Raw genomic sequence first — 144,179 nt, 5'->3', positions numbered from 1 at the left:
CCTGAAGTGAGTGGATCGCCTGATGTCAGGAGTTCGAGATCAGCCTCACCAATGTGGTGAAGCCCTATCTCTACTAAAAATAAAAAATCATCTGGGCATGAGAGTGCTCACAGATAATCCCAGCTACTTGGGAGGTTGAGGCAGGAGAATTGCTTGAACCCAGGAGGCAGAGGTTGCAGTGGGCTGAGCTCACGCTATCGCAATCCAGCCTGGGCAAAAAGAGCGAAACTCCATCTAAAAAAAAAAAAATATCTCAGGTTGTCCTTTGAAGCTTTGAAGTCAGGCACTGACTTCTCTTTAGCTATGCTAGACGGCATCTTTTCCCTCTATGAGGCTGTTTTGTCTACATGGAGAATCTGCCGTTTAGTGTAGCTACCTTCATCAGTGATTTTAGCTAGATGCTCCGGGTGACCGCTGCGGCTTCCACATCAGCATTTGCTGTTCCGCCGAGAGCGTTTATGCCATGGAGACGGCTTCTTTCCTTAAACCTCGTGAATCAGTTTCTGCGAGTTTCAGAGTTTTCTTCGGCAGCATCTGCACCTCTCTCAGCCTTCATAGAATTGAAGAGTGATTGTAGGATCTTGCTGTGGATTAGGCTTTAGTTTAAGGGAATGTTGTGGCTGGTTTGATCTCTCTACACCACTCAAACTTTTTCCGTATCGGCAATAAGCCTGCTTTGCTTTCTTATCATCTGTGTGCTCACCAGAACAGGACTTTTAATTCCCTTCACCGACTTTCCCTTTGCATTGCAGCTTGGCTGGTGCAGGAGGCCTCACTTCCAGTCGATCCTGGCTTTCAGCAGGCCTTCCTCACTAAGCTTCATCGTCTCTAGCTTTTGATTTAAAATGAGAGTTGTGGGCCGGGCGCGGTGGCTCAAGCCTGTAATCCCAGCACTTTGGGAGGCCGAGGCGGGTGGATCACGAGGTCAAGAGATCGAGACCATCCTGGTCAACATGGTGAAACCCCGTCTCTACTAAAACTACAAAAAATTAGCTGGGCATGGTGGTGCGTGCCTGTAATCCCAGCTACTCAGGAGGCTGAGGCAGGAGAATTGCCTGAACCCAGGAGGCAGAGGTTGCGGTGAGCCGAGATCGCGCCATTTCACTCAGCCTGGGTAACAAGAGCGAAACTCCGTCCCAAAAAAAATAAAAATAAATAAAAAATAAAATGAGAGTTGCGGGACTCTTCACTTGGACACTTAGAGGCCATGGTAGAGTTACTAATTGGCCTAATTTTCATATTGTTGTATCTCAGAGAGTACGGAAACCGGAGGGGAGAGAGAGAAACGTCGGGCAGGGGGCTAACGGCCAGTTAGCGGGGCAGCCAGAACACCCACAACATTGATTGTTGCCATCTTATATGGACGCAGCTGGTGGCGTGCCAAAACAATTGCAATAGTGACATCAAAGATCACTCAGCGGTGGCTCACGCCTGTAATCCAAGCACTTTGGAGGCCAAGGCGGGCGGATCACCTGAGGTCGGGAGTTCAAGACCAGCCTGACCAACATGGTGAAACCCCATCTTTAAAAAAAAAATCACTTATCACAGGTCACCATAACAAATAGAATAATAATGAAGAGGTGTGAAATACTGCAGGAATTACCAAAAGGTGACACAAAGTGAGCACATGTTGTTGGAATGGCATGTGATTGCTCAACCTCCACCTTCCGGGTTCAAGTGATTCTCCTGCCTCAGCCTCCCTAGCGGCTGGGATTACAGGCATGCATCACCACACCCAGCTAATTTTTTCATATTTTTAGTATCAGTAGACTTGTTCAATGCCAGGTTGCCACACGCCTTCAAATCATAAACATGCACTATCTGGGAATTGCAATAAAGTCAAATGAAACAAAGCCTGCCTGTGTATACAGATCTACTGGGAAAAGATGGGGAGGGAACACACAACTGCTTACAGGAGTTTCCTCTGGAGATCAGAGGGGGATTCACGCAGGGTCTCACCCTCTCCCCCGGGATGCAGTGCAGTGGCATGAACATAGCCCACTGCAGCCTCCAACTCCTGGCCTCAAGCGATCCTCCTGCCTCGGCCACCCAAAGTGCTCAGATTACAGATGTGAGCCCAACTAATTTTTTAAACTTTTTGTAGAGATGGGGTCTCACTATGTTGGCTGCAATAGGGCTTTTGTTTTTGCCCCTTCTTGCGACTCACCTTGGACCCTCGTTGCAGAGAGGAGCAGACACTCACCATACAAATTAGCCAATGTATCTTGGAGAGTTTTGACTCCTTTAATAAGAATAAAACCAAATATTACTGGTATAAATTAATAAACAAAGTATCCAGAATTGATATTAATTTTTATTAAAATAAGAAAAGAGATATATTTATAGAAGGACAAAGGAAACCCAAAATTTGAATATTGGTCTTAGTTGCCATAATCATACATTACCGGCCGGGAGCGGTGGCTCGCACCTAGAATCCCAGCACTTTGGGAGTTCGAGACCAGCCTGACCAACATGGAAAAAGATGGGAAAGGCACATACAACTGCCCTTCCCAGTTGTAGGGGGACGATGGAGAAACCCCGTCTCTACTAGAAAATACAAAATTAGCTGGGCGTGGTGGTGCATGCCTGTAATCCCAGCTACTCGGGAGGCTGAGGCATGAGAATCGCTTGAGCCTGGAAGGCAGATATTGCGCCATTGCACACCAGCCTGGGCAACAAGAGCAAAACCCTGTTTCAAAAAAAAAATCATACATTACTGTATCTATGATAGAGAGAAGTATCTATCATAGATACAGTATTTCAAACCCTAGAGTTTGAAATTATCCAGTCCAAAATGTTTGTTGTGCTGATAAGGAATTTAGCGCCAGAAGGTACAGTGACCCCAGGCCACAAAATCACGGCCAGCGATGCCAGGAGCACTGGCCAGGTCTCAGAGCCCAGGCCAACACTTATTCCAATGTTTTAGAAACTATCTTTCCTAAAAAGCAGCATGTTCCATCCAAATACTAACTATCCTGCCCTTGGTGAACTTCGGTGATCAGAGAAGATTTGCTAATTTTTTTTTTTTTTTTGAGATGGAATTTCGCTCTTGTTGCACAGGCTGGAGTGCAGCAATGAGATCTTGGCTCACTGCAACATCTACTCCTGGGTTCAAGCAATTCTCCTGCCTCAGCCTTCCGAGTAGCTGGGATTACGGGTATGCACCACCATGCCCAGCTAATTTTTGCTTTATTAGTAAAGACGGGGTTTCACCATGTTGGCCAGGCTGATCTCGAACTCCTGACCTCAGGTGATCCTCCCTCGGCTTCCCAAGAAGCTAGAACTATAGGCATGCGCTACCATGCCTGGCTCAGTTTTTCTATTTTTTGTAGAGATGAGGGTTAGAAATAAGGGTCTCACTATGTTGTCCAGGCTGGTCTCAAATTCATGCACTCAAGCAATCTGCCAGCTTTGGCCTTCCAAAGTGCTGGAATTACAGGCGTGAGACACCAGCATGAGCGCTCTGTTTAGTATTAAACCAACAATATTAAACTAGTTTTATTTACCAAAGCTTTACCCAAGTCATATGAATTCAAAAGCATTTGTATTCATTTCTACGCTTTCAAGAGCTTACAGACAGACAGATGGAAGCATCTATAGTTTTCATTAAGGTCTTTCTTTTTCTTTTTTCTTTTTAGACAGAATCTCCCTCTGTCAACCAAGCTGGAGTGCAGTGGTGCCATCCCGGCTCGCTGCAACCTCCACCTCCAGGGTTCAAGCGATTCTCCTGCCTTAGCCTTCCTAGTAGCTGGGATTACAGGCATGCGCCACCATACCCAGCTAATTTTTTCATATTTTTAGTAGATATGGGGTTTCAGCATGTTGGCCAGACTGGTCTTGAGCTCCTGACTTCAGGTGATCCGCCCGCCTCTGCCTTCTGAAGTGCTGGGATTACAGGCGTGAGCCACTGCGCTCCGCCTTTTTAAAAATGTTTATGACAGTGTCTCTGTGGAAACATCAAAGTTTCTTATTTGCCTGTTTCCAAATAGTACCCCCTGCCTGCAGACTACCAATCTTTCAATTGCCTGTCCTACTTTTCTGTCAAATGACTGGTCTCCAGAGGTCTCGTTTCTTCACCACCTTACTGCTTTACTCACTAGCAGGGCTGAATCAAAGACCCTTGCTCCATTTTCAATCCTTGAGTGACCTGCCTGATGATCGCCCTAAGAAATTTCAGATTAGAGTTTTCATGGTAATCTTTTCCTTCTGGCTTTAAACATTTCTCCAAATTGGGATAAATAGAGCAGACTGGTTTGTGGCTCTGTAATGTTGGGGAACTGGCAGGAGGTCCCTCTTGGCATGCACAATATTTGGTAGATGAGACCTTGCTTTTAACCTCATCAATGTCTGTTTTATTTAGCGCCTCCCCCCCCCATTTTTTTTCTTTTGAGACAGGGAAGGCAGTGGCATGATTAGGGTTTAGTGCAGCCTCGGCCTCCTGGGTTCAGGTGATCCTCTGACCTCAGTCCCCAGAGTAGCTGGGACTACAGGCGCGCACCACCACGCCCAACTTTTTTTTTTTTTTTTTTTTTTTTGAGACAGAGTCTCGCTCTGGCATGCAGTGGCACTATCTCGGCTCACTGCAACCTCTGCCTCCCGGGTTCAAGTAATTCTCCTGCCGCAGCCTCCTGAGTAGCTGGAATCACGGGTGTGCACCACCATGCCCAGCTAATTTTTGTATTTTTAGTAGAGATGGGCTTTCACCATGTTGGCCAGGATGGTCTCAATCTCTTGTCCTTGTGCACCCCAGCTTCCAAAGTGCTGCGATTACAGGTGTGATCTCATTTTGAAATTTTTTGTAGCGGTGGGGTCTTACCATGTTGCCCAGGCTGGTCTCAAAGTCCTGGGCTCAAGCAAGCCTCCTGCCTTGGCTGCCCAAAGTGCTGGGATTACAGGCCAGCCCCTGCACAGGGCCTGGCACATTTTCAATAAGCATCTAAAAATTTTCCTCCCTAAATTTGCATTTCCAAAGGGATAGGTTTTAGGTAAAACAAGGGCAGAACATGTCTATCTTAAAGGAGTACAGTTTACACTTTAGGTCTAAATACCATCATTTGCCAAAACAAAGAAGGGTAATGAGTAAAAAAAAGCCCAGTTAAGACAAGATGGTCAGCAAAGGGAAGGCTTGTTATGTCGATTTTTAAAGTAACTGGCTGAGTGCCAGAAAGGCATATTTTGGATAGTCATTTAGTTAGCTAGGAAATGTTTCAATGTAGCCTCTATTTTTGTCCTTTGTATCCAGATTGTTGGGTCAGGGCAGAGCTCCGTTCACAAACAGGGCAGACAAAGCTTTTTCTATGCCCAGACTCAGCATGGATGGTTCTGAGATCAAGGATACGGCCAGAGTAGAGAGGTAATTAAAGAAGCCCACTTTCCTGGCCTAGTGGTCTAACCTGTGTAAACACTTTATCTAGCTTCCTATTAGTCTTGGGGCGGGGGAAGGTCACTAAGCCAACAGGTTAGGAAGTAAACTCATTTTTTTTCTCATCAGCTGCTTAAGATTCATATTTTTATTTTTAGAAACAGGGTCTCTTTTCATCGCCCAGGTTGCATGATCAGAGCTCGCTACAGCCTTGAACTCCTGGGCTCCATTGATCCTCCACCTCACCTCTCGAGTACGTACGGCTGCAGGCACATGCCACCACGCCTGGCTAATTTTTTAATATTTTGTAGAGGCAGGGTCTTGCTATGTTGCCCAGGCTGATCTCAAACTCCTGGGTTCAAGCAATCCTCCCTCCTGAAGTTCTAGGATTACAGGTGTGAGCTACGACACCTGGCCTGCTTAAGATTCTTATTTGCCTTTTTAAAAGAGTATTTTAAATAGGCAAAAAAATATTTTTTTGAGTCCTGCTATGTTTTTATGTATTTATTTATTTATTGAGATGGAGTCTCGCCCTGTTGCCTAGCCTGGAGTGCAATGATGCTATCTTGGCTCACTGCAATCTCTGCCTCTCAAGTTCTAGGGATTCTCCTGCCTCAGCCTCCTGAGTAGCTGAGACTACAGGTGTGTGCCATGAGGCCCAGCTAATTTTTTTGGATCTTTAGTAGAGATGGGGTTTCACCCATGTTGGCCAGGCTAGTCTCGAACTCCTGACCTCGTGATCCGCCCACCTTGGCCTCCCACAGTGCTGGGATTACAGGCATGAGCCACCACGCCCCACCATATTTATTTATATTGAGATGGAGTCTTGCTCTGTCGCCTAAGCTGGAGTGCAGTGGCATGACCTCAGCTTGCTGCAACCTCCTCCTCCCCAGTTCAAGCAATTATTCTGCCTCAGCCTCCCAAGTAGCTGGGATTACAGGCACCCACCACCACCCCCGGCTAATTTTTTTGGTATTTTTAGTAGAGATGGGGTTTCACCATGTTGGCCAGGCTGGTTTTGAACTCCTGACCTCAAATGATCTGCCAGCCTCAGCCTTCCAAAGTGCTGGGATTACAGGCGTGAGCCATCATACCTGGCCGAGTTTTGCTATGTTTTAAAAGTCCCTGCCAAAACGAATGTTCGAACCTTAATTACCAGTGCAGCAATGTTGGGAGGTGGAGGGTTTTTTTGTTTTTTTGCTTTTTCCCCTCACCCCTCCCCGGGGAGGTGGAGTTTTTAAGAGGTGGAGTCTAACGGGAGGCAGTGGGGCCATAGGCGATGGTGAGTTCCCGCGCATGCGCTGGGTCAGTTCTCATGAGGACAGGTTTGTGTGATGCCAGGATGCCCCTCATGATTCGCCCCTTTGCGCCTGTCCACTTCCTCTTTGAGCTGGTGCCATGCTATGGGCGGCACACACACCCTCACCAGAAGTCACCGAGGTGATAGCCCCAGGCTCTTGGACTTTTCAACCTCCAGCATTGTGAGACAAAATGTATTTTACCAATGTCTTTGCCTCACATATTTGGTTATAGCAACATAAAATGGACTAAGGCAAATCTGAAATCTTTTTGAAGGTTCTTCATGACAAGTAAAATAGGTGTCCCTGGCTGAAACTAATTTGGGAGCCTTTCGTTTCCCTCCCCACCCTTTCCCTCTTTCTTTTTTTGGCAGGGTCTCACTCAGTTGTTCAAGCCACTGAAGTGGCCTGATCACGGCTCACCGCAGCCTTGACCTCCTGGGCTCTAGCAATCCTCCCACCTCAGGCTCCTGAGTAGCTGGGACTACAGGCATGGGTCACTGTGCCCAGCTCTTTTTCTTTTTCTTCTTCGTTTTCAGACGGAGTCTTGTTCTGTCGCCCAGGCTGGAGTGCAATGGCACAATCTCATCTCACTGCAACCTCCGCCTCCTGGGTTCAAGTGATTCCCCTGCATCAGCCTCCCAAGTAGCTGGGATTATGGGTGTGTGCCACCACACCTGGCTAATTTTTTTTTTTGTTTGTTTGTTTTTAGTAGAGATGGGGTTTTACCATGCTGATAGGCTGGTCTCAAACTCCTGACCCCAGGTGATCCACCCGCCTTGGCCTCCCAAAGTGCTGGGTGGGATTACAGGCGTGAGCCACTGTGCCCGGCCTCCTCATTTTCAAATATGCTTCTTAGATGGATGAGCTTGTCCACCTGTAATGTTCTTTATAGTGACCACTGTAATTCTAAATTATCCTTGGGTAAGATTTTATCATTTTTCTAAGTCTTTATAAAAATGGGTTTCCAGGGCGATAATTCTTACCCACGTAAAAGGTAGGCATAGCAGGACGGTGGAGTTCTCAGTCCTTTAAACATCAAGGATCTGTGGCCTGGTGTGGTGGCTCCTGCCTCTAATCCCAGGACTTCGGGAGGCTGAAGTGGGAGGATAACTTGAGCCCAGGAGTTTGAGGTTGCAGTGAGCTGTGAATCCACCACTACACTTTGGCCTAGCCTAAAGAACAGGGTTGTCTTTAAAAAAAAAAAAAAAAAAAAAAAAAAAGGAAAAGGAAGGGCCAGGTGTGGTGGCTCAAGCTTGCAATCCCAGCACTTTGGGAGGCCGAGGAGGACACATCATTTGAGCCTCAGAGTTTGAGACCAGTCTGCACAATATGGTGACACCACATCTCTACAAAATCCAAAAATTAGCCAGGCATGGTGGCGAATGCCTGTGGTGCCAGCTACGTGGAGGCTGAGGTGGGAGGATCACCTGAACCTGGGAAGGTCACAGCTGCAGTGAGCCACGATAGTGCTACTGCACTCCAGCTAGGGTGACGGAGTGAAACCCTTTCTCAAAAAAAAAGAAAAAAAAAATGCTGGGCACGGTGGCTCATGGCTGTAATCCCAGCACTTTGGGAGGCTGAGGCGGGTGGATTGCCTGAGCTCAGGATTTCGAGACCAACCTGGGGAACATGGTGAAACCCCATCTCTACTAAAAATACAAAAAATTAGCCGGGCGTGGTGGCGTACGCCTGTAATTTCAGCTCCTCAGAAGGCTGAGGCAGGAGAATTGCTGGAACCTGGGAGGCAGAGGTTGCAGTGAGCCAAGATTGCGCCATTGTACTCCAGCCTAGACAACAGAGTGAGACTCTGAAAAAAAAAAAAAAAAAAAGGAAACTAAGGATCCCATTTTTACATCAAATCTTGGGTGTCTGAGAACCAAAATAAAAACCTAACAGGAAATTACGTGGGAGTTGGATCGTCTGAATTTTTCAGTGTTTCTTATTGCCTAGAAATTTTGCCAGGCGTGGTGGCTCACACTTACAATCCTAGTCCTTTCAGAAGCCAAGGGGAGAGGACGGCTTCAGCCCAGGTGTTTGAGACCAGCCTGGGGAACAAGGTGAGACACCGTTTCTACCAAAAAAAAGAAAAATTAGCCAGACATGGTGGCACATGCCTGTAGTCCCAGCTACTTGGTTTCAAGAGAGAAGGGACATTTCATATTGATATAATGTGCGCTACAGCAAAAAGATATAATACTTATAAACATATTTATAACTAATAATACAGCCCCCAAATGTACAGAGCAAAAACGGATAGAACTGAAGACAGAAACAAACAATTCTTCAATAATAGATATCGTGCTTCAATATCCTGCTCTAATACATACAGCAGGTATCAGTTAGGAAATCAGGAAATTGAACAATACCATGAACCAGTTCGAGCTGACAGACACACGCAGACCAGTGAGCAACAGCAGAATACACATTATTCTCCAGTGTGTATGGGACATTCTCCAGCATAAACTATGTGTTAAGCCATAAAACAAGTCTCAGTGCATTTAAAAAGACTAACATCAAGCCAGGAGTGGTAGCTCATGCCTGTAATCCCAGCACTTTGGAAGGTCAAGGTGGGTGGATCACTTGAGGCCAGGGGTTCAAGACCAGCCTGAACAACATGGTGAAACCCTGTCTCTACTAAAAATACAAAAATCAATCAGGCATGGTGGCACACACCTGTAATCCCAGCTACTTGAGAGGCTGAGGCATGATTTTGCTTTAATCCTGGAGGCAGAGGTTGCAGTGAGCTGCGATTATGCCACTGTACTCTAGCCTTGGTGACAAAATGAGACTGTTTCAAAAAAAAAAAAAAAAAAGAGAGAGAGAAAAAGACTAATAGTAAACCCAGCATCTTTTCCAATCACAGTGGAATGAAACTAGAAATGATTACCACAAGGAAAACCAGAAAATTCACATATATGTGGAAATTAAAGTCTTAACCAGTGGGTAAAAGAAGAAATCACAAGGGAAATTAAAAAGTATTCTGAGATGAATAAAAACAAAAAAACACCGACCGGGAGAAGTGGCTCATGCCTGTGATCCCAACACTTTGGGAGGCCGAGGCAGGTAGATCATGAGGTCAGGAGTTTGAGACCAGCCTGGCCAACATGGTAAAACCCCATTTCTACTAATGATACCAAAAAAATTAGCTGGGCACGGTGGCGCACGCCTGTAATCCCAGCTACTCAGGAGGCTGAGGCAGGAGAAACACTTGAACCTTGGAGGCAAGGTTGCAGTGAGCTGATATTGTACCACTGCACTCCAGCCTGGGAGACAGAGTGAAACTCCGTCTCAAAATAAACAAACAAACAAAACAAAACACAGCAGGGCTAAGAGGAAATTATAGCTGTAAATAAATGTATGTATTGAAAAAGAAGAAATATCTCAAATCAAAAAGCAAACTAATAGACAAAGAAGGAATCACCATGGGAGGGCACAGATTAAGTAGAGACTCAGAAAGCAATAGAGAAAATCAGTGAAACTAAAAGTTGGTTCTCAAAAAGATTAAAAAACTGACAAATCTTTAAGAAAAAAGGGAGGAGACTTAAATTACAAATTCTTTTGTTCTGAAAGGGGAAATGATAAAAAATTATCACTAAAATTAGAAAATGAAAGTAGAGATACTACTGCCAATTTTATAGAAATGGAAAACATTAGAAGAGAATGTTATGAATAGTTGCAAACCCACAAATTAGATAACCCAATCTAGCCACAACTTCAGACACCTAATTAGATGAAATAAATAAATTCTAGAAACACATAATCTACCAAAACTGATTCAAGAAATGAGTGCGGATGGGGGTCCTACGGAAGGCAAGCTGGCAGTGTGGAGGGCTGTTAGGGGTGAAGGCACCTCATACAACAACAAGGCCAGGCCCAGACATGCATGTCTTTGTAAAGTGAAACATTCAATGATGACCTTCCTCTGTAAAGATGCGAAAGCCAGTTCTCATTTTAAAGAACACAACAAGCACATCCCACTAGGAAGACATCTCTGAAAGCAAGCCTCCAACTAGAGAGCACTTTGGACCCATTCATCTGCATTTTCAGTGAGCTTGGATCACCTTCCACAGGGAGGCTTCCAAAGATCATTGAAGACTGATCAGTTTTCAATGATCCTTACAGGAGAAATGCCCCAGAGAAATGCAGTATTTCTATATAGTCCATTGGAATATATTGGATCTCTAGGAAATGCCAGAATTATTAGTGTAGAATATATTCAGTGGCTCATGGGCTACTGTGAAGCATTATTTTGTGGCTTGACAGTACAGCTCCCAGAACCAGCTCCTATTTCTGCAATGAAGTGTTCTTTCAGACTCAGTGATAATGCACAAAACCTGCAAATTCATGCCGGGCACATTCTAAAGTGAAAAAAACAAAAAGGAAACCTAAAGACACATTCTATGTTGCAGGGATAATAATGACTGATCTTAACCGGAGAGACACCTAGAATTTTGTGTTTGGACAGGCTTCTTTGACAGATGGTGTGGGGAATTCAGCTTTGCCAGGTACAGCAGTGATTTTTATAGTTTGTGATATAAAAAAATGTGAAGAGGTCCCAGAGAACATCTTCAAGTGACAACTGCAGTCCTAGAAGGACAAGTATTTTGCCTCTTCAATCCTGCAAGACTTGAACGGGGGATGGATGGCTTGCTTAGTGGGTACAGTGTGTGTTGCTCCAGAGATGGATGCACTGAGGGCCCTGACTTCACCACAACACAATATATCATTGTAGCAAAACCGCATCTTTATTACTTGAATATATACAAAGAAAGAAAGAAAAAAAAAGGTTTTTACAATGCTATCCCCATCAAGCTACCAATGACCTTCTTCACAGAACTGGAAAAAAAACACCTTAAACTTCATATGGAACCAAAAGAGACCCCGCATAGCCAAGTCAATTCTAAGCAAAAAGAACAAAGCGGGAGGCATCACACTACTGGACTTCAAATTATACTACAAGGCTACAGTAATCAAAACAGCATGGTACTGGTACCAAAACAGAGATATAGACCAATGGAACAGAACAGAGGCCTTGGAGGCAACACAACATATCTACAACCGTTTGATCTTTGACAAAACTGACAAAAACAAGCAATGCGGAAAGGATTCCCTGTTTAATAAACGGTGTTGGGAAAACTGGCTAGCCATGTGCACAAAGCAGAAACTGGACCCCTTCCTGACACCTTACACTAAAATTAACTCCAGATGGATTAAAGACTTAAACATAAGACCTAACACCATAAAAACCCTAGAAGAAAATCTAGGCAAAACCATTCAGGACATAGGTGTAGGCAAGGACTTCATGACCAAAACACCAAAAGCATTGACAACAAAAGCCAAAATAGACAAATGGGACCTAATCAAACTCCACAGCTTCTGCACGGCAAAAGAAACTGTCATTAGAGTGAATCGGCAACCAACAGAATGGGAAAAAATTTTTGCAGTTTACCCATCTGACAAAGGGCTGATATCCAGAATTTACAAAGAACTAAAACAGATTTAAAAGAAAAAAACAAACAAGCCCATTCAAAAGTGGGTGAAGGATATGAACAGACACTTTACAAAAGAAGACATACATGAGGCCAACAAACATATGAAAAAATGCTCATCATCACTGGTCATCAGAGAAATGCAAATCAAAACTACATTGAGATACCATCTCACGCCAGTTAGAATGGCGATCATTAAAAAATCTGGAGACAACAGATGCTGGAGAGGATGTGGAGAAATAGGAACACTTTTACACTGTTGGTGGGAGTGTAAATTAGTTCAACCCTTGTGGAAGACAGTGTGGTGATTCCTCAAGGACCTAGAAATAGAAATTCCATTTGACACCAGCAATCCCATTACTGGGTATATATCCAAAGGATTATAAATCATCCTACTATAAGGACACGTGCACACGAATGTTCATTGCAGCACTGTTTACAATAGCAAAGACCTGGAACCAACCCAAATGCCCATCGATGATAGACTGGACAGGGAAAATGTGGCACATATACACCATGGAATATTATGCAGCCATCAAAAACGATGAGTTTGTGTCCTTTGTAGGGACATGGATGAAACTGGAAACCATAATTCTCAGCAAACTGACAGAAGAGCAGAAGATCAAACACCGCATGTTCTCACTCATAGGCGGGTGTTGAACAATGAGAATACATGGACACAGGGAGGGGAGCACTACACACTGGGGTCAGTTGGGGGGAAATAGGTGGGGGGTGGGGAGCTGGGGAGAGATAGCAAGGGGAGAGATGCCAGATGTAGGTGATGGGGAGGAAGGCAGCAAATCACACTGTCATGTGTGTACCTATGCAACAATCTTGCATGTTCTTCACATATACCCCAAAACCTAAAATGCAATAAAATAAATAAATGGAAAAAAAAAAAAAAAGAATAATTAAGGCCGGGTATGGTGGCTCACGCCTGTAATCCCAGCACTTTGGGAGGTTGGGGCTGGTGGGTCACCTTAGGTCAGGAGTCCATGATCAGCCTGGCCAGCATGGTGAAACCCTGTCTCTACTAAAAACACAAAAATCAGCCAGGTGTGGTGGTGCATGCCTGTGATCCCAGCTACTTGGGAGGCTGAGGCAGGAGAATTGCTTGAACCTGGGAGGCAGAGGTTGCAGTGAGCTAAGATCAGGCCAGTGCACTCCAGCCTGGGTGACAAGAGCGAGACTCCATCTCAAAAAATAATAATTTTCACCTGCAACGTATAAAAGTATACAAACTCACCCTCTATATATATCACAAAATTCTTAAATTTCCAAAAAAGGCCAGGTGCTCACACCTGCAATCCTAGCACTTTGTGAGCCCAGGAGAGGACTTCAAGACCAGCCTGAGCAACAAAGCAAGACCCATTTCTACCAAAAATTAAAAAGTTAGCTTGGCATGGTGGCACCTGCTTATAATAAGAATAGCTACTCAGGAGTTTGAAGGGAGGATTGCTCGAGTCTGGGAGGCTGAGGCAGCAGTGAGCTGCAATTGCACCACCGCGCTCCGACCTGGCAACAAACGAGGACTTGTCTCAAAAAAAAAAAAAAAAAAAAAAATCCCATAAAACTTTAAACTCATGAGACTCAACATATATCCTGACTGCAACATTACCAGGGCTCGCATGCCTAGCGTAAGTCTCCAACCACTTGGAAGAAGCTGACTGTCACCTTCTCAACCTTTGCCCATCTATTTGTGCAAGTTGCAATGTGCTATGACTTCAACACCGTAGAAAGGTAACTGAATGCTGGTGAGGGACTGACGATGAAATCTCCTGACATTCCGGGAGTCACTCTGAAACATCATCGTGGCAATAATGTGAATTTACCAGACCCATGGAAACTTTTAAGAAAAGAAACATGTGGACAATAAAATGCCTTGCAGCCCTCCAAAATAAACAATCTTTAAACAGGAGTAATTAAAATGAAATAGTTGCACATAAAAGAAAAAAGAAATAGAAAATCCGAAAACAGTCCTCTACCACATAATGACACTTTGGGCAAGTCAGACCTGATAAATGACCGTGGTCCCATAAGCTTTAATAGAACTGCAAAATTCCTATTGCCTGGTATTACTGTAGCCATTGTTGAGCAATGCATTACTCATGTGTTTGTGGTGATGCTGGTGTAAACAGCCTTACTGCACTGCCAGTCATAAAAAGCATAGCACATACGATTAAGTACAGTGCATAATACTTGATGATAATGAACAACTATGTTACTGGTTTATGTATTTAATATACTATGCTTTTAATCAGTATTTTAGAGTATACTTCTTGTTTTTTTTTGAAGCAGGGTCTCACTCTGTCACCCAGGCTGAAGTGCAGTGGTGAGATTACAGCTCACTGCAGCCTCGACCACCCAGGCTCAAGCAATCCTCCTCCCTTAGCCTGCCAAGTAGCTGGGACTACAGGTGCACCCCATCATGCCTGGTTTATTTTTCATATTTTTAGTAGCAATGAGCTTTTGCCATGTTGGCCAGGCTGGTTTTGAACTCTTGAGCTCAAAGGATCTGCCTGCCTTATCTCCCAAAATGCTGGGATTTCAGGCATAAGCCACTGTGTCTGGTCAGAAAAAAATCATAAATTAATTTAGTGTACAGTGTTTATAAAGCCTACAGTGTGTACAGTAATGTCCCAGGCTTTCACATTCACTCACCACTCACTCACTCAAAGCAATTTCTAGCTCTGCAAGCTCCATTCATGGAAATTGCCCTATATATGAGTACTGTTTTCAAATTCTTTTACATCACTTTTTTTACCATACCTTTCCTATGTTTAGATATGCTTAGATACACAAATACCATTTTGTTAACACTGCCTGCAGTATTCAGTACAGTGACATGCTTATGGGTTTATAGCCTAGGAGTAATAGTTTATGCCATATAGCCTAGGTTGTTATAAGTACAATGTGTGATGTTTACACGACAATGAAATGGCCTAACAATGCATTTCTCAGAATGTATCCGTGTCATTGAGGGATATATGACTGTAGACCTAGAACTATTAAGGAAATTGAATCAATAACAAAAAACCTCTTAACAAAGAAATACAGCCAAATGGCTTCTCTGATAAATTCCACCAACAATTCTGCAACAATTACTCATAAATACTTCCAACACACTAGGGAAAAAGGAACACTTTCTGTATCACCCTGTAAGGCCAGTATTACCCTGATGCTCAAATTAGACAAAAGTACAAGGAAATATGGACCAATATCCTTTATGAGTATACATAAAAAATGCTCAATGAAATACTAGTAAACTAAATTCAGTGGCATGTAAGAAGGATTATATGCCATGACTGAGTAGGATTTATCCTTGGAAAGCAAGGATGGTTCAACATACTAAAGTTAATGTAATATATCATATTAAGATAAAGAATAAAACTATATGATGATGACATTTTAAGCAAGATGATTAAAACAAGTAAAAAAAAAACCTACATAATCATCTCAATTGATGCAGAAAAAGCATTTGAAAAAATTTAATCTACTTTTATCACAAAAATAGTCAATAAACCAGGAATAATAACAAACTTCCTAAACATGATAAAGGCCACATGAGAAAAACTTACAACTAACATAATAATCAATGGTGAAAGACTGAAAGCTTTCCCTCTAAGGTCAGGATCAAAGCAATAGTGCCTACTTTCACCTCTTGTCTTACAGACTCTCACTCTGCTGCCCAGGCTGGAGTTCAGTGGTGCGATTTCTACTCACTGCAACCTCCACCTCCTGGATTCAAGTGATTCTCTTGCCTCAGACTCCCCAGTAGCTGGGATTACAGGTAAGTGCCACCATGCCCAGCTAATTTTTGTATTTCTGTAGAGACAGGGTTTTGCCATGTTGGCCAGGCTGGTCTCAAACTTCAGACTTCAGTGATCTACCTGCCTCAGCCTCCCAAAGTGCTGGGATTACAGGCGTGAGCCACCACACCCAGCCTACTTTCACCTCTTCTATTCAATGCAGCAGTGGATGTCCTAAGAACAATTAGGCAAAATAATAATAATAATAAAGAAAACGAGAAAGGAAATGCGTCTAAATTAGGAAACAAAATAAAGTTACCACTGTATGCAAATGACAGAATCCTTTCTTGACAATCTTATTTGTAGAAAAACCTAACAACTCCACAAAAACCATCAGAGATAGTTTTAAAATTTAGCAAACCTGCAGGATACAACTTAACTCCCAAAAATCAGTTGTATTTTTATACTTTTACAACACATAATCTGAAAGCAAATTTTATTTTATTTTTTGAGACAGAGTCTTGCTCTGTTGCCCAGGCTGGAGTGCAGTGGTGTAATCTCAGTTCACTGCAACCTCCGCCTCCCAGGTTCAAGTGATTCTCCTGCCTCAGCCTCCTAAATAGCTGGGATTATAGGTGTGCACCACCACACTCAGCTAATTTTTGTATTTTTAGTAGTGATGGGATTTTGCCATGTTGGCTAGGCTGCTCTCAAATTCCTGACCTCAGGTGATCCACCCGCCTTGGCCTCCCAAAGTGTTGGGATTACAGTTGTGAGCCCCTGCACCTGGCCTGAAAGCAAATTTTAAAAACAATTCCATTTATAATAGCTTTAAAAAGAACACTTAAGAACGTAAAATGGGGCTGGGTGCAGTGGCGCATGCCTGCAATCCCAGCACTTTGGGAGGCTGAGGCAGGTGATCACCTGAGCGCAGGAGCTTGAGACCAGCCTGGGTAACATGGCAAAACCCTGTCTTCACAAACAAATACAAAAATTAGCTGGGTGTGGTGGCACGTGCCTGTGGTCCCAGCTGCTTGGGAGGCTGAGTTGGGAAGATCACTTGAGCCCAGGAGGTTGAGACTGCAGAGATTGTAACACTATACTCAAGCCTGAATGACAGAGACTATCTCAAAAAAATAAAAATAGGCCGGATACGGTGGCTCATGCCTGTAATCCCAGCACTTTGGGAGGCCGAGGTGGGTGGATCACGAGGTCAAGAGATCGAGACCTCGATCCTAGTCAACATGGTGAAACCCCGTCTCTACTACTAAAAATACAAAAAATCAGCTGGGCATGGTGACGCATGCCCGTAATCCCAGCTACTCAGGAGGCTGAGGCAGGAGAATTGCCTGAACCCAGAAGGCGGAGGTTGCGGTGAGCCGAGATCGCGCCATTGCACTCCAGCCTGGGCAACAAGAGCGAAACTCTGTCTCAAAAAAAAAAAAAAAAACCACGTGCTACATGAAATAAGCCCAATACCAAAGAACACATATTGTACAATTCTCATGTCATAACATTGTATCACGATTGCCACTGAGCTGTACACTTAAAATAGCAAATTTTATGTTACATATATTTTAATACAGTTTTAAAAATTAGCAATTTAATGTATCAAAAATTTTTGAACTATATACATAAATAGGTAAATTGTATGCTACATGAACTGTGTTCATGATCCACCTGTCTCAGCCTCCCAAGGTGCTGGGATTACAGGTATGAGCCACTGTGCCCAGCCAAAAATTAAAAAAAAAAAATCAATTGTATTTCTATTGTATACTCATTGGTATGGTAGTACCAATGAGTATACCTAATATGAAATTAAGAAAACAATTCAATTTACAATAGCATCAAAAACAATAAAGTCCTTAGAAATAGTTTAAGCAAATGAAGTGAAGAACTTATACTCTGAATACTTTAAATGAAACAAATTAAAGTAGTACTAAATAAATGAAAGGACATACCACATTTATAAATCAGGAGTCTTAATACTAAGATGGCAAAATTTCCCAAACTGCTCAACAGATTCAACATAAACCATATCAAAATCCTAGTGACTTATTTGCAGAAGTTGACAGCCTGATCCTAAATTCACATGGAAATTTATGGGCCCCAGAACAGCCAGCTCAACCTTAAGAAAGACTAACAAAATGGAGAACTCACACTTCCCGATTTCAAAACTTACTATAATGTTACAATAAGTGAAACAGTTGGGTAGAGGCCATCACATATATGGAGCAATGGAATAGAATTGAGAGTCCATAAATAAATCTTTACATATACAACTTATTGATTTTTGAAAAGCTGTCAAGACACTTCAGTGGAGAAAGAATCGTTTTCAACAGATGGTATTGGGACTACCGGTTAGCCAAATCTGTAGTATTAAGAAAATCAAGTGGGACCCCTTTATGTCACACCATGTGCAAAAATTAACTCACATTAAATGCCAAAATGAGGGTAATAGTTACAGGCTGGAGGATTTGTTTTGGGGGCAACAAAAATGTTCCTTTTTTTTTTTTTAAAGCGGGTGGAGGGGGCCGGGACAAAAATGTTCTCAAACTGATTATTGTGATAGATGCCCAACTCTGTGAATATGATAAAAGCCATTGAATTATATACTTCAAGTAGGTGAACTGTATGGAATGTAAATTGTAATACCTCAATAAATCATTTTAAACAATGATATGACACAGGGTTATCACTAATGATTGCATGGATGTGACAAGAATGATAAAGGAATGCCATGAACAACTCCATGCCCACAAATCTCATAATTTAGATGAAATGACCCAATTCCTTAAAAGACAGACACTAGTAAAACTCACATAAGGAGAAAGAGACAATCTGACTATGCCTATGTCTATTTTAAATTGAATCAACAATTAATAATCTTTCAAAAAAGAAAATGGCAGGTCTAAATATTTTCACTGCTGAATTTTACCAAACATTTCAGGAAGAAATACCAATTGTCTATGATCTCCTCTAGGAAACAGAAGCAGAAAGAACACTTCTTCACTCAGTATTACTCTGATGCCAAAACCATGCAAAGATAAAGCAAAAGAGAAAACCACAAACCACTAACTCTTATGAACACACATGTTGGGAAAAGCAGCAAAGGAGAAAGGACTTACAGAGTGCCTACATAAATTGGTTATGAGTAACATATAAACAAGGAACAACAAACTGCAGAAGACCGCAGGAGGCCTCTGAGGAGAAAGGCCTCTCCATGCCTCATGTTCTGGTGCAAGGTGACCTCGGCTCTGCTGCCATAAACATTGTGCTCAAGGATGTAAAACCCCTTTGTAGCACTATGATGTAGCCAAACTTGTAGGCTCCTTGCAAGGTCCACATTCCATCAGCTGCACATAGATAATAAGCTAAAGATAACCATGTTCTTGTTTTGGGAAACTCCCAAACTGCCACGGTTATCAATCCTTAGAATGACACACCGGTTCCGACTCACTGATTCACTCCACCATCACGTCACCCACTCCCCACCATTACTCCACCTGTACCCTATAGATCACCATGATTGTAATCAATAGTGTGGATAATCAGAGCTCGGGGCCTTCACTGTTTCCTCCAAAGTAATTAGTGATGGCCCCCTGGTCCCACTGTCTCTCTTAATCTGTCTTTTTCTCATTCCTTTGTCGCCACCAAACTTGGGGTACCCATGGATGATGTAGGGCTGGTTCCCCACATTCTGGTGCCCAATCTGGGGCTCATGGATCCCTACATTCTGGCACCCAATGTGTGGGGCTCATGAATTCCCTACACATGTACACAACAAAATATTGGCAAACTGAATCTAACAATGTATCAAAAGAATTGCACGTCACAACCAAGTGGGCTTTATTTCAGATATGCTGGGGTTGGACTGGCTGTATCAACAATGAAAATTCAATTAATGTAATCTACTATGTCGACAGTCTAAAAGGAAAATTTTTATGATATCAGTTGATGTAAAAAAGCATGCGACAAAATCTACCATCTATTCAATGATTGAAAACTCTTAGCAAAGGAGGAATAGACGGGAGCTTCCTCAACTTGATAAATCTACAAAAAACCCTACAGCTAACATCATAGTGAATAGTGAGAAACTGGTCCTTACTCTTAGGATTGAGAAGAGGGGGAGAATGTTGCCTCTCTCCATTCCTATTCAATACCTTTCTGGAAGTCCTAGCTAATGTATTGACAGGAAAAGGAAATACAAGTTATACAGATAGGAAAAGGAGAAATAAAACTGCGTTCACGGAAGGAATGATGGATTCTGTAGAAAATCTCTAAGAATTGGCAATAAAGCCCACCCAAACAAAACAGCAACAACAACAAAAAACAAACTTCTGCAAATATTGCAACATGTAGTACCCAAGGTTAATAACATAGAAATGCCAATTGCTTTTTCTATGTACCACCAGGGAACAACTGGATTTTGAAATTAAAAACAGTGCCATTTACAATAGTACCAAAAAATCAAACACTTACAAATCTTTTTTTTTTTTTCTTTTTTGAGATGCAGTTTAACTGGTTTTGCGCAGGCTGAAGTGTAACGGCCCAATCTCGGCTCACCGCAACCTCCACCTCCCAGGTTCAAGCGATTCTCCTGCCTCAGCCTCCCAAATAGTTGGGATTATAGGTGTGCGCCACCACACCTAGCTATTTTTGATTTTTAGTAGAGACGGGGGTTTCTCCATGTTGGTCAGGCTGGTCTTGAACTCTCGACCTCAGGTGATCCACCCACCTCAGCCTCCCAAAGTGCTGGGATTACAGGCGTGAGCCACTGAGCCTGGCTAAACACTTACAAATCTTAATGAAATATGTATAGGATATAATATGAGGAAAACTACAAAACTCTAGTAAATCAAAGATATAGATAAAGGGATAGTTCATATTTGTGAGTTAGAACACACAACACTGTTATCAATCATTTCCAACTTATCTACAAAGTCTACATAATGCTAATCAAAGTCTCAGCAAACTATTTTGTAGATATCAACAGAGTCTATAATTTATAGGGAAAGACAAAAGACCCTAATAGCCAAAACAAGAATGAAGAACGAAGATGAAGAGCTGACACTGCCCAACTTTAGGACTTACTATAAAACTACACTCATCAAAATAGAGTGCTATTCATCAAGAAAGTGGATCAGTAGAACAGAAGAGAAAATCCAACAAATAGTCAATTGATCTCTGACAAGGGAGCAAAGGCAATTCAATGGTGCTGGAACACAGCTGGATGTTCTTAAGACAAAACAAAACACAAAAACCCTGGCTGGGCACAGTGGCTCACGCCTGTAATCCCAACACTTTGGGAGGCAGAGGACGGATTGTTTGAGCTCAGTTCAGGACCAGCCTGGATGACACGGTGAAACGCCATCTTTACAAAAAATACAAAAATTAGCTGGTCATGATGGCATGTGCCTGTAGTCCCAGACACTTTGGAGGCTGAGGTGGCAGGATGGCTTGGGTCCAGGAGATTGAGGCTGCAGTGAACCATGATCATGCCACTGCACTCCAGCCTGGGTGAGAAAGCGAGACCCTGTCTCAAAAACAAAAACAAAAAAAACTTGACCTTACATTTTTCATAAAAATCAACTCAAAATGGGTCATATACCTAAATGTAAAACACAAAACTATAAAATTCATAAAAAACAGGAAAAAATCTAGGTGCCTTCGGTTTAACAGTATCTTTAGCTATAATGTCCAAAGCACAATTCATGAAAAAAAATTAAAAAGTTGTACTTTATTAAAATTAAAAACATCTGCTCTTCAAAAAGTACTACTGGCCAGGCATACTGCCACAAGCTCAGCGCTTTGGGAGGCTGAGAGGCTGAGGTAGGAGATTCCTTGAGCCCATGAGTTTGAGATCAGCTTGGGCAACATGAGAACCCATCTCTACAAAAAATACAAAAATCAGCTGGGTGTGGTGGCGCATGCCTGAAGTCTCAGCTACTCTGGAAACTGAGGTGTGAGGATTGCTTGTGCCTGGGAGGTTGAGGTTACAGTGACCTGTCATCACGCTACTGCACTCCAGTCTGGGCAGCAGAACGAGACGCTGTCTCAATTTTAGAAAAAAAGGCTAGGCACGGTGGCTCAGGCCTGTAATCCCAGCACTTTCGGAGGCCACGGTGGGCGGATCATGAGGTCAGGAGATCGAGACCATCCTGACCAACATGGTGAAACCCCATCTCTACTAAAAATACAAAAAAATTAGCTGGCCATGGTGGCGTGTGCCTGTAGGCCCAGCTATTTGGGAGGCTGAGGCAGGAAAACTGCTTGAACCTAGGAGGCAGAGGTTGCAATGAGCTGAGATCAAGCCACTGCACTCCAGCCTGGCTCCGTCTCTGAAAAAAAAAAAAAAAAAAGGTGAAGACGTGAATAGATATTTCACCTGAGAGGATACTAAAGGCGGCAAATGAACATAAGAAAATGCTCCACATCATGTATCACCAAGGAATTGCAAATGAAAATGAAATACCACTACATACCTATTAGAAAGACTAAAATCCAAAACACACCGACACCACCAAATCCAGGAACTCTCATTCATTGCTGGTTGCAATGTGAAATGATACAGCCATATTAGAGGACAGTTTGGCAGTTCCTTACAAAACGAAATAGTTTCTCACCTTACAACCCAGCAATCACACTCCTAGGTTTTTACACAACTGGTCTGAAAAGTGATTTACGCACACAAACCTGCACACAAATGTTTATAGCAGCTTTATTCGTAATAGCCAAAAATGGAAAGCAAACCGTAGGTCCTTCAGCAGGAAAGTGGACGGACTGTTGCATACTCACACAGAATACCTCTCAGCAGGAGAAACCAACAACGTACTGATATTCATGACAAATGGATGAGGCTCAATTTATGTTGAGCAAAAGGAGCCAGACACAAGTATGTATGTACTGCATGAATCTATTTATATGAAGTTAAAGAACAGACAAAACTACTCTGTTAACAGGTGATAGATCAGTGTTTACTGTTTTTTGTGGGGGGCAGGGTGAGGCAGAGAGGTACTGACTACAAAAAGGTGCTCCTTTGGGGTTATAGAAACATCATGGATCTTTATTTGGGTGTTGGCTATATTTGTCAAAACACAAGGTTTTGACAAATCTTATTAGGATTTGGGCATTCTTCTCTGTATTTATACAATAAAAATCATTATTGAAAAAAAAGTTAGTGGGGCAGTGGAGGGCTATGATTGGATGTGGCAGTTGCCTAGGCTGGTCTCGAACCCCTGGGCTCAAGAGATTCCTGCCTTGGCCTTCCAAAGTGTTGAGATTATAGGTGTGAGTCACTATTCCTCTTTAATAAAACTGTATTTTTGTTTTTGGACAGGGTCTCACTCTGTCACCCAGGCCAGAGTGCAGTGGTGTAATCTTGGTTCGCTGCAGCCTCTGCCTACCAGGTTCAAGTGATTCCCTGCCTCAGCCTCCTGAGTAGCTGGGACTATAGGCATGTGCCACCACACCGTGCTAATCTTCACTTTTCTTAGTAGAGACAAGGTTTCACCACATTGGGCAGGCTGGTCTCAAACTCCTGAGCTCAAGTGATCTGCCTGCCTTGGCCTCCCAAAGTGCTGGGAGTTACAGGTGTTAGCCACTGCGCCCAGCCAATCAACTATATTCAAAAACCATTGTTTGTAGGTAAGAATCGTCCCCTCTGCCTCTCCTAACTTCTGATTGCATTGTCCTCATAAGGGGAATAAATCCTGAAAATACTGTTTTCTAACCTGCACTGACTTCAAGGCTTGTACTGACAAGCTTTCTTTGAAAAAGTAATCTCTAGCCTGAGCAACACAGTGAGATCTCATCTCCTAAAAAAAAAAAAAAAAAAGAAAAAAAAAAAAAAAAAAAGGAAAATATTAGTAGGCTGGGCATGGTGGCTCACACCTGTAATCCAAACACTTTGGGAGGCTGAAGCGGGTGAATCACGAGGTCAAGAGATTGAGATCATCCTGGCCAACATGGTGAAACCCCATCTCTACTAAAATACAAATTAGCTGGGCGTGGTGGTGAGCACCTACAGTCCCACCTACAAGGGAGGCTGAGGCAGGGGAACTGCTTGAGCCTGGGAGGCAGGGGTTGTAGTGAGCTGAGATTGCACCACTGCACTCCAGCCTGGCAACAGAGCGAGACTCCGTCTCAAAAAAAAAAAAAAAAAAAAAAAATTAGCTGGGTGTGGTGGCAAGTACTGGTAGTCCCAGATACTGGAGACTGAGGCAGGAAAGCTTGAGCCCAGGAGTTGGAGGCTGCAGTGAGCTATGATTGAGCCACTGCATTCCAACGTGGGTGACAGAGTGAGATCCCATCTCAAAAAACAACCCATAGAGACAGTTCTATAATACAGAATCCCACATATCTGAATCCTATACTGCTCTAACCGAAGACCACATGGGATCACTAAGGCAACGTGTGCACTGATGAGAAACTCCAGCAAAGGAACACTATTCCAGGAGTCACACTAGATTGGCGCCTCATAAACAACTGGTAAAGCCTTTTAAAGTGTTCTCCATATTTTCATGAAATACTCCAGTCACACAGTCTCAATTATACCCAGGCTGTCTTTAGCCTAGGCTCTGCAGGCCTGGGTGGCCTAACTGCAGGAAGGCCAAAAGTCTGCTTTGCTTCTCTCTTCCCCAGTCCTACAGATGACCGCTTACCATTCCACTATGAGGAAGGCTGTCTCAGGTGAGCCGTGGCGTTGGTCCCAAGGGCCAGGGCAGAAATGGAACACTGCCCATCTGTTCAGGTCAGAACAAAGAAGAGATCTAGCTCCAACCTGGTGGCTGAAAGTACGTGTCCTAAGGAAGGAGGGTGGTCATGTCTTGTCCGCAGAGGCAGCAGCCTTTGAGAAAAATCTTTCCTGGTCTGTCACATGGAGGCCAGAGATGGCTGGTCTTGTGCCCACAGGAAGCCAATCTGAGCTACCTTTCTACTCAGGTTAGTTCAGAGGAAGAGCAACCTATGGACAGGATCCAGCTGCCCAAAATCTCCGCCTCCAGTACGGCAGCCTTAACAGTCTTATAATTGAAGCAATTTCCAATTACATATCCGCACAGGGCCACAATACAGGCTCATATTTAAGGTAGCCAAAAATCCAATAGATTTTACCACTGTAGCATATTCAGACTACCCTGATAAGTGGAACTCTATGCGAACAGCAAAACTTCAACGAACGAAGTAGGATCCCAACAATATGTAAGAAACCAAAGCACAGTAAATGTTTCAGTGAAGGTCAGTGTGGCACTGATTCACTTTACAAGAAGATGCAAACTGCGCATGTACAAAAACCTCTGAGTCCTTTATTAACGTCTGGAGATGTGTGGTACATACAATTAACAGCATCACACCAGCTACAGAAGTACAGATAATCAAGATTGTACTTCAGAACAAGGATCTGAGAGCAACTTATGGTGTTGCCTGCTCTGAACCTCCACAAAAACCCAATTTTGACACACGCAAGACAGACGATCTAACAATTTCACATGGGAATGGTTCTTTTAAAAAATGACAAGAACTAATAGTTCAAACCCTTTAGAGTGTGAGATGTGGCAGCTCGCTTGGTGCCATGGCACTGCTGTAAAAGGCCAACATGGGCATTTGAAGGTCAGGCAGAAGAACCGAATGGGGTGGGTGGAAGAGGTTTCATTTTCAGTGTAGAGAGATAACAGATGGTCCGAGTGGATGCTTTCAGTCCAGGCTCGGTATGGGGCCTGCAGGAATCCACTATATAAATACAGTCTATAAACCGGACGGCTGAAAAACATCAGCCAGCCATCCTTGTCATTGCTTCCAACTGGTGGACACTAACGCATCCGAAGTCACTTAGGACACAGGGCAGATTTAACAGGGGTGCACCTGAACGCAAGAAGGTGGCTCACTGTGTCCAGACGCTCTGATCTTTTCATGCCACTGGATGCCATGGGTCCCTCTCTTTCAGATGTGAATGAAGGAACACTTCCTTTGTTTCAATGTTCCACTTTGGAAATAACCAAAACCCTCCCCCCACCCCCACTATCATTCTTCATAAATTCTGCTTCCAATCTCCCGATTCTTCTGGGTCTAGGCTTTTTCCTTTCGCTTCAATTTTGACACTTTTTTGACAGTCCCATTCTTGTTAAGAAGCTTCAGGACGCGGTCTTTATGATCTAAAACCTTAAGCATGGAGTCTCTGGCTTCACTGATTTGATCCATCACAAGTTTACATCTCTGCATATTTCCCTGAAACAGAAGACATTACATCATTAATCAATGACCATGAGGATAGTACAGCTTTTAAAAAACTGCTTGCCTTTGGGCAGAGGCTATGTGGAGGCTTCCACAGAGAGAAAATGTCTTCTTGTTTCTCAGTAGTGCAGGCTGAAACACATGTTTTTACTGAAGATATGAGGGACACGGGGAAACGGAAGAAGTAGGACTTTATAGAAGGCAGCTTCATAAAGTGGATCATCAGAAGGGAAGGGGCTCATTCAAACCTGTATCAGTTCATTTATTCGGTGGAGATCATCATCAGTTGCTGCTTTTTTCTTTGGGATAATCCCTTCCTGTAGGTTGGTAAGTCTTTCATAGACATCATGTTCAAGATTCGTCTGCAGCACACAAAAGGGAGGATATCATGACCTCAGAGATGTTTTTCTATGTCAACCCCAGGCAAATGAACCCACACTGAATCACTTTTGTAAACTGCTTAAGAGCTGTCTGGGTGACAACGTGCTTTCTCCTAAGGACTAAGATACTAAGGTTTAAAAACAGTAAAGAGGCTGGGCACAGTGGCTCACACCTGTAATCCCAGCACTTTGGGAGGCCAAGGCAGGTGGATCACTTGAGGTCAGGAGTTCGAGACCAACCTGACCAAAACGGTGAAACCCCATCTCTACTAAAAATACAAAAAATTAGCTGGGTGCGATGGCGCATGCCTGTAACCCCAGCTACTTGGGAGGCTGAGGGAGGTTTGCTTGAACCCAGGAGGTGGAGGTTGTAGTGAGCTGAGATCACATCATTGCACTCCAGCCTTGGCAACAAGAAAGTTTCATAGAAATGATTTTTGCTAAGTCAAAAACAGCCAAGGCACTATATTTTTTAGATACTGACAACAATGTTCTTCAGATCACTGCTACTGAAAAGAAGGAAAAACTTTTTTTGAGATAGAGTTTTACTCTTTTTGCCCAGGATGGAGTTCAATAGTAAGATCTCAGCTCACTGCAACCGCTGCCTCCCTGGTTCAAGTGATTCTCCTGCCTCAGCCTCCCATGTAGCTGGGATTACAGGTGCAAGCCACCATGCCCGGCTAATTCTGTATTTTTAGTAGAGAAGGGGTTTCTCCACGTTGGTCAAGCTGGTGTCAAACTCCTGACCTCGGGTGATCTGCCCACCTCGGCCTCCCAAAGTGCTGGGATTACAGGCGAAGAAGGAAAAACTTTATGAGGTTGTTGCCTCCTCTTCACCCAGCTGCTGAAGGAGGGATTCTTGCCCTAGGGTTATAGAAATGGCCAAACATATAAGATCCAACACTGGACAGATAAGATTAACAGTTTATGAGTCACAAATATAGTCATGCACTACTTCATGACAGAGATATGTTCTGAGAAATGTGTCTTCAGGCAATTTAGTTTTTGTGTGAACACCACACCACATACCTAGGCTATATGATAGAGCCCAGTTACAAACATGTACACCACATTACTGCAATGAATAGTGTGGGAAATTGATGTATTTACGTTAAGTATTTGTGTATCTAAATATATCTATATACAGAAAAGATACAGTAAAAACATGGCATGACAGATGAAGAATGGTACTCCTATATAGAGCACTTATTATGAATGGAGCTTACCAACACTGTTAAGGTGCTCTCGGTGAGTCAGTGGGTGAGGAGTGAGTGAATGTGAAGATCCAAGACCTCACCGTACAAATACTCTAGGCTTTATAAACACTGTGTCTTAGGCTACACTAATTTATTAAAAATATTCTTCTTTGTTCAATAACAAATTAACTTTAGTATACTCTACATTTTTTACTTTATAAACTTTTAAATTGTTTTAAACTTTTTGACTCTTTTGCAATAAAACTTAGCTTAAAAGACACATTGTTGAACAACTTTGGACACTGTTGGACGGTTATGAAAAATATTTTCTTTCTTTATATCTTTATTTTATAAACTTTTTCTTCCTCTTTTATTTTTGAGACAGTGTCTTATTCTGTCATCCAGGATGGAGTGCAGTGGCACGGTCATGGCTAAGGGAAGCTCCTGTCTTTTGGGCTCAAGAGATTCTCCTACCTCAGCCTTACAGGTAGCTGCGACTACAGGTGTGCACCACTACACCTGGCTAATTAATTTTTTTTTCTTTGTAGAGACAGCATCCCAGTATGTTGCCCAGGCTGGCCTTGAACTTCTGGGATCAAGCAATCGTCTTGCCTCAACCTCCGTAACTACTGGGATCACGTGCCTGAGCCACTGAACCTGGCCCTGTTTTTTCTATTAAAAAAAAAATTTAACTTTTTAAACTTGTTTGTTAAAAATGAAGACACAGTACAGCCTGGGCAACAAAGTGAGACCCCGTCTCTACAAAAAATTTTTAAAAATCAGCTGGGTGCAGTGGCTCACATCTGTAGTTCCAGCTATTTGGGAGGCTGAGGTGAGAGGATTATTTAAGCCCAGCAGGTCGATCATGGCTGTAGTAAGCCATGATCGTGCCTCTGCACTCCAGCCTGGACGACGACGACGACGACAACAACAACAACAACAAAGAACAGGAGAGGAGAGGCCCTGGTCTCTGAATGATGATGTGTGTGACTGGCTTATCTGAGTAATATTGGAATACTGGAAGCTGGCAGGGAACTGGAGCCCATTACTCAGTGAGGAGCAGGAATTGTGTGCCTGGTCCCTGTGGTATAAGGATTATTTGCCTAGGAGACTTCATCCGAGGGAGCAGAGTGAGGAGGAGGGCCTCATGGTTAGGCCGTTTAAGGGTCCCCCTATTTCAGATGTCACAATAACACATCCCACTGCATCTTTTTTTTTTTTGAGACGGAGTTTCACTCATGTTACCCAGGCTGGAGTGCAATGGCGTGATCTCGGCTTACCGCAACCTCCGCCTCCTGGGTTCAGGCAATTCTCCTGCCTCGGCCTCCTCAGTAGCTGGCATGACAGGCACGCACCACCACGCCCAGCTAATTTTTTGTATTTTTAGTAGAGACGGGGTTTCACCATGTTGGCCAGGATGGTCTCGATCTCTTGACCCGTGATCCACCCGCCTCGGCCTCCCAAAGTGCTGGGATTACAGGCTTGAGCCACCGTGTCCAGCCATCTCACTGAATCTTAAATTTAGGTCTTATACCACAGTTGTTCCATATATTTTGGATCTGGGTACCAGAATTCAGATATACTTCAATTATAATCACATGTAACTGACACAGTGATTATATTACATAGTACACGTAAAAATTCTACCACTACCCATGTTAGCTGGGAATGCTTCAGAGTTACTTTTGAAAAGTTCTATGAACTCAGCTATCTCCAGTGTCTTCTCCTCTCTTCAGCATGATGAACAACTGCTAGAACTCCACTTACCAGCTGTAGTAGCTGGGCGGCACAGAGGTGGACTTTCCAGCCTTGAGCACGACAGGATACTCCTTTCTGATTAGCTATTTCCTGCAGCATAGCTTTCTTCTCCTCTGGAACCATAAAAAATAAAAACAAGTATATTTCAGTGTTTAAAAAGGTAAATGGTTTGTGTTCAAGCAGCCTAAATGCCATCATTTTAACAAAAATTTAGGTTTTATTTATTTGTTTTGAGATAGTCTGGCTCTGTCACCTAGGCTGAAGAGCAGTGGTACAATCTTGGCTTACCACAACCTCTGGCTCCCAGGCTAAAGCAATTCTCCCACTTCAGCCTCCTAAGCAGCTGAGACTACAGGTGTGCACCACCATGCTGGGCTCACATTTGTATTTTTTGTAGAGATGGGGTCTTCTTATGTGCCCAGGTTGGTCTTGAACTCCTGGCTCAAGCAATTTGCCTGCCTTGGCCTCACAGACTATTGGGATTATAGGCATGAGCTACTGCACCTGGCAATAAGAACTTCTTTACTTGAGGTAGTGGTTTCATTTACGGGGAAGGCAAGCCAAGAGGACTCCAGGCTACTTACTCTCTTCCTTCCCCTCCACTAAGTGCTACCTCCTAAAGCAGGGCTGTCACTCAGAGAAAAGCTTGCCACATGCCAAGCCAGGGCCTCCCCCATCTCTAAGGCCCTGGCTCAAACATTTTGCCAGAAGAAGTGGGCTGTAAAACAGATACCTTTTAATTTCTTTCTGAAGCAACTGAGTCCATTTGCAAGAGTGTGAAGAAGTTCAGACCTAAAGGTGCTCCCACGAACAGTGGAGGCTATGGTGAAGTGAACTGGGGGTAGATTTGTAGAACTAATGAAGATATAGCCTAGACTATGTACAGGCTAATTTGAAGGAAAGAACAAAATATAAGAGAGCTGGGGGAGCCTTTCTGAGGGCAGAACAAACACGGAACACTGACATCAGAAACTATTCTGCCCAGGGAATTACAATTTGACTGAATTCGTTTTATAGAGGAACTTGTGCTCCAGGGCAGTGTTGAAAACATTAGAGAAAACAGGCAGCAATTAGTGGCTTTATCAGCTGGGTAAGGTGAGGGAAAGAGTGGAGGAGACAGCGTGGTGCCTCATGCCTGCAATCCTAGCACTTGGGAGGCTGACTTGGGGGAGGGAGTGGGGGTGAGGACTGGGGAAGATCGTTTGAGCCCAGGAGTTTGAGACCATCCTGGGCAACATGGTAAAACCCCATCTCTACAAAAAATACGAAAATTAGCTGGGCATGGTGGCGTGCACCTGTGGTCCCAGACATTTGGGAGGCGGAGGTGGGAGGATCGCTTGAGCCCAGGAGGTTGAGGCTGTGGTGAGTCATTATCATGCCACTGCACTCTAGCCTGTGTAACACAGTGGTACACCGTCTCAAAAAAAAGAGTGAAGGAGAGAGCCCACCAAAGCCACCGTCATCATAGGTTGACTGTGGGCATGTGCAGAGGTGAGCCTCCCTGAGCAGCAACACCAGAAGCAGAACATGCATGTGCAAATGGGGGCTGAAGCAGCTAGATGTCGCTAAATTAATCCAGTCAGTCACTGAGCAAATAGACAAGCAAATAACAATTGGCTGCTTCAATACATTATCTAAAAAGTCCAGTTTCCAACAAAAAATTCCAAGGCTTGCAAAGAAACAGGAAAGTACAACCCATACTCATGAAAACAAAGCAGGCAACAGAAAGTGTCTGTGAGAATGACCATGTCATGTTCAACAGAAAAAGATCTCAAAATCCCATAATAAACATGTTCACAGCCATAAGAGAAAGCAAGACTGAAGAAGTAAGGGAAGGTGAGATGTCTGACACATGAAATAGAGAACACTAATAGAGAAGAGAAATAACAAAAAAGAACCAAGTAAAAATTCTGGAGTTGAAAGGCACAATAGCTGAAATGTACAAATCACCAGAGGGGCTCAACAATTGCTTTGCGCCAGTACAAGAATTAGCCACCTTCAAGATAGATCTATGGAGATTATGAAAGCCAAAGAACTGAGAAAGAATAAAGAAAAGTGAATAGTGCTGCAGAGAAATGTGGGGCATCATTAAGAAAACCTATACATGTGATGGTCATACCGCGAGAGGAGAGTTAAGACAAAGACAAATATTAAAAAAAATAAAATGGCTCAACACTTAGCAAATTTATTGAAAATAACTTGCACACTGAGGACGCTGAAGGAACTACAAGGATTTTTTTTTTAAGACATAGAGAAGCTTATTCTAAACTTCATATGGAGAGGCACAGGAATGAGAATAAGCTTTTCCATGTCTTAAAAAACCTTGCTATGGGCTGGGCACGGTGGCTCATGCCTGTAATCCTAGCACTTTGGGAGGCTGAGGTGGGCGGATCACTTAAGGTCAGAAGTTTGAGACCACCCTGGCCAACGTGGTGAAACCCCAACTCTACTAAAAATACAAAAATTAGCCAGGTGTAGTAGTCCCAGCTACTCGAAAAATAACTGATTTTTGTGCTGACATTGTATTCTGTGACCTTACTGAATTCATTTACTAGTTCCAGGAGTATTTTTGGGAGAATCCTTGACATTTTCTATCTGGACCATGAGGTCATCTGCAAACGGAGACAATTTCATTTATTTCATTCCCATCTGTGTTACTTTCATCTCTTTATCTTGCCTTACTGTGTAGTCAAATCTGATACTATGTTGAGCGGGAGTGCTGAGAGAAGACATCCTTGTCTTTTTGCCAATCTCAGGTGGAATTCAGTCTTTCAGTATTAAGCATAATGTTAGATGGTTTTCTGCAGAGTTTATCAAATCCAGTAAGAACTCCTCTGTTTTTGAACATTTTTATCATGAAAAGGTGTTGAATTTTGTCAAGTTTTCTATATTGATTGATATAATCATGTGATTTTTCTTTTTTAGCTTTTGTTGTGGGTTGGTTTCCCCCGAAAAGATATATTGAAGTTCCTTGATACCTGTGACTATATTAGAATGTAATGTAGGCCTAGTGCAGTGGCTCACACCTGCAATGTCAGCATTTTGGGAGGCCAAGGCAGGTGGATTACTTGAGTTCAGGAGTTTGAGACCGGCCTGGCCAACATGGTGAAACTTTGTCTCTACTAAAAACACAAAAAATTAGCTGGGTGGAGGGTGAATGTCTGTAATCTCAGCTACTCAGGAGGCCGAGGCAGGAGAATCATTTGAATCTGGGAGGCAGAGGTTGCAGTGAGCTGAGATCGCACCACTGCACTCCAGCCTAGGGGACACAGCAAGACTCCATCGCAAAAATAATAGTAATAATGATAATGTTATGTAATTTGGTTAAGAAGTTATACTGGATTAAGGTGAGCTGTAAATCCAATGACTGGTATCCTCACAAGGAGGAAGGGAGAGAGAAAAATAAAGAAGGGAGAGTGAGAAAAGGAAAAGGAGAGAAGGAGAGAGAAAGGAGGATAGGAGAGACAGAAGAATGCCATTTGAAGATGGAGGCAGAGACTGTAGTGGTGCAGGTGCAAGCCGGGGAACACCAAAGATTGCTGGCAATCACAAGAAACCAAAGAGGCAAGGAAGGATTCTCCTCTAATGCTTTCAGAGTGAGCATGACCCCATTAGACCTTTATTCTAGATGACCCCAGAACCACAAGAGAATAATCTGTACTGTTTAATGCCACCCAGTTCACAGTACTTTGTTATGGCAACCCTAGGAAATTAACAAGGCCAGTCGATAGGGTGAATTACTTTGGTTTTCAAATGTTGACCCAGCTTTGTACAGCAAGAATAAATTCTACTTGGTCAAGGTATATACTGTTGGAATTGATTTGCTAATATTTTATTAATGCATTTTTACATCTATATTCATGAGGACTAATGATCTGTTGTTTTCTATATTTGTATACTCTGGTTTTGATAGCATGAAAATATTGGCTTCATAAAATAAATTTGGAATGTCCTTGCCTATATTTTAAAAGACACTGCAGAAAAATGGATCATTACCTGGTCAGCTGATTATCTTATCAATATGTAATATCCCTCTGTGCCTCCAGCAATTTTCTTTCCTCAGAAGTTTACTTTATATGACATTAATATAGCCACTCCTGCTCTTTTGTAAATTAATTTTTGAATTTTATATATTTTTCGTTTATTTTCATATTTTGAGACAGAGTCTCACTCTGTTCCCTAGGCTGGAGAGCAGTGGTGAGACCTCAGCTCACTGCAAACCTCCACTTCCTGGGTTGGAGTGATGCTCCTGCCTCAGCCTCCTGAACAGCTGAAACTACAGGTGTGTGACTCCACTGCAAGCTAATTTTTGTATTTTTAGTAGGGCTGGGGTTTCACCATGTTGGCCAGGCTGGTCTCAAACTCCTGACTTCAGGTGATCCACCCACCTTGGCCTCCCAAAGTGCTGGGATTACGGGCATGAGCCACCGTGCCTGGCCTGTGTGTATTTTTCTAGCCTTTTACTGTCAATCTACCTATGCCACTGTATTCAAAGTGAGTTTCTTGTACACAGTACATAGTTGGATTGTGTTTTTTTATTATTTCTGCCAATCTGTGTTTAACTGGTACGTTTGGACTATTTACATTTATGACAGTTACTAATATGTTAAGGCTTAGGTCTGCCACATTACTATTGCTTTCTGTACTTCTTTTCTGTTTCTCTTTTCTTCCCTTTTTTTTTTTTTTTTTTTTTTTGAGATACAGTCTCACTCTGCGGTCTAGGCTGGCATGTGGTGGCGTGATCTCAGCTCACTGCAACCTCTGCCTCCTGGGTTCAAGAGATTCTCCTGCCTCAGCCTCCTGAGTAGCTGAGATTACAAGCGCCCACCATCACACCTGGATAATTTTTTTGTATTTTTAGTCGACAGGGTTTTACTATGTTGGCCAGGCTGGTTTTGAACTTCTGGCTTCAAGTGATCCACCTACCTCGGCCTCCCAAAGTGCTGGGATTACAGGCGTGAGTCACTGTGCCCAGCTCCTGTGAGTTTTAGTCTACCTTGATATATTTACACATATAATCTATATGTATTTTATAGCTCAGGGAAAATAGCTGCACTAAAGTTTCCTAGTCAAGAGGCAGTGTGTAAAGGAGGTTAGTATGAATATACTGAAATAGAAGATTTAGGGATCATAAACCCTTCAGCTGTCAAGTTATCTTTCTTGAGATAGTTTTTGAAGAGCAAGTCCCAATAAGCATTAAGACTCTTGTAGTGTGGCTTAAAATGCTACCAGGCAAATTCCTAAATATTTTTTCTATGAAATTCTTGCAGCATGAAGACATGTTCAGTGGTTCATATCCTATTTCCACTAAAAGGCAACACTCCCTGACCTCTGGAAATCTCACTTTCTTTTCAAACCTCAGAGTACACTTGTGAGGAAGAAAAGCTGGGAAACGTAGCCGCCTCTGTACTTCCATTCAGAGACTGAACTACTAGCATCTCCACTTCTGCTTAATTAGTCAGTACTCCATCCAAGCTGGTCTCATTTTGAACCTTCACGAAAACCCTTAGAGCAGTTTCCAAATGGAATTTACGTAAGAGAATGGGAAATGTGACCAATTATCTAGAAACTCATTTCTTTGTACTTATATTTGAGATTAACGGCACTTAAAGTCCATCAGTAGAAATATTTGCAGGTATCTGCAAAGTACTATTAGCCATTTTTAATCATATGTGGGTTTATTAAAAGGTTATTCTCAGATTCCACAAGAACAAAACATTTATTGAGGGCTTACCCTAGACCACTCTAAGAGCTTCGTACATATGTTAAACAAAAGATCTTTTGGCAGAAATGCTTACAATGCATGTATATTTTGGCATCCTAGGAACTACTATGGACTAAGAACTGTGTTACACAGTAATCCAGTACAGCTCTTCCACAGTGACTCTGGAAGCCACAGGCATCCTCCATCAGTACTTACGGAGCTGTTAACATACAGATTTTACAAAAATCAAGGCTGTCACTTAACCCTTAAACTGCAATTCTGATAAATACACACAGCTTTCTAGGGCAAAGGGTAATTTTCTAAGTTTTATGTTCTATGGGATATACTTAAACACTAAAGTCTCAAGATGTTTTAACAAAAATGTATGGTTTTTTTGAAACTAGAAAACCGTGGTTCTGTTTTTCTTTCTTAGTATAATTACAACACAGCTAAGTGTTATACCAATTTCATGCATTAATACCGAATGTTTCTGGGGAAACTGACCTTTGACCCGGACGTCACTGTATCTCTGAAAGTGGTGGTAAGCAGCTTTCCAGGGGTTCCGATAGTGACGAAGCAAAGTAATGGGGGGTCTTGGACGCACTGGGACATACCTCACACCTTCCTCATCTATTAAAAGAGAAGACATTAAACAACTTATTAGCATTGTCAACAATCCCCAAAGTTCAATTCCAGTAAGTGAGGTATAAGTGAAGCTGACTATGTAGCGAGCCTCTGGGTTGGACTCTGACTTTATTGGGAAGCGTCATAAGACAAGTCGGCCTGTGACCATTACCAATATACTCCTTGGGAGGAGACTTGCGCTTCTCAGCCTTCACCAGAAGACTCTTGGCAGTGGACTTCTCGTCATCAGTGCTGTTTGTCTCCATCATGTCACCTTCTTCTGTTGAGATCACGTGCTGTTGCTTTCGAGGCTTTTTCCTTGGGGAGGCACCAGGTGGTAGGTCACTTGTCGGCATGGACAGGTTGTTTGCCAGCAATGCAAGAGATGGAGACACAGTGTTGGTAGCCAGCGGAGGAACTGCTGTCACAGGAAAAGGAGCACACACATCTGTAAGAACTCAAGCATAGCAGAAAGCTTTACTTACCTCCAGCAAAGACAGTGATTAAGCGGACAGCACAGAGAGCCAACGTTATTGAGTCTTCCTATGTGCCTGGCACTGTGCTAAGCCCTCTGTGGCAGAAGCAGCAGACTCCTCCCTAATAGCCCATATCCTCATCTTCCTTAGTTCCAGGATGTCCCTTTGACAAGAACACAATGATATTTAGCTAAAAGAATGCACTTCCTAGCCTCCATTACAGGTGTGGTCATATAAGATGGAAATAGAAGTGTAACAATCATGTGAATAAGTAGGCATTATTACTATCCTTCAATTCACAGATGTGAAAATGTGGCACAAGTCACACAAGTATGAAGTGGGCAAGCTGGGAGCTGACAGAGGCAGTCTGGTTTCAGAGCTCACACTCCCACTTAGCACAGTGTGCTACCTCCAGATAAAAAGCATCCATTGTGAGGATATAAACATTTGCTTGAACTTGTATAAATTACACATCTAGGAACTTAAACATCATGTTAAAGGCTCACCTTAACTCTTATTTTCACTACCATATTCTTGCCCTATTTTCCTCTACCCACTCTGCTGCCCACTCCCAATAGTCATACCCTAAACTTTCTTGTCACTGTTGACTGCAAACTGCCTCACACTCAATCTCAATTTCTAGCATTCAACTCCATAGGTAAATCCAACTCTCTTTCTAGGTTCCTCCCCTCAGAACTCAGCCTCAAATACTCCTTAAGCCTACAAGGAGCTATTACCTGTTCATCCAACCATGTTCCTGCAGTCACTCATCCCTCTCATGTCTCTCCTCCCCCATCACCAGGTTTTAACCCTGTGATCACTGTATTCCTCTTCCTCCTTCGTTGTCCCTTCCTTTTCTTGCTTTATAGTGCTCACTTAGCAAAAGCACAAAAGGTTAAACCCTATTCTCCAACTAGTCTGCACCTATGCAACTGAATGTCACCAGAGAGAGATACAGTGTCCTGCTTACTGCCCTATCCTATGTGCTTGGACAACCCTATCCTATGTGCTAAGATCAGTCTCTCTCACGATGACTACTTCACACCTTCTCCTCCCTCAAACACTAGATACCTCCTCCACCATCTGTACTCTCAGTAAAGGCCTTACTTTCTATTTTACTGAAAAAGATAGATGCGGTCACAAGAAAATATCCATCAAGTCCCACCACCTCATCTCTTCACCTCCACTGTGTCCCTGTATTCTCCTCTCCATGCTTTTAGCAAAGGTCAACCTCTTCAGGTACACACAAATCTCACCCACTCTCACCTCCTCAAACACTGCTCCAGGAATTCACAACTTTCACCTGCATTGCCAATTCTTCTCACTCTACTAGATCATTCCCATTAACATGCAAAACTCTAATTTGTCCCATCTTAAAAAAATCTTCTTGGCCGGCAGCGCTGGATCACACCTATAATCCCAGCACTCTGGGAGGCTGAGGTGGGCGGATCATGAGGTCAGGAGTTTGAGACCAGCCTGGCCAACATGGTGAAACAGTCTCTATTAAAAATAAAAAAATGAGCTAGGTTTGGTGGCGGGTGCCTGTAATCCCAGCTACTTGGGAGGCTGAGGCAGGAGAATCGCTTGAAACCGGGAGGTGGAGGCTGCAATGAGCTGAGATCACACCACTGCACTCCAGCCTGGGCGAAAGAGCAAAACTCTAAGAAAAAAAAAATCTTCTTGACATCATGTCACTTTAAATACCTTTTTTCTCTTCCTTTAGAACAAATGCCTCTAAAGTGCTGTTTATATGTAATGTCTCTCTCTCTCCCAGCTTTCTCCTTAACTTGCTCCCAAACATGCTTCTACCCCGTCATTACACAAAAATTGCTCTTCTTGAGAACTCTGACTCCCGTTTGCCAAATCCAAAGGTCACTGCTCAGACCTCATCTTCCTTGATCTCTAGAGAGCATGTGATCCACCTGATCCTTCCCTCCGCCCTGAAATATTTTTGTCCTCGTAATTTCCAGGACACAACATGTCGTAAGTTACATTCCTACCCTGTGGTTCCCTCCGTTCGGTCTCCTTTGCTGGACTTCACTTCCCCTCCTACCTCATGATCGTGCACTGTCCTAAGACTAGATCATGGACTGCTCCTGTTTTTATCAACATTCATTCCCTAGGTGATATGAACCACTCATCCATGCTCATAACTTTAAACACAATTTATATATATAATGACAACTCCCAAATTTATATCTGCAACTTCATTTTCTATTCCAAAAGCCAGCCACATAGATCCAACTATTTACTTGATGTCTACATTTGAAATGTCTAACAGACATCTGAAACTTACCCTATCAAAAACTAAACTCCTAATCTTTCCGTACAAAACAAGGTCCTCCTGCAGGCTTTCCTAATTCAGCCAATGGCAAGTCTATGGCTTCCCGTTGCTAAAGCCAAAAACCTTGAAAGTTGTCCCAGATACTGTTTTCTCACACTCAACACCCAATCATTAAACACTCTTGGCTCTACCTTATAAACGTATCCAGAATCCTACCACCTCACACCACTTCCACTTAACCCTGGTTGAGCCTTCATTGTTCCTTGTAATTAATGCAACAGCTGCTTGACAAGTCTCCCTGATTCTATCCCTGCTCCCAGAGTCTGTTCTTTCCCCAGCAGCCAGAGTGTTTATCTTCAGTCCTAAGTGAGCACTTGGCACTGCTCTGCTCACACTCCCTGCTCTGCTCAAACAGTGCCCTGCCAACCCCAGCAAAGCCAAAGCCTTTACAACAGCCTGTGGGCCCCGCTCAACCATGGTCCTACTTCTCTGACCCTGCTGCCTGCCACTCCTCTTTTTACTTAGCTCCAGCAACCTTTGGTTCTTTGCTATATTTTGAGCACATCATGCAGGCTCCTATCTCAAGATTTTTGGACTTACTGCTCTCTGGCCTGGAATACTCTTTTCCCGGGTTTCCTCATGCCAGCAACTTCATTTATTTAATGTCTCTACTTAATGGTCACTTCCTCAATGAAGCTTTTTCCTAAAACCCTTAAAAAAATTCCAGCCCTGGCTACAACTTTCCCTTATATTTCTTCCCTGCTTTGTTTCTCCATAGCACTTATCACCCAAACATACATATACACTCATATATACATACATACATAATTTAGTCGTCTTTTTGCTGCTTGTCTCCCTCACTAGAATGTAAGATCTAAGAGGATAAAGCTGCATGTGTCTTACACAGAGTTGCATCGTCAGTGGCTAGAACAATTTCTGGAGTAAACCCCTATAGGTTGAGGCAGGATTACAGGTAGTTTTCTTGCACAGAGAGGTAAAGGGAATCAGCCAAAAAAAGCAGATGAGTAGCATAATTGAGGATGTTTAATATCCCCTTCTGGATTACTCATGGTATCTTTCCAAGAAAATGCCAAGGCTAAATATACCCACGGAAAGAGATTTCATGGCAGAATAAAAGCAAATAAACAGTAGATTAAAAAAAAAAAAAAACCAAAAAACTACAGACACAGCACAATCACACCTCTATTGGGCAACAACATGAGACAGAAGTGGAGGTCTTCTCACTGAAATGGCAGGTAATACTGGGTAGCAAAGCATACATAACTTGCTTTCTCCTTTGGTTTTGTTTATACGTCACACAGTTTGTATACTGTATGTTACTTTTGTAGGGGAAAAAAATTCCACAATGAATTATTAAAAAGGAAAAAAAAAGAAGAAAACCTCTGAAGTGACCTGATTTTCTCAAACCGGAAGTTCAGAGTTAAGATGATGTGGGAAAGGGAGAAATGAATTGTTTTAAGATTTTTCTAATCAAATATAGGTTTATCAGCAACATAAATCTTACTTGATTGTATAACAAGGCAATGAAACTTGGCAGGGAATAACTTGTAAATAAGTAGTACACAGCTATAACCATATTGTGACCCCTTTTACATAGAAGCATTTTCTTAATGCATGCAAAGAAAACCATACTAAAGGATATCCATGGGGAAATATTAATTTCTTTCCTGATTTTGGTCAGAAATTAAACTTAATTACAAAAGGGAAGCAAAGTAGTTTTAGTTCTCACAACGAGTTTACTGCTTTCTTCTACTTATCAAAATCTAATGACAAGCAACATCTAAAAGGAGCATCAAGAGTCTTGGCTGAGGGTCACAGGAGAATCTGGATGCTGGAGGAGAATTAGGGAAGGGGAAGAGGCAAGTGCCAATGGAGAGTATTCTATTGACGGACTTACCAGAAACTGGTCTCATGATATCCATTGGTTCTACTTCTTCTTTCACTTTAATTTCAGGTACAGGAGGGCCCAAGACAGAAGAGAGACTGCCACCCACAGTGGCTGATGGAGGTGGTGCAGCTGCAATAGTGGTGATGGGTGGAGTGATGGGGACTGCTCCAGGAATGGTTGAAAGGGCAACGGCTGGTTGTGATGGGGGACTGGCTGCTGCAATCATAGTTGGAATGGTCGGTGGGGGCTGCTGGGCAGTTGGAGGGACGGCAATGGTAGGCTGATCATTATTTTGATTGGATACAGTCTCCATGGACACAGTGACGGGAGTGGCCATAGACACGTGGATTTCAGACTTGGGTTTGGCACTAAAACACAAAAGAAAAGCACAAGTAGCAAATAAGCTGCCTTCATCCACAACATCTCAGAGGATGGTTATTTGTCCAATTATTTCTGTCGAGCACACTGTATAATTGATACTCTATTTTTTTTTAATTTTTAAAAAATTTGGAGACAGGGTCTCACTCTGTTACCCAGGCTGGAGTGCAGTGGTGTGATCTTGGCTCACTGCAACCTCCGTCTTCCAGGCTCAAGGGATACTCGCACCTCAGCCTCTTGAGTAGCTGAGACCACAGGTGCGTGCCATCACCCAGGCTAATTTTTGTGTGTGATTTTTTTTTTTTTTTTTTTGAGACGGAGTTTCACTCATGTTACCCAGGCTGGAGTGCAATGGCGCGATCTCGGCTCACCGCAACCTCCGCCTCCTGGGTTCAGGCAATTCTCCTGCCTCAGCCTCCTGAGTAGCTGGGATTACAGGCACGCGCCACCATGCCCAGCTAATTTTTTGTAGTTTTAGTAGAGACAGGGTTTCACCATGTTGACCAGGATGGTCTCGATCTCTTGACCTCGTGATCCACCCGCCTCGGCCTCCCAAAGTGCTGGGATTACAGGCTTGCGCCACTGCGCCCGGCCGTGTGTGATTTTTTTTCATGGAGATGGGGTTTTACCATGTTGCCCAAGCTGGTCTCCAACTCCTGAGCTCAAGTGATCCGCCCATCTCAGCCTCTCAAAGTGGTGGGATTACAGATGTGAGCCACCATGCCTAGCTCTAATGCTCTATTTCTCGACTCTAAAAGTTTAACAAAGCAATTTTAAATGGAAATCAGTTTTTAAAAATATGCTATATGCCCTGCTCCCACCCAAGTTTTTAAAAGCAGTAATAAAATTAACTAAGAAAATAACACATTAAAGAACTCACTCAAAGTCATACTGTCATAGCACAACCAATTTTCATAATAGTAATGTACCTTTTCTCCCAGAACTCTTCAATATATATGTTGTCTTTGGAATTGTTATTTTTCTTTTTTTACTACAGTTGTAATTGAGAGGGACTGAAGTTGAGCTGATTACCAATGGCCAATGCCTAATCAACCATTCCTACGTAAATGGAATTTTCATAAAAACCCGAAAAGCCTGGGTTCAGGAGCTTCTGGGATAGCTAAGTATGTGAAGGTTCCCGTAGGTGTGCGTGCCTAGAGAGGCCACGGAAGCTTCACATCCCTTCTCCCACGCCTTATGCATCTATTCCGTTTGGCTGGTCAACTGCATCCTCTGTAATAGCCTTTATGATACATAGGTTAATGTAAGTAAAGTGTTTTCCTGAGTTCTGTGTGCTGTTCTAGCAAAGTAATCAAACTTATGCATGGGGCCTGGCTGGTCAGAAGAACAAGTAAAACCACCTGGAGCTTGCATTTGGCGTTAAAAGTTGGGTGCAGTCTTGTGGGACTGAGCTTTCAACCCATGAGAACTGACATTATCTCCAAGTATCATAATTGAATTGCAGGGCACCTACCTGGTGTCTTCTGCAAAACTGACTGGTTGGTTGTCAGGGAGAAACCCTCCCCCATTTCATACTAATCGAAGGTCACAGAAGTTTCTGTGTTGTTGATGAGTGAGAGAAGACAAAAACTCTTTGGTTTTTACTCCTATATTTTCAGTTGAGTAATTGTATACTTGAGATTTTTAACCTGTAGAAATGAAACCATTGAGTTGGGCCTGGTGGCTCATGCCTATAAATTCCCAGCAGTTTGGGAAGCTAAGTAAGGCAGAAGGGTCACGTGAGGCCAGGAGATTGAGACCCAGCCTGGGCAAGATAGTAAGACCCCATCTCTTAAACAAAAATTATTTTTTTTTAAATTAGCCAGGTGCATTGGCATGCACCTGTAGTTCCAGCTACTCAGGAAGCTGAGACAGGAGAACTGCTAGTGCCCGGCAGTCTGAAGTTGCAATAAGCTATAATTGTAACATTGGTATTTCAGCCCAGGCAACAAAGGGACTAGACAGAAATTCTGGAATATAAAAGTGTAAGTGCTGAAAAGGGGGAAAAACCACTAGAAAGTCTCAACTGCATATCTGAATAGGCACAAGAAAGAATTGGCTAGGCATGGTGGCTCACACCTATAATCCTAGTGCTTTGAGAGGCCACAGCAGGAAGATCGCTTGAGCCCAGGAGTTCGAGACCAGCTTGCTTAAAATAGGGAAACCCCAACATTACACACATTAGCTGGGCATGGTGGTGCGTGCCTGTGGTCACAGCTACTCTGGAGGCTGAAGAGCGGGAGGACTGCTTGAGCCCGGGAGGTTGAGGCTACAGTGAGTTATGACGGCACCACTGAACTCCAGCTGCAACAGAGCGAGACTCTGTCTCTTAGAAAAAAAAAAAAAAAGAAAAAGCAAAATATTATAACAGTCACATGTTTGATTACTATGATTTTCTCTATTTTCCCAGACATTTACAGATTTTCATATTGAAAAGACTTTACGATAAAGTTGAAGGTATCTACAAAAAAAAAAGAGAGACGAGAGATTGTAAAGAGAGAAAAGATTAAAAAAAAAAATCCAGTAATTCCAGAAGTTCACCTGATAAATAGGAGTTCCCCCCAAAAAATGAGATGGAAACTGAGTAGAAAACAAATTGTGAAAAGCAATAATATATCAAGATTTCCCTGTACTGACCAACATGAGTTTTCAGACTGAAGAGACCACTGAGTATCCAGCACATATAAAAACAACCAAGCCAAATTCTACTATCAAGTTTTTAAACATTGAGAACAAAGATCATTAAAGCTTTCAGAAAAAAAATGAACATATAAGATATAAAAATTAGCACTCAAAAATAGTATCTGGGTTTCAAAAGTAAAAACAAAATGTAGAAGACAACAGAATAGTACCTTTAAATGTAGGCCACTCTCTCTCTCATATATATATGTCAGAGTGAGAGAGAGAGAGGCTTTCTCACTGTCCTGCCTAGGCTGGAGTGCAGGGCACGATCATGACTCATTGCAGTCTTGAACTCCTTGACTCAGGTGGTCCTTCCGCCTCTGCCTCAGTAGCTGGGACTACAGGTGTGTGTCACCATGCTTGACCAAGTTTTGTATTTTTTGTAAAGGCGGGGTTTCGCCATATTGATCAGGCTGGTCTCAAATTGCTGGACTCAAGCGATCCCCCTGCCTTGGTTTCCTGAAGTTCTGGGTGAGCCACCACATTCAGCTAATATTTTTAAAGAGCAATGATTTCCCATCTAAAATTCTGCCTGCCATCCTATCATTTAAAAGTGAGGGTAGGAGTTGTGTTTCAGGAATGATGGAGTAGACATACTTTTTCCTACTCCTCCCACAAAGTATAGCTAAAAATCGTGAGTGTTATATATAAAGCAAGCACAACAAGCTGCTGAAAAGTGAGGAGGAAAAGGCACACTGTCTAGGGAACTCAGGACCCCAGGAATGGCATGGTAGTCAGTTCCCTGGATTTGCTTTTTGCCTTGTGTGTCCTAGACCGGGTGCTGGAGAAGCTGATGACCCGGAAATGCCAAAGAGCAGAGACAAAAAAAAAAAAAGTCCCAAGAAAAGCCTACTCTCTCCAGCCCAAGAACCAAGAAAAAGGGGTGGCTTGGCATGATGAAAATCCTGTAGACAATAATTGCTCTACTCCAGTGAAACACCAAAGAAACAACTGCAGCCCTGGCCAAGGCTGAGAAGAGCCTAGACTTCCTTGGCCAGGTTGTAATGAGGGGCCTCAATCTCCTCCCAACCCACTACTCGTGCAGCATCATCAGAGGCCAACCAGGAACCTGGCCTTCACTGCTCACCTGGTAGTAACAAGGCAATGCCCCTTCTTCCCTGCTGGGGTAATTTGAGAGGAGGTCTGCTAAAGTACAACCTATACATAAATCCAGTCTTATAATTTAACACTTGAAATGTCCAATTCCAAACAGAAAATCACCCATCTTATCAAGAAACAGGAAAATCACAACTTGATAAGACAAAATGAACGATGAAGGAATTACCTGACAAGGACTTTAAGGCAGGTATCAGAAATATGTGTCAATATGCAATTACAAATTCACTTGAAATGAATGAAAAAAATAGAAATATCTTAGTAAAAAAATCAAAATGATAAAAACTTTGGAACCAAATGGAAATTAAAGAAATGAAAAACATAATAACTGAAATAAGACTGTCTTGCTGCGTTGGTGAGGCTTGAGTGCAGTGGCTACACACAGGCATGATCATTGAGCACCACAGCCTCCAACTCTCGACCTCAAATGATCCTCACTCCTCAGCTTCCTGAGTAGCTGGGACTACACAGGTGACAGCCATCGCATTTGCTTTAGAAACAAAGAGGCCGAAGACAGATCAGTATAATTAGCCTAATCTGAACAATATAGAGAAAACAGACCGAAGACTGTGGATAGGATAAAGATGTTTTCTGATATGCAAAGTATAAAAAACTGGTATCTTGGGCATTCTTTCAGTACTGCTGAAGAGGTGCTCTTACAAATCAAGGGAGTAAATCAAGAAAAAGGAAGCATACAGGCTCCAGGTGACAAGATGAAGGGAATTCAGAGCCTGGTGGAGAAAGGAGGCACCAGGAACAACAGCTGGGCACCAAGTCCAGACAGGGACTGATACAGACTGGGGCAGGGAGAAGCAAGGCTTCAAGTAGGAATATGATCAAGAAAAAGCACAAATCACAGAGATCTGATAGGTTTGCCTCATTTAGAGCAGTTCTGCAGGTTTGGTGGAGTATCTGAAGATGAACTAATGATACCTAGAAAAACCTACACAAACATAAGCCTTAAAGTACTAAATGACTTAAAAAAATTAAATCCATTTATATTGACAACTATTGGATTTACTTTTTAAATGTTTTACATTTTCCAATATCTTATTTTCCTTATAAGATTTTTTATTTTATTATTTATTATTTTTAGAGATGGGGTCTCGCTATGTTGCCCAGGCTGGAGTGCAGTGGCTACTCACAGGTGCAATCCCACTACTGATCAGCACGGGAGTTTTGACCTGCTGTTTCTGACCTGGACCAGTTCGCCCCTCCTTAAGCAACCTGGTGGTCACCCACTCCCGGGAGGTTGCCATATTGATGCTGAACTTAGTGTGGACACCCAACTGGCATGGTGTACTACAGCTCAGAACTCTTGGGCTCAAGCGATCCTCCCACCTCAGCCTCCCGAGTAGCTGGGACTACAGGCACACGCCACCACGTTAAAAGTTTTTTTAAAAACTTAAAAAAAAACAACAACTCCTTAAAAGTTTTTTTGCTTTGAATTAGTAGCACATTCACGTTTCAAATGATATATCGAGAAAGCTCCCTTCTAACCCATCCACTATTACCTTCCATACCATATCACTGTATCTCAGCATTCCATTGACTCTAAGGTGGCAACAATTACAAACTGAACCATTATTTTGTGTACACTTAAAAATGCAGTAATAAAATTCTAGAATATTAAGATGTCATCAGTTTTAAGTAATATATTGATTTTAGAGATGCTATGGTTTTAAAGCCTTGTTTTTCACAATCAGTGAAATACAGTAATTTTTTGTATGCCCTTATAGTACTTATGTATGTAGACATAAGCAAATATAAATGTTTTTTTCTTTTCTTTTTTTTTTGGAGACAGAGTCTGGCTCTGTCGCCCAGGCTGGAGTATAGTGGCATGATCAGAACTCACTGCAGTCTCGACCTACCAGACTCAAGCAATCCTCCCACCTCAGCCTCCCAGTAGCTGGAACCACAGGGGTGCACCACCACATCCAACTAGTTTTTGTATTTTTTATAGAGTTAGGGTTTTGTCATGCTGTCCAGGCTGGTCTCAAACTCCTGGGCTCAAGCAATCCACCTGCCTCCGCCCCCCAACCTCTCTAGCAGCTGAGACTACAGGGGTGGACTACCATGCCTGGCTAATTTTTTTTTTTTTCGACTTTAGTAGAGACAAGGTCTTGCTATGTTGTCCAGGCTGGTCTTGAACTCCTGAGCTCAAGTGATCCTCCCATCTTGGCCTCCTAAAGTGTTAGGATTACAGGTGTGAGCCACTGCACCTAGCCCAAATGTTATTTTCTTACCCAATCTCCCTGCTTATTTCAAAAGTGTCATAGCATATACCTCATACCCTGTTTTACTGATTCATTTGGGTTGTGTTTTTGACTTATAACCATATTTTATTTACCCAGTCCCCTATTCGTGGTAGAGTGCAAAGACCAATACAGTTAACAACATTCAATGGACTAAAAAACTACAAATATAACTGGGAATATTTGGAGGCAGAAGATGAGTGGAATGCACACATCCTACCAGGAAATGCAATACCCAGACACAGTGGATGAACCACATGCTGTCAGACTTCCCAATGTATGACATTTCCTTGCTTCTCTACACTAAGGAATTTGGGGAACGTGAGGGTGGCATGAAAACTACAGGGTGAGAGGAGGTGCTTCTGAGCACTAGTGCTGACTGCTCAGGAGAGCTACATTTCAGAGTGGAGCTACCCAGGAAGCAGCAAGCCAGCTGAGATCTTTCAACAGAGCCCTTCCAACTCCGGTGTGTTAGCTCTCAGCACATTGACACCTTTTTCATCTGATACGTATGCTAGTGTATCTGAATAATAAATTACCACACATAACTTGGAAAGAAAAATGCTTCTGTAATTTTGGTAAGTATTGCCAAGATGCCTTTCCATAAGGGTTATAACAGTTTGCACTCTCACCAAGAATAAAAGCACCCTATTATCCACAGCTTTTCCAACAGCATATTTCAAACTCCTGGCATTTTGCCAGCATGAAAGGTAAATGATAGTGTCTCAGGGTGCTCTCAGTTTGCTCATCTCTTGATATAAAGAAGTTGAAGGCCGGGCAGCACTGGCTCATGCCTGTAATCCCGGCACTTTGGGAGGCTGAGGCAGGTGGATCACGAGGTCAGGAGTTCGAGACCAGCCTGGCCAACATGGTGAAACCCTGTCAATACTAAAAATACAAAAATTAGCCGGGCATGGTAGTGCGCCTGTAGTCCCAGCTACTCGGGAGGCTGGGACAGAAGAATTGCTTGAACCCAGGAGGTAGAGGTTGCAGTGAGCTGAGATCGCACGACTGCACTCCAGCCTGGGCAAGAGAGCGAGACTGCATCTCAAAAAAGAAAAATTAACTGAGCATCATTTCACATGTTAAGGACCATTGGTACTTCTTTACCTGTGAACTAATTGTTCAAAAAGGTTGCCCATTTTTCTACTCGACTGACTTACTTATTCTTCATTTCTGGCAGTTATTTTTTTATTTTTTTTTGAGACGGAGTTTCGCTCTTGTTGCCCAGACTGGAGTGCAATGGCATGATCTCGGCTCACCGCAACCTCCGCCTCCTGGGTTCAAGCAATTCTCCTGCCTCAGCCTCCCGGGTAGCTGGGACTACAGGCACGCACCACCATGCCCAGCTAATTTTTGTATTTTTAGTAGAGGCGAGGTTTCACCTTGTTGACCAGGATGGTCTCGATCTCTTGACCTCGTGATCCACCCGCCTCGGCCTCCCAAATTGCTGGGATTATAGGTGTCAGCCACTGTACCCAGCCCTGAGTCAAATTTCCCAATACTTTCTTTTTATAGATTCTGAATTTTGAGTCATAATGTGTATGATTTGGTTCTGTGTACCCGCCCAAATCTCCTCTTGTAGCTCCCATGATTTCCATGTGTTATGAGAGGGAGACGACTCTCCTGGTGGGAGACGACTGAATCATAGGGGCAGGTCTTTCTTATGCTGTTCTCCTGATCGTGACTAAGTCTCACAAGATCTGATGGTTTTAAAAATGGGAATTTTCTTGCACTATCTCTTTGCCTGTCGCCATCCACGTAAGATGTGACTTGCTCCTCCCTGCCTTTGGCCATGAGTGTGAGGCCTGCCTAGCCACATGAAATTGTGAGTTCTCCATCAAACCTCTTTCCTTTGTAAAGTGCCCAGTCTTAGGTACATCTTTATGTGCAGCATGAAAACTGACAAATACATAATAGAAAATATCCTTCCTGTTCTAAGATTATAAATAAACTTATCCATGTTTTCTTCTTTTGTTATTTGCACAGAACTAAGTAAGTTCAATGTAAAAAACTCCTTTTGAATTTTTTTATGGTTTATCTTGATTGGGTTAGTGTTGGCAGGGAAACTAGAAACAGGAATGACAGGAGAAAACAGAAGCCCTTTTAACCCATTTAAAAATGTTTTTTGAGAGCTGGGCATAGTGGTATGTGCCTGTAGTCTCCCACTCAGGAGCCTGAGGTGGACAATGACCTGATCTAAGGAGTTCAAGGGTTCAGTGAACTGGTCACACTACTGCACCGCAGCCTAGGTGACACAGTAAGACCTTGTCTAAAAAATAATTAAATTTAGGCGGACGCAGCGGCTCACGCCTGTAATCCCAGCACTTTGGGAGGCTGAGGTGGGTGGATCAGGAGTTCAAGACCAGCCTGGCCAACATGGTGAAATCCCGTCTCTACTAAAAATACAAAAATTAGTGGGTTTGGTGGCACATGCCTGTGATTCCAGCTACTCAAGAGCCTGGGACACGAGAATCACTTGATCCCAGGAGGTGGAGGCTGCAGTAAGCCAAGAACCTGCCACTGCACTAGAGCCTGGGTGACAGAATGAGACTATCTAAAAACAAAACAAAACAGGCCGGGCGCGGTGGCTCACACTGTAATCCCAGCACTTTGGAAGGTTGAGGTGGGCGAATCACAAGGTCAGGAGATCGAGGCCATCCTGACCAACATGGTAAAACCCCGTCTCTTCTAAAAATACAAAAAAATTAGCTAGGTGTGGTGGCACGCACCTGTAGTGCCAGCTACTTGGGATGCTGAGGCAGGATAATCGCTTAAACCTCGGAAGCAGAGGTGGCAGTGAGCCAAGACTGCGCTACTACACTCCAGTCTGGCAATAGAGTAAGACTCCATCTCAAACAAAACAAAACAAAACAAAAACAAAACACAACAAACAAAAAAACCCAGACTGGTCAGGAGTGGTGGCTCATGTCTGTAATCCAAGCACTTTGAAGGCCAAGGCAGGCGGATCACCTGAGGTTGGGAGTTCAAGACCAGCCTGACCAACATGGAGAAACCCTGTCTTTAAAAAACCAAAAAAAAACAAAATACCCAGTCTAACACTAACCCAAACCCAGTTACCTTGGAGGCAGAGCTGGGAGGATCACTTAAGCCTGGGGGGGTCAAGGCTGCAGTGAGCCAAGCCATGACTGTGCCATTGCACTCTAGCTTGGGTAACACAGTAAGAGTTTGTCTCAATAAATGAATGAATGAACGAACTAATGAACGAACAAGGAGGGGAAGGCAGGCACGGTGGTGCACGCCTGTAATCCCAGCATTTTGGGAAGCCGAGGTGAGCGGATCGCTCAGGAGTTTGAGACCAGCCTAGTTAACATGGCAAAACCCTGTCTCTACTAAAAATACAAAAATTAGCTGGGCACAGTGGCACATGCCTGTAATCCCAGTCACTCAGGAGGCTAAGGCATGAGAATTGCCTGAACCAGGGAGGTGAAGGTTATAGTGAGCTGAGATCACGCCACTGCACTCCAGCCTGGGAGACAGAGCAAGACTGTCTCAAAAAAAGAGAGAGAGGAAAAAAAGGTATAATTAACACAAAAAATTAATAGTATCTATTTCCCCTTATTATTATATCCTATTTATTTGTTGTCTGCTAGAACTGATGGGGCCTGAAAAATGTGAATTAAAGCCCTTTTGCTTCTAAGCTGCTTTTTGAAACCCTCCTCATACTTCTTATAAATTCTGCTTTATAAATCTTGATGCTACATTATTTGGTACATGGATATTCTTAACTGTTAGAACTTCACTGTAAATTAGATCCTTCAGCATTATAAAGGACACTCCGTGTTCTGCATTTAAGCTGAATTCCACCTTTTCTGGTAAGATGTCAATCTGTTTACCTTTGCTTGATAAATCATTTGAAAAAATATTTGTGTGTGTGATTTGAGTCCTCAGATGACATTATCTTTTTTCAGTGGTATTTTAACATTGGTTTCCATGGGATTACAATCAACAGTTTCAATTCATACCAATGTAGTCTGCATTGATACCAACTTAACTTCAATAACATACAAAATGTGAAAGGATGGAAAAAGATATTTCATAAAAACGGTAACTGAAAGAAAGCTGGGGGCCTGTATCAATATTAGAGAAAATGGATGTTAAATCAAAAACAAAAGACAAAAGACAGACTATATTAATAAAAGATTCATTGAGAAGACCAGGCTGGGCGTGGTGGCTCATGCCTGTAATCCCAGCACTTTGGGAGGTTGAGGCAGGTGGATCACAAGGTCAGGAGATCGAGATCATCCTGGCCAACATGGTGAAACCCTGTCTCTACTGAAAATACAAAAATTAGCTGGGCTTGGTAGTGCGTACCTGTAATCCTAGCTACTCTGAAAGCTGAGGCAGGACAATTGCTTGAACCCAGGAGGCGGAGGCTGCAGTGAGCCGATATGGTACCATTGCACTCCAGCCTGGCGACAGAGCGAGACTCTGTCTCAAAAAAAAAAAAAAAAAAAAAAAAAAGAGAAGACCAAAGGGCTGGGAGAAATAATCAAAGGGCATAATGTTTCAGTTAAGCAAAATGAAGAAGTTCTAGAGCTCTGCTATGTGACACTGTGCCTACACTGAACAATAATATACATTTAAATTTCTCCCTACCAGGGCAGATCTCATGTTAAGTGTTCATATCACAATAAAGAGAAAAAGATACAGCAATTATAAACCTTCACACATCAAAGAACGGAGCCCCATATAACAGAATATAGGAAGGAGACACTGACAGAATTAAAGGGAGAGACAGAGAGGACAACGAGAATAGCTGGAGATTTCAGTACCCCACTTTCAGTAACGGGTGGAACATCCAGACAGAAACTCAGCAAGGACACAGAGGACTTGAACACTAAACAAACTAGACCTAACAGACATAGGGAATACACCCAACAACAGCAGACTGCACATTCTTCTCAAGGGCACGTGGGACATTCTCTAGGGTAGACCATACGTTAGGTCAAAATTCAAATTTCAAAAAATTACAAAGACTGAACCCACACAAAGGATCTTTCCCAAGTATAATATGAGAAGGAAAATGGGAAAATTCACAATGACATGTGACAGTTCTTCCCTGAGTCAGATAATGGTTTTGAATATATGCAGAACACTTCCCTAAACTTTTGGCATCTTCATAATGTAACAGCTATAGTAAAGCAATTTTTTTTTTTTTTTGAGATGGAGTTTTACTCTTGTTGCTCAGGCTAAAGTGCTATGGCGCCACCTTGGCTCACTACAGCTTCTCCTTCCTGGGGTTTGAGTAATTCTCCTGCCTCACCCTCCTGGTAGCTGGGGTTACAGGCACCCACCACCACCACATCTGGCTAATTTTTCATATTTTTAGTACAGACAGGGTTTTGTCATGTTAGCCAGGCCAGTCTCAAACTCCTGGCCTCAGGTGACCCACCCACCTCGGCCTCCCAAAGTGCTGAGATTACAGGTGTGAGCCACCGTGCCCAGCCTTTCTTTTTCTTTAAAGACAGGGTCTTGGGAGGCGGAGGTTGCAGTGAACAGAGATCATACTACTGCACTCCAGCCTGGGTGACAAGAACGAAACTCTCACAAACACACAAAAAAACATGGGGTCTCACTCTGTTACCCAGGCTGGAGTGCGGTGGCGTGATCTCGGCTCACTGCAGAGATCCGCCTCCCAGGCTCAAGCAATTCTCCTACCTCCCACGTACCTGGGACAACAGGTGTACCACCACGCCTAGCAAATTTTTGTATTTTTAGTACAGACAACGTTATGTCTGTTGGCCAGGCTAGTCTCAAACTTCTGACCTCAAGTAATCTGCCTGCCTCAGCCCTCCAAAGTCCTGAAATTGTAGGCATGAGCCACCATGCATGACCTGACAAGCACCTTCAAGTTCTGTATGACTAATGTTTTTCTCCATTACTTTCTTATGTCTAGATCAGGTGTTGACAAACTATATCCCAGCCCAACATCAGTTTTTTTTTTTTCCACTGAAAACTTTACTTGAAAAAATAAAACTTCAAATATTCAGGTGAGACACAAACCCAATGTTCTTGCTTTGAGGCCTATGAATTAACATGGGACACTCTGTGTGGTGGGACCGTTCCACTGAGAGTTCGAGTTCCCGAGGTAACAGTTCTCAGTTACCTTGGGAACCCCAGCTACTTGGGACTCGCGTCCCAAAGCCACGAGGGTAGCTTTTGTCTTGCTGGGAAGCCGGCTGAGGGCCTGCCAGGGCTGGAGGACCAGCTCTTCCGGGCAGGGCTCAGGGCCTCTCCCAGAAAAAAGCTTTGAAGTAAAAAGGCAACGAGAGGCCAGTGGGCTCCCCATGATGGGTCCTTTGGAGGTAGATTTGCTCCCCACCATGCATGCAGGGCTAAGACCCCCAAATGAGCCAAAAAGTCCATGCCGTTGGAAGGGCTGTAGCTTGTTCAGGCCATGAGCCAGGATGTATGGTGGACAGTTCTCCAAATAAAAAAGGCCCAAGGGTTTGTCTACACTGCTTACCTGCTGGGGCTGTGAGTGGGGAGATGGCGGCCTGCCTAGGGCTCCTGGTGCTGGGCTTGGGAAGTCACTCATTGCAAAGGGCAGGCAAGTGAACCAGGGCCACCTCTGTCCCCAGCCTGTGGGAGGAGTGGGACCCTAGCCCTGAGAAGGGCAAGAATGAGACCTTGAGAGTGTCACAGGAGTCCTCCGCAAGTGATGGGCTTTCAGTCATCAGCCACAATGGAGAGGGCCTGGACCTGAGTTTGGCCTCATTCTTCCGTTCCTGCTGCTTATCCGAGTGGCCTGGCTGGTCAAGCTGCTGGGTCAGGTCTGCAAAGGTCTTGTGCATTTCCGAGTAGTACACCACCTGCGCTCAGATGAGGGACTCGAAGCTGGGCTGGAAGTAGTTGAGGCGGCTGCCATAGAAGCATGGCGTCTCCTCCAGCAGCTGCCTGTTCTTGGCTTCAAAGTCCTCCCGCATAGGCCGCAGCTCCTCTCGCGCATGGTGGAGCTTGGCCAGCACTGACCCCGTCGTCTTCTTTTCCTCGTGCTTCTCTACCTTGGCCTGCAGCCTCCTGCAGTCCTGCAAGGCCTGTTCCCGCCGTTTCACAGCCATGTTGAAGCTGGGAAAGCCGCTGCCGAACTTTTTTAAGGGGTCAATCACAGTCTTCTGGATCTGGTTCACCTTTTCAACCAGAAGGTTGAAAGCATCCATCCGCTTCACGGCAGTGTCCAGGGTTGTCACCATGTTCAGGAGGTCCTGGTCTTGCTCACAGAGAGTATTGGAGAGTAAGTCCAAGCATATCTTCATAGCAGATTTTGACATGGCAGGGCATGGTGGTGGTGGCAGCAGCTCCCAGGGAAGGAATGTCTTCCTTTTGTGATCAGTGCTTGGTAAGAAAGGTGTGTGTTTACACATCAGTAACTGGCTGAGGCTTAGGAGCTCCTGATTTTTCCTGACAGCGCACACCATGATGTGTGATTATATCCATCCTCTTGGATCTCTTGCAGGTCTTCCTTCTAGAACGTAAGCTCCTATCCTGCCTTGCTGGTGACTCTCTAGCACTGAGAGTGCCTGGCACACACGGGTTCTCAGTCAGTATCCAGGTCAGCGTCGGCTGTTCTTCATGTCTTTCTGCAGCCTTCGGGGTCTGCTCTTCCAGCCTCATCCTTCTGGGGTTGACACTCACTGCTGGAGTGTTCCATACTCCCTTTCAAAGTCTCTCTCCACTGTTTTGGGCACAATCTGTTTTTTGGGCTGCCCAATCTTAAAAGGAATCCAGCTCATGGTCCCAAACCTGGGCCTGCCGCCGAGGTTCTCAGCCACAACTCGTTCCTCTCCCAACATCAGTTTTGTAGATGAAGTCTTTCACAACAGCCACACCGACGTGAGGACTCATGATAGAGACTACACGACTCACAAAGCCTAAAATAACTTATCTATTTTTTCCCTTACTGAAAAAGATTATCAATCTCTGCTTAGATGATCAATAAAACAGTAAACAAAGTGCTATTGATGATTTCTGTGGAATAAGTGCTCTAACCAGGGCCAATTTCAAGCTGCCAATGCTATATCACTCAGGGTGGAGTGGGGTGGGAGTGCAGGGGGAAACGTGAAACAGCACACCATTCTACATAATTATTCCACAGGAAGGGTGAAATGTAGCTGAATAATTAGCAAGTGCTGGGTTTTAAGTATTTACTATATTTAATTATGAGTTTTTACACAGTAATATAATTGTTTCAATGGCTGTATTTAATGCCTGCCTTATAAAATTCCTGATACTGTATCAATCTAGTCTTTTGAGTTAGTACAAGTCAAGTTCAGCATGTCTTTACTTAATGTTTCATTTAAACTTTCCTGAATCACTTTGTGCTTGGTGTGCCTCTGCATACAAGGCAGAGGTGGGTTTTGCTTTGTAATGCAATCTGGAATTAGGCAAGTTAAGGCCTGAGCTCCTACAACAAATCATCACAAACCGTGTGGCTTCAACTGAAGTGGCCTGTCTCACAGTTCTGGAGGCCCGGAGTCTGAGATCAACGCATCATCAGGGCTGGTTCTTTCTGTGGGCTGTGAAGAACAAACTACTCCATGCCTCCTCTCCCAGCTTCTGGTGGCTTTGCTGGAAATCTTTCTTATTCCTCGGCACCTTCCCAATCTCTACCTTCATGTTCACATAATATTGTACATGTCTATGTCCTAATTTCCTCTTTTTCTAAGAATGATAGTCATGGGTCAGGTATGGTGGCTCACGCCTGTAATCCCAGCACTTTCGGAGGCCAAGGCAAGAGGATCACTTGAAGCCAGGAGTTTGAGACCAGCCTGGGCCATATAGCAAGACCTCATCTCTACTAAAAAAAAAATTTTCATTAGCTGGGCATGGTGATGCATGCCTGGAGTCTCAGGTACTTGGGAGGCTGAGGTGGGAGGATTACTTGGGCCCAGATCACACCACTCACTATACTCCAGCTTGGGTAACAGAGCAAGACCCTGTCTCCAAAAAAAAGAATACCAGTCATATTGAATTGAGAATTCCCCCTACTCCAGTAGGGCTTCACCTTGACTAACTATATCTGCAATGACCTATTTCCAAATAAGGCTGTGTTCTGAGGAACTGGGAGTTAAGACTTCAACATGGCTTTTGGGGACACAATTTAACCCTCAATGAAGCCACTGACATGTATTATGATGCATGCTTGATCTTACTTTTCTCTCATACTATGTTCTGTATGGTTTTTCTTTTATCTTTTTTTCTCTTTAAAAAAAATTTTTTTTTTTTAGACAGGTTCTTATTCTGTCACCCAGGCTGGAGTGGAGTGACACGAACACAGCTCACTGCAAACTTAACCTGGCAGTCTTAAGCAGTCCTCCTGACTCAGCCTCCTGTGTAGCTGGGACTACAGGCCCACACCACCACATCTGGCCAACTTATAAATTTTTTTGTAGAGCTGGGGTTTCGCCATATTGCCCAGGCTGGCCTCAAACTCCTGGGCTCCGGCCATCTGCTGACCTCAGCCTCCTAAGGTGCTGGGATTACAGGTATGCGCCACCACACATGACTATCTTTCTTTCTCTTTTATTTTATTCACTTTTTCATTTCCATCTTCTACAGCCAATATTGTCTTGTGTAGTTTTATCTTCCTTCTGTGGTGTCTTCATTAGTTCTCTACTGAGTCCTGTCAACTCCTGTGTCATCACTTTATGTTTTGCCATTTACTCCAGGAGTCTTTTGTATTTGATCTTTGTGTTTTCCTTCACAGAGATGGTTATTTTGTTATGTTATTTAAATCCATGGTGGTGTTTCATTATAAATTTCATTTGTCCCGTCAACATTTTTTGGTCAGTGTCTTAGGGAATAGATTAGTATACTTTGTTGCTCCTTTCCTACATTTTAATTTAATTACCTTAGTATTAATCCTTTTCTGTTACTCATCAGTGAATGGAGTTGGGCTATTTCTAAAATAGCCATTTATATGAGATTCCTTTTACTTGGGTGTAGGCGTGTAGCGAGTTCATTCTCCCAGCTAGTTATTTATTCACAATCCAAATGCTCTCTTCTTTCAGGTGCCACAGATTGACTACTGCAAATAAGGCCAGTCTGAGTGCCTGTGTGGGCCCTACCTCGACAACTTCTCAGAAGCACACCAAATCCAAGAAAGATTCTAAAAAATAATAGGCCCTGCTCTCCCTATTTCTGCACCTGCTGTTGCTCACAGGAAGACTTTTGTACTTCACGGAATGCTCTTCACATTCAGGAGCAACACTTGAAAACTAAGTCCATATAAGTCTTTGTTTTGAAAACAAAAACAAAAACAAAAACAGGCCAGGTGCAGTGGCTCATGTCTGTAGTCCCAACATTTTGGGAGGCCAAAGTAGGAAGATCAGTTGAAGCCAGGAGTTCAAGACTAGCCTGGGCTACACCGTGAGACTCCCATCTCTACAAAAATAGTATGAAAATTAGCTGAGCAGGCCGGGCATGGTGGCTCATGCCTATAATCCCAGCACTTTGGGAGGCTGAGGTGGGTGGATGACTTGAGGTTAGGAGTTTGAGACCTGCTTGGCTAACACAGTGAAACGCTGTTTCTACTAAAAACACAAAAATTAGCTGGGTGTGGTGGTGGGTGCCTTTAATCCCAGTTACTTGGGAGGCTGAGGCAAGAGAATCACCTGAGGCTGGGAGGTAGAAGTTGCCATGAGCCAAGATGGTGCCAGTGTACTCCAGCTTGGGCAACAGAGTGAGACTGTCTCAAAACAAACAAACAAACAAAATGGCTGGGCGTGGTGGCTCACGCCTGTAATCCCAGCACTTTGGGAGGCTGAGGTGGATCACCTGAGGTCAGGAGTTTGAGACCAGCCTGACCAACATGGGGAAACCCTGCCTCTACTAAAAATACAAAAAATTAGCTGGGTGTGGTGACGGGCACCTGTAATCCCAGCTACTTGGGAGGCTGAGGCAGAAGAATTGCTTGAACCCAGGAGGCAGAAGTTGCAGTGAGCCTATATCATGCCATTGCACTCTAGCCAGGGCGACAGAGCAAGACTCTGTCTCAAAAAAAAAAATTAGCTGAGCATAATGATACCTACGTGCAGTCCCAGCTGCTCAGGAGGCTATAGTGGGAGGATCCTTGTGCCCAGTAGTTCAAGGCTGCAGTGAGCTATGATCACTATGATCACGCCATTCCAGCCTGAGTGACTGCGCAAGACTCTGTCTCCAAACATAAAACAAGTAAACAAAAGCCCCAAGTGTTCCTTAGCTGAGGACTAATTACGGCACCAACACACCTCAGAATATCACACAGTACAGGGAAACGGTCACTTTGTCTGGTTTTTCATTTTCTTGACCTCTAAAGATGCTATGTCCTCAAGCATGGCCCTTGCACCACTTCTGTTCTCTATTTCTACTACCTTCCACTCTCATGGCTGTCAAGAACATATATCTACTTACAATTCCCAAATCTCTATCACCAGCATGGACTTCTATCTTCAATTCTAGAGTTGTATTACTTAAGAATTTTCTATCTGTCTATTTGACATCTCCACTTGGGTGTCTAACCACTTAGATATTGTAAGAGTAAAATGACTGAAACTAACCTGATTTGTTCCCTGCTATTCTCACAGCTTTTCTGATTTTAGAATTCTCAGGTAAAGCATGGGAGCTATCCTTGAGTCCTCTCTTTCTCTCCATTCAATCAGAAAATTTTGTCAGCTGTACCTTCAAATCATATCCAGAATCCAAACACTTGTTAAGACGTACGGGTGTGCTGTTCATGCCTGTACTGTAATACCAGCACTTTGTGAGGCTGAGGTGGGAACACCGCTTGAGCCCAGGAGTTCCAGAACAGCCTGGGCAACATGGTGAAACCCTGTCTCAACAAAAAAATGCAAAAATGAGCTGGGTATGGTGGCTCCTAAGTAGTCCCAGCTACTCAGGAAGCTGAGGCAGGAGGACTGCTTAAGCCTGGGAAGTTGAGGTTGCAGTGAGCTGAGATCACACTACTGCACTCTAGCCTGGGTGACAGAGTGAGACTCTATTTCATTAAAAACAAACAAACAAACAAAAACACACACCCACACCCCCCATGCAGCTTTAAGCCACTTAAAGGTTTTTATCAGCTCTCACTTGGTCTTCCTGCTTCCACCCTTGCCCTGCTGCAATTTATTCTCAGCACAGTAGCCAGAATGATTCTTTTAAAATAAGTCATATCATGTCACTCCTATGCCTTAACCTCCAATGCCCTCCGTCTTAGAATAAAATCCAAAGGTTTCTGAATAGAAGCCCTAATAATTCAGCTCTCAAGGTCATCTCTAAGCCATCTCGTACAATGCTCCCCTCTTGTTCTAGGCTAGTCTTCCTTGCTGGTCCTGTGATTCCTAATATATAGGCAGTCCTCACTGAGCATGAAGCTCACACATGTAAAAATCAGAAAGAGTCATACAGTACACAAGGATGCTTCAGTGAACAAGGGACCACACACACGACAGTGGTCCTATAAGATTACAATATTGTATTTTAACAGTTCATTTTCTATGTTTAGATACACAAATATGAAACGCTGTGTTACCACTGCCTACAGTATTCAGTATAGTCCTGTACAAGTTTTTAGCCTAGGGTCAATAGATTGTACCATATAGCCTAGGTATGCAGTAGGCCATCCCATCCTGGTTTGTACAAGGATGCTCTTATTATGTTCATACAACAATGCAATTGCCTACTGATGTATCTCTCAGAATGCATCCCCTGGTTATGCAGCTAGCTCTACAGTCCCCATATCACCATGTAACTAACAGAAGCACATCATGATCAGTAACTAATCACATCACTTCTTTTGAAGTCTGGTAATGATCAATCACTGAACATCATCTGCATAAACAGATCATGAAGACAACGAAGCATGTAGTTGTGTTGCTCTCGCTTCTTAGTGATAAACCGATCTGAAATTTTAAGAAAATGAACACTGAATGTGAGAGTCAATGAGGATGAAATGCAACAAAAGACCAAAAAGGGGTAAGGCCAGAAGTGAAATAGTTTGTGATTTGAAGATTTCAAAATGGTCCAGCAAAGACAAGAAAGACTAAGACCCAGACTTGTAAAAAGCTGTGGTACAGACCATACTGAAAAAGTCCAGTGAATAGAAAAAGGAAGGTCAAGTAGCTTTAATATCATCTTTCAGTTGAAACTGCACTAGGAAAGCCACTTATGATACAAATAGTGTTTATTTCTATTTTGGATTAAAGATAGTAATAACCAAAAAAAGATTATAATCATTCAAAGCTGAAGTGTTGAAGTTAGTTGCCACACTGAAAGAAAATGGTAATTAGGGAAACGAATTACTGCCAGTGAAGACAGGTTTCAGCACTTCAGAAGTCAATACGACTATGAATAGTGTTGAGTGAATCAGCAAACTGCCATCACAGAGAGAGATGGTGCTATAAAGTGTGTACCCAGAGTCCAAGAAGAAGTGAAGGCCAAGTGGTTTTGAGGAAAAGGATGAAGAGGTCTCGAAAGTCAAGCTGGCAAAAACCTTCACATTTAACGACGTCTTGGAGATGTTCCACAACACTGAAGGGCAAAGGGTAAAACCGTGGAAACAGACCTCAACTTAAGAGTGTGACAATTCGCCAAGGCTTAGAGGAATTCTCCCTCTGTACTTTAAGTTAGACAATGAGAAAAGGCAAGCACTCTTCCAACCACTCTGTGTTTCTAATGCTTTAAATGATACCGTATTAAGTAAATATTCGTTTCACTATTTTTTCATTTTCCTATATATTACAACCTACAGAAAGAAAGTTTTTAGGATTTTCACAAAAGTTTTTATAAGTCACAGAATAACTATAACCTTTCCATTGACTATCAAGAACATTTTGCAGCTTCATTTTATATGGTCATTTTTATGTTACCACACTAATGTGCAAAGTCACAAGTCTAAGTTCCCTTATGAAAGCCTTGGTTCTTCTTTCCTCTGCCTGACACATTCTGGCATCAAGGAGCAAATGGCTTATTCCTTCATGCTCTTTTCAGAGAAGACTTTTTCTGTAAATCAGCAACTCTTCCTCTCAGTACTTTTTATTCCCTTTACACTGTCTCTCTTTCTTCCTACATTTATTATTTCTTCATATCCACTAGAAAGTAAACTGAAAGGGAACGGACACACTACATCTATTTTTGTGACTACTCTATATCCCCACATCCTAAAATAATACCTGGCACAAACAAGGCATTCATAATTTTTTTTTTCTCAAATACAGTTTTATAAAGAAGTAGATCTAAATATACTAACATGGTAAAATCTTACTGATACAAGTAAAAAGTGCAAAACATAAAACAATATAATCAGTAAGATCTCCTTTAAGAATCTATCAATTGGGGCCAAGCAAGGTGGCTCAAGCCTATAATCCCAACACTCTAGGAGGCCAAGCCAGGAGAATCAAGAGATCAAGAGATTGACACCATCCTGGCCAACATGGTAAAACTGTCTCTACTAAAAATACACAAATTAGCTGGCACGGTTGCGTGCCCTGTAGTCCCAGCTACTCAGGAGGCTGAGGCAGGAGAATCACTTGAACCCAGAGGTGGAGGCTGCAGTGAGCTGAGATTATGTCACTGCACTCCAACCTGGCGATAGAGTGAGACTCCTTCGCAAAAAACAAAAAACAAACAAAATCTATCAATCGATGTGTAAAGATACTTATCAGAACTGTTATCTTGACCACAGAGGAAGTCTACAGAAAAAAAAAAACAAAACCCCAAAACTGTCACCAGTCAACATTATTTTAGGAAGTGGGACTGGCAATGTGGGTGGACGATGAGACAATAATTTTCACTTTACACTTTAAGTATTTTTATATTATCTAATTACTTTTTCCAATATAATATTACTTGTAGAATTAAGAAGAAAAGCACAAAGGAAAAGCAGGCATTAAATACTGTCATAAGGCTAGGCATGGTGGCTTATGCTTGTAATCCTAGCACTTTGGGAGGCAGAGGCAGGCAAATCACCTGAGGTCAGGAGTCTGAGAACAGCCTGGCCAACATGGCAAAATTCTGTCCCTACTAAAAATACAAAACAAACAAACAAAAAAACAAAAAATAAAAAAAAAAAGGGGCATGGTGGCACGCGCCTGTAATCCCAGCTACTCTGGAGGCTGAGGCAGGAGAATCACTTGAACATGAAAGGCAGAGGTTGCAGTGAGCTGAGATCATGCCACTGCACTCCAGGCTGGGCAACAGAGCAAGACTTTGTCTCAAAAACAGAAAAAACAAAAATAAATACCTTCACGATGTCATTTTTGAATGCCATAGCAACTGAGTGTTTGCTGTAAGGCATATACAAAGTGTACTAAATGTATCATTTTGTTTAAATACACAAAACTTCTATGAGGTAAATGTTATAAGAATGCCCGCTTTATAAATCAGGCAATGGGAATCAGAGAGGTTGAAAAACACGTTCAGGTCATACCACTAGAAAGTCCATGTAAGTTGGGAGTGGTGGCACACACCTATAATCCCAGCTACTCAGGAGGCTGAGGCAAATCACTCAAGCCCAGTTCAAGGCTGTTGGTATTATGATTTTCTCTGATGGCAGCTGAGAATAGCCACTGCACTCTAACCTGGGCAACATAACATAGCAACACTAAGTCACACTTATTAGATGCTCCCCACTGCAACGATGTGTGGTTAAAAGCAAGAGTGGTAAGAACACTTAGGTGCTCACCCTGCAGGCCTAGGTGATCCAGATGTACTCCGCATAGAGCTTTCCACTCGAGGACTAGCAACATCAGGAGGCTGGGGAGGAATGAGGGTTTTCCGAACTGCCATTCTGAAAGAGACAAGAGAAAACCTGGAAAATGCCAGTCCAAGGGCATTAAAGGATAAAAAATACAAGATATACATTTGCCAGACATACCTAGGACAAAATAAAAGCCCTACACTGACTAAGTATTTTTAAAATGGATTTTTATTTTCTCAGATATCACAGATACATTACCAAAAAAAGCCAAATAGTACCAAAAATCTTTAAAAAAAAAAAAAGAGCAGGTCCCTTCCTCATTCCTGCTCATTTCCTGTCAGGCTCCCTCCAGGAAGCAACCATTAGGACTCTTTTAGCCACTACTTCTAGCATGCCACATCTCCTTTCTACTTAATGTTATTAACAATAAAATCCATATTAAGTGCTCACAATCATTATTACACCTATGGTGTTTATAAAGACTTGGAAGCCAAGTGAAAAAACCTGATCCAAGAAGAGTCGGAGATCTATTGTGTTGTGCAGCAGAGAGGCCATGTAAGGCTCTGACAGAGAATTAACCATCAAGTTAGCACTATGAAGATATGAGCAATCTTGACATGTTCAGTTTTGGTAGGGTGGTAGGAACAAATACCAGTTGAGAGTGGGTTTGAGAGAAAATAACTAGACAAGAATATACCACTTTGCAACACTTAATCACTAATGGATCTGGGTACCGATCATCAGAGCCACTAACATCTCAAAAAAGGTGAACATCAGACATCATGTGTCTTCTGGTAAGAGACTCAATCACCAAATTATGAAGTAGTCTTGCCACAGAAGCAATAAAAAAAGAGAAAAATCAGACCAAACCTTTAGAGTCAAGTAAGAACTTACAGAAAATGTGAGGATAGAACAAGAGGAGTTACATTATGGGTGCAGTCAGTTGAACTAAGTTCTTTAAGAAGATATATATAAGTCCCAATCTTCAGTCATTGTGAATGTAGCCTCACTTGAAAAAACAGTCTGTGCAAATGTAATTACGGATCTTAAAATAAGAGATCCCTGATTACATTTGGATGTAGAGCTCTGGATGTGGAGTTTAAGATCCAGTGACAAGTATCCTAGTAACAGAAAGGGAAGGCAGATCTGAGACACAGGTACCAGGGCAGGGCCATGTGGTGACAGAGGCAGAGATTGGGGTGCTGTGCCTGCAAGCCAAGGAACACAAGGGTCAACAGCAGCCACTGGCAGCCGGCATGATGAGATTCTCCTGAGAACCTCCGGGAGGAACTGACCCTGATGACGCCTTCATTTCAGATTTCTAGCTACTGGAACTATAAGATAACACATGTCTGTTGCCTTAAGCCAGAAGATTTATGGTAGTTTGTTACAGAAGTCCTAGGAAATGCATACATTGGGATGCCATCGACAAAAGCCAGAGGGGGTGTGGTCCAGCAGACCAAGTTTCTTCAACAAATAAGCTGCAGGAAAAAAAAGAGATAGAGGAAGCCTCGATAATAAAGTGACTTTAAAAGTCATATTAACTGATTACAATGTATGCATCTTATCAGAATAAATAATATCCAATAAATCAAATAAATAATTTTTTCAAATAAGTATTTTTTTAAATAATATAAGAAAATGAGAACACATGGACACAGGGAGGGGAGCACTACACACTGGGGTCTGTTGGGGGGAAATAGGGGAAGGACAGCGGGGGGAGGGGAGTTCGGGAGAGAGAGCATGGGGAGAAGGGCTAGATGTGGGTGATGGGGAGGAAGGCAGCAGATCACACTGCCACGTGTGTGTGTGCCTATGCAACAATCTTGCATGTTCTTCACATGTACCCCCAAACCTAAAATGCAATAAAATTAAAAAAAAAAAAAGAAAATGGCTGGGTGTGGTGGCTTACGCCTATAATCCCAGCTACTTGGGAGGCTGAGGCAAGAGAACTTCTTGAACCGAGGAGGCGGAGGTTGCAGTGAGGCAAGATCACATCACTGCACTCCAGCCCATGGAACAGTGAGAGACTGTCTCAAAAACAAACAAACAAAAATGTGTGACGTTTCAGACCACTGGAAACCTAAACAATAACTGGCTATTTGATATTAAGGGGTTACTGGTTTTTAAATGTTATGTATCTCTCCATAGGAGCATGCTGAAATACACACAAATGAAATGACATGGTATCTAGGAATCACTTCAAAATATGATAGGAGGGGGTAGCTAAGCATACAGGTGAAGCAAAATTGGCCAAGAGCTGATAAGCTGAGAACTGAAGTTCGGCGACAGGCAAATATTCAAATTTTTTCTTTCTTTTTTTTTTTGAGACAGAGTCTCACTCTGTTGCCCTGGCTAGAATGCAGTGGCATGATCCCAGCTCAAGCGATTTTCCCACCTGTCTCCCAAGTAGCTGGGATTACAGGCACCTGCCACCACATCCTAGCTAATTTTTGTATTTTTAGTAAAGACGGGTTTCACCATGTTGGCCTGGCCAGTCTCGATTTCCTGATCTCAGATGATCACTCCGCCTCAGCCTTCCAAGGTGCTGAGATTACAGGTTGAGCCACCGCACCCGGCCACAAAATTTTCTCATGTTTAAAAATAAGGATAAAAGTTAAAAAGGAAGATCAACTGCACTGCTGCCACCCCACTTGCCGCCCACACTGGCCAAAAATTAACCAAACCAAAAACATATTTAAAAAAAGACAGAACCTAATGAGAAACATCACTATAAACCAACAGAATGACCAAACTCATAAAGACAGCCCAGAACAAGTGCTGAGGTGTTGGTGAGGATGAAATAATGATTACTCCTGGTGAAACAATGATTACTCCTGGTGAGAGTGTAAATGGGTAAAACCACGCAGAAAACCAAACCTATGAAAGTTTAAAATAAGCACACCCTATGACATAGCAAATCCCTCAGTATTTAACAGAAATGTACTCATGCATGAATCAAAAGTTATGCACAAAAATGTTCACGATATCATTACAGGCAAAACATGGAAGCCACCCAAAACATGGATAAACAAACCATGGTACTATTATATATGGTATTTTACACAACAATAAAAAAATTATAATCAAGGCCAGGTGCTCACGCCTGTAATTCTAGCACTTTGGGAGGTTAAACTGGGAGGAATGCTTGAGCCCAGGAGTTCAAGACCAGTTGGGGCAACATGGTGAAATACCATCTCTACTAAAAATACAAAAACTGAGGTAGGAGGATCACCTGAGCCTGGGGAGGTAAATGCTGCAGTAATCTGTGAGCATGCCACTATATTCCAACCTGGGCAGAATGAGACCCCATCTCAAAAAAAAAAAAAAAAAAAAAAAGTACAATCACATGTAATAATGCAGATGAATCACATAAAACCAAGTTATGAAAGTCAGACTCAAAAAAGTCACACACAAAAAATGCACAACATATGATTCTATCTATCCACTGGTTAATTACCTTTGGGAAAAGATGTTGGTAGCACTGTTTCTTGACCTATATTGTGGTTGGCTACTGTTTATTTTGAGACTATACATCCATATCTGTGACTTTTTTATATACTTCAATAAAAATGATGAAAAGGAGACTGACAGAAGACCTGGACACAGCAAATGCAATTTGTTTTTACAAATTAGAGGAAAAAAAAATTTAGGTTGGTAGATGGTAGAGCAAAGTGAGCTCAACAGAAGGACATTGTAGACAGAAGAAATGACAGCATGTTTTTATACTGTTTATGTGAATGATCTATTCAGAAGAAATGACAGCATGTTTTTATACTGTTTATGTGAATGATCTACTAACAAGAAAAAGCTGAGGCTTTGCAGAGGAGGAAGAACTAGAGCATCATTCCTGAATAGGCAAGAAAGGAGACAAGGCACTTTGGAGAGGAGCCCAGAGAGCTTGTCTAGAGGAACAGACAGGAGGCAGGACACGGGGTACTGCCACTGTAAGTATTATAGATGTGATAGCTGCAGACTGTGGAAGTTGTCTTTTGACTGTTTTCTTTTTCTCAAAAAAGGAGCAAGTCTGTTGACTAACAGTGAAGATAGAAGAGGCCTGGGAGTTTTGAGAGAAGGAAACGTAAATCGGTTACCTGGAGGGGTGTAGGAGAGGATACTCTGATGGTCTGCTGAAAGATCCTAGTACGTCTGTGAGGCTAAGCAAGGCCAGTTGGCAAGGTGGCTTTCCCTGCCACAATCTGCTGTACATGTGCCAGCACAAATGAAGCAGAAAGTTGGATTTAAGTCTGATTTTGGCAAAGCGAAGTGGGGAAGGGGGGTAAGGAAATGACCGCAAGTGACCACAGACTCTGAATCAGGAAGAGCAGAGAAAGAGACCATGAGAGGCAGTGAGGAACATGAAAAGGTAGATCAATGGACTGCAGGCTGCTGGGGGTCCCCTCTGGAGCTGGAGTTCTGCTGGGAGGGAGGTGGGAAGAAAGAAGGTGGGCTGGGGCATGGGAACACAGAGACAAGGTCAGGAAGGCTTATTGAGCTTATGCGCTAAATGCCCACACTAGTGGGGAGGGTGGAGGCAGGACAGCGTTCAAGTGCCTGATGGGCCAGGGAGCTAGAAGATCATTTCTGATCATTAAAGGTGAAGACAGGGTGCTACCATGACTAAAAAGTGCCAGGCATCATGTCCTTCCAAAAGGCATACAGATACACCCGCAAAATCTAACTTGACTCTCTTAGCCTCTGGATCTGCCCTGCTCAAAGCCATATGGTGCTACTGAGCACACGAAGTGCAACTCGGGAACAAAATATTTAACGTCATTTCATTTTAATTAATTTGAATTTTACAATGGATACTCGATCCAGTTATTGAGAAATGCTTTATTATCTGGAATAACTTGGCTATTTAAAAATCTACTGTTTCAACTGTAAATTTTATGAAATTTGAATACAAATCAAGTGCTTTTGAGGAGAAATGATCTGAAAATGGCAGCTGAGGCATGACAAGGACATCTAGCCTACCCCCAGGCTGAGTCACAGTAGGGATGTGGAAGAGAGGCAGGGACCACTTCTGCAGGGCAACTTGAGTCCCTGAGGAAGAGCCAGGTTTAAAGCAAGAAGGTGTGGATAAAGTAGAGACAAGGGCATAGTAACATGCAGAGGAGAGAAGAACTGGTCCTGAAATGAGACAGCAGAAATTGAAGTAGAAGAATTGGAAGATAAAGTTGAAGAAATATCAAACGTGGAACAAAAAGACAAGAAAATTGGAGCAAAGGACACTGCAGTCCCCACCCCAGGGATCCCCTGGGGTGGGGACTGCAGTGTCACATGATGACTGTGAATTACAGAGGGCATAGTACAAGGGTCTTTGGGGGGAAGTATGGGAGAAGCAGGCACATCTTTATGTCTCCAGTGTTGCAAAATTTCAAAATACTGGCCTGAGTTTGTTGTATCCATTGAATACTGTGCAGAGCACTTCTGTAATTAGGAAACTCATTTTTTTCAGTTTTGGTAATTTCCTATTACTTTTTAACTCGTTACTCTGTAATGATCCCTACTCCTTTACTCTGATCTCTCTTGCTGAAATGAAACCCATTACCTGGAGGCTGGATTTCCTGAACTGGTTCTTTTTCTTGTCATTTTAAATTTTCTCCTGTCCTTTGCTCCAATTTTCTTGTCTTTTTGTTCCACGTTTGATATTTCTTCAACTTTATCTTCCAATTCTTCTGCTTCAATTTCTGCTATCTCATTTCAGGACCAGTTCTTCTCTCATCTGCATGTTCCTTTTACATAGCACTGTGTTACTGTTTCATGAATGCAACTTTTTCTTCAGTCTTTCTGAAGGCATCACGGGTAGTTCTTGCTTACCTTGTTCATTTGTTTTGTGTTTTATTCTCCCTACCTAGCTTCTACATCTTCCAAGGTGCACTGGGCATGTATTTATTGTGGTTTCTGTCTTTCACCGTTAGAGGTCCCCTCAGATATCTGCCTATCATTGGTTATATGTTCATGATTAAGAGTGGGGGTTCAGGGGAGAGGGACTGAAATGCTGGCTGGGAGTTCTGAGCTTTGGAAGTTCACCTGCCAGGGTTCCATCAGCTAAAAGCAGGGAGTAGACTGGGAAGTGTTCAGCATTCCATACATGCATAGTCAGCCACAATCTCTTTCTGGTAAAATTCTCGTCACCTCCACAGTGCTGGGTGATCCTAGTGGACCGCCTGCAGAGTTTGAACTTGCAGGCTCCTGCTAAAGGCAGGAAGGGGCAGTACAACACATGGCGTGGGTAGAAAATGGGATTCTGGGCTCTAACTTTAACACTTCTCAAACGCAAAGGTTTTAACTGATCCTCCTTAGAAGAGAGAGCCCCTTTCTTCACCCACAGGATCTGCCTGTTGTTGGTCCTTTTGAAGATTTTCCAATTTTAAACAAGGATGGCTCTCAACTTTCCCCTATGCAAGCTTCATATTTAGCTTTCTCACAGCCAGGACACCATGGCAAGATAGTCTGCTTCCCAGCTTCAGTGTTTAGTTGCTACTGTGTCCTCTCCCATTTTCCCCATTCTTGTGTGTTCACAACCCTTTTGAAAAAAAGTTATATAGGGTTATGAGAGTGAGAGATTTAGATGTGTGTAATCCATCTGTAATCTTAACCACAGGCTTTGCCTTGTGTTTTTACTAATAAGGTAACTTTGTCACAGACTGACTTATCCTTTAAAAAATACCAAGTATTCCTAATAAACAAAGATAGATAGGGACTCTGGTCTATGCACAGCTCTGTGCAAATGAAAACCCTGCACGGATCCTAGTCCCAGTAATCTAAGTTTGCACTTGCTTTAGTATTTTGATATTGATGCTATTAGCTCAGCTGAGCCATAGAAACTCTGCTCTCTGAAACACAACTGCTCATCTTCCACCTCCAGAATGGTTAAGCTGAACAGCACAGCACATACATTCCTGCCTATGATCCACCAACTGAGAAGCTTGCATGGAACACAAAACACTACCTGCTACTAAATATGAGCCTTATTGCACTTCGGAAATTGCTTGCCCACAGTGACAAGGAAGAGGAGCAGGGAAGTGCTGGGAAGGGAGGGGCGGGTCCCTGGTGAGGGCTCGACCCTCAGCCTGTGCCCACGGATCTAGGTGAGGGTAGGTATTTTTGTTTTTCCGCCCAAATGTTGCATTTCTCAAGACCCTGGCCTGCCACACCTCCATCCTGCGCCTATAAAAACCTCTAAGACCCTTGCAGGCAGGCACACACAAATGGCTGGACATCAAGAGGAACACATTGGCAAAAGAAGACACAAGTAGCTGAATGGCAAGAGGACATCAAGGGGAGCATGCCGGCGGAAAAGCACATGACACACACTGGCACGCCACCAACCGGCAGGCCACCAACTGGCAGGCCCCCAACTGGCAGAACGACGCAGAGTTTAGCCAGGGCAGTCGGAGGAGAGCCTGGGCCGCCTGGCCCAACTCCAGGGAAAAATCATCTCCCTTTTGGCTCCCCCATCTGCTACAGCTACTTTTACTCAATAAAACCTTGCACTCATTCTCCAAGCCCACGTGTGATCCCATTCTTCCAGTATACCAAGGCAAGAACCCTGGGATACAGAAAGTCCTCTGTCCTTGCCATAAGGCAGGGGTCTAATTGAGCTGGTTAATGCAAGTGGCCTATGGACGGCTAAACTAAAAGAGCACTCTGTAACACCCACCCACTGGGGCTTCATATGTAAACATTCACCCTAGATATTGCTGTGAGGTTGGAGCCCCAAAGCCTGCCCATCTGTATGCTCACCCTAGAGGTTTGGGCAGCAGGGCAGTGAAGAAGCAAGACACTCCCACGGTTGCACGCCCTTTGAGGGGGACAAGGGAACTTTTCCCATTTAAACAGCAATGATTCATGCTGAATGAAGTATATGTATGAGTTAATGTAACTACCTACACAAGCCCAAGAGTTAATTATAAGCTATTTTAAAGGTTCTATGATTGAACTTCCAGAGCTAGAGAGAATTAAAACAGTATGCAACAGATGCTTACAAACTAACACCCCACTGACTCCAGGATTTGTAAGATCTGGCAGTCTAAGCTGGGTAAGGCTCTACTGAATAATCCTGTCATAGAAAGTGAGAGATGAGTTTGATACTAGCAATAGATATGAGTGCCTACTATGTATACCAATTATATCCAGAACCAGAGGTGTCATTTGGCACTACTAGGTCTACTTACCCATCTGTGGCAGGTTTCTTCCGGAGTATGCTTGGCCGTGGTGATGAGCCCTGGGCGGGAGCGTTGGTGCTAGCGCTCTGGCTGTGGGTCTGCACCACGGTTGTTGCTGCTGGAGCAGCACTGAACGGATTGCTAATGGGGTTGGCCACAATTGTGGCTCCATCTGCCAACACCACTGCTAGAGGAGAGAGGCAACAGGAAAGAATATTGAAAAGAGGCAACATTGAAATAGAAGAAACAAATGCTGCAGAAGAAATAGGTAAAAATGATGAGACTACTAGAATTGGGTATCCATGTTCTAACCATCCAATTTCAAATTGATAAGGGGCAGGAGCACTTCATCTGACAAAGAGCAGATAGCCAAGTGGGAGCAATTACCAAGTCTACTGATGCATGATCCATACCATTATTTTTTCTTTTTTGAGAGAGAGTCTTGCCCTTTTGCCCAGGCTAATAAAGTGCAGTGGTGTGACCCATACCATTATTTTTTCTCTTTTTATTTTTTAGAGAGTATTGCTCTGTTACCCAGGCTGGAGTGCAGTGGTGTAATCATCTCAGCTCACTGCAACCTCTGCCTCCCAGGTTCAAGCAATTCTCCTACCACCACACCTGGATAATTTTTGTATTTTTAGTAGAGATGGGAATTCACCATGTTGGCCAGGCTGGTCTCAAATTTCTGACCTCAAGTGATCCACCCACCTCCGCCTCCGAACGTACTGGGATTACTGGTGTGAGCCACTGTACCTGGCCCATATCATTATTTTTGCTTTGCTCTATAATCATTTCCTAATTACTAATAAATGAGATAAGGTGAACAAAGTATACAGTGTAAGTACAGTCTCTCACTCTACTAGTTACTTTACATTCTTTACTCATATAATTCTTTCATCATTGAATTTTATCATCATTGTAATTCCCATTTTAGAGATAAGAAAACTAACAGGAAAGGCTTAGTAAAAGAGCCACAAACAGAAAACATCATCTACTAGCCTGACAGTATGCTCTAAAGTACATTTCAAGAAATATACTCATTCGGTTTTTGTAAAATATCAGTATCTCTCAACCCCCAATAATGGTGCCATCCCCAATCTATCTTTAGAAACACATTCAACTAACAGATATTTTAACTATACACTTAAAGTTAGCATCGATACTGGTGAGCATGAGATCATACTCAGAAAATATCCATGTGTGACAGTTTTTGACCTATACAAATGACGATTTCATAGGAGTCAACTTAATACCATGAGTTTTCTAGCGGGCGTCCTTAGATGTAGCACACCATTCTACCAGGTGGGTCATTATGGGTAAACTACATCTCTATCGGTCATGTCAAAATAAAACACCTGAGAGACTTTGATTAAATAGTTCAATTCAAGGTCTACAGAACAATTAAAATTCATAGCTCCAGCCCAGCGCAGTGGCTCATGCCTATAATCACAGCACTTGGGGAGGATGAGACTGGAGGATAGGATAGCTTGAGCTCTGGAGTTTGAGACAAGCCTGGGCAACAAGCAATATCCCATTTCTACAAAAAATAAAAAGTAATTAGTCAGGAATGGTGGCATGTACTTGTAGTCCTTGTTACGTGGGCGTCTGAGGCGTAAGGACTGCTTGAGCCCCGAAAGTCAAGGCTACAGTGAGCCATGACTGTACCACTGTACTCCAGCTGGGCAACAGAGCGAGTGAGACCTTGTCTAAAAAAAGATCAGCACCTTGGCCGAGAAACAGCCATCTTTTTAAAACTATATCAGAGAAATGGCTAATTAATAATAATGCAAATATATGGAATCTTAAATTCAGCTGAAAAAAGAAAAATAACCTGGCTGTTGTGATGGCTCATGCTTGTAATCCCAGCACTTTGGGTGGCCAAGGTGTGGAGATTGCTTGAGCCCAGGAGTTTGAGATCAGCCTGGGCAATATGGCAAAACTCTGTCTCTATTAAAAATACAAAAATTAGCCAGGCGTGGTAGATTGCACCTACAGTCACAGTTATTTGGGTGGTTGAGGTGGGAGGGTCACTTGAGCCCAGGAGGATCACTTGAGTGCAGTGAGCCAAGATCACACCACTGCACTCTAGCCTGGGTGACAGTGTGAGACTATCTCAAAAAAAATCTAAATACAGTGACTTATTCCATTTTTCAAAATGCTAGTCCACTAGTATTTCTTTTTAAGCATTCATAATATTAGCTAACATCAGCATAAGATTTTATAGCTTTATGTACAACTCTGAAGAAAATTTTCAACGAGAACACTACTTACAAGGTGAATTTTTCCCCTCACCTAGGAGCTTTTAATAAAGATAACATTTCTCACTATGTGCAAATGAATACTAGGCTATTCATCTATATTATTTCTAACATTTACAGTGACCCTGAAACTGTAAGTTCTAAGCAACTCATATTATTAATACACAGAAAAAACAAAGGCCTAGAGAAATTACAAGACCACAAAGCCAATGGCAGAAAAAGGATATAAATTGAAATGTCTCTCTTTTTTCTAAACCACCTGCTATGCAAAAATTTAAAATTACCTGAAGTCTTTCCTTCAGGCTGAGGCTGCTGAGTACCCATTGGTGCAGGCTGAAGCCCTTGTGTGTTGATTGGGGTTGCTGAGTGAATTCCCTGTGTGCCAAGCGGTGCGGGCTGTATCCCTGGGGTCCCGATGGGGGCCGGCTGGATGCCCTGTGTACTGATGGGCGCTGGCTGGATCCCTTGAATATGTCGAGCATGCGATGCATCTACTGTCATCAACTGCATGGGGTTTAGGTGGACTGTAGACGCTACCCCCACACCAGTCTGAGCTGTGATGGCAGAGTTTGGAGCCTGAGCTGAAACTAAAAATGATGCAAAGGGTGACTACAAGAAGGTTAGCCTCATTCCACACAGTCTGCATAAAGTGAGGAACACCGAAATAAAAACAGATTTATTCTACTGTATAATACCTATATCCGTGGTTTGAAAAAACAACACTGTTACTTGAAACTTGATATACTTGGGATTGTTATTTCCTTTCACTTCCTATCAATATGATGTTGTCTTTATACAGATTATTAGAAATATGATTAAAACAAGAAAAAAGGCAATCAGCTATTGAATTGCAAATATTAGCCAGGAAACCATGCTAAATAATTAATATAAAATGTCAGAAATACACCCTGAGGTCCCAGGTCAAGAACCTCTGCTTTCACTGACAGCACCACTATCACAGGTAGTTCTGAAATACGGTAGTATGAATTTCAAATGGCATGTATCTGCCAGAAAGAGAGAACAAGTAAGTGTCCTCTGTTCTACAAGGCAAATACCCCATCTACTATATAAATCAACAAACAAACAAACAAGCAAAGAGTGAAAACAAGAGCATTCACAGAAAGCAACAAAAAAGGAGGAATTTCTCACTATCTGTGGAAAGAAAATAAAGAGGACTTTTTGCTTAGTCATCAAAATAATCCAAAAAAGTAGGAACTTGTTTTCAAAGCTATTTAAATACCTTATACTTCTAAGATACCTTTTCCGTAAATAGTCAAATATCCTACAATGTTTGAAATTTTAGACCAGGACTGTTCAATGGCATATTAGGTCACTCATACAACTTTAAATTTTCCAGTGGCTACAATAAAAAAGTAAAAAGGGCCTGATGTGGTGATTCGTGCCTGTGATCCCAATACTTTGGGAGACTGAGGTATGAGGAATGCTTGAACCCGGGAGTTCAAAACCAGCCTGGGCAACATGGCAAGACCCCATCTCTACAAAAAATTAAAGAATTAGCCTAGCATCATAGCACGTGACTGTGGTTCCAGCTACTCAGGAGGTTGAGATGTGAAGATCCCTTGAACTCTGGAATCTTAGGAGGCAGTGAGCTATGATCAAACTACTGCATCCCAGCCTGGGCAACAGAAAAAGACTGTCTCCAAAAAAAAAAAAAAAAAAGTAAAAAGAAACAGGTCAGGCGCAGTGGCTCATGACTGTAATCCCAGCACTTTGGGGGTCCAAGGCAGGCAATCATTTGAGAACAGGAGTTCAAAACCAGCCTGGTGAAACTCCGTCTCTACTAAAAATACAAAAATTAGCTGGGTGTGGTGGCACACGCCTGCAGTCCCAGTTACTTGGGACACTGAAGCAAAAGAATTGCTTAAAGCTGGGAGATGGAGGTTGTAGTGGGCCAAAGCCATACAACTGTACTCCACCCTGGGCAACAGAGTGAAATTCCAACTCAAAAAAAAAAAAAAAAAAAAAAAAAAAGGGAAGAAAAAAAAAACGGGTCAAATTAATTGTAAGCACATATTTTATTTAATATATTCAAAATATTACCATTTCAATGTGTCATTAATAAACTTTTTTTTTCTGAGACAAGGGTCTCACTTTCTTGCCTAGACTGGAGTGCAGTGGCATAAACGACATGGCTTACTGCATCCTCAACCTCGTGGGGTCAAGCAATCCTTCTGTCTCAGCCTCCCAAGCAGCTGGGACAATAGGCATGCACCACCATGCCTGGCCAATTTTTTATTTTTGGTAGAGATTAGGTCTCATCTAGCTTGATGTCAAACTCCTGGGCTCAAGTGATCCTTCCTCCTCAGCCTCCCAAACCGTTGGGATTACAGGCATGAGCCACAGTGCCTCGCCTAAAAATTCTTAACAAGATATTTTACATTCTCTTTTCCATACTATGTCTTCAAAATCTAGGGTATATTTTACTCTTCGAGTACATCTAAATTCAGATACTGAATTTTTATCAGAAATGCTTAATCTGTATTTTGATTTCATAAAGCCTACAATTGAAAAAGTAGTTTTACATTGCTAAGTTGTCCAAATATACTTGAAATTAAATAAAATTAACAACTGAGTTTTTCATATATACTTAACCTACTTCAAGTGCTCTGTGGCCACACGTGCTGGTGGCTGCCATACAGCACTGTGTAGCAGGAGGGCAATGTACAGAATCCAGGCAACAATAATGCTTTTTCTTTCTTTTCTTTCTTTTTTTTTTTAGATAGGCTCTCACCTTGTTACCTAGGCTACAGTGCAGTAGTGCCGACACGGCTCAATCCTCCCACCTCAGCCTTTCCAGTAGTTGGGACTTAGAGGCATGCACCACCATGCCCAGCTAATTTTTTAACTTTTTCTAGAGATAAGGTCTCCCTATATTGCCCAGGCTAGTCTCGAACTTCTGGGCTCAAGTGATCTGCCCACCGTGGCCTCCCAAAGGGCTGGGAGCATCAGCCATGGTGCCCAGCTCTAGTCAATAAGGCTTTTTTTTTTGAGACAGTCTTACTCTGTCACCCAGACTGCAGTGTAGTGTCACAACAGCAGCTTAAAGCAGCCTCTACCTCCCAAGTTCAACCGACTCTCCTGTTTCAGCTTCCTGAGGAGTGGGGACTATAGGCGCCCACCACCACACCCAGCTAATTTTTTCTTTTTTTTTTCCAGTAGAGTTGGGGTTTCACCATGTTGGCCAGGCTGGTCTTGAACTCCTGACCTCAAGTGATCCGCCTGCCTCAGCCTCCCAAAGTGCTGGGATTATAGGCATGAGTCACTGCGCCTGGCTGGCAATAGGCTTTCTGATGCCCAGAGTGACTTGAGGATCTCACAGGAAAAGATTACACAGACTCACATTTAAGGATTGTTTTTCCTGGATTAGCAAAAAGAACACTGTTTACACATCATGATGGTGAGAAGAGAGCATAACTAGATTAAAAAACTATATATAGCCGGTATACCAAAACTCTGTGACATGCAATTTATCTATATAACAAACCTGCACAAGTGTCAATTGAACCTGAAAGTTTTTATAAATAAACTTTTATAAATTAAAAAAAAAACAAACCAATATTTACATAAAATAATGGAAACCCTATTAAAGTACTACTCTATTCATTGTAACTATCATTTTAAGGAGTAACAAAAATTGTTAACATGATTATCATCAGGGTGGCATAGTACTATGCAAATATCGCTAATGAGTAACAACGTTTTACAGACCATAAAGATGATGATTTAAGACCTTAAAGCTTCACATTTTAACTGAATCTGAAAGCAGAAGCTGAAATAATTAATCTCATATAGAAATAACCATTATCAATTTCTACGTCATTGTTGGCAAAAATTAAAATGTGAAAAGGCATCTTAAAAGCAAGGCTCATACCTGGATATTGTCGGATAGTGGACACAGAACTGGTGATTGGGGTGTACGTGTGTGCCGCCAGTGGGTATGCAGAAGGGGGATAAGTTGGCAAAAAGTATTGGAATTGAACGGGAACAGACGGTCTAGAGATAGAACAGATGATAGCAAACAAAACGGTCATTTTCTTCTTTACCTTCAAATGATCCTATCCCCCAGATCCTCTTTCTATCTTTCAGAACTGCCAAATGAGCTTCGCCCAAATTGTGTCCCAAACAAACTCTTACATCATAGTACACACACCAAGAATGCAAAATTAAAAAAAAAAAAAGTGGATATTATAAATACCTATATCAATAAATGTAAAAACATAGATAATATTCTCTGGGTGATTTTTGAGATTAAGTCTGAAAAACAATTCACAAAAACTCAGTAATCAAATCTCTGCTCAATTCCTCATAAACTACACTAAACTCAGATTGATTTACTGGCCAATTTTATTAAAAATACATAAAACGAATAATCCCAATTTCATTCAAACTGCTTTGGAAACAATGAAAAGAAGAAATGAGATCCAAGTTATTTTTATTATGTTAGAGACAGGATATTGCTATATGCCCAGGCTGGAGTGTAGTGGTTATTCACCAGCACAATCATGGCACACTATAGCCTTGAACTCCTAGGCTCAATCAAGCCTCCTGCCTCAGCTGCCTAAATTCTGGGACTACAGGCATGTGCCACTGTACCTGGCTCCTAGTTTACTTTTTGAGCTTCATATAGCCTTGATACTAATACTGGAACAGGAGAATATGATAAAAGAAAGATTATAAACAAATCTAATTCACGACAACAAAAAAATCCTACATAAAACTGAATTAAGAACCATATAAAGTTTAATACATCATGATTGAATAAAGTTTATGACACAAAGAGAAATGCTTCAACATTGAGAATGTCTATTCATGTTTTTGATACATTTAAAAATAATTTGAAACACAAAAGATAAAAATATTTGATAGCATTCAATAGCTATTCATGATATAGATACCTAAGAAAATATGACGTAGGCCAGGTACAGTGGCTCATGCCTGCAATCCCAGCAGTTTGGGAGACTGAGGTGGGCAAATCACTTGAGCCCAGGAGTTTAAGACCAGCCTGAGCACTTTGGGAGGCTGAGGCAGGTAGATCACTTGAGGTCAGAAGTTCAAGACCAGTCTGGCCAACATGGCGAAACCCTGTCTCTATGACAAATACAAAAACTAGCCAGGTATGGTGGCACACACCTGTAATCCCTGTTATTCAGGAGGCAGAGGCACAAGAATCACTTGAACCTGGGAGGCAGGGAATGCAGTGAGCTGAGACTGCACCACTGCACTATAGCCTGGGTAATAGAGTGAGACCTCATCTCTACAAAAAAATTTAAAAAACTTAGCCAGGCATGATGGCATGTGCCTGTAGTCCCAGCTACTCGGGAGGCTGGGGTGGGAGAATCATCTGAGCCCAGAAGTCAAGCCTGCACTGAGTTATGATGGTGCCACTGCACTCTAGCCTGGGCAACAGAGCAAGACCCTGTCTCAAAATCAAAACAAAGAAACAAATGAAAATGGTAAGACCCCCTTTGCTTTCCCCCAAAACTGTCCTTACTTGTAGGCAAAATAAACACGTACATAGACAATTTATAAACATTCAGAGAATCTATAAACATTTATAGAGCTAATAGAAGTATTTAACAAGGTGGATGGACATAATATCACTGTATTAAAATCTGTAAGCATTCCTAGACACAAATGATCAAATTAGAACACTTAACAATAACCTGATTTTGAAATTACTTTGTATACACTGTATAGGGTGTTTTATGGGAGAGGCAGATACAAACATAGAATGGGGGAAGCTATGGAGTTGAATTAGAGGTATCAGCATGAACTCAAATGTTCTTAAAATATTATTTACTTCCTACCTCTGCCTGCTCAAATGGCCTAGAAGAATGACAAATCATGGCCACAAGTGGGTTAATACCCAGATCTTGGTTTGTAAATGACAAAAGGGCTCCTTGGAGGAACAGGAGATTTCAGGGCCCAGACGGATATAGTTCAATAGGAATCTGGAATATCTCATGATGGAAAATAAGGAAAGGCTAGAATGGAGGGGATGTGGCAAAATCCACAGAAGTAGACAGAAAGAGCCCCCAAGTACCAACTGAGATCATTTGAGCACCAAAATAGATGACAGCAATGGGTTCTAATAATGAATAAAAGCAAATCTACAAGCCTGAGCCAATTAAAAAACAATAAAATGCTAAACATAATAAATAAATAGGGGTGGATAAGAGAGTTTCTTTACATCAGAATGCCAGCTAATATACGTAGACAACGCACTAGACAGAAAAACTCACTATTTTGTAACTTTCGATTCAGCCAGGAATTAATAATAGGTCTGCAATTATTTAATGAATATTTACTGGAGAACAGGATATTTATACTCAGATATTTCCATACAGATTGTATGTTTACAAAGGAGAAAATCATGCTTTTCCAGTAGAAAAAACCAGCAAACATCACCTTCACTAAGTAATGAATGTTAACATAATCAATACAGGAAAAACAGACAGCATGAGCTCTCTGATGGAATGGGAAGAACACACTGCTTACCTGGTATAACCTGAATGTAACCATGAGGAAACAATGTGACGGTATCAAATTCCCCAAAACACCCGGCCTCTCCACACTCTTCAAAAATATCCATGAATAAAAGAGAAGGGAGAGCTCGGACTCCTTTCAGATAGCTGTACCAAGCTGACGTCAGAGAATGTTTTTACTCTTCTGTGCTACAAATCGAGGTACTTATGAATAAATGGTCACAATGCTACAACCTTTGCTCTCCAAATGGCCAAAAAATACTAAACACACAAAACCAAAAATATGAATACTAGACCATCCACCAAAGGGAGACTGGTTTGAAAAAATCACACATAAAAAAGGAATTATACAAAGTGTAATTTTCGGGGGAAAATCTGAAAACATGAGTAATAAATACAGGCCATATTTGTGGGTTATTTTGTTTTATGCTGATAAAGGAGGATGATTAATGATACAGTCAGGCAGAATAGCCGAAACACAGACTCCTACCTGTTGTCACTTCGTGTTTCCATGGCCACAGGATTGGGAGAGGCCCGATGTCCGGAGATGGGAATCAGGCTGCTCCTTTCGGCAGGGTAGTCAGGCTGGATCCGAGGAGAAGTGTGTGTGATCTGCTGGGGCACCACCTTGGCTGCAAACAGTAAACGCCAATTCCATGACCACTCTACACTTGTTTTTTGGCATACCAAAACATTCTTGGCTAGCAGCAATCTTATGAAAGCAAACAAAATAAGCCTGATTTTTAATCAAAACAAAAAATGAAAAATAAGCACATAAAGTTCAACAAAATTATTTCAACCCTATCATTCACTGATATATTCCTATAGTTATTAAAGCAGGGTTCAACATTAATACTTATACAAAGATAGCAGTGACCAGGCTCTTTTCTCCTCATCTGGCTTTTTAATGACCTGTTTTTAAAAGGAGTAAATTGTTTAAAAAGCAAACAGGCCAAGCATGGTGGCTCACACCCATAAACTCAGCACTGTGGGAGGCTGAGGTGGGAAGATCACTTGAGTTCAAGAGTTCAAGGTTATAGTGAGCCATGACTGCACCACTATACTCCAGCCTCAGTCACAGACTGAGACCCCGTCTCACAATAAATAAACAAACAAAATTTTGGGTTAAAAAATGGAAAAAAAACTTATATTCTACTCTAGGTCCACAGATAATTATAAAACATAGCTAATTAGCAATTAGAAGACCAATTTAATTCCCAAGTCTGTTTCTTTACCTATAAAGAAGCCTTCTTTAGATCACTTAATAATTTCTAAGGTCCTTTGAATGTCCTGCAATTTTATGTAATACTTTAGAGCAAAATCAAAATCAATGATTACAGAGTTTTCAAATTCAATCTGAGGCTCCAAACGTGTACTCCTTTAAAACCTGCAATCCAATTTTGTTTGGAAGATATAGCTGAACTAGAATACACTTAACACTATTCTTTATAGACCTATTTATTAACAGTATTACTGCCTGGGAATTCAGAAAGAAAAGCTGTGATCTTTTCTTTCTTACTTTTTTCTATCTTAACAGAAATACAGAGGGACAGCTTCCATCTGTGTAAAAACGCCATTTACACCAGTGAGAGGCACAATAACAACAGAGACTAGACTAGGAGGATACCAACATATTACCCTAAATTCAGAGCATTTAACATCAAAGGTAAGCTGCACAGACCCACTGTGATGCCCAGCCAGCTCCTATGGGAAGCAGCTGGAGAAGTTTTTGCAGGGTGATAGCAGAGATGCCCATCTGACCACTGAAGATTGCATCTATTGGCCAACTCAGAGAGAAGCTGGCATGATAGGTTTTCCATCAGCAAGGTAAGCAATGAGGGTGTTGAGTAGGGAGCAACTAAGTCTTGCTTTTTCACTGAGGCCCATAAAAGGCAGGAGAAAATGATGCTTCCAGTAGGAATAAAGCTGCCATATGATGGGGTAGCTAACCAATTGTTGGTGGTCAGACACACCCCACCCTCTTGGAAATTAGTTTAAGTCTCCTTGTTTTCTAATTTAAAAAGCCATATAGGCCAGGTGCAGTGGCTCATACCTGTAATCCCAACACTTTGGGAGGCTGAGGCTGGCGGATCACCGGAGGTCAGGAGTTCAAGACCAGCCTGGCCAACATGGTGAAACCCTGTCTCTACTAAAAAGACAAAAATCAGCTGGGCATGGTGGTGCACACCTGTGATCTCAGCTATTCAGGAGGGTGAGGCAGGAGAATCGCTTGAACCTGGGAGGCGGAGGTTGCAGTGAGCTGAGATCATACCACTGTACTCCAGCCTGAGACACAGAGCAAGACTTCATTTCAAAACAAAACAAAACAAAACAAAACACCCCATTCTCAATAATCAAATAAAAACCAAGGGACTATACAGTGCAGAAAACATTAAGTCTGTCATAAAGCTATCTCCAAAACTTATCCCTATTTTCTGAATAATGTGATCATCAGATTTTGCTTTCTATAATTGAGAACATGGTCACATGTTGACCAGAACATGGAGAAAATAAGACTGGTATTCTACTGGAATAGAGACAAAAATCTTATACTTGTGATTTATCAGGCTCTTTTTCTCTGAGCCAACACATTCCTAATAAGAATAGCCGAATTCAGATTTAATATCACCTGGAGAGGGAAAGCTCACTTGGAAAAAGCCACTTAGGTGATTTTAATATATATGTTCTACTTCCCAACTTGAAAATCAGGGATCTAGGGTTGTATCAGGTTTCCCTTCTCATCTGAGCTACCTTTCTTAAGAGAGATCCTATTATAATACAGAAATATTGGGGTTAGCATAAAAGAAAAAAACAAAATGACAGCACAAACCCCATGGAATGCAGGAATACATGTAAGTATGTCTCCTAGTACTTTATAGTGAGTCTACTTCCAAGGTGGGATATCTTAGGAAGACAGAGGGACATTCACAAGAACCAATCTCTAAAAACTTCTTCATGGTGGAGGGTCAAGAGGAAACTACACAGTCCCTCTGGGCCACAATGGCCCCTCTTTATTGGTCTGACTTTCTATCATAGATACAAATACCCAAATGAGGCTCCTGACTTGACAAACTTTAAGTGTCTGGGTGTGGCTCTGCTGTGATAGCACTCAGGAGAGCTGATGACACAGGCAGAGTAAGGAAATGGGCTGAAATGGCAATATGGACAATTCGCTACCTTTTTCAACAAAAGTGTGTTAATGCTAAACACATACAAAACAAACTTCTTTTCACAAATATAAATTAAATTCAGAAGGTTATGGGGAAAATTTGGTCTCTCTCATGGCAAGTCACAGTGAGCAGCAATGCAGGAAAGACCCAGTAGCAGCACCCTCTGTGCTAAAAGACTTCAGTGAAGCTGAGCACCTATTTAAGGCTGGTGTAGGCTGGTCACCTAGAACAGGAGTAGGGACTTCCTGGGTACTATAATTATTCCAGAAATGAGGCTTCAAAGTTTGCTCAGGGGGCAGGAACCCACATTTTATGCCCAGTCACGAGTATGTCAGGGTGTCCTCTTCACAAAAAAGCAGTCTTATCTCCAAGTGGACACTATGTCAAAAATATGGCAGCTGTCCTGTATCTTTTGAGAGTAGAGAACAATAAGATGACATGCTCTTCAATATAAAACCAAGGCAGAGGCAATACTAGAAATGATTAATGAAGCCTATAGCTGGTGGGCTAATCAAAGCTGTGTTCTTCCTAGGAGGCCATATTCCCTGCTTTAGATGGTATGGCAGTGAGATAACAGCCCCATGCATAGGTGTCAGCAACCTATGGTCTATAGGTCAATCCAGCCTGCTGTCTCATGAGCAAAGAATGAGTTAACACTTTTAAATGGTTGAGGGCAAAAAGATCAAAAGAATATACTGTGACTCACAAAAACAATATGAAATTCAGGCCAGAATCGGTGGCTCAATGCCTATAATCCCAGCACTCTGAGAGGCTAAGGGTGGAAGGACTCCTTGAAACCAGCAGTTTGAGAGTAGCTTGGGCAACACAGCAAGACCTTGTCTACACACACACACACACACATTTTTTTTTTTTTTTTGAGACCAAGTCTCACTGTTATCCAGGCTGGAGTGCAGTGGCACAATCTCGCTCACTGTGACCTCCACCTCTCAGATTCAAGTGATTCTCCTGCCTCAGCCTCCCAAGTAGCTGGCAATACAAAGGTATGTGCAACCATGCCTGGCCATTTTTTTTTTTTTTTTTTTTTTTTTTTTTTTTTTAGTAGAGATGGGGTTTCACCATGTTGGTCAGACTGGTCTCGAACTCCTGGCTCAAGTGATCCCTGTCTTGGCCTCCCAAAATGCTGGGATTACAGGTGTGAGCCATCATGGCTGGCCTACAAAAAATTTTTAAAAATTAGCCAGGTGTGGTGGTATGTACCTACAGCCCCAGCTAATGGGGAAGCTGAGGCAGGAGGATAGCTTGAGTCTCAGTTACAGTAAGCTATGACTACACCACTATACTCAAGTCTGGATGACAGAGCAAGACCCCGTCTCTTAAAAAAAGAAGAAATCAAATTTCTCCATCCATAAGCAGAGTCTCATTGGTACGCAGTCACATCCATCCGGTTACATACTGTCCACAGTTACTTGCATGACACAGAGTTGAACAGTGGTGATGACGCACACCTATGTGGTCTGCAAAGTCTAAGATGTTTCTAGAAAGTGTGCAAATCCCTGAGCTTGATGACTGAAGTTGGACTGCCAGAAACTTTCCAGGAATTATTTTAAAATTCAAAGTATACATATACTTAGAATAAAGAAAGCCTAGAAGAAGTTCTAGGATGGTCGTGAAGTACTGGGGGGCAGCACTCAGATGAAAACCTGGGGAACACACTTGAGCCTTAGTGTTCTTCCCACTGTTGTGTCACTCAAAAACCTTCCCTGAACAATCTGTCAACATATACAAGTTTTCCTCATTCCAGATCTTTGCTTTTCTTGTTGTTCTTGTCCAACTACGTCAGTACTGCTTATTTTTTATAAAAGGTACGGTTAGATAAGAAAGGAAGTCAAAACTACAGTTAAAGTTTGAGTACTCAAGAATTGTTACCCTCTTTTTCCCCTACCATCAATGCCAAGTCTGTATGATACATAATATTAAAAGTCATATTCAATGTTGCTTTGAAAATCAACAATTGTAAAAATCAATACTAGCCATCAACATGAAGGCCGAGTCAGAGGAGCTACACCACTCCCTGTAAGTTTCTGTCTGAAGGCAGCATGTCACTTACCGACTGGGATGTTTGAGGTGGTCACAGCAGTCGCATGGGAGGAATGGGAGGGCACTGTCATGGTAACAATGGTACTTGTGGGAGCTTGCGTGTGTGACACAGATCCTGAAATAAAGGAAATTCTTTCACAATAACTTCTCTGCTCACGTTACAGATTCTCAAAAACCTGGGAAAACTCTTAGAAAAAGTTAAGAGAATTTTTCTAGCCCACTGTTTTTCTCTGAGTGAAGGTGAGAAATAAAAAATTAACTCACCACTCTTGCCTCCTTTATCCTCGGTAGAAGGAAGAGCAGGGTTATGGACTTACCAGCTGTAGTTGCTGAAGGAATGGTGTTGGTTGCCAAAATAGGTGCTACTGTGGCTGCAGCCACTGGTGTACCAGTACTGAAGATCGTTTTCTGTGAGGGAAACCCCACAACACAGTTATAAGAACGTTATCCACTCCATCCAGGCTAAACACAATCAATGCCTTCAGTATTGCCAGGCCCTCTGCACATTTTGCACATTTTTGGTTTTATCGAACAAAGAGGTACACAGGTGGTTCTCCACCTTTGATTTTACCTGAGCCATGGTATGAAGCTGCTGTTTTGGCGTCCCTAATGCAGGGTGAGATGGTAGTGTGATTCTTGTTGTGACATCTCGTGACTGGGCGGGACGCTGAATACTAATTGCTGCAGATGGTGGATGCTGGATAGACAAAGTTGGCCTACTGAAAAGATAATAAAGACACAATGCAGACAGACAAGGTCATTTACGATTTTTTGCTCGGTTACAGTCATGCAAGTTATACTTTTTCATAGGTCTATGAAGTTCAGAGTTAAACCAAGACTTGGTCTTTAATCACACCAATGATGCAAAAGGCTCACTGAATTTGTCTCGTTTTAAAAGGCATTGATTTGTATCACAAACGGAATAAATTAACCCACAAGTTGTTCTCAGTATCCATGATGTAGTTAATCAATACTCCATAACAAACTTAAATTAATATCATTACAATAACTGCACCTCAGGTCAAGTGTGTTGGCTCACACCTATAGTCACAGTGCTTTTGGGGGCATCAAGGGCTTATGCCCAGAAAGTCAAGGTTACAGTGAGCTATGACTGTGCCACTGCACTCCAGCCTGGGGGAGAGAGTAAGACCCTGTCTACATAAAAAAATAAAATAATTGCACTTAACTCTGAGGATAAATCTGAAAATATACTATAAATTTTTATACTGTAAGTTTTTGACAAATTTCCTTAAGAAAGATCACAATTTTGATTAGCAGCTTAAACTATAACCCTTGAAGCAAAGACCTTCCTCCCAATTTTATATCATTCCTTACCAAATGTAAGAACATTCTTGAAATGATAAAAAGTTACAGTTATGACTGACTCAGGATTGGAAGGGAAATCAACAGAAGATGCCAAATTAATTGGTAGCAAGCTACTGAAACAGCAACACTGGCAAGAGAATTTGAAAATATAATAAAGTTGGCTATTCAAATCAGAGGGAAGGCCACATGCAGCAGCTCACACTGGTAATCCCAGCAGGAGGACTGCTTGAGCCCGGGAGGCCAAGTCTAAAGTGAGCTGTGATTGCATCACTGCAGTCCAGCCTGGGCCACAGGGTGAGACCCTGCCTCCAATAAAATAAAATGCAAAAAAATCACTTCAAGTGACAGTCAAACACATTGCCACTCTGATTAGTGGGATCTAGCCCAAGGACAAAAAGAGCTGTGAAGATAGTTACTTAGTATTCTTATTGTTAGTAGTAACCTACAAAAAGCAAGAGGTTAATTTATGACAAATGGACAAATGATACAGGTGCTTCTTTTAAAAAAAAATACTTTATACTGTATTTTTTTTTTTTTTTTTTTTTTTTTTTGTTAAAAAATCACGTTTATTGCTTTAGCACACAGACAAATTTATGCGACCAGGGCAGAGGCTGTAGATGATTCATATTTCCAATTGGGAGGGAGGACTCGCTTAGTCTTATAATACCGAGCCAAACGATGAATCCGGCTCTCTATCAGAATCAGACGGAATTTAGCATCCTTATCCTTTCTGTTCCTCTCAAGATGCTTTCGAACAGCGACTGCTTTCTTAATTAAATGGTAAAGATCTTCAGGGAGATCAGGAGCAAGTCCCTTAGACTTAAGGATTCTTAAGATTTTATTGCCTGTCACAAAATGTACTTGTGCGACACCATGTGAATCTCTCAGGATCACACTGATTTGTGAAGGAGTCGGGCCCTTCTTGGCCAGTTTGTAAATCTGCTCCTTCAGCCACGTGGGGACGCTACGGCGATAGGGCAAAGCCGACTGGGACAGGCCCTTCCTGGGAGCATGCATACAACCCATGATGGCAGCGGTCAGGCAGCGAAAGGAAGGGTATACTGTATTTTTACTACACCTTTTCTGTAGATATACAAATACCACAGTGTTACAACCGTGAACAGTACTCCGTACAGTAACGCGCTGTATAGGTTTACATACTAGGAGCAATAGTTTTAGCACCATAGCCTCGGTGTGTAGCAGGTGACACCATCTAGGTTTGTGTTAAGTATACTCTATGATGTTTGCATGTCAAAACTGCTACCTATTCATTTTTCAGACTGCATCCCCTTCATTAAGTAATGAATGAGTGTAAAATCAAATCTTAGAAAGCAAAAAAAAAAAAAAAGGGTAATGTTACATTTCATTTGTAATACCAATATGTATCCATTACCAGTGGAGGAGTGAAAAAAAATTTTTTTTTTTTCTGAGACAGAGTCTCACTCTGTTGCCAGGCTGGAGTGCAGTGGTATAATCTCGGCTCACTGCAACCTCCACCTCCCAGGTTCAAGCGATTCTCCAGGATTCTCCTGTCTCGGCCTCCCAAGTAGCTGGGACTACAGGCATGCACCACCACACCCAGCTAACTTTTGTATTTTTAGTAGAGATGGGGTTTCACCATGTTGGCCAGGATGGTCTCGATCTCTTGATCTTGTGATCCAACTGCCTTGGCTTCCCAAGGTGTTGGGATTACAGGTGTGAGCCACTGTGCCTGGCCAAAAATTTTAAATTAATATAAGATTTTAAAACAGGTGGTGGCTCATGTCTGTAATCCCAGCATTTTGGGAAGCTGAGGCGGGCGGATCACCTGAGGTCAGGAGTTCAAGACCAGCCTGGCCAACATGGTGAAACCCCATCTCTACCAAAAATAAAAAAAATAAGCCAGGCATGGTGGTACACACCTGTAATCCCAGCTACTTGGGAGGCTAAGGCAGGAGAATTCCTTGAATCCAGGAGGCGGAAATTGCAGTGAGCTGAGATCACGCCACTGCACTCCAGCTTGGGTGACGGAGCAAGACTGTATCTCAAAGAAAAAAAAAAAGAAACAACATTCTGAGGCTGGGTACAGTGGGTCATGCCCATAAACCCTAGCACTTTGGGAGCTGAGGCAGGAGAACTGCTTGAGCCCAGGAATTTGAGACCAGCTTGAGAAACATGGCAAGACCCAGTCTCTATGAAAAGTAAAACAATTAAGCAATTGTAAAAATTAGAAATTAAGCAAAAAGTAAAACTATCTTGGTGCACACCTATAGTCCCAGGTACTCAGGAGGCTGAGGCGGGATGACAGCTTGAACCCCAGAAGTCAAGGAGGAGCTGTGACTGCGCCACTGCAACCTTGATCTCTGGGGTTCAAGCTGTCCTCCCACCTCTGCCTCCTGAGTATCTGGGACTATAGGTGTGCATCAAGATGTGATTCAGCCTACGTGACAGAGGGAGACCTTGTGTCAAAAACAAAAGACAACAACAAAAAAAACCCACTCTGAATATTTAATGTCTGTAGTTCCATAGGAACCCACCCCCACACACCAAAAACAGAGGGATTAAGTAATGTGCTCCCTATTCTGTTGTCTTAATCACCATATTACAGGTTGAGTATGCCTTATCTAAAATGTTTGGGATGAGAAGTGTTTCAGATTTCAGAATTATATACTTACTGGCTCAGCAACCCTAATCCAAAAATCAGAAATGCTTCAACGAACATTTTATTTGAGTGCCAAGTCAGTCCTCAAAAAGTTTCCGATTTTGGCGTATTATGGATTTTGGTTTAGGGATACCCAACTGTGTACTTCTCCCACAGATCAGTTTTTTTTCTTGTTAATAACCTGAAAGGTAACTCCACGGATAGAGCACCAATTCAGTGATCTGACATTTACAGAAAATACGGGGGTTAAATTATAAACAGACTTGTGATTATCTTCCAGTGTTCAGATGGGTCCTTGCATGACTGACTTATTTGGCGGACAATAGTATTGTAGGCAGAGACTACCAGTGAAGCATTTTTTCCTTCTCCTCTCAGAGAATAGTAAGGAAATAGCAAGGAAAACAAAAAAGAGAAATACAGTGCCCTCCTTTTGCAAAATTAGGAGACATCTGAAACCTGAAAACACAGGACAGCAGAACTGCCAAAGGTAGGGATAAACAAACAGGAACTCAGGTGCCAATGAAGGGAGGATTTCTTTCTTTCCCCCCACTTTAAAAAAAAAAAAAAAGAGAGAGAGAGAGATAAGAGTATCACTAAATTCTCACTATGTTGCTCAGGCTGGTCTTGAACTCCTGGGCTCAGACAATCCTCCTGCCCCAGCCTCCCAAAGTGCTAGGATTACAGACATGAGCTACCATGCCCAGCCTGAACAGAGAATTTCTGGGGCTACAATTTTAGGGATAAAATCCAGCAATTAAATATAAAGCTCCAAAATGAGGAGCACACACTGACAGAGAAAACCAAAATCGTTTGTGTAACAGTGGGAGTGGAGCTGGCAGTGAAGCAGTATCGGACCAGTTTCAAGAGTTAAAAAGCAAAAGATCTAGGATTAAACTACGAGTCACACAAATACAGATAAGCCCCATCTGTGGGGAACAGTGTGAGGGGGACCCAAGGAAGAGAGGCTTTGCCATTTTAAGTGGTCTATTTTCACCGACAGGAATAAAGTAATGGCCAACAAAATTCAAACACAGGACACTGGGTCATTTAGAAAATTTCTCCAAACTCGGTATATAGTCCAGGCTACAACAAGAACCAATTACAAACAGGGGATCCAGAATAAAGTCAATCCAATCAAGGATGAATACTCAGAAAGGAATCAACACAGGATCTATTGAAAGATGCTAAAACACAAAAGGTGGAATGAAACACACTAGAAGTGCTTTCACTAGACAGATGAACACTGTACCATGAATTAAAAAACTTAATGAAGTAACTGCTTCTATGAAATGAAAACACAAAGCGAACACGTAAGAGCTCACTGGAAATGATGGGAGAAGAACAGAAGACAAAATATATGGGCAGGGCTCAAGAGAGAAACAGAAGACAATTGCTCAGCAGTTTCAGGAATGAAGGCAAAATTAGAAGTGGAACATGAGAGAGAATGCTGAAAATCAGTCAAGGAGGGAGAAGACTATGAAAACAACATTAAAGGGAACAGTTAAAAAAATTACACAATAGTGCAAAAAGATTCAACACATAATTAGGTGCTCCTCTCATAAAATGGAATAGAATGAATACATAAACATGTAACTGGCCAGGCGTGGAGGCTCATGCCTGTAATCCCAACACTTTGGGTGGCTGAGACAGGCAGATCACCTTGAGGTCAGGAGTTCAAGACCAACCTGGCTAACATGGCAAAACCCTATCTCTACTAAAAGTACAAAAATTAGCTGAGGGTGGTAGTGCGTGCCTGTAATCCCAGCTACTCGGAAGGCTGCAGTGGGAGAATCGCTTGATTGCTTGAATGGTGTGGGGGAAAAATGGCAGGATGGGGCAAGGAGGTGGCAGGCGGCAGATGTTGCAGTGAGTGGAGATTGCACCACTACACTCCAGCCTGGGCGACAGAGTAAGACTCGGTCTCAAAAAAAAAAAAAAATGTAACAAAAACTGTTCATAAATATGTTCATAAATATAGTGTTTTTGTTTTTGTTTAGAGATGGAGCCTCACTCTGTCACCCAAGCTGGAGTGCAGTGGTGCGATCTCAGCTCACTGCAACCTCCACCTCCTGGGTTCAAGTGATTCTCCCATCTCAGCCTCCCGAATAGCTGGGATTACAGGTATCCGGCCCCACTCCCGGCTGACAGATGGGGTTTCAACATGTTGGCCAGGCTGGTCTCAAACTCCTGACCTCAAGTGATCCACCTGCCTCAGCCTCCCAGAGTGCTGGGATTATATGCATGAGCCACTGTGCCTGGCCGATAAATACAGTTTTATGCTCCAGATTGAAAAAGCACACCATGTTTAGAACAAAACCAAAAATAATGATCATTACAAAATGCATGCTATTAAATTTGCTGAAATTCAATGAAAAATAATCAGGCAATGAGACAAAAAGACCCAGGCCTTCGCAAGGGGTTAAGGGGTTAAAAAAAACAAAAACAAAAACAAAAACAAAAACAAAAACAAAAACAGGCTCTGTGCAGTAACATCCAGATCTAGAAGACAGGGAAAAACTACCCATCAAGTAATTATGGAAAGAATATGGAAACAACAAAAACATTCAATTGGCCAAACTATTGCCTAACCTTAAATGGGAAATGATTCTCAGCAGTAAATTTTCAAAATGTTCGTGCTTTAAGATACGCCTTTTTTGAAGAAAGTAACAGAAAATAAACTTCATTTAACCAAGTAATGACTGAAAAGACAAGGGTCAAAGAACTGACAGACTGAATGTATTTATAGCAGAAATTACTTAGATTTTTCTGGAATTTTACTTTTTTTTCTATACCTTGAACCAATTTCATTATCTCTGGTTTATCTGGCCCCTTTGAGAGTTTGGTAGAATTCTATGAAAACAAGGCTGGGTACGGTGGCTCACACCTATAATCCCAGCACTTTGGGAGGCCGAGGCAGGTGGATTGCTTGAGCCCAGGAGTTTGCCAACAGCCTGGGCAACAGAGGGAGGCACTGTCTCTACAAAACATTTTAACATTAGCCAGGCATGGCGGCAAGTGCCTGTAGTCCCACAGCTTTGGGAGGTTGAGGTAGGAGGATCACTTGGGCCTGGAAGATCGAGGCTGCAGCCATGATCGAGCCACTGCACTCCAGCCTTATCTCAAAAAAGAATTCTACGAAACCAGCTGGACCTGGTGCTTTCATGAGAGATAGTGCTTAAAATTTTTTCTATTTCTTCTATGGAAATTGGTCTGCTGAAAACTTCTATCTGCAGAATTCAAAAAAGTTAGGCATTAGGAATTTATTATATAATTTAGATATAAAGAGAAAAATCATCTGATTAGGGTTTTCGTCTGTTTAATTCACTACTTGTAGTATATTGCTAGTGTTGTATGAGTGAAATGCTAAAAATGCTTTCAACAAAATTCAACATCCAGTTTTTTATTAAAACATTCAACACAATGGAAAAGATATTTGACAATATGATTAAAAATAAAAAGCCTACCCCTAGTTTTCATCATACAGTTGTCCCTCAGTATCCATAGACGCCACATCTGTGGATTCAATGAAATGTGGATTGAAAATATTCAAGGGAGAAAACAATTCCCCCCAATTCCAAAAATCAAAACGTGAATTAGCTGAGCACCAAGTACTACACTGAATCCACATGAATGAAGTGATGTGTAGGCATCGTAATAGGCAATGTAAGTAAGCCAGAGATTAATAGAGTACATGGGAGGAGGTGCGTAGGTTATATGCAAATACTATGCTACTTTATATGAAGGAACTTGAGCATCCTTGGATTTCAGCATCTGCAGGGGTTCCTGGAGCCAAGACCCCACAGATAGAGATGACTGTATACCCATTTACACCTTGTGAATTTCCTCATACCATCTGAATATATTAACTTTTATAAAGTTAAAATGTGTACCAAGTAGTCAGTTTTATGTTGGGTAGTTTTGTCTCTTTGTACCTCAGGCAACATATTTATTAATAACTGCCACAGAGTAAACTATCCCATTTATGGAAGAGAGAACAAAGGATCGGGGAGTTGAAAACCTGCTTAATGTCACACAAATAGATAATGGAGCCAATAGCTAAAGGTAAGTTCTAGGCACTGGTTCATTTAAACATAATTTTCTTCAGAGTTCTGTTCTGGGTCCTATTCTCACTCTCTGGTACCCTTGGAGAGACACCTGAGGCCTTCATCGTGGTCCATGCACTGATCACTCCTAAACTCATTATCTCCAGTACAGACATCTCTTCAAGCACACACTGACAACAGCCACTTGGTTGTTCCACAGATGAACTCAGCATCCTAAAGGTCAAGCTTTTCTAAAACCTGCTTTCCTTACCTTGTTTTCCTTTTCATTTACTAGGACAAATAAGGAGGAAACCAAAGAGGCATCTCCGATTCCTCTTTCTTCCTTGCCATTCTGCCCTACTTCCAGCTGACAGTCAGGTCCTAGCGGTGCCCCGCTAGCTTCTAACAGTTCCTTTCTCCATGCCCACTACTCTTGCTTTGATTCAGTGAATCCCTTCTTGTTTGCGCTACTGCCAAAGGCTCCCTTCCCTCCATATACCAATGGCAACAATCAACTGCCCTCCCCAACTTCCCCATAATATGACTTAAAAATCATAAGGAAAAACACCATGATGTCATCCCTGATTGTGTCACTCACAAAAAGCCTTTAAGATCATCCCTCATCAACCAGACTTTATCCCTGTATGGCTCTGCAAATATTGGTTCCTTTTTGTTATTTTTTAGAGACAGGATCTCACTCTGTTGCCCAGGCTAGAAAGTAGTGGCACAATCGCACCTCATAGTGATCTCAAACTCCTGGGCTCAAATGATCCTCCCACTTCAGCCTCCAAGTACCCAGAGCTATAGGTACATGCCACCACACTTATCTTTTTTTTTTTTTAAGAAATGGGATCTTGGTATGTTACTGAGGCTGGTCTTGAACTCCTGGCCTCAAGCCATCTTCCCATGCTGGCTTCCAAAAGCACTGGGTTACAGGCACGAGCTACTGCAACCAGCCTAAATCCTTTTCCTTTTTTTGGGGGGGAGGGGTGGAGATGAGGTCTCACTCTGTCACCCCAGCTGGAATGCAGTGACACAAAATCACAGCTCACTACAGCCTCAGCCTCTGGGGCTCAAGCGATCCTCCCACCTCAGCCTCCCATGTAGCTGGGACTAGAGGTACAAACCACCACGCCTGGCTACTTTTTTATTTTTTATAGAGATGGGATTTCCCTATGTTGCCCAGGCTGGTCTCAAACTCCTGGATTCAAGTGATCCTCCTGCCTCAGCCTCCCAAAGTGCTGAGATTACAGGCATGAGCAACTATATCTTGCCATCACAACCTTAAAATGCCTAAAATCAAAGTATAAAACTCCTCTCCCAAACCTCCCACTCTCCTCCATCCTGTTAGATATATAGACCAACTAGCACTGGCAAAAAATAATCCTGACCCCGCTTCTCCTCTCACACCACCCCACATCCCCCACCCCATGCCCCAATGATTCCTCAGAAATCTTTTTTTTTTTTTTTAAAGCCAGTCAAATTTAGGAGTGGGGGGTTGTATACCAACTTTAGTGACACTAATGTTAATAAGTTCTGATAACCCACTACCATTGGACCAGCCAGAAATCTTCTTGACTCTATCCTTCAATATCTACCCAGGGCCAGGCGTGGCAGTTCATGCCTGTAATCCCAGCACTTAGGGAGACGGGAGGATCACTTAAGTCCAGGAGTTCGCAGCCAACCTGGGCAACAAAGTGAGAGCCTGTCTCTACAAAAAAATTAAAAAATTAGTTAGGCGTGGTGGCATACATCTGGAGTTCCAGCTACTTGGGAGGCTGAAGCAAAAGGGTCACTTGAGCCTGAGAGCTTGAAGCTGCAGTGAGTCATGACTGTGCCACTGCACTTCAGCCTGGGTGACAGAGCGAGACCCTATCTCCAAAAAATAATAATAGTTTACCCAGAATCTAACCATGTCTTTCTACATCCATCTTCATCTCTCCTAGATGCCGGCCATACCCTTCTATGCCTCTAACTTTGCCTCTCCACAGCCTATTCTACCTAGCAACCAGGCTGAGCCAACTGAAACTTCAGATCATCGTGTTGCTCTGCTGAAAACTCTGCTAAGGCTTCCCATCATGCCCCAGCCGAGTCCATGTTCTTAGCGTGGTTCCTAAGGGCCTATGTGATCTGGAGACCCTGCACTTCCCCTAAACTCTTGCCACCTTGGCCTAATTGCTGCTCCTTATAAACAGCAAACACAATTCTGTCTCAGAGCCTTTGCAATTACTGTTCCCACTGCCTAGACTGATATTCCCTCAGATAACCATATAGCTCACTTATTTTCTGCTCAAATGTATTGTGATCAACAAAGCCCTCTTCGACCACATTATATGAAATGGTAAATCGCCTGCACCACCCACCCTATTACTCCCTTTACCCTTATTTTTTTCCAAGGCACTTTTCACCATCTAAAAAGTCACATATTTATTGTGTCTCCAGCCCCTAAAAACAGAAACTCTCTGTGGGCAGGAATTTATTTGTTCACAGCTTTAGCCCCAGGATTTAAAGCACTATATAACTCATTAAAAAAAGCGCCACTCAATAAATATTCACTGAAATGAATGAATAAAGGAAAAAAGAGTGAAGGAGGAGGACCAGCAGGAAGGCTCAAACTTCATACTCCCGTGTATACCTCAGTGCTGAATCAGTAGCATGTGCTGCTGTCGTAGTGATGACTGGAGACTGGGCTCTGGTGGCTGAGACAGTTGCTACCACAGCAGGAGGGATGGCATTGGAGGTGGTCACAGGCGGCCGAGACTACCAAGAGAAAAAACAGTTCATTTAAAACAAAAATAAAAGGAAATGTAGGAAGCCAAATACTAAATGTGTAATTTGAAACTTGAGCCTACAGATAAGTATGTTTCTGTTCAAGTAAAAATAAATTCTCACCATTCCAATTAAGGAATTCTCTTTTCAGATAGGTTGTTATAAGACCAAGAGACAGGCTGGGTGCAGTGGCTCATGCCTGTAATCCCAGCACTTTGGGAGGCCGAGGCGGGCGGATCACCTGAGGTCGGGAATTCGAGACCAGCCTGGCTAACATGGTGAAACCCCATTTCTACTAAAAACAAAACAAAAAAAATCAGCTAGGCGTGGTGGTATGTGCCTATAATCCCATGATCCCAGCTACTCGGGAGGCTGAGGCAGGAGTATCGCTGGAACCCGGAAGGCGGAGGTTGCAGTGAGCCGAGATCATGCCACTGCACTCCAACCTGGGCAACAAGAGCAAAACTCCATCTCAAAACAAACAAACAAACAAAAAAACCTCTGAATCATCAAAAATATCCCTTATTAAGATAACTTTAAAAAGTGTTCTGAAAAAATAAAGCCCATTTTGACTGAACAGTACACGAGTCTCTCCTCTGCAAACATGATTGGAGTCAAAATTCTGCCCTACTATTGGTACCACTGGGATCTCACCCGTCAATCTACAGTTGCCACAGGTCTGTTGTTGGTCTTGGTGTAAACGTTTCACACTTCCATCCAACCCAGCACCTTCCACAGAGGGCCTACTGTCTCTCAGGCCACCTAAGTTTGTGAGTATAAGGCCAACTCAGGGTAACAGTATTCTTTTCTAGGTAACAGTTCAGGGTGCCCACATGCTTTCTGTATGTTTTCATGTGGACAGAGTGCCCTTATCACATTTACATGTGGAATGTTCTTCTGAAAAATAAGCTGCACACGGGTTTCATTCACTTATCCACTGTTATTCTTCAAATCACCTGAGCTCTGATTCTTCCCTCACTCTTAACCTTGAAACTTGCATCTAAATCTAAACCAAGCTTTACCTATTCCTCATCCTTGCTTTTCATCTGTAGCCCTTTTCCATGCTACTCCTACCACGTGCAGCTGCGTGTCTCACAATAGGGCTACCGCACCAGCTTCCTCACTCGGGAGCTCCCTCTTGGTTCTCGTCCTCCTCTATCCCTTCATATATATCATGTGTACTACTGGAGGCCTAATACTCCTCTGACTGTGTTTTCTTGGCCAGCAAGGTCTTTTAGTTTATCCTGAAAGCTGTAGGCTAAAGATACTACCTAGTGACATAATCAATACTCTTATTATCTTAAACCCAGTTGTTTCACACATCTGTCTATCCCCTGAAAGTGCTTAAGGGGACAGACCTTCTGCATGTGATTCAGCTAGATTATTATTATTATTGTGTGAGATGGAGTCTCACTCTGTCCTCCAAGCTGGAGTGCAGTGGCACAATCTTGGCTCAATGCAACCTCTGCCTCTTGGGCTCAAGGGATTTTCCCACCTCAGCCTCCTGAGTAGCTGGGATTACAGGCGCACGCCATCATGCCTGGCTAATGTTTTTGTATTTTAGTGGAGATGGGGTTTCACCATGTTGCCCAGGGTGGTTTCAAACTCCTAAGCCTAGACAATCCACCGGCCTCAGCCTCCCAAAGTGCTGGAACTACAAGCGTGAGCCACTGCACTGGCCTAATCTCATCATTCAACAATTACTTCAATGATACACAGAGCCATTATGTTAAAAAAACAAAAACAATCTTTGGCCAGCCATGGTGGCTCACACCTATAATCCCACCACTTTATGAGGCCGAAGCAGGCAGATGACTTGAGGTTAGGAGTTCAAGACCAGTCTGGCCAACATGATAAAACCCTATCTCTACTACAAATACAAAAATTAGCTGGGCATAGTGGCACAAGCCTATAATCCCACATACTTGGGAGGCTGAAGCAGGAGAATCGCTTGAACCCGGGAGGCAGAGGTTGCAGTGAGCTGGCATCACACCACTGCATTTCAGCCTGGGCAAGAGTGAGACTCTGTCTCAAGAAAAACACAGTGGCTCTCGCTACTGTATTATTTATAGTATATAGTTTATACTCCATATCCTAGAGAACCTAATTTACAGATACTGTACTTCCTGCAAATACATTATACTTCAATAGTAATGAGGCCATAGATTTCCTTGAAAAAAAACTGAAAGGCATGGACCATCTTCTTGAAACATACATACATATATGCATAACTTTCAGGAATCCACAGACCCCCACTATCCAAATTAAAATCCCTCAATCCTAGCTGGCCTTTACTACTTGCTGTCTATAACTATCACTCCCTTCCCTGCCACTGTTCATTTTCCCCTTCACTTCTTCTTCACTCTCTGCATCCTCATTAGCACAGCCTTTCCAATACGAGGCCTTCGCACCACCCCTCTTCTGTGTTCTTACAGCCTGCCACGCGACACTGTGCATCTTTCAAATTTCCCTGTGTTTTGGCAACTAGATGGAAAGTCCCTGAGGTCAAGATGTGCCCAGTGCCTGGCAGAGAGAATAACTCCAATGAGGCCCTTAATGCACCCCAGGCTCTGACGTGCCTGGATTGGTTGGTGAATGATGTGCTGTACTGCTGGCTGAGCAGTAGCAGCATTTGGCAGCTGTGAGGTCGGCCTCAGGACTGTGGTTACTTTAGAACTGGACATCACGGCAGCAGCTGCTGCACCTGAAAAAAAAAAGTATTTATTATATTTATTCTAGTTATATTCCCCAGGAAAATCATCAACATAATTCCTAAAATTCAGATAGCATTTCCGTACTGACCTGAAGTATAGCATGTATACTTCTCATTTAATCACAGAGAAAATGAAGAAAATGTGTATTCAGGAGATTTAGTAATAATTCATACTGCCTCTTCAAAGACAATCTTAAGTGAAACTAGCTGCTGCTTTCTGTTTCTGTTGTGTTACTGCAAGTGCGCACAGTGGTAAGGCACACAGCGAACAGCAGTGTGATGCCACTGCCTCAGCTCTGACAAGGGCTTGAGCACTTTGCCTACCGCTGTGTTTGTTCCATCAGAACAGATGTCAACATTGTGAAAGGGACACATTATGAACCCTAACCTTAACCCTAACCCTACCCTGCAGTTTTGACCCTGCAGACCCCCATAAGGGCCTGTGAACCATATTTGGAGAACCACTGAATTATGATATAACCAAGCAAACCTGGTCTTCTGTTTGCTAACTTGATTTTGCCAATTGTTTTACACTCTCCAATAAAAGGTAATAATTTCTAGTCAAAACTCATTTACTATCTTACAGAACTTAAGGGTAAAAATAAATTAATCTTAGCCAGTGTGGTGGCTCACACCTGTAGTCCTAGCCACTCAGGAGGCTAAAGGGGTAAGATCATTGTGCCTGAGAAGTTTGAGACCAGCTTGGGTAACACAGTAAGACCTGTCTCAAAAAATAATTATTATCATCATCATCTTATTGCTATGTAAGTTAAAAAACTGAGTAAAGATCATCATTGAACTTTAAAAATATTCAGTGTTAATATTTGTGACTATTAAAAATGAGGACTATACACAGTCTAATAATAATAAAAACCATGTTGAGATTACCATAGCTTGGGGAGTTCCTCAATGTAAAGGACAATTTTAGAGCATATTAAACATCTTCATTGCGTAAGTATACACACCTGTAAAGCAACTATAATAAGCACATATTATACCATGCTAAAAACAGGTATTGCTCCAAGTTTATGTCTACTGTCTTGCAGTTCTTTTTTCTTTTTCTTGAGACAGGTTCTTGCTCTGTCACCCAGGCTGGAGTGCAGCGGCACAATCCCAACTCATTTCAACCTCTGCCTCTGCGGCTCAAGCCATCCTCCCAACTAAGCCTCCTGAGTAGCTGGGATTACAGATGCATGCCACCACACCTGGCTAGTTTTTTATATTTTTGTAGAGACAGGGTTTTGCCATGTTGCCCAGGCTGGTCTCAAACTCTGGACTCAAGTGAACCTCCCACCTAAGCCTCCCAAAGTGTTGGGTTTATAGGCATGAACCACAGTGCCCAGCCTTTTTGTCTTTTGAAATAAAAGAGATTTACTTGGTTCAGGTCCTGCAGACTGTTGTCCTGCAACTTTAACAAGCTGATTCTAGATACATTCTATGTTATATATTTTACCAAATAAATATCTGTTACTGCATTTCCAGAGTTTGAACAAAACGCAGGGCCTTTACCTCGAGGTAAATGAGAAGCTCCAATGTGAAGAGGGGGCCCAGGAGCATTGCTGCGGATGATAGACATCTGCACATTTGTAGTCATGATGTGATGCAGGTTACTGGGATGTCCCTGAAAGAAAGAGGATAGAATGTTATTTTCACATGTTTGGTCTTAGCCATTGCCTCTAGGAAGTCACTTGCCTCCAAATGTGGGTCAGGTTGTTCCTTTTAGATAGTGAGTATCCCAAGGGAAAGGGCTAAGGGCATTTAGCTTGAGCTACTTTTATAAGCCATACTGTATTACAGGCATGTGAGAAGTATGAGGACCCCACAACTGCTGCAGGCCCAAATAATAACAGGTAACATATTTTGATATCTACTTTTAGAAACTCTCATCTGCAATATTAGCTTTCACACTTGTTTTCTCCATCCTGGACAAATGCTTATTTTTTCCCATTCTCACTATTTCCTTTACGTACTGCTGCACCCATCCGTTCTTTAAGCTTTGTGGTTGCTAAGTAAATGTCAGCTAGCATCTCCAACAGGTGCTCCCCTACCAGTTTGTCAGCTCAACCCTGAAACGTCCCTTAAATTCTCCCAAACCACAGTGGTCAGTGCTTCTCAGCTAAGGGTTCTGGTACTTCTGAGAGTACTCAGCAGTATGACAAAAGGAAAAAAACAGTACACCTCTTTGGGACATAACTTCTTCTTGAAAATGTGAAGGGAAAGTTTTTGATTTAGTTTTTTTCCCAGGTAAATAATTAAAAATATTTAATAAGAAGTACACAGCAGAGTAGGATTGCAAAATTTCACAAAAAAACCTTAAAACAGGAGACTTCAAAATAAATGTTTGCAACTAAGGCTGGGTGCAGTGGCTCATGCCTATAATCCCAGCACTTGAGAGGCTGAGGCAGGTTGATCACCTGAGGTCAGGAGTTGGAGACCAGCCTGACCAACATGGTAAAACCCTGTCTCTACTAAAATACAAAAATTAACCAGGCATAGTGGTGCACACCTGTAATCCCAGCTACTCGGGAGGCTGAGGCGAGGGAATCACTTGAACACGGGAGGTAGAGGTTACAGTGAGCCAAGATCATGCCATTGCACTCCAGCCTGGGTGATAGAGAGAGACTCTGTCTCAAAAAAAAAAAAAAAAAAGTTTGCAACTGGATATCTGCTTGAGGTAACCTACCAGTATCCCATGAGATGCACCTCTGTGCTCCTCAGAGAAACCACAGAGAAGCACTGCCCACCACTACCCCTAGGAGGCTGTTCTTGACACTAAAACCAAACACAAACCGGACTCCAGACTCCTCAAGGACACAGACTATTTTACCTAGATTTACATATCACACTGAGGGTCAAGCTGAGCATATAGTAGCTGCTCAATAAATTCTGGCTAAATGACCACTATGGATACTGGCTTCTACTCCCTACAGTTATCCTTCTCTCTCAAACCTATTTTCCCTTGCAGGTATTGGTGACTGTTTAATTTTTTTATTATTGTGCCTAATTTACTGCTAGCATTCAATAAATCATGATCAACAGTTTAGCATTTCAGTTTGAAAATCAGCAAATTAAAAGGAAGAAAAACCTGTTGTCCACTGATTGTTGCCACAGGAATGGCTGAAGCCTGAGGGATGCTACTTTCCATTGTAACGGTAACCTGCCCTGGAACCTTGGGCGGAAGTGACAGGGTAGAAGGTGGAGCAGGAGCAATGGGACGGCTAGGCATGGTGGGCTTCGGGGGTGGCTGCAAAGAGAAAACCACACAAAACATATCAATGGTGTCGTACTGGTAATGCATTTCAATCCACAATTAAGAGTACACAAATCGAATCTGGAGAGTGGCAGGAAAGATGCTACAAGCTTTATATGTTTTATCTATTCGCATCACAGTGCTTCCATTGAAGTACTAGCATTTCTATTTCACAAATGAAGAAACATACAAAGCAAGGCTAACTAACTCGTTCAAAGCCATGCACACAGTTAAGAAGTAGAACTGGGAATAAAGCCCAGAGCTGCATGGCTCACAGCCCACACCCTTTCTTCTACATGATGCTCCCTCCCAAGTTTGCATGGATTAAACAAAACTCCCAGTAACTGAAACATAACCCCAAGGTAATGCACAGGCAATATTCTCAGAAACCCCCAAATTAACCAGTTATTAAAACAAACCTTAAAGAAGAGTGCCACTCCAGTTGGCCCCACGGTACTGGGTTATTATAACTTATTAACATTAGCGTCGTCTGGACACAGTGGGTCACGCCTGTAATCCCAGCACTCTGGGAGGCTGAGGCAGGCAGATCACTTGAGGCCAGGAGTTCAAGACCAGCCTGGCCAATATGGTGAAACCCTGTCTCTACTAAAAATGCAAAAATTAGCTGGGCGCGGTGGCGCCCACCTGCAATCCCAGCTACTTGGGAGGCTGAGGCAGGAGAACTACTTGAACCCAGGCGGTGGAAGTTACAGTGAGCCGAGATCACATCACTGCACTGTAGCCTGGATGACACAGAAAGACTCCGTTTCAAAAACAAAACGAAAAACATTAGAGTCATTAAGCCCCCACTACTGAATCTGACTGGCTTAAAAAAAGGTCCCTCTCCAAGGTTGTATCTAACTTAACATGCCAGTAAGCTGAATAATATCAATATAAAAATGGTAAAAGCAAAGATCCTGTGATGCCAACTGCTCAGCAGCACAAAACGAGGCACTGTAGAAAACCAGGGCTAGGTTACAGAGAAAAGCTGAACTCATAAGCCCTAAAGAAAAAATGAAATATGATCCTAAGATACAGCCTAAGATTTTGTGCAAATTGTTACAAACATTAGCCAGTCTTTAGCTCTGGTTCAGTGTGAAGTTTTAACCTTCTCCATTACCTTCATGAGTCCCTCCGAAAATGAAAGTGGCACTGCTGGCGTCAGGTGTGCTGGCGGGGCTGTCACCGCAACAGGTGTGGCTGATGCGACAGCATGGTGTGTGGACAACATCTGCACCTGTGGATAGGGCCTTACCACAACAGGCTCTTGCTTCTCCTCCCGGGACTGGAGGGAGCTGCTGGAACTCATGTGTTCCCTGGCACTGACTTCAGAATCTCGACCAGATTCATCATTGACTAGTAAAGACATTAAGAGTGAGACAGTATGTCACAGTCTCCCAATGTAAGATAGCAGCACAGACAAGAGGGGCACCTAAAGTTAAATGTCAGGATTGACAAAGTGACCATTTCCTCGTGATGTTTTCTTAACAAGGCCAATTTGGGCACTGGATTCTCCTGATGGACTATAGACACAAGAGCCACAATTGTGTAATACAGAATTTATTCTGGATATCGTAGCTTTCACACCCTTACAAATAAACTAACTGAAAGTTATCTAAAATGAGCTGAAATAGTTAAAAGTACAATACAGGATATGACAATTTCATTTAAAACATCTTCTTAAAATGTTATAGAAGCCTGACATTAAAAAGAGATTTTATGCTGGCCAACATGACAAAACTCCATCTCTACTAAAAATACAAAAAAAAAAAAAACAACCCAAAAACACACTTTTTTTGTAATCCCAGCTACTTAGGAGGCTGAGGTGGGAGGATCGCCTGAGCTCAAAAGGCGGAGGTTGCAGTGAGCCAAGATTGTGTCACTGCACCCTAGCCTGGGCGACAGAGGAAGCCTCTGTCTAAAAAAAAAACTTTTTAATGTATAGCTGGTGCAGTGGCTTGCACCTACAATCCTAACACTTTGAGAGGCCAAGGCAGGCAGATCCCTTGAACCCACGAGTTCAAGACCAGCCTTGGCAATACAGCAAGACTCCGTCTCTGTAAAATATTCAAAAATTAAATGGGCATGGTGGCATGTACCTGTAATTTCAGCTACTTTGGAGGCATAAGGAGAAGGATCACTTAACCTTGGGAGTTCAAGGCTGCAGTGAACCAAGCCATGATTGTGCTACCTGCACTCCAGCTTGGGTGAAACAGTGAGACTCTGTTTCAAAAAAAAAAAAAAAGAAAAGAAAAGGTGGTAGGGGTCTGGGCATGGCAGCTCACACTTGTAATTCTAGCACTTTAGGAAGCCAAGGCAGGCGGATCATTTGAGGTCAGGAGTTCCAGACCAGCCTGATCAACATGGTGAAACCCTGTCTCTACTAAAAATACAAAAAAATTAGTCAGACATGGTGGTACACGCCTGTAATCTAAGCTACGTGGGAAGCGGACGCAGGAGAATGGCTTGAATCTAGGAGACGGAGGTTGCAGTGAGCTGAGATTGTGCCACTGCACTCCAGCCTGGACAGGGGGCCAAGACTGCGCCACTGCACTTCAGCCTGGGCAACAGAGCGAGACTCTGTCTCAAAAAAAGAAAAAAAAAAAAGATATTTTGAGTACGATTCCTAACTTTAAGAATATGTAATTTTTCAAAACTGAGGGAAAGAGGAGAGATATTTTTCACTGTATGCTCTTTTTCTTTTGGAGTTTTGGATTACCAGAATACGTATCTATTTAAAAATTTTTTAATTTTTTCTTTTTAATTATTTTTTTGAGACAGGGTCTTGCTGTCTCCCAGGCTGGAACACAGTGGTAGAATATCAGCTCACTATAGCTTCAAACTCCTGGACTCAAGTGGTCCTCTGCTTCAGCTGCCCAGGCAGCTAAGACTACAGGCACACGCCACCACGCCTGGCTAATTTTTAAATTTTTTACGAAGACAGGAGTTTTACTATGTTGCCCGGTATGGTCTCGAACTCCTGAGATCAAGTGTTCCTCCCGCCTCTGACCTCCCAAAGTGCTGTGATTACAGGTGTGAGCCGCTGTACCTGGCCTATTTAAAAACTAAATTAAGTAATTTTTAAATACTTAAGTGGAGGCTGGGTACGGTGGCTCACACCTGTAATCCCAGCACTTTGGCAGGCCAAGGCAGGGAGATCAGATGAGGCTAGTAGTTTGAGGCCAGCCTGGACAACACGGAGAAACCATGTTGTCTCTACTAAAAATACAAACAATAGCCAGATGTGGTGGTGCACACCTGTAATCCCAGATACTCGGGAAGCTGAGGCATGAGAATCGCTTGAGCCCAGGAGGCAGAGGTTGGGAGATCCTGCCACTGCACTCCAGCCTGGGGCACAAGAGCAAGACTCAGCGTCAAAAAAAAAAAAAAAAAAAAAAAATTAAGTGGAAAAAAATTAGAGAATGAATAATAAAGTAATAAAGGAAGAGCTTGTGAAAGTATTAACTCATACATTTTGATAATTTTTCCAAAATAATATTAACATTCTTTTTTTCTGAGCATTTACTTATGCAGAGAATTTAAATTATTTGAAATACCATAAAGAAAGTAAAGTTGCCCCCAAGCTTACCCCACAAAGGCACCTACACTTAAAAGATCTGGCGACAGTTCCCACTTCTTTTAAATTTTGGGTGGGTTTTTACTCATTTGAATTTTTTTCCTTAAAGTATGATCTTCATAAAGGTAAGTACACATATATTAGTTGTGCACTTTCATATGAAAGCTGAAATTTCATAAACTGAATATACCTAAGTAAATAGCACCCAGCTCAAGACAGAAAACATTATTAGTCCCCCAGAGATTCTTAGTTTGGCCCTATTCTAGTTACTGTCCTCCCAAGGAAACCAATCTCCTAACTTGTAACACTATAGATTAGTATTGTCTGTTTTTGAACTTTATATAAACAGACTCATAACAAATACACTCAATTGTACTTTGCCTCTTTCACTGACAGGTATGAAAGTCATCCACATTAGTGTACACAGCTGTAGCTCTTTCATTCTCAATGCTGTATATAGTACGACATGTGAGTAATGTACAAATTATCCATTTTACTCTTGAGACACTTTAAATAGTTTTCATTTTTTTCCTATTTTGAGTAACGCTAATAATATTCTTGTACATGTATTTTGGTGAACCTATGTACCACTTCTATTCAATATATGCCTAGGAGTGGAACTACCGAGTAGAGAATACTGCATCATTCTTTAAAGGTGAAATGGAGCCAGGCGCAGTGGCTCACGCCTATTATCCCAGCACTTTGGGAGGCTGAGGCAGGCAGATCACCTGAGGGCAGGAGTTCAAGACTAGCCTGGCCAACATGGTGAAACCCTGTCTCTACAAAAATACAAAAATTAGCCAGGCATGATGGCTGGTGCCTATAATCCCACCTACTCGGAAGGCGGAGGCGGAAGAATCGCTTGAACCTGGGAGGCAGAGGTTACTGCGAGCTGAGATTGTGCCATAGCACTCCAGTCTGGGCGAAAGAGCAAGACTCTCCTCTCAAAAAAAGAAAAAAAAAGGTAAAATGAGATTCTATTGTATAGATGTACTACAGCTTTTTAAAAATCACTGTATCATTAATGGTCTTTTAGGTTATTTCCAAATTTTTGCTTTTAGCAACAACCTTGTCTAGTGATCTCTTCAGGAAAAAAATGTCTAAAAAGTACAAGTGTTGGATGAAAAGACTGATGTACATTTTCTTTTTTGCTATATATTAACTTTTCTCCCAGATGATTAAAACCTTTTTATCACTGGGCATGGTGGGTCACACCTGTAATCCCAGCACTTTGGGAGGCTGAGGTGGGTGCCTCACCTGAGGTCAGTAGTTTGAGATCAGCTTGGCCAACATAGTGAAACCCCGTCTCCACTAAAGACACAAAAAATTAGTTGGGTGTGGTGGGAGGCACCTGTAATCCCAGCTATTAGAGAGGCTAAGGCAGGATAATCACTTGAACTTGGGGGTGGGGGGGTGGCGTGGAGGTTGCAGTGAGCTGAGATCACGCCATTGCACTCCAGCCAGGGTAACAAGAGCGAAATTCCATCTCAAAAATAAAAACCTCTTTACTGAGGAATAAATTACATAGAGTAACATCACTGTTTTACAAGAAAAGTTCAGTAATATTTTTATGAACATCCTCAGTAACACCAAAGAGCAGAATGGTTGGGTAAAATGGTAAGCACATCTTTAACTTTGCCAAAGTACTTTCCAGAGCAGTTGTAGCACTGTCTGTTCCCATTAGCAGTATACAAGAGTTCTAGCTGCTCCTCTTCCTTACTCATGTTTGATATACAGCCATTCTAGTGGGTTGTGGTGCGTGTCTCACTGTAGTTTTATTTAGCATTTCCGTGATGACTAGTAATGTTCAACATCTTTTTATGTAATCACAGCCCATTCATATATATCTTCTTTAGTGAAGCGCGTGTTTATCTTTCGTCCATTTTAATCAATTAGCTTTACTGAGGTACAATTTACATATAAAATTCGCTAATTCTTTGTGTAACATTAGATAAATGTTCACAAAAGTATACAGTGGTATAACACAATCATGATACAGATCATTTCCTGTTACTCCAACAAGTTCATTCATACCCCTTTGTAGTCAATTCCCTCCCTCCCACCTCTATTCCCCAGAAACCACTGATGTGCTTTCTGTCACTATGGCGTAGTCTTTTCTGGAATTTCATATCATAGAATTACATCATCTATAGTCCTATGTATCTGGATTCTCTCCTTAGTGTAATATTTCTGAGGTTTATCCATAATGTTTTGAGTATTGGTAGTCTGATCCTTTTTTTTTTTTTTGCCAAGTAGCATTCCACTGCATGGATGGATATACTACAATTTACTTATCCAGTTACCAGCTGATACGCATTTGGACTTCTCTCCTGTTTTGGCTATTATTAATAAAGCTTCTACGAACATGTGAGTAAAGTCCTTGTATAAATATACATTTTCATTTACCTTTGATAAATACCTGTGGAATGAGATTGCTCAGTGATGTGGTAAGTGTATATTTAATAACATATTGCCAAATTGTTTCTTGAAGTGGCTAGGCCATTTTACATTACCAACAATAAAATATGAGTTCTATTGGTGCCACAACCATACCAACATTTGGTATTCTCAGTCTTTCTAATTTAGGCTTTCTACTCGATGTGCAGTAGTTTCTCACAGTGGCTTTAACATGCACTGCCCTGAGGATTAATAATGGTGAACATCTTTTCATGTGCTTCTTTGGCACTCATCTAGCTCTACTCAAATATTTTCTCGTTTTAAAAAAAATCAGGTGGTTTGTCTTTTTACTGAGTTATAAGTTCTTATTTTTTTCCTGGAGACAGGATCTCACTCCGTCACCCAGGCTGGGGTGCAGTGGTATAATCTCAGGTCACTGCAACCTCCGCTTCCCAGGCTCAAGTGATCCTCCCACTTCAGCCTCTCAAGTGGCTGGTACTATAGGCATGAGCCATCACACCTGGCTAATTTTTTTTGTTGTTGAGATGAAGTCTCGGCTCTGTTGCCCAGGCTGAAGTGCAGTGTGCACAATCTCGGCTCACTGAAACCTCCGCCTCCCAAGTAATTGTACTGCCTCAGATTCCTAAGTAGCTGGGATTACAGACACCCACCACCATGCCCAGCTAATTTTTCTATTTTTAGTAGAGATGAGGTTTCACCATGTTGGTCAGGCTGGTCTCGAACTCCTGGCTTCAGGTGATCCGCCTACCTCTGCTTCCCAAAGTGCTGAGATTACAGGCATGAGCCACTGTGAAATTAGCCTGGCCCTGGCTAATTTTTGTATTTTCTGTAGAAATGTGGTTTTGCCATGTTGCCCAGGCTAATCTCAAACTCCTGAGCTCAAAGTGATACACCTGCCTTGGCCTCCCAAGGTTCTTGGATAACAGGCACAAGCCAGCACGCCCAGCCTTTATATTCCCCCATAATGATGTTGTGATCTTCCAGCACTGCTTTACTGAAAAGACTCATTTCCCTACTGAATTACTTATGCACTTTTATAAAAAATCAATTGGCTATATATGTCTGGTTCCATTTCTAGATCCTCCACCTAAGTTGTTGTAGAAGATAGAGTCTTCTGTTATTCTAGAGAGTAATTTTCTTCTAGAGAAAGTAACATCTAAGTTTCAACTTGAAAGAAGCAGGGATTAGCCAAATGAGTCAGTATATGGAAAGGAAGAAGGAAGACTATGGCAAAAGGAAAAGAATGTGCAAAGTCCCAACATCATGAAATGGGGAACTTTTTAATCATTTATTTAGAAATATGAGTAGATACCAACCAGCAGGAGTCATAAAGTAGCTTAAAATCATTTCAAGTCTAAAGAGAACTTAAATAAATTTATAACAGAAACTAAGTTGGTAGCCACACAAGTGGCTCACGCCTGCAATCCCAGAAATTTGGGGTCTAGGTAGGAGCATTCTCTGAGGCCAGGAGTTCGAGAGAAGTGTGATCAACATAGCAAAACCCCACCTCCATTGGAAAAAAGAACCTAAGTTGGCGGGAGAAACGCAAAATAATAGGAAATGAGGCTGAAACATTAGACAAGGGCCACAGTTCATAATAAAACACACAGCAATTAAAGATGCCTCCATCCAGCACAGTGGCTCACATCTGTGATCCTAACACTTTGGGAGGCTGAAAAGGGAGGACTGCTTGAGTCCTGGTTTGAGACCAGCTTGAGCAACATGGGGAGATCCCCACTTTACAAAAAAATTTAAAATTAGCTAAACCTGCGGCTGGGTGTGGTGGCTCATGCCTGCAATCCCAGTACTTTGTAAGGCCAAAGGGGGCGGATCACTTGAGGTCAGGAGTTATAGATCAGTCCGGCCAACATGGGGAAACCCTGTCTCTACTAAAAATACAAAAAAAAAAAAAAAATTAGCTGGGCATGGTGGTGTATGTTTGTAATCCCAGCTACTTGGAGGCTGAGGCATGACAATCGCTTAAGCCTGGGAGGCAGAGGTTGCAGTGAGATTACGCCACTGCACTCCAGCCTGGGCCACAGAGTGACACTCTGTCCCCAAAAAAATTAAAAATAAATAAAATAAAACTAGCTGGATTGAGGCTGCTGTGAGCTGTGATTATGGCACTGTACTCCCAATTAAGTGGCAGAGACCTTGTTGCAAAAAAAAAAAAAAAAAAGCCTCAGCTACTGGTTTGAGCAATAAGTACATAGTAGTATCATTTACCAAAAGAAACACCAGAATCGAGTGGTGAAGAAAAAGGAATAGAAAAGAGTTTAACTTTGCAATGTCATATTTTTACTTAATACATGGAGAAAAAGAGTATATGAAGAAATTCCTCAACTTCAGCACTGCTGCCTGGACTGGATACTTCTGTTTGGGGGTGGGGGGCTTCCCATTACCTTGTAGGATGTTTAGCAGTATCCCTGGCCTCTAGCTATCAGATGCCAACAGCATTCTAGTTGCGACAACCAAACTATCTTTAGGTATTGCCAAGTATTTCCTGGAGGAAAAATCACCTCCCAAACACCACTGCCACTGAGAACCACTGATTTATACCGCTCAAAGGGCGTAAGACTAAAAACTAAGTTGTATCTATGTATACACAACCGGCCCGCTGTATCCATGAGCTCCCTGATGTGGATTTGACCAACTTTGGATTTGGGGAGAAAAAATATTCAGGGAGAAAAAAAACATGGTTGCATCTGTACTAAACACATACAGACTTTTTCCCTTGTCGTTATTTCCTTAGCAATACAGTGTAACAACTATTTATATAGAATTTATGTGGTAGTAAGTATAACAAGAAATCTAGAGATGATTTAAAGTATACTGGAGGATATGTATAGGTAACATGCAAACTTACACCATTTTACATCAGAGTTGAGCCTTGTGGAATCTGGTATCTGAGGTGGGTCCTGGAACCAATCCCCCACAGATACCATAGGAAAACCATATATCCTTTGTTTTCCACTTCTTTTCCTAGATAATAAACTCGTAAAAGGCAAGATCTGTTCCTAAACACCTCTCGGCTCCCTCACAGCACTAATGCTATACCCCTGGACATTAATTAAATAAGAATACATTAATCCATTTCAAAAATAGTTCTTACAAGCATGCTTTACTATAAGTTGCATGTGTACTCTAGTACATGTGAATGAAGTGGTTAAAACAGGAAGAAAAAAAGCCTTCTTTGAATTAGAACAGCAATATACCCTTTCTTCAAATTCAATAAACAAGAATTTACTAAAATCCTAGAAAGAATCTGCTAATTTTTGAGTAAGAAAAATGACAATATTCTTAAAGCAGGAAGAAATACTTTAGAACATTACACATCTCACCTGTAGCAGCTGGGTTTATCAATCCAGCAGAACCACTGTTTGCAATCTGAGACGGGGCCTGGCTCAGCCCAGTGGAAGGGGCTCCTAACCGAGGAAACTGTTGAGAACTCATTTCCACCTGCAGTACATACAGTTATATGGTTATTACAAGATTCTGAGATCTGAATCAATATTGAGAAATTAAAGCATCTTTAGTATCTATGAGATAGTCCCCTGGAAAGGCAAATACTGCATCATTTATTTTAAAACAATAACTTGAGATCAATACAAATGCAGGCATTATCTAAACTACCTAAGGTTTTTTAACTACATCGTTTATACGGCGCTGGCGGGTACTATGACCCTCCATAAATACTTGTGGATTGCTATGCTAAAAAAAATCACCATTGAATCCTGTACAACAGTCACATGACAGGTATTACCACAATGTATGTGTATTTCTCTGTAAAGTTTTATGGAAAATGGCATGTCTCTTTGAAACACTCACGCCTCACACCAAGGTGAAGAGAACTGTGATTAGTATGTCATAGGAATATTCGGAGGGAGATACCCAGCCCTAAGAAAGGATCGGATAGCTAACATCCAGACCTGATGCAAAAGGAATTCTCCAATGCTTTTCTTCAAAGGCCTCCATTTACGGATTTCCTTTTCTTTATCTTTCATAGACCCCCCCCAGAGCCAGAGGACCCAAAATCTTCTCCATCTTCCCTAAAATCGCCCCCCACTTTTCCCTCAGGAGCCAAGCTCCGCCGATCTCCCCTGATTCGCCCGCAACCCCACCCCACCGCGAAGCCCCCGCTGAGATCAGAGGATGCCGGTTTCCAGACACCTCGGAGTGTGAGACCCCCGTCTCCGGGGTAGGGGTTCGGACGGGCGATCTGGGTAGCCCCTCGACAAGACGAGCACCGTGCCTCTTTACCTGTAGCCGCCGCCCGCCGCCCGCACCGCCCGCTTCTATCTCGCCGGCCTGGGGGTGCCGCGGAGGGCCCATCTCGGCGGCAACGCTGCGCTCGGGGAGCGTCGAGAGAGATCGCGGCGGCGACGCCCGGGCCCGCCGCTGTCCAGCCCGGTTGGCCCCACTCACCCCCGCCACCCGGCCGCCGCTCGGCTAGCAGTTCTCTTCCCCCGAACCTGCCCCTGCCTCCCCCGCCCGCCCATTGGCCCCACGCCCGGCGCGTCACTGGAAGCCCAGGACCAATCTACAGCGACCTGCTCGTTCTGAGCCCGCCCCACCCTCCCGCCGACCGCCAGCCAATCAGGCGCGAGCCTAGCCAGGGCAGCCCAAACCCCTCGAGGCTGAGCCAATGGCAGAGGCAGACAGGAGCCCCCGGCGAGGGGGGCGGGGAGCGGGGAGGCCCCGCCTCGGCCGGGGTCTGAAAGCGGCGGGCGGAGGGCCCGGATGTGGAGAGTCACTTTAAACTGCTCCAGAAGCCAAACTCCCTGGGCCGCCCGCCCGCCCGCCCGCGCTCCCCCGGTCGCTCTGCTTCCCCGCCAAGGCCCACGTCCGCCACGCCCCCACGCCCGGGTCAGCCCACCCCTCCCGGTGCCTCTCCCTTCCTCGCCACAAGACACCCAGCCCCTGTCGCCGGCCCAACTGCCGTGCACAGCTCGCGAAAGAACCGGGGTCCGAGCCTCCGGAGACGAAGATCCTCTGCCCTTCCCCAGGGACGCGCAACGGGACAGACGCTGCAGCCCGGCTCGGCCGCCCCGCCCCCTCGTCTCCTCCCCTTCACTCCCGGGCGCCCGTCCCGCCATTACCTGGGTGCTGCACCGAGTGGCCGCCGCACCGCCTCGAGCTCGCTCCCGCGCGCTCTCCGTCTGCGGGGCCGACGTCCTCAGGCTCCGGACCCGCAGCCGCCGCCGGGGCGCTAGCACTCTGTCCCCCACCCCTCACTCCAGCGCCGCTGCTTCCGCCGCCGTAACGAGCCTCCCATCTATTGGCTGGCGCAGGCCCCGCCCCCTACCGAGTCAGCCAATCGCTGGTGGCCGTGAGCGGGATTGCGGACCGGCCCGCCCCTCCGAGGCGCGGCGTCCTCTGGGAAATGTAGTCGTGGGGCCAGGAGGGCGGGCCGCGAAGGAGGTGGAGAGCGCCGGGGCGGGGCCGCAGGCGACCCGGCCAGGGCAACACACCCCTTTGCCGTCTGAAGTCAGTTCTTTTTTCTTGGCCGAGTGAGAAGACAGTGGATGCCACCCTGTGCCTCAACCTGAGGGCATTGGGTTTCATTTTCCCCACAGGGAGGGGCGGCGCGGCGCGGGAAAGGGTAATGGAGGCCAACTGCGGCGGCCGAGGGGGCCGTGGGCCGCCTGGGTGTCGTGACGGTGCCCGCCTCCCTACGCCGCGAGTGGGACTCGGTGTCCCCTCCGGGGGCCGCGATCCGCACAGCCTACGCGCGGCGGGAGCAGCCAGGCGCGGCGCGGGCGCGGCTCTGTGGAAGCATCTCTGTGGAAACAGGCCGGCGGGACGCAGGGCTCCGGGCGGCCCGGGCGCACCTGCGCGCGCTTTCCTCATTATAAAGGACCTGAAGGGGGCAGTTTTATTTTGTCGTTTTGTTTGGGGTTCAGGGTTGGAGTTTATGCACCTGTAGAAGTCTTAGCCATATCTGCTGAGGGCACACTTGCGTTTGATAAGAGATTAAGGCCCCCCCTTCCCTTACCAGATGGTCATTTAGGCCTGGAGCTTTGTGATTAGTTATGAAATAAATGGAGCTCAAACCTCCTCTTCTTATCATGCACAGTTGTGTAAGACAACTGCTTGGATAGAAGAGAGTAGCTCCTGGCTGTAGCCCAGGGATGACTCTCAGATACTCCTCCCCTTCTAGCCACTTTCCTTTTTCACCTTCCTGCCTTCATTCTTAAACTTCTAAAAAGTGACTGCTGTGACACTTCAGCCTTCTCTGTGCCTAGGCAGTCCTTTTCCCTGTTGGAGTTGCCACTCTTCTCAGACTGCTCCCCAAAAGTTGCCAACAACTACTCAACTTCAAACGCAGTTGGTCCTCGCTTAGATCTCATCTTGTTTATTACTGACCAGTAGTAATTCCTCCTTATACCTTCCCTTGGCCTCTGGAACCAGGCTGTCTTCTGCTTCTACTCCTGTCTCAAGCTCCATTATACCTCCTCTTTCTCATAAACATAGCATTCTTCAGGGCTTCAACGCTCAAATGCTATACTGGCCTCCTGAATGATTTAATGTATTCCCACAGTTTCAAATGTCATCCTTTTGTCTGTGTGTGTGTGTGTGTGACAGGGTCTCAGTTCAACCCATGCTGAAGTGCAGTGGTGTGATCACAGCTTATTGCTGCCTTGACCTCCTAGGCTCAACTAACCTCTTGCCTCAGCCTCCCGAGTAGTAGCCAGGACTGCAGGCGCATGCCACCACACCCTACTAGTTTAAAAAAAAAAAAAATATATATATATATAATTTATAAAAATTTATTAAAAATATATATATAATTTATAAAAATTTATTAAATATATATATATAATTTATAAAAATTTATTAAAAAAGTATATATATATATGAGACAGGGTCTCATGCCCAGGCTGGTCTCGAACTCCTAAGCTCAAGTGATCTGCCCACCTTGGCCTCCCAATGTGCTGGCATTATAGGCATGAGCCACTACATCCAGTCTCAGATACCACCTTTGAAAATGCTATGCTGGGTGCGGTGGCTTATGCCTGTAATCCCAGCACTTTGGGAGGCTGAGGCGGGTGGATCACCTGAGGTCGAAAATTTGAGACCACCTTGACCAACATGGAGAAACCCCGTCTCTACTAAAAGTACAAAATCATCCAGATGTGGTGGTACCTACCTGTAATTCCAGTAACTCGGGAGGCTGAGGCAGGAGAATCACTTGAACCTGGGAGGTGGAGGTTGCAGTAAGCTGAACTTGTGCCATTGCACTCCAGCTTGGGCAACAGGAGCAAAACTCCGTTAAGAGAGAGGGAGAGAGAGATAGGGGAAGAGAGGGAAGGAATAAAGAAAGAGAGAAAGAAAGAAGAAAATGTTACCTATGTAGTGACCTCTCTGAGTTGTATACCTGTAGTTCCACCTGATGGGCCAATTGACACAGAAGTCTTACAAGCCCCTCAAAGTTAATGTATTGAACACCTTTATTGATTTGCCTTACCTATGTACTCCTCTTGATACCTGGGCTTGCTTACTGGCATCACCATCCTTTCTGTCTTCAGCTTCAACATATATGAAGCTGAAGACAGAAAGATTGCTACATTGATATGCACCTCTGCCTCTTTTCCAATTGCTTCCATAGCTGTGGCTCAAGCTGTCATTATTATCTGAATTGCAGCAATGCTGCTGTCCCCCTGAAATATCTTCCTACACCCAATATGTCCTCCAGAATTCTTTTTCTAAATCACTAATCTGGATCTAGCCTTACCATCCACGACGTTTCCATATCTTCAGAATACATTCCAAATCCCTATGCCCAATATCCAAAGGCCTTAATAATTTAGTGTCTCCTACCTCTCCAAAAACTAGATACTCTCTCAACAACAGTTTCTACTAGTTATCTACACAGTTTGGCTTCCAGCATTTTGCTCTGGCCTGAAGTGCGTTCTAATAGGTTAGGATGCTCAGCAATCATCTAGAAGAGTTCTATCAATTCTATAATGCCTAACTGGAAAGAAAATCCTTTCCTTTCTGCAAGAAGCCTTCCTGCAATTCCTCTCCTTTCCCCACCAACTAGAATACTTCCATAGCACTTCATTAATACCTTTCTTACAGCACCGATTTATGTCTGCCCATATTCCTCCTGCAGTAGGTGGAGAGAGAAATTATTCGTCTTTTTATCTCCTGTCAACAGGGTTTTAGATCCAGGAAGCATTCAATAAATGTTTGCTAAATATAATCACAAACACATTAGTGCTACTATATGATTGAAATCGGAGTTTACCTGAGTTACTTGGGACAGTAGCTATGGCTTTATTCATCTGCGTCTCTAGTCCCTCACATAGTGGACACTTAAGAAAAACAGGTGCTTCACCCATCTTTTATCACTAGGGTTAGAATTCCCATCAACTGAGCTTGGTGTGCAGAAGACACTTCCACACTCCTCAAGTATGCAAGCCCTATGCCAGTTTCGGGAGCTTATTAGTATTTGAGGCTCTTGAAAATTGGCCAGGCATGGTGGCTCACACTTGTAATCCCAAGCAGAACACTTGAGGCCAGGAGTTTATGACCAGCCTGCCCAACATGGTGAAACCTCATCTCTATTAAAAATATAAAAATTAACCCAGCATGGTGGGGCACGCCTGTAATCCCAGCTACATGGGAGGTTGAGGCTGAATTGTTTGAACCTGGGAGGCAGAGGTTGCAGTGAGCCAAGATTGTACCACTGCACTCCAGCCTGGGTGACAAAGCAAGACTCAGTTTCAAAAAAAAGGAAAAGAAAATAATGTTGTTCACCCATGATATTTTGAATGGATTAAGCAGAGATACAGTAGGCATCATATCTGCTGGGTGGTTTTCTAGAGAAAAGCAAATACCTACTGTTTTCTGCCAACAAAGCAGACAGGTTTTCCACGTAGAGTGTCCTGTGGAAGTCAGTCAGATGTCAGCAAATGATCCGTGAGACTTGGTGAAGTGATTGAAACCACTTTTGCAGAATCATGACAGAGAGAGATATCAGCCGTAGTTGACCCCATCTTACTTCTGACCTCAAAGCTATCTTTGGCTATTCCTGGGTGTAGAGCAAGCTGTTTCCGAATTTAGTTTATAGTTTAACTTGAAAGCAAGGATGATAATAGTCCGTATCTAAAACTAACCCCCTCCTTGCTTGGAGACCCAAACCACCTTTGTAAGTCCAATGAAAGGCCACGAGAATAGGATTATGAGAGGGGCCTGAACTCTCCTAAAATGTGTTCAGTTTCTATAATCCCTTACTGCTCAGGAGTCATGTGGCCAGAGAGCTCAGATTTATGACTTCCCAAATTGCTCCTACAGATAACATCATTGTTGTAAAGATTTTTTTTTTTGATATTTTTCAGACTGATCCTACCTGAACTCGTGACTCATGGCTCCACTGGTCCTGTGGCCCCACCCAGAGGCAGACTCAGCACATGAGGACTGTTTTCCACACCCTGATGATTTCATCCCCAACCAATCATAGCACTCATTCCCTATCCCCCTGCTCACCAGATTGTCCATAAAACCCTAAGCTCTGAGCCTTTGGGGAGACTGATTTGAGTGATAACTCTAGTCTTCCATGTTGCTGACCTCCTGTCAATTAAACACTTTCTCTGCTGCAATGCCAAGGTCTCAGTGGATTAGTTTTGTCTGTACAGTGGACAGGAAGAACCCATTGGGTGATTCAACACTCTGTTGAATTTTTTTCTCTTTTTTAAATGTGTGTGTGTGTGTGTGTGTGTGTGTGTGTGTGTGTGTGTGTGTGTTTAGAATTCAAGGGCAAACTGGTAGTAGTAGCCTGCAAGTTTTTATCGAACAGTACCGCTCCTTGTGGAGAAGGGCTAACACATAGGCAGTGTGCCCAGAGTCAGCCAGGTCATTACACTTTGGTGGACCTCTTTACCACTGGATCCAGATGGTTCTCTCTCAGTCACTGCATGAGCAGTATAATGATACTTACTCTCTGCAGTTGCCCTCTGTCCAAATATTTCCCTTGACTCAATCTCCTAGTCAGGGAAAGCCTTGTTTCTTCTAGGTCACTCATGTAACATAATCATACCCTTACTTATCTCCAGCTAAGCTGCTACGCGTACTAAATGAGCTATACATAAAGAATGTGTTTCTTTTGAACTTGTCCATATTGATCATTTTTATAACCTCCACCTGTTTATTACCCGGGGCAAACTCAGATTCTTTCTCCTTCTGGTATCACATTCTGTACCACTGTACCCACCCCAGCAGCACCTATGCCATGTGTGGCAGAAGACTCTAGGATGGTGCCCCGTGATCCCTTCCTAGTATTCCTACCCTTGTGTAGGAACCAAGGCAAAGGGATCATTCCTTTGCCTTGAGTGTGGGTGAGACCTGTGACTTTCCACTAACCAGTGGCCAATAGCAGAGGTGGTGGGATGGCACTTCCTGTACTCTGTTAACTTATACAGCCATGTGGTCTGTAGCAATGTTTTGGTCAAGGACAGACTGCATACATGACTAGTTTCATGAGATTATAATGGAGTTGGCTGCTGCTGACTGCTGGTTGTCCCTGGAAACTCTACACAGCACTTCTCCATCTTATGGCTTCAACCAATGCATGGCTTAGCTTTTTTATGGCTCTCATGGGACTCAGGCTTTTCAGCTTTAGCTCCTTCTCTTCTTCTTTCTACATCATTTTCAAATTCTGGAGAAAATTGAGAAGGGTGGCTAATTGCATTCCTCCTATGTTGGGTAGAACCTTCCTTGTAGACAGCCTTTTTCTCCTATCTCATCTCTCTTATCCAGCCAGGAAAAGTTTTCTGATTTTAGGGACTGGTGATCGAACTGGGCCCACCTCAATCATGCAGAATTGTCTTCCTATCTCAAGGTCCATACCCTTCATGACATCTGCAGATGCCTTTTTGCCATGGAAGGTAACACCTCCACAGATTCCATCCAGCAGTTAGAGTGTGGGCATCTTTGCAGGGGGCATTGCTGTATTTACACTCTATGTCTGATTAACCCGTGGGAATTCAGGACCCAGTTTCTCTTCCAACTCTGCTGCTAGTCTGACACTGGGACAAACACTCTTTCTTGGAGCTACCAGGTCACATCAAGACTTCATGTCTTGGGAAGCCATGTTTGAAGACCCTGCCATATAGGTTGATACTGAGGTAGTTCATGGGTCCAGGTTAGGTGGAACAGGTCAGCTACCTAGAGACATCAGGGTTGACTGAACCTGCAAATGAAAAGCAAAGCTTTTCCTGAGGAGGCCAGACAGGAGAAGCCCCATTAGCTGTTCCATGATTGGCCCAAGCCCAGGATAAGCCTAGAGAGGCATGGTAGGAGCACTGGGGTTGGGGATTTCCAGGAAGGCAGGAAAGGCTGGGCTATCAGAGCTCACCACGTTGAGTACCAGCCACACTGTGAGTGGTATGTCAGTCAGCACGGAGACTTGGCACAGCCCAGACTGGCAGCAGGGCTGGGTCTCACATCCATGCCTTTCACAGTGCAGGGCCCTTCTCAGCTGGTCAGCCTGGTCCCTTTTGACTCTTGGTGGCCCTGCGGCCAACTTATTGTACTCATGACAGTTAGAATGTGACCCCATTCCAAGACGCAGAGGCCCTGCAGCCCTATAGAAGCCCTGTGGACACTTTCCCCAGGCTCAGAGACTTATGTCAGGTCTGCCCCCTGCTCCTTCTACAAGGCATTTTGTGGCAGATTGCCTAATGCTCCCCGTAGCCTAGCTGCTTCCACTGATCATACCTGGGGGCAGCAAAGCTATGAGTTTCAGTCCAGCCACTTCAGGAAAAAGTCCATTCAAAAACAGACTCAGGGGCCACTGCAACCTCCTTTGGATGTGGAATAGGAAATGCCTAGGTGGCCGGCCAGACCATTTGCCCTGCCCTGACACATGTCTCCCAGGAACCTGACCTCCTCTCACAATAGGCTGGGGCAGATTGCTCTAGAGATGGCCGTACAGCTTTTTAGTATTTGAGTATACTTTGTTATTTCTTTGCCTTTTTTCTTTTCTTTTCTTGTTTCCCTCCCTTTCCCTCCCCACCTCCCTTCTTTCCTCCCTCCCTCCCTCCCTTCCTCTCTCTCTCTTTCTTTCTTTCTTTCTTTTCTTCTTTCTTTTTTTTTTTTCAGGGTCTCACTCTGTTACCCAGGCTGGAGTGCAGTGACATGATTGGCTCACTGCTGGGCTCAGGTGATCCTCCTGCCTCAGCCTCCAAGTAGCTGGGACTGTAGGCATGTGCCACTATACCTGACTAATTTTTGTATTTTTTGTAGAGATGTTGTCTTGATATGTTGCTGAGTCTGGTCTCGAACTCCTATGCTCAACCAATCTTCCCACCTCTGCCTCCTGAAATGCTGGGATTACAGGCATGAGCCACCATGCCTGGCTTGTTTTCTTACCATAATATTTTTACATACCTCAGTACCTGTGGTGACCAAAAAAGCCAAACTTGGCTGGGCGCAGTGGCTCACACCTGTAATCCCGACACTTTGGGAGGCTGAGGCTGGCAGATCACTTGAGGTCAGGCGTTTGAGACCAGTCTGGCCAACATGGTGAAATCCCGTCTCTACTAAAAATATAAAAATTATCCAGGTGTTGTGGCATGTGCCTCTAGCCCCAGCTACTTGAGAGGCTGAGGCACAAGAATACCTTGAACCTGGATAGCAGAAGTTGCAGTGAGCTGAGACGGCACCTGTGTGATAGAGCGAGACTTGATCTCAAAAAAAAAAAAAAAAAAAAAAAGCCAAATTCTGTAAAATATTTAAACGGGTTTATTCTGAGAAAAATGTGAGTAACCATGGCTTGAGGCACAGTCTCAAGCAGTCCTGAGAACATGTGCCCAATGTGATTAGGTTACAGCTTGGTTGTATAGGTTTTAGGGAGACTGATGACATCAATCAATACAAGTGATATACACATTTGTTCAGTCTGGAAAGGCAGAAGAACTCCAAGTAGGGGAAGGGGTGCTTACAGGTCATAGTGGATTCAAATAATTTCTTTTTGTTGTTGTTGAGACAGGGTCTTACAACAACCATCATTGCAGTGGTGCAATGATGGCTCACTGCAACCTCAATCTCCTGGGCTCAGGTGATCCTCCCATGTCAGCCTCTCTAGTAGCTGAGACTACAGGCATGTGTAACCATACCTGGCTAAATTTTTGTTGTTATTGTATTTTTAGTAGAGACAAGGTTTTGCCATGTTGCCCAGGCTGGTCTTGAACTCCTGGGCTCAAGTATTCTACCTGCCTCAGCCTCGCAAAGTGCTGAGATTACAGGAGTGAACCACTGTGTTCAGTCAGATTGAAAGAGTTTCTGATAGGCAATTGGTTGAAAGAGTTAAGTTATTATCTAGCCAGGCATGTTGGCATATGCCTGTAATTCCAGCACTTTGGGAAGCCAAGTTGGGAGGGTCCCTAGAGCCCAAGAGAATGAGACCAGGCTGGGCAACATGGCGAAACCCTGTCTCTAAAAAAAAAAAAAAAATTAGGCAGGCATGGTGGTGCATGCCTACAGTCCTAGCTACTCAGGAGGCTGAATGGGGAGGATCACTGGAGCCCAGGAGATTGAGGCTTCTAGTGAGCTATGATCATGCCACTGTATTCCAACCTGGGCAACAGAGCTAGACCCCCCTGTTCCCTCCAACACCCACTCCCTCAAAAAAGTGATATCTAAAGACCTGGAATCGGCCAGGCATGGTGGCTCATGCCTGTAATCCTAGCACTTTGGGAGGCCGAGGTGAGTGGATCATCTGAGGTCAGGAGTTCAAGGCCAGTCTGGCCATAATGGTGAAACCCCATCTTTATTTAAAAAAAAAAAAATACCTGGAATCAGTGGAAAGGACTGTTTGGGTTAAGATCAGGGATTGTGGAGATCAAGGTTCTTACTATGTAGATGGAGTCTACATAGGTGGTCACTCTTAGAGACGGATGGCAAACGTTTCTTTTGGTATTTTTAGCAGAGATGAGGTTTCCCCATGTTAGCCAGGGTGGTCTCGAACTCCTGACCTCAAGTGATCCACTTGCCTCAGACTCCTGAAGTGCTGGGATTACAGGTGTGGGCCACCATGCCTGGCTATATATACCACAGTTTCTTTATCTACTCATTGATTGATGGGCATTTGGGTTGGTTCCACATTTTTGCAATTGCAAATTGTGCTGCCATAAACATGTATGTGCAGGTGTCTTTTTCATATAATGACTTCTTTTCCTTTGGGTAGATACCCAGTACTGGGATTGCTGGATCAAGTGGTAGTTCTACTTTTAGTTCTTTAAGGAATCTCCACACTGTTTTCTGTAGCAGTTATACTGGTTTACATTCCCACCAGCAGTGTAGGAGTGTTCCCTGTTCACTGCTTCTATGCCAACATCTATTTTTTTTTCAGTTATCTCTTACCATTATCTTTTTCCTATAAGTTATTGGGGTACATGTGGTATTAGGTTACATGAGTAGGTTATTTAGTGGTGAGTTGTGAGATCCTGGTACACCCATCACCTGAGCAGTATACGCTGCACCATATATGTTGTCTTTTATCCCTTGCCCCCTTCCCCATCTTCCCCGCAAGTCCCCAATGTCCACTGTATTATTCTTAAGCCTTTGTGTCTTCATAGCTTAGCTCTCACACATCAGTGAGAACATACTATGTTTGGTTTGCTATTCCCAAGTTACTTCACTTAGAATAATAGTCTCCAGTCTCATCCAGGTCATTGTAAAGGCTGTGAATTCAGTCCTTTTGACGGGTGAGTAGTATTCCATCAAGTATATACATACCACAGTTCCTTATTCACTCATTGACTGATGGGCATTTGGGTTGGTTCCACCATTTTTTCAATTGTGGATTGTGCTGCTGTAAACATGAGTGTGCAAGTATGTTTTTTGAATAATGACTTTCAAATAATAACCCAGTAGTGGGATTGTTGAATCAAATGGGAGTTTTACTTTTTGTTCTTTAAGGAATCTCCACACTGTTTTCCATAGCAGCTGTACTAGTTTACGTTCCCACCATCAGTGTAGAAGTATTCCCTGACCGCCACATCCACGCCAACATCTACTGTTTTTTTATTTTTATTTTTCGATTATGGTCATTCTTGCAGGAGTAAGGTGGCAGCACACTGTGGTTTTGATTTGCATTTCCCTGGTCATTACTGCTGTTGGGCATTTTTTCATATGTTTGTTTGCCATTTGTATACCTTCTTTTGAGAATTGTCTATTAATGGCCTTAGCCCACTTTTTGATGGGACTGTTTGTTTTTTTCTTACTGATTTGTTTAAGTTTGTTGTAGATTCTCAATATCAGTCCTTTGTCAGATGTATAGATTGTGAAGATTTTCTCCCGCTCCGTGGATTGTCTGTTTACTCTCCTGACTGTTCCTTTTGCCATGTAAGGGTTCTTTAGTTTAATTAGGTACCAGCTATGTATTTTTGTTTTTATTGCATTTGCTTTTGGTTTTCTGGTCATGAAATCCTTGCCTAAGCCAATGTCTAGAAGGGTTTTTCCAATGTTATCTTCTGGAATTTTTATAGTTTCAGGTTTTATGTTGAAGCCCTTAATCCATCTTCAGTTGATTTTTGCGTAAGGTGAGAGATGAGGATCCTGTTTCATTCTCCTGCATGTGACTAGCCAATCATTCCAGTACCATTTGTTGAATAGGGTGTCCTTTCCCCAATTTTTGTTTTGTTTGCTTTATCGAAGACCAGTTGGCTCTAAGTATTTGGCTGCAGCTATGGTAAAAGGGGTTGAGTTCTTGATTTGATTCTCTGCCAGGTTACTGTTGGTGTACAGAAGAGCACTGATTTGTGTACATTAACCTTGTATCCAGAAATTTTGCTGAATTCTTTTCTCAGTCTAGGAGCTTTCTGGAGGAGAACTTACGGTTTTCAAGGTAAATGATTGTGTTGTCAGCAAACAGGGATAGCTTGACTTCCTCTCTGCTGATTTGGATGCCCTTTATTTATCGCTCTTGTCTGATTGCTCTGGCTAGGACTTCCAGTACTACGTTGAAGAGGAGTGGTGAGAGTGGGCATCCTTGCCTTGTTTCCATTCTCAGAGGGAATGCTTCCAACTTTTCCCCATTCCGTATTATGTTGCCTGTGGGTTTGTCATAGATGGCCTTTATTACATTAATGTATGTGCCTTGTATCCCAATTTTGCTGAGGGTTTTAATCATAAAGGGATGCTGATTTTGTTGAGTGCTTTTTCAGCATCTTTTGTGATAATCATATGATTTTTGTTTTCAATTCTGTTTATGTGGTGTATCACATTTATTGACTTGAATATTTTAAATCACCCCTGCATCCCTGGTATGAAACCCACTTGATCATGGTGGATTGTCTTTGTGATATGTTGTTGGATTCAGTTAGCTAGTTTTTTGTTAAGGATTTTAGCATCTACGTTCATCAAGGATATTGGTCTTCAGTTTTCTTTTATTGGCTGTGTCCTTTCCTGGTTTTGGCTTCATAGAATGAATTAGGGAGGGTTCCTTCTTTCTCTATCTTGTGTAATAGTGTCCAAAGGATTGGTACCAATTCCTCTTTGAATGTCTGGTAGAATTCTGCTGTGAATCCATCTGGTCCTGGACTTTTTTTGTTGGTAATTTTTGAATTACTGTTTCAGTCTTGCTGCTTGTTATTGGTCTGTTCAGGGTATCTAATTCTTCCTGGTTTAAGCTAGGAGGGTTGTATTTTGTTTTGTTTTGTTTTGTTTTGTTTTTTTGAGACACAGTTTTGTTCTTGTTGCCCAGGCTGGAGTGCAATTGCACTATCTTGGCTCACCACAACCTCTGCCTCCCAGGTTCAAGAGTTTCTCCTGTCTCAGCCTCTCAAATAGCCGGGATTACAGACATGCGCCGCCTCTCCCGGCAAATTTTGTATTTTTAGTAGGATGTGGTTTCTCCGTGTTGGTCAGGCTAGTCTTGAACTCCCGATCTCAGGTGACCTGCCTGCCTCGGCCTGCCAAAGTACTGGGATTACAGGCATGAGCCACCACGCCTGGCCAGGAGGGTTGCATTTTTCCAGGAATTTCTCCATCTCTTCTAGGTTTTCTAGTTTATGTCATAAAGGTGTTTGTAGTAGCCTTGAATAATCTTTTGTATTTCAGTGGTGTCAGTTGTAATATCTCCTGTTTTGTTTCTTAGTGAAGTTATTTGGATTTTCTCTCTTTTCTTAGTTAATCTTGCTATTGGCCTATCAATTTTATTTGTCTTTTCAAAGAACCAGCTTTTTGTTTCATTTATCTTTTGTATTGCATATTTATTTATTTTTATTATTATTTTAATTATTTTTTTTAAAGGCGGGGTTTCACCATGTTGGTCAGGCTAGTCTTGAACTCCCTACCTTAGGTGATCCGCCTGCCTTGGCTTCCAAAGTGCTTGGATTACAGGTGTGAGCCACCACGCCCGGCCTTATTTATTTTTATTTTGTTTTTTTAGAGACGGGGTTTCACCATGTTAGTCAGGCTAGTCTCTAACTCCCGACCTCAGGTGATCCACCCACCTCGGCCTCCCACAGTGCTAGGATCACAGGTGTGAGCCACCATGCCTGGCCATCTGTATCATTTAAGCAGAGCATTTGGGCCATTTACATTCAATATGAGTATTGAAATGTGAGATACCATTGCATTTATCATGCTCTTTGTTGCCTGCATACTTTGTTTTGTTTTTTGTTTTTGTTTTTTAACTTATATTTTTGTTTTATAGGTCCTGTGTGATGTATGCTTTAAAGAGATTCTGTTTTGATGTGTTTCCAGGATTTGTTTCAAGATTTAGAGCTTTTTTTTCCTAGCAGTTCTTATGGTGCTGGCTTGGTAATGGCAAATTCTCTCAGTATTTGTCTGAAAACAACTGTATCTTTCCTTCATATATGATGCTTAGTTTCACTGGATACAAAAATCTTGGATGACAATTGTTTTGTTTGAGGAGGCTGAAGATAGGGCCCCAATCCCTTCTAGTTTGTAGGATTTCTGCTGAGAAATCTACAGTTAATCTGATAGGTTTTCATTTATAGTTTACCTGGTCCTTCTGTCTCACAGCTCTTAAGATTCCTTCCTTCTTCTCAACTTTGGATAACCTGATGACAATATGCCTATGCAAAGATCTTTTTGCAATGAATTTCCCAGGTCTTCTTTGTGCTTCCTGTATTTGGATGTCTAGGTCTCTAGCAAGGCAAGGGAAGTTTCCCTCGATTCCCCCAAATATGTTTTCCAAGCTTTCAGAATTGTCTCCTTCCTCAAGAACACCAATTTTTCTTAAGTTTGGTCATTGAACATAATCCCATAATCCCAGACTTCTTGGAGGCTTTGTTCATATTTTCTTACTCTTTTTTCTTTGTCTTTGTTTGATCGGGTTAATTAGGAGACCTTGTCTTTCAGCTCTGAATTTCTTTCTTCTACTTGTTCAATTCTATTGCTGAGACTTTCCAGAGCATTCGCATTTCTAAAAGTGTGTCCAAAGTTTCCTGAATTTTTGATTGTTTTTTCTTTAAGCTCTCTATTTCATCGAATATTTCTCCCTTCACTTCTTGTATCATTTTTTAGATTTCCTTACATTGGGCTTCGCCTTTCTCTGGTCACTCCCTGATTAGCTTAATAACGAACCTTCTGAATTCTTTTTCAGGTAATTCAGAGACATCTTTTTGGTTTGAATTCACAGCTGGTGAACTAGTGTGATTTGGCGGAGGGGGGGAGGGGGAGGGAGCGGGGGGGGGGGGAGTGGGTATTGACGAACCTTGTTTTATTGTATTACCAGGGTTGGTTTTCTGGTTCCTTCTCATTTGGGTGGGCTCTATCAGAGGGAAGGTCTCGGACTGAAAGCTGTTGTTCAGATTTTTTTTTGTCCCATGGGGCGTTCCCTTGATGTAATACTTTCCCCTTTTTCCTATGGATGTGGATTCCTGGGAGCTGAACTGCAGTGATTGTTGTCTGTCTTCTGGGTCTAACCACCCAGCGAGTCTACCTGGCTCTGGGCTGGTACTGGGGTTGTCTGCACAGAATCCTGTGATGTGAACGGTCTATGGGTCTCTCAGTCGTGGATACCAGCGCTTGTTCCGGTGGAGGTGGCGGAGGAGTGCAGTGGACTTGTGAGGGTCCTTGCTTTGGTGGTTTAATGCTCTATTTTTGTGCTGCTTGGCCTCCTGCCAGGAGGTGGTGCTTTCCAGAAAGCATCAGCTGTAGTAGTGTAAAGAGGGACCCGTGGTAGGAAGGGCCCTAGAACTCCCAAGATTATATGCCCTTTGTCTTCTGCCATCAGGGTAGGTAGGGAAGGACAATCAGGTGGGGGCAAGGCTAAGCACGTCTGAGCTCAAACTCTCCTTGGGTGGGTCTTGGTGCAGCTGCTATAGGGGATGGAGGTGAGGTTCCCAGGCCACTGGAGTTGGGTACCTAGGAGGGTTATGACTGCATTTGTTGAGCCAAGCAAGTTGTCAGGGAAGGGTGAAAGCTGGCAGTTACAGGCTTCACCCAGCTCCCATGCAAACCGAAGGGCCAGTCTCACTTCCACCATGCCACCCCTTCGCAACAGCCCCAGGTCTGTTTCCACGTGGAGGGTGAGATGGGCTTGTAAACTTGCCCATGGTTTCCCACCTCCCAGCTGTGAAAGGAAAGTGCTTTAGTTCTTCCCCTACCTGTGAAGTCTGCAAGCCAGATTCACGCCCTACCCACCCAGTTCTGGCTAGGAGGCTTCTTGCCCAGCTCAAACTGTTAAAAAGTTCACCTAGAGATTTCCTTCTCCCTGTGGAGTTTTACATCCTGCTCCTCTGGCCACCCTCCTGATGGATCCCTGTGGCGCCAGGCAGGAATGGCCTGCTAGGGGACCCAGCAAGCTCCCAGGGCCTTTCTGCTGCTTCCTCTACCCCTGTGTTTCACTCGGCTTGGCTCTCTAACTTGACTCAGCTCCACATAAAGTTGGGAACTTCTCCTGCAAACAGACCTTCAGCTTCTCCAGTGAGGGTGTGTGTTTGGGAGAGGAGGGCCTTGCTTTCTATCCTCCGTGGTTGGGGCACTCACAGTATTTGAGGTGTCTCTTAGGTCCTATAGCAACAGTCCACTTCCTTCAGAGGGCCTGTGGGCCCTCTAATTGCTGGTCTGTTCTTGCAGTGGGTCTGTATCTAAAATTCACAATGCAAGCCTCTGCATGCTACTCTGTCCAGAGCTGAATCTAGTCCTGCCTCCCCTCCGCCATGATCCAGCCCTAGCCCAAGATCTATTATTTTATTCATTACAGCTTTCTGAATCCCGGCAAAACCATTACGTCTGAGAAATACATCCAGCAAAGTGATGAGATGCGCCGAAAACTGCAACACCTGCAGCCCACATTGATCAACAGAAAAGGTCCAACTCTCTATGGCAATGCCCGACCACACATTGCACAACCAGCACTTCAAAAGTTGAACACATTGGGCTACAAAGTTTTGTCTCATCTGCCACATTTCCCCGACCTTTTGCCAACTGACTACCACTTCGAGCATCTCGACAACTTTTTGCAAGGAAAATGCTTCCACAACCAGCCAGGATGCAGAAAATGCTTTCCAAGAACTCATGGAATACTGAAGTATGGATTTTGATGCTACAGGAATAAACCAACTTATTCCTCATTGACAAAAATGTGTTGATTGTAATGGTTTCTATTTTGATTCATAAAGATGTGTTTGAGCGTAAGTTATAATGATTTAAAATTCGTGGTCCAAAACTGCAATTACTTTTGCACCCACCTATACCTGGGTGGACTTTTGCACAAGATAACACATACCTCTGAGCCTCATTCAAATTCCAAATAGAAACATTTGCAAGTTAATTTTTATCTCCCTTGTGCATTAATTCTCCCTAATCATCATTTACTGCCCTTCAAAAGAATTCTCTACATTTCCGAGTCCTCCTTCCCCTATGAAAAAGGGTATGTAAGCTTCTGTACCCTATTGGGGGGATGGGATCATCTCCGTGATTCTCTCCCAGTCACTTTGATAAATTTGTATACCTTTTCTCCTAGCAGTCTACCTCTTTTCAGCTGATTTTTAGTGAACCTCGGAGGGTGAGGGGAAAGTTTTCCCTTTGCTTGTTTAGTTTTGGTGCTGTGAGTAGGATACCAAATCTGCTCCGCTCTTCTGGAGGCCACAGTCAAAGGAACCCCGGACGCAACAGGCCCGCAAAAGAGTGAGAAATTCTTACTAGCTAGGCTCCCTGGCCTCTGTATCTGTAGATCTGTTTGAGAGGACAGGAAAAATCACCGTGTTTTCTCTTTTTACTCTCCAAAATGTTGATTAATGTGTGGAAGGAAAATAAATCTTGGGCCCCTAAACTTCCTAAGCCAAAGGGAAAAGTCAAGCTGAAAATTGGGTCATGCCAACCTGCCTCCCAATTGGTTCCTAAGTAAGATGGCTACAAAAACGAAGAGCTATTTACTGCACTCACAATTGGCCCACAAGGAACTTTCTTGTAGGTCCCAAGATCTTTATCCAAGTTTTGTTGAATTTCACACTGGCAATGTAAATTGATAGCTTATCTTCATAGTACGGGACAAAGGACAGAACTCAAAGTCATCCCTCTGCTCACCCAAGGCAAATGCATCTCTGATGGCTTTCTCTGTCCTATGTTTATCGTATATAAAAATGCAGATTTCAATGAGCTAGAGGAATGCATAGGTGACGATTCCTCTATCCTCCCAAACATAAATTGTGTATTCAGTGAAAGTCTGATCTGCCAGGCACGATGCCTCATGCCTGTAATCCCAGCATTTTGGGAGGCTAAAGCGGGCTGATCATCTGAGATTAAGAGTTTGAGACCAGCCTGCCCAACATGGAGAAACCTTGTCTCTACTAAAAATACAAAAATTAGCCAGTTGTGGTGGCAGGTGCCTGTAATCCCAGCTACTTGTGATGCTGAGGCATGAGAATCACTTGAACCTGGGAGGCATCAGTTGCAGTGAGCCAAGATCATGCCATTGCACTGCATCCTGGGGGATGGAGCAAGAATCTGTCTCAAAAAAAAAAAGGCTGATCGAAGACTCAAAACGATGCAGGCACTTGACTCTTGTCTATATGCACCCTTTTAAAAATTACTTCTCTCCCCAATACCCTTTTCCCTTTCAATATTGAGACCCCTTAGACTCTCTTTGGTAAAAGCTTGAACCACAGTTTTTCCTGTGGACCCAAAGTCTTACCTGGGGGTGTCCTTAACTTTGGCGAGCAAGCCTCCTAAACTATTGAGACTTACCTCAGTCATTCTCTTTGATTAACAAATGGGAGTAAAACTTTGTGTGACTAGTTGGGTATACTCTGGATATTATTGGTATACATATTCATATTGTCTGACCCTTTTCCTCCCACAAATAGTCTTGTGATTTGCCATTGTCTTTCTGTGTTGTTCTGTCATAAAGAGGGATGCCATGGGGGTAGAACATGGCCTAAAACTCCTGTAAGCCCATTGTCCCAGTTGGCTCTGCACACTGGTCAGTTTTGCTGTTCTGACCACTCTAGCATCTATCTATTTAGACAACCTTTGTTTTTGGTCCCCAAGATCAAAAGTCTCATCTTGTTTTAGGTCCTTGAGAATTTGACTTGTGACCAAGTGAGAGCACTCTCTCCTGCTCTCCACCATCTGAAAGGTGTAATTTTTTGGGCATTTCAGGTGGCAAATCTAAAAATGGCTGACAACCTGAAGACATGTAAGATTTTAACCAGCACACTCTTTGTTCCAATCCGTAAGGGTCTTTTGTCATCTCAAATCTTTTCTTTTTTGAGACAGAGTCTTGCTCTGTTGACAGGCATCAGGCTGGAGTGCAGTGGCACAATCTTGGCTCACTGCAGTCTCTGCCTCCTGGCTTCAAGCGATTCCCCTGCCTCAGCCTCCCGAGTAGCTGGGACTACAGGCGCCCACCACCACGCCCAGCTAATTTTTGTATTTTTTAGCAGAGACAAGGTTTCACCATGTTGGCCAGGATGGTCTCCATCTCTTGACCTTGTGATCCACCCGCCTCAGCCTCCCAAAGTGCTGGGATTATAGGCGTAAGCCACCGCGCCTGGCCTTGTCATCTCAACTTTTATTTCCTGGTTAGTCCTGGGAAAGTCCAAGCCCAGGAGAACCTACCGGGTGTCATAGATTAATGGGTCAGTGACTGGTGGCCCTCCACAAATTTGTGGGATACTATAGGCATTGTGTGCACAAGCGCCATCCTTAAGCTTCTATGGCAAGTCTTTTGCCATCTTAGCCTATTCCTGGGAATGAATTTCTTGAGTTGGGGGGTTGGATCATCAGGACTGCCTCTTCGATGCCGTCTTTAGGAAACACCTAATTTATATGGTAAAAACTTATTTTAAGCCAGGAAAACTACCTCTAGTTTTTCCATGGAGAAGCTTATTGAATTGAATCACTATTGGAATAAGTACACCATGGGAAATTCTAATAATCAGTGACCAAAAGATGGATCTTATCAATTAGGAAGACCCTTAAATTTAAAAATACATATATTTTAGAGAGATCTCTTTTTTTTTTTTTTTTGAGACAGAGTGTCGCTCTGTTGCCCAGGCTGCAGTGATCCAAGATGACCACTGCACTCCAGCGCCATCTTGGGTCACTGCAGCCTCAGCCTTCCGGGTTCAAGCGATTCTTCTGCCTCAGCCTCCCTAGTATCTGGGACCATAGGAGTGCACCATTGCGACACACCACAACATACCACACCGGGCTGGGAAGCATGATTTTAGCACATTCAGGATATTTAAAAGCTCAAAGGACATTTCTGTTACAGTAAGTTAAAAAAAAAAAAAGATAATTACCTTAGCTACAATATGAAGAAAATGTTACAATGAAGATAGGTTGAACAAACAAAATGGGAGGTATTAGTACATCTCACATTATCTGTCTTACTTCAAGTTTCGCTCTTGCCATTCCACAGAAAAATTTGAAACATTAAAGAAAAATATTGAGATAAAGTATTCCTGTGTTGGTAATTGAATAATTGAAATAAATGCAGAGCCCGAAGAACAAGTTGATTTCTTATTTACATTGAAGAATGATTATGAAACATTAAGATGAAAAAAATGTAACTATCAAGCAGAAAGATTGTAGTGTTACTATTATCACTGTTTCCAGTGACCTTCAGTGTCAAATACCAAGTCAACCGTGACCTGATTACAGTCAAAAGCGAGTGTGCATAGTGTATTGTCCCATGTGCTTCAGGCTTTATTGAATTTATCAAGAAGCAAACATAGTCATTATAATGTATATAGAAAATGTGTAATATGTACACTAATATTAACTACAAAAAATATACATTTTATACAACTATCAAATATACAAGAAAATTTTTTTCCAAATGGAAGAGAGTGGATCTGTTTGCCTGTTTGTTATGCACTGAATGGCTATGTGTCTCCCCACATTCCTATGTCGCCAATGTGATGGGATTCAGAGGGGGGGCCTTTGGGAGATAATGAGGTCATGAGTGCAGAGCCCTTTTTATGGGATTAGTTCCCTTATAAAAGAGTCATGGAGAAATGACCCATCTCTCTCTCTACCATTTGAGGACCCAAGGAGAAGATGGCGTTTGCAAGCCAGGAAGAGCACCCTCAGAAGACACTGCATTTGCTAACGCCTTGATCCTGGACTTCCAGCCGCCAGAACTGAGAAATAAATGTCTGTTGTCAGCCATGTGTGGTAGTATGCACCTGTAGTCCCAGTTACTACTGGGACAGGAGTCCAGGAGCTCCAGGTGGCAGGGTGTTATGGTCATGCCTGCGAATAGCCACTGTACTCCAGCCTAGGCAAAGTAGAGAAAGCCTGTCTCTTTGTTTTTTGAGACAGGGTCTCACTCTATTGCCCAGGCTGGAATGCAGTGGCAACATCACAGCTCACCACAGCCTCAACATCCCAGATTCAAGTGACCCTCCCACCTCAGCCTACCAAGTAGCTGGGACTACAGGTGCATGCCATCAGCCCAGCTAATTTTTTTGAAATTTTTGTAGAGACAGGGTTTCACCATGTTGGCAAGATTAGTCTTGAATTCCAAACTCCCGACGTCAAGCAACCCACTCACCTTGGCCTCCCAAAGTGCTGGGATTACAGGTGAGAGCCAATGGCCCAGCCAAGAACCTGCCTGTTTTTTTTTTTGTTTTTTTGTTTTTTTTTTTTTAAGTCTGTTGTAAGCCACCCTGTCTATGGTATTCTGTTATCGTGGCCCAAACGGACTAAGACACTGTTGTAGTTAAAGAATATTTTGGGCCAGGTGTGGTGGCTCATGTCTGTAATCCCAGCACTTCGGGAGGCTGAGGTGGGCAGAATGCCTGAGCTCAGGAGTTTGAGACCAGACTGGGCAACAAGGTGAAACATCGTCTCTACTAAAATACAAAAAATAAGCCGAGCGTGGTAGCATACACCTATAATCCCCACTACTCCAGAAGCTGAGGCAGGAGACTCGCTTAAACCCGTGAGGCGGAGATTGCAGTGACCCAAGATAGAGCCACTGCAGTCCAGCCTGGGGTTGTGCCATTGCACCGCTGTACTCCAGCCTGGATGACAGAGTGAGACTCTGTCTCAAAAAAAAAAAAAAAAAAAAAAAAATCTTTTGGCCAGACACAGTGTCTCATGCATGTAATCCTAGCACTTTGGGAGGCCAAGCTGGGTGGATTACTTGAGTCAAGTTCAAGACCAACCTGGCCAACATGGTGAAACCCCGTCTCTACTAAAAATACAAAAAAAATTAGCCAGGCATGGTGGTGGATGCCTCTAATCTCAACTATTTTGGAGGCTGAAACAGAAGAATTGCTTGAATCCAGGAGGCAGAGGGTATAGTGAGCCTACATCATGCCATTGCACTCCGGCCTGGGTAACAGGAAGACTCTATCTCAACAAAACAAAACAAAACAAAGAATATTCTTTATGTAAATATAGTTGTTTTTCCTTACTATATGTTATGGGCAGGATGATGTTCCCGCTAAATTCATACGTTGAAGTCCTAGCCCCAGGGTGTCAGAATATATCCGTATTTGGAGGCAGAGCTTTTAGGTGATTAAGTTAAAATGAGATCATGAGGGCAGGCCCTGATTGAATCTGACTGGTGTCTTTATAGGAAGAGGAAGTTTGGACACGGAGCAACTCCAGGAGCATGCACCTGCATGGAGGAAAGATCATGGGAGCACACAGCGAGGAGAGGGCCACCACAGGGAGAGAGGCTGGAGAAGAAACCACCTCTGCTGAGACCTTGCTCTTGAACTTCCACCCTGCAGAACTGTGAGAAAACAAATTTTTGCTAAGCACACCAGTCTGGGGTATTTGTTATAGCAACCCTGGCAAATGAATGAACTGCATGGCGCAGAATATTCTTTTCTGAAATTCCAGTTTCAGTTGTGAGTATGTGTACCTGGTGTCCATACAAAATGCATTTCTTTTCTTCTTTCTCTCTTTTCTGAGATAGAGTCTCACTGTGTCACCCAGGCTGGAGTGCAGCGGTGCAATCTTGGCTCACTGCAAGCTCTGGCTCCCAGATTCAAGCAATTCTTCTGCCTCAGCCTCCTAAGTAGCTGGGACTACCAGCATGGCCACCACACCTGGCTAATTTTTGTATTTTTAGCAGAAGTAGGGTTTCACTATGTTGGCCAGACTGGTCTTGAACTCCTGACCCAAATAACCTGCCCACCTCAGCCTCACAAAATGCTGGGATTACAGGCATGAGCCACCATGCCTGGCCAAGATGTGCTTCTTATTATGGGGTGTAGGTCAAAATGTTTGAAAAATATTGAGCTAGAAGAAAGGAAAGCTTTGGCCTCTCACTCTGAAGCAAGACAGCTGAAGTAGAACCTTCCACAAGGCAAACCTCAAGAAACCCTGGTCCCATATTTCCCAGGAGAGGACTAAGAAAAATAAATGGCATCTGTGGCTTTGGCTTCTGTAGGTAAAAGACTCTAGAGGACTGTTCTAAAGTGGATGAGTCTGGAGCTAGAATCTAGAGGTTCTGTGAACTTGGATGGGAGAAACGTACATATTAACTTTTATTAATGTCTCTGAAAATTGCCACTTCCTTCCATTATAAACACAAGAACAGATATTGGTAATATTAGCAGTACCTGTAATTTTCTCATCAATAGAAATTACATATATTTTTAAATCACAAACTCTACATCAAAATACAAATTACAACCATTACTATATTGAAGGTATATTGGTTATTAGATTTACTGATAGAAGTTGCTCCTTAATACATTGATAAAGAAGCACAGGTGTTAACTATGCACAGATTTGTATTTCTTTTTCTTTTTTTTTTTTTTTTTTTTTTGAGATGGAGTTTCGCTCTTGTTGCCCAGGCTGGAGTGCAATGGCGCCATTTCGGCTTACCGCAACCTCTGCCTCCTCGGTTCAAGCAATTCTCCTGCCTCAGCCTCCCGAGTAGCTGGGATTACAGGCATGTGTCACCACGCCCGGCTAATTTTTTGCATTTTTTTAGTAGAGGCAGGGTTTCACCATGTTGGCCAGGATGGTCTCGATCTCTTGACCTCGTGATCTACCCGCCTTGGACTCCCAAAGTGCTGGGATTATAGGCGTGAGCCACCGCGCCCGGCCTTGTATTTCTTTTACTTCCTTTCTCCTCTCCTTTTCATATCCTTTCCTTTCTCTCTCTTTTTTTTCTTTCCTTCTTTTCTTTTTTTTTTTTAGATAGAGTCTCACTCTGTCGCCAGGGCTGGAGTGCAGCGCAATGGCACAATCTCGGCTAACTGCAACCCCCGCTTCTCAGGTTCAAGCAATTCTACTGCCTCAGCCTCCTGAATAGCTGAGATTATAGGCGTCTGCCACCATGCTTGGCTGATTTTTTCTATATTTAGTAGAGATGGAGTTTCACTATGTTGGCCAGGCTGGTCTCGAATGCCTGACCTCGTGATCCACCTGCCTCAGTTTCTCAAAGTGCTCAGATTACAGGTGTGAGCCACTGGGCCCAGCCACTCTTTTCCCCTTCCTTCCCTTCCCTTCTCCCTTCCCTCCCCTCCCCTCCTCTTCCCCTCCCCTTCCCTCCTCTTCCCCTCCCTTCTCCTTCAGACAGCGGCTCTCTCTGCCACCCAGGCTGGAGTGTGATGAGGCAATCTTGGCTTACTGCAACCCCCACCCCACCCCCGCCCACCGCCAGCTCAAGCAATCCTCCTGCCTCAGCCTTCCAGGTAGCTGGGTCTACAGGTATGTGCCACCACATCCGGCTATTTTTTTTTTTTTAAGATGGAGTGTTACTCTCGTCACCCAGGCTGGAGTGCAGTGGTGATCTCAGCTCACCGCCCCCTCTACATCCTGGGTTCAAGTGATTCTCCTATCTCAGCCTCCCGGGTAGGTAGGATTACAGGTTTCCACCACGACGGCTGGCTAGTTTTGTATTTTAATAGAGATGGGGTTTCACTATGTTAGCCAGGCTGGTCTCGAACTCCTGACCTCAGGTGATCTTCCCTTGTTGGCCTCCCAAAGTGCTGGGATTACAGATGTGAGCCACTGCGCTCAGCTAATTTTTAAAATTTTATAGAGATAGGGACTCACCATGTTGCCCAGACTGATCTTGAACTCCTGGGCTCAGGTGATCCACACCTCGGCCTCCCAAAGTGTTGCGGTTATAGGCATGAGCTACCATGCCTGGCCCAGATTTGTTTTCAAACATTTTTATAATAGCCATTTGTGTATATAATTTGTTCTTTTTGGGGCCCTATGTATTTTATCTTACACACTTAAGGACATTTTTCTTTTCTTTTCTTTTTTTTTTTTTTTTTGAGACAGAGTCTTGCTCTATTGCCCAGGCTGGAGAGCAGTGGCTTAATGTTGCTCACTGCAACATCTGCCTCCCTGGTTTAAGCAATTCTCCTGTCTTAACTTCCTGAGTAGCTAGGACTATAGGCACATGCCACCACACCCAGCTAATTTTTGTATATATATATATATATTTTTTTTTTCTTTTTTTTAAAGATGGGGTTTCACCATGTTGGTCAGGCTGGTCTTGAACTCCTGACCTCAGGTGATCTGCCCACCTTGGCCTCTAAACTGCTTGGATTACAGGAGTGAGCCACTATGCCTGGCCGTAATTTTTGCATTTTTAATAGAGACAGGGTTTCACCATATTGGCCAGGCTGATCTCGAACTCCTGACCTTGTGATCCTCCTGCCTTGGCCTCCCAAAGCGCTGGGATTACAGGCATAAGCCACTGCACCCAGCCAAGGACATTTTCCTGAGAAAGATGATTGGGCTTCTTAAGACTCAAATATTTATTTATTTGGCAGCAAATAAATATTTATATTTATTTGCTGCCAAATAAATGGTTAAGGGCATCTCTACGGCTGTATTCTTAGAGACTCAGGACCTGCCTCTGTGCTTCACCCTGAGCCTTGTCTTGTCTGTTTCGTTCAGCCTCCAACCATTTGGCGACTACCAGGGCTCTCCTTCTGACCAGTCTGTTTTAACTGAGGACTTCTTTGGTCTTAAATTGACTTCTCGTCTTTCTGAGGCTGCCTCTTCATTTACCACCTCTGCTCCAGCAGTGCAGCTCAAGGGTAGTGGTCCTGCTTTGGCACCTGGTCCAGGCAATGACCCACAGTGCCGTGACATCAGGACTGCCATACACCAGCCAGAAGGCATGTCAGCCACCCAGGGCCACAAGGCTATCCAAGAAGCTGATTGCCCTTAGAAAAACAGTTAGTAGCATCAGGCCGGGTGCGGTGGCTCGCGCCTGTAATCTGAACAATTTGGGAAGCCAAAGTGGGCAGATCACTTGAGGTCAGGAGTTCAAAACCAGCCTGGCCAACATGGTGAATCCCTGTCTCTACCAAAAAAAAGTGCACAAAAAAATCAGCCAGGTATGGTGGCGAGTGCATGTAATCCTAGCTACTTGGGAGGCTGAGGCAGGAGAATCGCTTGAACCTGGGAGGCAGAGGTTGTAGTGAGCCAAGATTGTGCCACTGCACTCCAGCCTGCAAGACAGATCAAGAGTGAGACTCTTGTCTCCAAACAAACAAACAACAACAACAAAACAAAAAAAAAAAAAAAGAAAAAGAAAGAAAGAAAAGAAAAACAGCTAATCAGTAGTACAGAATGGGAATTCCTGCAGTTCCATGTCCCGTGGACCTGTTTCTGCCTCCTGAGGGGTTGGCCCTACTCCTGGGGCTTCCCTGACCACATCATTTCATATTTTGGCGCCTGGCTGATGGCCTGCATTTGTATTGCCACACGTGGCCTTCTAGGTTGAAGAGGCCGGCACTTCTGTTGCTCACTTAACCCCGTCAGTGGCCATATGGAACATATCCACCTCCCACAGCGCATCCCTGCAAAGCCCGTCTGCCAGTTCACAGTAATTAGGTTTGCCACTCCCTCGGTTTTCCTTAGCACTCCCATTCTGGCACCTGGTCAACATTTGGAGGAATTCCCCCCTTCTATAAGTCCAGAAGGATACCTTCAGCTGGCGGGAAAGAACTGCTTTTAAATCTCCATTTGTAGGAGAGGTCAACCCGGAGAGAACCCCGCGCAGCTCAGGCCCTGCACTCCCCGCGTGTCAGTGGCACATTCTGGCCTCTAGAGGGATCTCCAAGAACGAGGAAGAGAAGGAGGAGCAGCTCGGTGCTGTCACAGAGTGGGGGTCCAGGAGCTTAAATCACAGCTGTCCTAGAGAAGCGGGCTCATGTCTTGACCGCATCCCTAAATGCAGTGAAGTTCTTTGGTATCTTTTGGGCAAGCATGTCCTACTTGATTTACCCTGCCTGGTCTGTTTTTCCTCCAGTCTCTGCCCACTGGCAACATTCATCTATGACTGCTTAGGCTGCTCCTGGCCTCACCATCAGTGCCCACGCCCTCCCTTAATGAAGACTCCAGAGTTTGGCCGGGCACAGTGGCTCTCACTTGTGATCCCAGCACTTTGGGAGGCTCAAACGGGTGGATCACCTGAGGTAGGAGTTCGAGACCAGCCTGGCCAACATGGTGAAACCTTGCTGCTACTAAAAATACAAAAATTAGTTGTGCATGGTGGCGCACACCTGTAATCCCACTTACTTGGAAGGCTAAGGAAGGAGAATCACTTGAACCTGAGGGACGGAGTTTGCAGTGAGCCAAGATTGTGCCATTGCACTCCAGCCTAGGTGACAGAGTGAGGCTCCATCTCAAAAAAAAAAAGAAAAAAGGAATACAAAAAAAAGAAAAGGCCAGGCATGGTGGCTCATGCCTGTAATCCCAGCACAGTTTGGGAGGCCAAGGCAGGCAGATCACCTGAGGTAAGGCATTTGAGACCAGTTTGGCCAACATGGTAAAACCTGATCTCTACTAAAAGAAATAATTCCGTGCCTAAAGTTCCAGCTATTCAGGAGGCTGAGGCTGGAGAATTGTTTGAACCTTGGGAGGCAGAGGTCATGGTGAGCCAAGATCACACCGCCACTGCACTCCAGCCTGGGTGACAGAGTGAGACTCCATCCCAAAAAAACAAACAAAAAATAGGCCATGCATTCACACATTATAAATGTGTGTACACAGCAAAATCCTCTCACTCCTGTCTCTTGCTTCCTCACTTCTCCCTGAAGGAAACCGACCTTACCAGTGCCAGTGTGTCATACCCAAGGTTGCCTACATGTTTACAAGCAAATCTGTGTATTTATATATGGTCCCCTTTCATTATAGAAATGGTAGCACATTATCTATGCTGCTCTACACGTGTTTCCAAAAATATTTATTTATTTTTTTCAGAGCATCTCACAGATCCATTTATTCATGCCATGAAGTAAACGTACTCATACAAGTGTACAGTGATGTTCCACGCACCCCATCCAACATGGCTTGCTCAAATTTACAGGCAGACTGACATTTTCCTTCACCTGTATTCCAAGTAAGCTGGTTAATGATGATCACGAGCAGATGCTGCAGCTTTCGCAGCCTTATTTCTTTTATCAGCGGTATGGAGTTTATAAGCAATGAAGCCCATCAGCCCCATTCCTGCCCAAATCTGGTAAACTTGGGTATAGTAGGGCTTCAAGGGGATCCACATGTTTTTAATAATACTTTGAAGCATCTGAAATATGGAACGCTTCACGAATTTGTGTGTCATCCTTGCGCAGGGGCCATGCTAATCTTCTCTGTATCGTTCCAATTTTAGTGTATGTGCTGCCAAAGCGAGCACTCCAGCAATATTTTAAAAGCATGTAACTGGAATGAGGGTCTAATTCCAGGCAGCCAACGAGTACGATTAGCAAGATAAGGGTGTGCAGATGAGAGCAGCAATTAACCAAAGCCGATAGAAACTGCGGAAAGAAAACACCTCAAAGAGTTGCTGAGAGCTAAATTAATTGAGTGAGGCTGGAATTGTAAAAGGAATTTTTAAAAAAGGCCTGGAACACATTACTGTTGATGACTTGGTGGCTGAAATCACTCCAAAAGGCAGAGCCCTGGTACCTGACAGTGTAAAGAAGGTGCTCCCGGCCAGGCACAGTGGCTCATGCCTGTGATTTCAGCACTTTGGGAGGCCGAGGTAAGTGGATGGCTTGAGCTCAGAAGATCAAGACCAGCCTGAGCAGCATAGCAAAACCTCATCTCTCAAAAAAGAAAAAATTGACTTGACATGGTGGCACATGCCTGTAGTTCCATCTACTTGGGAAACTGAGATAGGAGGATCACTTGAGCCCAAGAGTTTGAGGCTGCATTGAGCTATGATCACTGCACTCCAGCCTGGGTGACAGACCAAGACCCTGTCTCAAACACACACACACACACACACACACACACAACTGTGGTTTTGACTGCTGCTAGTTAGTTTCCAGAGTGTCAGAGCCCAAGTACAGGCCAAACCCATTAGAAACAGAGTCTTCTTGTTGGTCCGAGTGCAGTGGTGTTTACAACCAATTGATCATAGCCAGTTACAGATTTCTTTGTTCCTTCGCCACTCCCACTGTTTCACTTGACTAGCCAAAAAAAAGAAATAGGGTCAGCATTATCGTAGTGAACAATAAGCACAGAAGGACAGGAATCAGAATGGCGTTACTCAGGATACTCTCCCTAATGTCTCACTGATTGTGATGTCCCTAGGTATAAAACATGGGAACTGCACTAAAGTCTTACTTAATTATTTTTTGAGATGTAGTCTTGCTCTGTATGGAGTGCAGTGGCTTGATCTCGGTCCATTGCAACCTCTGCCTCCTGGGTTCAAGTGACTCTCCTGTCTCAGCCTCCCAAGTATCTGGGACTATAGGGGAACACCACCACACCTGGCTAATTTTTGTATTTTTAGTAGAGACGGGGTTTCATCATGTTGGCCAGGCTGGTCTCGAGCTCCTGACCTCGGATGACACTCCTGCCTCAGCCTCCCAAAGGGCTGGGATCACAGGTGTGAGCCACCATGCCTGGTCCTATTTGATATTAATAAGTACAAATGTTCTCCCCACTGCCCCATACAGAGTCTGGCTCTGTCACCCAGGCTGGAGGGCAGTAGCATGATCTTGGAATGTCTGCCTCCTGGGCCTCAAGCCATCCTCCTGCCTCAGCCTCCAGAGCAGATGGAACTACAGGCAGGTACTGCTACACTCAGCGAATTTTTCTATTTTTTCAGTAGAGACAGGGTTTTGCTGTGTTACCCAGGCTGGTCTCTAGCTCTTGAGCTCAAGCGAGCCACCCAACTTGGCCTCCTAGAAGGCTTAGATTACAGGCGTGAGCCACCGCAGCTGGCCTAGTAAGTGCAAATGTTATAATTATGGAGTCCCCCGACTTGATTTCAACCACCGCATTGTAGGGTCATTATCCCTCATCCAATTCTCACACCTGAGCCAGTTTATAGACCTACAGCTGCTTGAATAAAGGGGAAGAAATAGCCACACAGACATGGCCACACAGACAAATGATGCTCTTCCTCCTTGCCTTGCCACGGGGCATCTGTGGCCATATACCATAGTGATTGTGTATTGTAGAAAGGAAAATACCCAGAATTGTCAGGGATTGCTGGATGCTGTCTCTCTCTTTCTCTCTCTCTCTCTGTTTTTTCAAAGATGGGGTTTCACCATGTTGGCCAGGCTGGTCTCAAACTCCTGACCTCAGGTGATCTGCCCACCTTGGCCTCCCAAAGTGCTTGGATTACAAGTGTGAGCCACCACACCCAGCCTGGATGCTGTCTCTTAATTAATGCTATCTCCCGAGGAATCTGTGTGTGGTCGGCTGAATGATATTCCCCAAAATGTAGTCCACTTCCTAATCCCTGAGTAGAAACTGGGAATAGGTGGCTTGGCAGATGTCATTAAGCTAAGAATCTTAGATGGGGAGATTATTCTGGATTATCCATGTAGAGCCAATGTGATCGCAGAGGTCCTCATGAGAGGGAGTCGGAAAGGTTAGAGAGAGAGAAACACGTGTGAGGACAAAGGAGAGATTGGAGCATGTGGGGCCGCCATCCAAGCAATGCAGACAACCTCTAGAAGCTGGAAACAGCAAGAAAACAGACTCTCCCCTAGAGGCTCCAAAAATAATGCAACTGGCCAACCATTTCAAACTCCTGACCTCCAAAACTGTAAAACTCTGAATTCTAGTTGTTTTCTAAAACGGCCGTAGGCGCTGTGCATGTTGACTCACATCTGTAATTCCAGCATTGTGAGAGGCCAAGGTGGGACGGCTGCTTGAGCCCAGAAGTTCAAGACCAGTCTGGGCAACGTAATGAGACTTCATCTCTTAAAATACAAAAAAACAAAAAAAACAGCTGGGTGCACCTGGCTAATAAAAAATTAGTACCTGGCAGTGAAACGCTGTCTCTACTAAAATACAAAAATTAGCTGGGTGTGGTAGTGCACACCTACAGTCCCAGCTACTTTGGGAGGCCGAGGCAGGAGAATTGCTTGAAGCTGAGAGGCAGAGATTGCGGTGAGCTGAGATCCTGCCACTGCACTCCAGCCTGGTGACTGGCGAAAGAGCGAGACTCTGTCTAAAAAAAAAAAAAAAAAAAAAAAATTAGTACCTGGCATGTGCCTGTAGTCCCAGCTACTCAGGAGGCTGAGGCAGGAAGATCACTTGAGCCTGGGAGGGAGAAGTTGCAGTGAGCAGTGATTGTACAACTACACTTCAGCCTGGGTGACAGAGCAAGACCCTGTCTCAGAAAGAAAGAAAAGAAATAGCTGTATACGCAAATTGACCCACAAAATGCAGAAGGAGCCAAGAAGTCAAGAAGGAAGACAAATCCAGTTTGTTGGTCAAGGGTGATTTATCGGGGAACATGTGAACAGAAGTGTAGTCTTGGTGGCAGCAGGACAGGTAGATTTCTGCAATTACTCTCCAGACCTAAAGGAAAGGATACATGTGCTCTACAGGAAATGTGCAAGACAGGCCAGGCCGGGCGCGGTGGCTCACACCTGTAATCCTAGCACTTTGGGTGGCCGAGGTGGGCGGATCACAAAGTCAAGTCAATATGGTAAAACCCCATCTCTACTAAAAATACAAAAATTAACCAGATGTGGTGGTGCATGCCTGTAATCCCAGCTACTTGGGAGACTGAGACAAAGTAATCGTTTGAACCCAGGAGGCGGAGGTTGCAGTGAGCGGAGATCAGGCCACTGCATTCCAGCCTGGGTGATAGAGCGAGATTCTGCCTCATAAAATAATAAATAAATAAATAAATAAATAAATAAATGTTCAGGACAGGACAGGCCAGGCATGGTGGCTCATGCCTGTAATTCCAGCACGTTGGAAGGCCGAGGACTTCCAAAGGTCAGGAGTTTGAGACCAGCCTGGCCAATATGGTGAAATCCCATCTCTACTAAAAATACAAAGATTAGCCAGGCATGGGGGCACATGCCTGTGTGGGAAGTAGAAAAGTTCCTTTTTAAAGTTCCTTTCTTGTTAAAGAATAAGTGTGCAAATAACTTTGTTAAGCCCTATCCTATGTAGCTGTTAGACATGCCATGCTTACAGGCATGTAGTACTTTGTATGTCCTTGTACTTTAACCAAGATATCTGTGCTGAACGTGCTCACAGGCATGTCCTAACTCTCCATTGCTTTTACCTGTTTAGAAAAGGTTTAAGTTTTTAGCCAATCGGGTTTTAGTTTAGATTGTGAGGTTTGTCTCTAGCCAATGGAGATCAGACATAGCAGTAAGGGCAACCCCAAATGCGTAAGGAATAAATTTGTGTGTCTTCCCTTTGCACTCTCGTGGCAAGATGGCTAGTGAGAATGCCCTTCCTGCATGCAGCCCAGGAAGTAAAAATTGCCTTGCTAAAAGATCCTTTGTCTCAGTGCTAATTTTTCTTTGTGGCACTGAGCATGTTTTCCTAAAATCGATTTCCAACACCTGTAATCCCAGCTACTTGGAAGGTTGCTGTGAGCCGAGATCAAGCCACTGCACTCCAGCCTGGGCAACAGAGTGAGATTCCATCTCCAAAAAAAGAAAAAAGAAAAGAAATGTACAGTCCAGGCCAGGCATGGTGGCTCACGCCTGTAACCCCAACACTTTGGGAGGCCAAGGGTGGGTGGATCAACTGAGGTCAGAAGTTTAAGACCAGCCTGGTCAACATGGTGAAAACTAGTCTCTACTAAAATAAAAAATAAAAAGATTAGCTGGACATGGTGGCGTGTGCCTGTAGTCCCAGCTACTTGGGAGGCTGAGACAAGAGAATTGTTTGAACCCAGGAGGTAGAGGTTGCAGTAAGCTGAGATCGTGCCACTGCACTCCAGCCTGGGTGACAGAGTGAGACTCCGTCTCAAAAACAAAAAAATGTGCAGGACAATTGAAGGCAACCTTCCAAGGACAGTATATGCGTCATAGCCTGTAATTTGT

The 144,179-nt window shown here is 43.3% G+C and overlaps 1 protein-coding gene, 1 non-coding gene and 3 pseudogenes across 14 annotated transcripts; all 5 read right to left on the bottom strand.

Moving 5' to 3' along the window:
- Nucleotides 1-25,185: 25,185 nt before the first annotated feature.
- Nucleotides 25,186-112,773, bottom strand: SAP130 (Sin3A associated protein 130). 12 transcript variants are annotated; one of them, XM_032263968.1, is made up of 22 exons: nucleotides 112,593-112,773; nucleotides 110,835-110,952; nucleotides 102,619-102,854; nucleotides 101,334-101,492; nucleotides 99,758-99,869; nucleotides 98,115-98,239; nucleotides 95,402-95,526; nucleotides 85,328-85,475; nucleotides 85,074-85,164; nucleotides 84,767-84,871; nucleotides 80,019-80,160; nucleotides 76,915-77,036; nucleotides 73,307-73,609; nucleotides 70,774-70,951; nucleotides 62,576-62,680; nucleotides 40,472-40,830; nucleotides 35,966-36,214; nucleotides 35,674-35,799; nucleotides 29,475-29,578; nucleotides 27,277-27,375; nucleotides 26,380-26,493; nucleotides 25,186-26,125 (listed from the first exon to the last, which is right to left on the bottom strand). In XM_032263968.1, exons 2-22 carry the CDS (start codon nucleotides 110,944-110,946, stop codon nucleotides 25,967-25,969), a joined length of 3,273 nt encoding a protein of 1,090 aa, XP_032119859.1. In that variant the 5' UTR covers nucleotides 110,947-110,952; nucleotides 112,593-112,773; the 3' UTR covers nucleotides 25,186-25,966. The 12 variants fall into 12 exon arrangements, with proteins under 12 accessions (XP_032119859.1, XP_032119861.1, XP_032119866.1 ...); XM_032263970.1 differs by having other exon boundaries at nucleotides 85,328-85,472; XM_032263969.1 differs by lacking the exon at nucleotides 112,593-112,773 and adding an exon at nucleotides 111,919-111,993 and having other exon boundaries at nucleotides 25,187-26,125.
- LOC116540463 lies at nucleotides 52,699-55,635 on the bottom strand (annotated as a pseudogene).
- LOC116540464 lies at nucleotides 86,607-87,282 on the bottom strand (annotated as a pseudogene). The gene has a single exon (XR_004264453.1). The product of XR_004264453.1 is annotated as a 40S ribosomal protein S13 pseudogene (transcript).
- A 26,349-nt stretch (nucleotides 112,774-139,122) lies between the features above and the next one.
- On the bottom strand, nucleotides 139,123-139,488 carry LOC116540439 (annotated as a pseudogene).
- On the bottom strand, nucleotides 139,449-139,555 carry LOC116540492. The gene has a single exon (XR_004264467.1). It is a non-coding gene; the product is annotated as a U6 spliceosomal RNA (small nuclear RNA).
- Nucleotides 139,556-144,179: the final 4,624 nt, after the last annotated feature.

The sequence above is a fragment of the Sapajus apella genome, unplaced genomic scaffold, assembly GCF_009761245.1.
Source record: "Sapajus apella isolate SASKATOON/1434 unplaced genomic scaffold, GSC_monkey_1.0 scaffold140, whole genome shotgun sequence".
Lineage (NCBI taxonomy): Eukaryota > Metazoa > Chordata > Mammalia > Primates > Cebidae > Sapajus > Sapajus apella.
This window is presented reverse-complemented; position numbering and strand designations above follow the sequence as displayed.

Excerpts from the sequence above, each read along its gene's own strand:
- SAP130 (XM_032263965.1), bottom strand. The coding sequence starts at position 111,825 with ATGGGCCCTCCGCGGCACCCCCAGGCCGGCGAGATAGAAGCGGGCGGT. Across the intron at positions 102,855-110,834 it reads GATAAACCCAGCTGCTACAG|TCAATGATGAATCTGGTCGA; the intron begins GTGAGATGTGTA and ends TGTCTTTACTAG. Across the intron at positions 26,494-27,276 it reads CAGCACTTTGGGAGGCCGAG|ACGAATCTTGAACATGATGT; the intron begins GTGGGCAGATCA and ends TGTGTGCTGCAG.